Source organism: Paramacrobiotus metropolitanus, unplaced genomic scaffold, assembly GCF_019649055.1.
Source record: "Paramacrobiotus metropolitanus isolate TYO unplaced genomic scaffold, Prichtersi_v1.0 Parri_scaffold0000111, whole genome shotgun sequence".
NCBI lineage: Eukaryota > Metazoa > Tardigrada > Eutardigrada > Parachela > Macrobiotidae > Paramacrobiotus > Paramacrobiotus metropolitanus.
Window position 1 is genome coordinate 1 of NW_026570331.1, and position 102,156 is coordinate 102,156.

The window sequence follows — 102,156 nt, forward strand, 5'->3', positions numbered from 1 at the left end:
CCTGAGCTGCCGTTCAGTTCTCGGGCAGCTTTGTTCTGCATACAGGCCACTTTCTCGTCATCGGTCTGGACTCCGTTTTTGCTAAGAACATGTCCCAGGAACAGCAGTCTGTCCGTTCCGACATCGCATTTGGAGGGTTTGACCGTAAATCCAGCATCACGGAGGCATTCGAGGGTTGCTCGGAAAGCCTCAAGGAAGTCTTCGAATGTTTTGCCGAAGAAGATGATATCGTCAATGTAGGCGAACACACCCTTCTTCCGAGCTGATGCCGTGATTTTGTCCATATGCATTTGGAAGGTTGCTGGTCCGTTGCAGACTCCAAACGGCATGCGGTTGAATCTCCACATACCTTCGGGTGTTACGAAGGTCGTGTAATCCTTGGACTGTTCATCCATGGGAATTTGCCAGAAACCGGACTGACAGTCTACTTTGCCGTAGTATTCCATTCCGGCACATCGGTCCAGTAGCTCGTCCGGGTTCGGTAGTGGGTAGTTGTTCTTCTTCGTAACTGCATTCAACTTGATATAGTTGATGCAGAAGCGTGTTCCTACCGTGCCGTCTCCGTTCCGTTTGTACAAGACGACGACGGGAAGCTCCATGCAGCCGATGACGGTTCGATGACTCCTTGGTCGAGCATCTCTTGCACGTGTTTTTGGATGAATTCCCGTCCCTTCCAGCTTGTCCTGGTGGGGTTCATCTTAATCGGCTGTGCGCCCTGGACGTCAATGGTATGTTACCCTTTGACGTCTCCCGTGAGTTTCTTCGAGGTCGGAAATACAGTCCGGTAATCCCATGCAACTGCCTTCAGTTTGGCTAGCTGCTCGTCGGTTAGGTTTTTACCGAAGTTCATGGAGTCGATGATTCTTCTTCGCTCCTCCTGGGATTCGGCGTCTTCCGTTTCTACCTCAGCCGTGTTGACTCGTGCCTCTTCGACTTTCTGATCGTCCGTCATCATTGTAAATGCTTCAGCTCGGCCCATCGGGGCACCTTTGCGTAAGGTGACTTCCCGATGAGTGTGGTTAGCCACCATGACGGTGAATCGTTTCCCGTCATGCTTAGTAACACCGTCCATGAATTCGACTCCGTCTCGTTTGGGGTCGGATTCACTGAGGTACATTAATTTTGGTCCTTGGATACCGGTACGTCCAGGACGCCTTCTACCATTGTTACGGCTCGAGGAATGAGTTTGACCTTCCGTTGGGCTCGGAACTCCTGTTGCCCTCGAAAACTTCGAATTGGGGTTTTGGCTTTGTTTCCCGAGTCGGGGGCCAAGTCTTCGCCACTCTGTGTGGGAGTTCCCATTCGACGAATGCATTGTTGATTTCCGGTTCATAGACATCAGCGTATTGCATATGTCCGAGTCGAACACCTTTCTTCAGCACCTTTGTTTGGTGAGTCGTGTTCTGAATGTTTATCCAGGCCGTGTCGTTTGTCGGTCGGATGTCGATCTTGGCTTCGATTGGCCGAATAGGTCGGACTACCCGTTGTAGGGTAGAGAAGTAAATTGGTCTTCTCGGATCCATTGGTTTGGCCGTCCGTATCTTAATCGAACATGTTGACCATGCTGGGAGAGAGACTCGCTCGCTGTTGAAGACGACTTGTCGGTCTAGCGCTTTCGTCTCTACGTGGGGATCCAGCTTTAGGTGGTGGACTTCTGGGCATTTGTTGTCCAGGTCCAACTCCTCAATCATCGTTATTTTGGCGACTCGTGCCTTCCATGTGTTGAAATGCTCCGACTTCTGTTGGTCGGTTAAGTTAGCCAAGGTCGGATGTTCCGTTGACAACTGCTGGACGACTATGGTTGGAGGTCGGAAATCGTCTTCCTCCGGTTTACCTCCTCCAAATTCCCGCAAAGCCTTAAGTTGGTCGAGTTCTTCCTGTTGTTCGGAGTCGACTGACTTAGGTTGTTCGGTTTGTTCCGGTTGCTCGACTATGAATTCTGTGTGAACTATAGTCCGCAATGCTGTAGTTAGCCGTACATCGTAGGTCGGTTCTTCGTCCTCCGATGACGAATCGCCCGAGTCGTTTATGCTCGGTTTATCCGTCTTACAATGTCGGACTGACAGGTCGAATTCTTCGTCGTCTTCTTCCTCGGATTCTTCCGAAGGTCGGTTATCGGAGTCGGTGTCCGCCGAATCACTCGTACTCTGTATATCCGAGTCGTCCGACTGGTAATCTTCGTTTTCGACGGTTGTTCCGTCTTCCTGTCCAACTTGCAGTGTGTTACCAACTTCGACCTGTGTGGTCGTTTCGGCTTGGTCGACTTGCTCCGTCAGTTGGGTAGGTCGACTTGCTTCATCCTGCTTCCCAGGGTCGGTTAGCTGTGAGCCTATGTCGCTCAGCCATCGGATGCTCGTCTGTTGGGGCTTCCGAAAGCGGTCTATCTTCCGTTCCTGTTGCGGAGGTGACGGTGACGACGGTCTGTCGTCCGACCAAGTTAAGTCGTGATGAGCCTTTATGGCCCGTACCACTCCGTCGATGTTATCCTTGCAGATGGTACACTGGTAAGGTTTGTCAGTTTCCTCCAGGATTACGTCGTCCTGGGGTTTCGGTGGGCTACTCACGAAGTGCACTGTGGTCGGAGTATGCTCCCCTATTGGCGGTAGTGGGTCGGGTATGTGTCGCATTATAGCGGTGTCCTCGCCGTACCGTTGCCAAAATGCGGTCGTTGACGTTTCTCCGTGCAACTGAACTCGCTGCATGTAGGCAAAAAGTTGAAAGCCTAGTTCTTGGCAGGGCATTTCCAAAGGCCGTGGGACGGGAAGTCCGTATTCCATGTACTGTCGATGGATCGGGATTCGTTCATCTTCCCACTCCCATGCTTCGTCCTCTATGTCGTTCGTAAGGGCGATTACAGGTTCACACATTTGTTGTGCGTCCCGTATTTGCTCATAAGTTACCGCTCCGTTCTGTCGCAGAGTGGTCACCATCTCCAACGTCCGTTGGTCGAGAAAGTGTCGAGCTCCCGAGAACCAAGTTCGGTACTTTTGTCGTACTCGTTCTAGGTCCTGGGCATCCGCTTCAGCGGGTGCCTCTGGTATCGGGATAGACTTCAGTATCGTCCTTGCCGTTCGTAGTGTACCGTTGCGTATCCGTTTCTGATAGTGCTCTATCACGTTGTGGAGTGCTAGTTCCTCCAACAGAGTGCGGTTCGTATCTCGGCAATCGCGGCAGATTTTACGTGTGGAGTTCGCCGGGTGATCAAGCCGACTAATCCGAGCTTCGTTTCCTACCGTGTCCGATGCCTCTGGTATCGGGATAGACTGCACTACCATCTTTCCTTCCGGTTGTTCCGGAATTGGAATTGGTGTAAGAATAAAAGTGAACTTCGAATGCAGGTAGTCGCATCCGAGTAGCACTGGGATATCCGCTTCGGTCGGCTGGACATGGAATGTGTGATGGCTAGTAAAGCCCTGCATTGTTACAGGTGCCGTACAGCAGTGTGACACTACAAAGGCGACTTGTCCGCCCACTCCAAGTATTTTGGTGTAATGTCCGAGGGGTTGCATCGTTAAACCGTTCCTCTCGCAAAACCGTTGTTCGATGAGCGAAGTCTCCGCTCCGGTATCTAACATCGCCATTGTGGGCGTGGATCCGACTTGGATTTCATGTGTCCAAGCTCGAACTGTTTTCGGTTTCTTGTGTGTTCCCTTCTCAAAGGTTACTTCCCGTATCGTTGGTTTGATGGGAATTAGTGACACCGGTCCGTGGTCGGCTGGCTGTTGAGTTGAACTTTGTGTAAGTTCGACTCCGACTTCACCCGCTTCCTGTACCTCAGGTCGGTTAGCTACTCCGTCCTCCGGTAATTTGGCGGTTCGGAACCGTTGTGCCTGAGCCAGTATCCGTTCCTCTATTGAGGTGTCTGTTGGCCTCCCACTTCGACCACATGTAGTCGATGTTGAGGAATGTTCTAGAGCTGGCTATCGTTCTGGCTGGTCGCTCTTTTGGCTGGAAGAGGTCCGCTTCTCCCGGCCGAGAGTAAACGGGTACCTGTGCTTCCAATGGGACTGTTTCCCATTCCTCGACTTCTCCTTCCGATTCTTCGGTGAGGTCGATGGCTGCCATTGTTGCGGCGTATCTATCCGTTGCGCGTCCGGATGATACATTGGGGAAGTTTCTGTTGCCCCGGTGCGTGAATCGGCGTCCCGGTCCTCCGCGTCTTGGGCATCGTCTGACCTGCTCGGTTGAGTTTATTCTCACCGGCAATCCGGTCCAGCTTCCGTGGCCGGGCCGTACTACGTCACTTTGTGTGACGGACGGCGCCGTCGCTTTGTTCGCGCTGCTTAGGTCGGGCAATTTCTGCGTTCCGACCTCCGACGTTCCAGCTTCGAATCGAGGGGCTGGGTCGGTCGCCTCGGGTGCCTGTTGCATCCCTGGCCACGCTTCGACGGTGCCATTGTTGGCGTACGCGCCGAGCTGAGCGGCTAACTTCCGAGCCGTCTCCGCCTCCTTTGTGGAGGCCGATATCGCCTGTGCGAAATCCTCCTCGGAGCTGTTTTCGTTCAGTCCGAGTAGTTGGAGGATGGTGGCTACCTGTTGGTAGCCTTCCTCTATCGTTGTAGGAAAGTTCGGTTCGTTCCGAGCTTCCGATGTTCCAGCGCCAAGTCGACGCGCTGGGTCAGTTCGGCCGGGCATTTCTTGCGTTCCGGTCCGGATCTCGATTTCTCCATTGTTGATGGAAATTCCGAGTTCGGCTGCCTTAATTCGAGCAGCTTCTGCCTCCTTTGTAGAGGCGGACAGTGCCGTAAGAAGTTCGTCTTCCGTGCAACTGATCCAATCCAGTCCTAATGTGTTTAGGACTGTTACGATCCGTTGTTGTGACGGATCTAAGTTCGGCTCGTTCCGGTATGAAGTTAGCGGCTGATTAGTGGGGTTATCCTTGTCCGGTGGTTCGGTCGGATGTTGGAGGTCGAATGAGTCACCGGAGCTCATCGACTTGGGCGTTTCCCGGGGAGTTACTCCGAGCCGGCCCATTGTTGGGTGGCGTCGAGTTCAACGACTGGCGGGGCGGCAACGGTTCTCTGTATGCCGGGGAACCTTGTTGGTTCCCACCGCTATTGTTGCGGTTTCCGCCATTCCCCTGGCCGGGCGACCGGTTTCTGTTACCGGGGCTACCCGAGCCTCCTGCCTGTTGGCGTTGGCGCGGCGGCGGCACAATATCCTTCCAGAAGGGATTCGCCGAGCCTACCGGGCCGTTCGTCGAGTATCGGCGGTACCAGTCGTCGTACCACCGAAGGTTCGGATTGTTATCCGAGCCATAGATGCAGCGCGACTCGTCATGGTTGTTGAACATGCAGTGCCTGCATCGGAAGGTCTTGTCCTTCGTCCACTGGAAGAAGGCTGCCTCCATCTTGTCAACGTACGATGTTCCTTGCCGAGCACTTTGTTGTGCCTGGGGAGGTCGGTTGCCTTGTGGGCCGCCGCCTCCGCCGCGGTTAGGGAAGTTCCCACGGCCGCGATTCCCGCCGCCGCGTCCTTTTCCGCGACCATAGCCTCCGCCGCCGTATCCTTGTGGGGGATACTGTCCGTATGCGGAGTACCCCTGGTTAGGATTCTGTTCGTAACCGAAACCTGTGTTGTTTTGGTTACTGCCCGAGCTATATCCTGGGCCGCCGTAGTTGTTAACGGGGGCTCCAACTCCAGGTGCCGGGGAATTCAGGTTCGCTGCTGCCGCGCCTGCCCACGTCTGTTGCTGGACTGGTGCTTGTTGCACCGGTGGCGTCGGAGCCGGGCTTAGTTGTCCGTACTGTGTCGTCGGAGTTTGGTATCCCGGCATCATGTGGGGCTGATATCCGGTCTGTTGCGGTATCGCCGGAGGTGGAGTCGGGACAGGTGCAGGTGTTGCTGCCCGAACTCTAGCGTAGTCGCTGTCACGCGACTTGCGTACCTCGTACATTTCCTTGCCGTTGACGAAGTCCCGTAAATAGTCGCGGAACTCGATCGGCGTTGACGGCATCCTGATTTCCAGGGCCGCCCGCAGTTGGGGCTCGTGAACGTTCTCCTTAAGGTGGTACAGTATGATTTGGTCTGTGACCGTCGGGACTTGGGACTTCATGAACATCATTGCGTCGTAGTATTGTTCCGGCGTTTCTTCGCCGAAACGGAATATCCGTTTGTTAATCCTGGATATCATGTTCACTTCTTTGTTTTTGTCCGCAAATCTCTGCTCGAATTTGGTCAGCCATAAGTTGACTGGCCATCCGCCGAGTGGTTCTCCGGCGGCTTCGAGAGTATGCCATTCTTTCGCTTGGCCGTCCAGTTCGGCTATCGAGTCGGACATGAAGGTCTGATCGTCTTCATACCATCGTTGGGCTTGACGATACAGGCTTCGGATTTGCTTAAGCCACCCATGAAGTTTGGTGTGGTCCCCGTCGAACGGTGGTAAGGGTTGCCGACGTCCGTGGGCTATTGCTCGTACCAAAGCAACGTGTGCTGGGTTTTTTTCCAAGGGAGTTAGGTGTGCCGCCGGCGCAGCTTGTTGTGCAGCCGGGGCGGGTGGTGGATTGACGTATGGCATGTGACCTTGTTGGTCTTCGTACGCCTCCTGTTGGTAGGCATCGTCGCCATGGCCTTCGTATCCGTCCTGTTGCGGATGTCGAGCCTGAGCCTGGTCTGCGTGACGAGGCTGTTGCGGCTGTCCTCCATACTGTTGTGGAAGGGGCGCTCGATTTTGTCTCGGCGCCGGCGGATAGAATCCGCTCTCGGTTGATCGTAGACTCTTCCGTACCGGTCGGGCTGTGTTCCTGAGCCGGCATCCGACTCTGTGTAAGTCGGTTTGAGGCCTCCGGCCTTGTTGGTCGGAGCTGTCTTCTCCGTTTCGCCCGTCCTGCTGCTGGTCGGCCGTGTTGAATGACCGAGCTCGCCCGCGTTCAAGGTCGAACTGCGGGTTCTGGCGGAGCAAGTTCGGGTTGGAATTCGTCCGTGGTGGCCGGTATGCCTCCATGCCAGGTCTTGGTGGCTGGATTGGGAGACGTTCGGCGTCCGTTGTCCAGTCTCTCCTGGCGTTAGGTACTGGCGCGTACATTGTTGTGCGCGTCGCGTACGAGGTGCTGGTATACGCACCAGCCGACGTCGTTGTCGCCACGTTCGTCGTTGGCACTCGTGGTGCCGTGGTCGACGTGTTGTGTTCCGGTTCCGGAGCACTCGGTACTGCTGGTGGTTGTGGGATTGTTCCCACACTCGGGTCGGTTGTTACGACTCCGACGAAGTAGGAGGTGTTGTTCTCCTTCTTCACCATTTCCTGGGTCGGGTTAATTCCCCACAGGATGTCACTGATTGTTCGTGACGGCTGTTGATCCTGTGCCATGGACGTCCGGTATGAGGGCGGTTCAACCCGACTATGTTCCTGGTATGGGGGAAGTTCGACCTGGCTTTGTTCCAGGTGTTTCTTTTCTTCTCTCAGACATCTTGTTTCGATGTCCATTTCGTCCATTTGCCGCATCATATCTGTGAGATTGCGGGCGGCCTGTTCGCCGAAGTCGTACAGTTCGACTTCGCGGGCCTCTAGGTAAAGGATGCGACTGTGTTGCGCCTCGTTCACCTTTTGAGCCTCATTCAGGTTATACTCAAGTTGAGCTCGGAGTTTTTGTTCCTCCTTAAGGACTTGGTTCAGTCCATGGACCTGGTCGGCTAGCTGGGCGTTTGCTTCCACCAGGTCGACATCGGCTGTCCTTTGGTTAGGAAAGCCCATGTCCCGAGCGTTCGCGTCGATGAACCGTCGTCCCATTCTGGTGAAGACAAGTTCGATTTCCGACTCAAGCTCGTCTACTCTGTGTGTTAGGCGGTCGATCTCGTCATCGGCCTTCTTCAGTTCCACCACATATCTATCGACTTCGTTTCGATAGACCTCGGCTTCTTCGTTGGCCGTGTTGAGTTGCTGGTGGAACGCTCCGGCTGCCTGCTCCGACTCGACCAGTGCGGTCTGTACATCGGCCAGGTCTTTTTGGGTTTCTTCGAGCGCTCTGTTCGCTTCAGCGAGTTCTCGGTTCAGCTCGTGAACCGCATCCATGGATCGATCCAACATGCCCTTGAGTGTAGTGGCTTCGTCGATGTCATGCCGACACGGTTGGTCGGTACGCTTCAGTATGGCATTGAGCCGATCGATCTCGCGTTGCTGAATGGCAATGCCTTTGTTGGCATCAGCCATGTCTCGTTCCCACTTTCTTCGTTCGAGTTTGTGGGTATCTGCTGAGTTGCGAAGCGATCCTTCCGTCGAGTTTACAATTTGGTCTGCCAAAGCGATCTGTGTGATCAGCTTACGGCATCTCGCACGGAGTAGGTCGACATCTTCGATCTTCTCGGGCGGTGTTGCCGCTATCCACTTCTTCGCCGTGTATTCGAGTGCACTGGCCTGGTAGGTGAGGTCGTCCTGGTTGGACTTCACCGGTGTTGTGAAGAATCCATCCGCACTGTTCGGTCTTGACACCTTTGTCGTGTCAAAGACTTCGTCGTTCGGTGTCGGGGTTCTTTCGCTACCAAGTTCGCCAGGTTCGAACATTAACGGTGATGGTCGGATCTTCAGGTCGACAGGTCGACTTTGTGTCGCCTTGGTCGGCTTCGCCGTTTGTTGGGCTTCGGTTACTCGAGTCGACTCGCTTCCGGTTGGCGAAGGTCGGCTCAACGGTGAAATGATCCGTTCGGTGGACGCTGGTATACTGGTCGGTGATCCAGCTGGGCGAGGGCCGCTTCGTGGCGGTACCTCGGAATCCTCTGTTCGAGTTGGTAATTCAGTTGGCTGGGCGGCCACATCCGACTTTGTGTCGGTTGGTTGTCGTTCCAGGGAAGTCGGTTGCTTGTTGCCGACTTCCTTTTTTCCGACCTCTGAGGTCGGCATCTGTTGACCGTCCTTCAAGGTCGGCGAAATCCTTCCGACCTGTGTGGTCGGTTGGACTTTGCCAACTTCTGATATCAGTTTTTCCATTCCGGTCGAGGTCGGTTGTTCGACCTCCGAAGCTGCTGGTAGGTCGACCTTCTGTTGGTCGACTTCCCTACTCGGAGATTTTCGCTCGGCCTGTGTGGTCGGCGATTTCCTTCCGACTTGGTTAGTCGGTATGTCCATGTTGGACGAGGTCGGTTTCGGCACTTCTTCCGTCCTGTTGGGTGATTGCCGTCCGAGCTCGGTGGCTTCTGTAGCCGTTACCGAGGCTCGGGCTCTTTGTGAGCTCTGCTCCAGGTCGGCATGAGACAATGTGGTCTCTGCCTGCAGCTGTTCCACATCCCCCCCGGTCGGGTGGGACGGGGCTGCTACGTCAGCTTGGGTATCCAGGAATGTTTTATCCCTGGCGTCCTCAAACTGTCATCCGAGGTCGGATTCGAGTCGGCAAGGAGGATTCGTTCGTTGCGCCTCTCCCTTGCTTCGGCCGACTTAGTCGAGTCGGTTGAGGACGGCTGACTTTTGTCCTGACCGGCGTACCTGAGTGAGTACTTCCCGGTCGTGTTCGCACGCCGTGAGTAGTCCTTGTTGAACTTCTTGGCGTATTCGTTCTCTCGGGAGTTCGACATTGTTGTCGACTCAGGTCGGCTCTGGTGGAGCCTTAAAGGTTTAATAGATTAGAAAGAGAAAATCGAACAATCTTCTATGTGAAGATGTTCGGTAAAATCAGAAACGTCTTTTTGTTCGGGAACTTCCAAGGGTCAGGAACGTCCGGTGAGATGTTGTTGTTGTTGTTGATGTGTCTGTTGGTGACTCAGTACACAGGGTATTAATATACAGTACGATGGTACAGTACAGTACGTAATAGTAGTACGGTGTAGTACGTCCTATGTTACTGTGCTGACCAGTGTGACGTAACAGGTTAAGTGGTCTTGCACTTCTGCCTACGTCACAGAATGCGAGCCGCGTGCAAAATTTGCAAAAAACGATGAATCACGCCTATGTTAAGCTATGGGAACTTTCCCCTGCACGCTGATTGGCTGCCTCTTAAGTACTGATAAGCGGTCGTTATGACGTCACAAGGAAGTTCGAGAATTTTCGCGTTATTTTCCGCAAGAAAAACAAATTATTTTAGGTCGGCTAGAAAGTTTATCTAGTCGGATTTTAAAGTTTTTAACCGTTAGAAATTAGTTTTATTAATTAAGAAAATTTTCTGGTGGTCGAAACACCGTTAGAAATCAAAATGAAGAAGAGTTCCGACCTGTTGCCGGTTAGCCTTTGTCTGACTGTCTAGACAGGTTCGTTGACCTAGCAGGTCGGTTCTCGACCAAAAGCAAAATTCCGAGTCGGTTTCTCCGTCAGAAATTACTTTTTAACCGTTAGAAAATTTAGATCTACGGCTAGAAATAGTTTTCTACCGCTAGAAAATGAAAAGCCGACCTAGTTTCGGCTGAAATCGACCTACAACCGTGACTTTACCAGTGTCGGTGTCGGTGTCGGTTCCACTCGATTTCCTCCGTCCGAGGTCGGAAATCCGTCGTTTTCGAGCTGAAATCCGCAAGTAAAGTTGCGGGTCGCTGTTCAAAGCGAAGGTCCCCGTATTATTGGATTAATCCTATCGCGCTGCAGACTCTCGTTCGAGTCTGATCCGTCAGTTGGGAGAAGAAAATGTCCGTACGTTCGGGAAACTGAGATTCCGCTCTTCAATGTGGAAGAGACCAAGGAACTGTGCTCACCAGCTGGGTAGGAATCACTTCAGTGATCCCCGTTTTCCTCAGCTGTAAGACGATGCGACCGTTCTGATCAAAGTCAATGGCAGAGATTGCTTCAGCAATCAATCTGACAGTGACTTTCAGGTTCTTCACGAGTTCTCCGTAATTTGAGCCTTCACCGTCTCCTCAAAGGGTCCGTTGAAAGAAAACCAAACGATTCTGCTTACCATGTAACAGGCAAGCGCGAGGAGATCACGAGTGATGCTTTATTGTACAAATAAAGGGACAATGCTGCGTAATAGCAGGGAATGCAAGAACAAAGCACTGATGGCTAAGCAAGTGAATGCTAGAAAAGGCTCTTGAGCGTCCGTCAAGGCGTGAAAGAAGCAACTGGCGGCAAGCACGTGCTGTGTGCCATCAGCTGTGTGATGATGCGCAGACTGGACTCAATCCAACGCGAGCGTATGAACACTGAGTCATACTGCGAAAGAGGGACGAGAGAGCAAGTATGCTCAGTGTGTGCGCCGCGTATATCCGCTTCAGCGGATATGAGGGCAGTGCAGCAGCACACGTACGTACAGCGAGAGAGGCGATATGGCAAGCATGAGTGCTAATACGTCCATGGTGGGCCGTATGCACCAGGTGCAGTCGTGTGCCTCTGACATTCAAAAGCAGCGCAAATGTTATAAAAAGCACAAATGTTATAAAAATTTTATTTTTTTTTTTATTTTAATGTCACAAATGTTATAAAAATTTTTATGTTGCGTTTGCCCTAAAAAAATCCCATCCAAGCAGTAAATGGAACATCTTCAGGTTTGATGTTTTCTGTTGAAACATAAAATTATTTTACATACTGGGTTTATTTGAAAAAAACTTTGAATGAAAAGCTAGAAAGATGTGAATTTTTAAACATAGAACTAATTGTTCTTATCGATAAAACCACTGAGCGTTGGAGTTCGAAAGATTCTATCGCAAAACCAAGAAAACCCAGTATGTAGAATAATTTTCTGTTTCCAATGGTATCAAGAACATCCAATTCCATTGCGGCAATGGAATACAAAACGCGTAGAACTGTCCAAATATTATTCCTAGTAATTTAGGGTTTTCGTGTTTCGAAAATGGTCCGCTGCATCGGTGCATGAGTTTGAGGAGAAAACCACGCTACCTGCAGGCTGCGCATGGCGTTCATGAAATCGCAGCCTGCGCACGGTCATAGCGCTACGCAGACACGCAGCCCGCGTGCGGTTGGGTACACTTTGATTCGAAATGTGGTGGCAGCTAAGTGAATCGAACCGTGCTGCAGCACCCGTGCGTCATTTTAAACCCCCGGTACTTTTTGGTTTTAGACAGATTTCTGTTTCTGTTCAGTTTCTATGGTTTTCAAAAGATCTCTCATTTTAAAGAGCATTTTTTTCTATTCTATAAAATGTAGTTACTGTAACTTCTCTAGGAATGAAGCAAAACAAATAGATCGTTGAATAGTTTCTAGGAATTGAGATATAGTAATTGGTTGTTGAAAATGGGGCAAAAAGTTTAATGCATTGTCGTGTACCAAAAGTCTGCTTATTAGTCGATCTTCTTGAAACTTTGCTGTGAAAAGGCACATGGCCGTAAAGTCGAAAGTCAACCAATATCAGATTCACAGCATTTTTTTCCGATTTTAAAATGAATTTCAAAATTGTAAAATTCATTTTAAAATTTTGGGAAAGTGCTATGAACCTGAAATTGGTTCACTTTTGACCGTAATCTTATGTGTCTTTTATGGTCATGTGTCTTTTACAGCAAAGTTTCAAGACGATCGGGTGATAACCAGACTTTTGGTACACGACAATGCATTTAAACTTTTTGCCCATTTTGTTTCACCATATCTCGGCAACCGGATGTTGCGCGCGCAAACGGTTTTCAGAACAATCTAAACAAATGATTTAGCTTTAAAATGACATAAAGTATTACAAAAAAGTGATTCGGAGTGCGCGCAAGCGAAAGTTAGTGTGTATGTATACCATTTTGGACGATATGTACCGGGCCATTTTCCTTACGGGAATGCTTTCGTTTCTACTAATTTGATACAGTCTTCCGGTCGCGCTGGTCGAACATGAGGTAGTGTCGCACCACTATAGTGCATTTTGTAATTTTGCTACTGCCTGTTAAAAGTTACTTAATGGTTGCTAGTTGTAGTACCGGTGCTTGACTGCGCGTATTCGGATTCCCAATTCTCACAGCTAAACCCGAACCCATTGCTTTAAAATTAGATGTACAGCTCAATAAAATATATAGTGCATTGACTTTAGCATTGTCAACGTTTTAACACGTGGCAAAGTGCCCAAAACACTGCCGCCGCATCATGCACCACGAACAACCGCAAGGTTGAAGAGCTGTTTCAAAAACGAACCGGAACACGCTGCTCCCGTCTTCTCAAAATTTTATCAGGAGTACCAATCTAAGAAGTTTCTTTTTCGACTCACTTAGTACCCAAGAGATTCTCACACCACAAATTAAAAGAATCGGTAGTATAAAACGAAGGCCATAAGAAACGGTAGTGGTTCCATTTCTGGGTTGCGCTCCTTCGCGTGTGCCTCGCTGAACGGTCCACATTCAATAATAATTACTATAATACACGAGCACTTAGCATCACAGACTACGTACGGATACTGGCCAGCACGCTCAGGAACCCGTTGTACACCATGTGGAGGTTTTCCGTTCTCCTGCAACATTCCGGAGGCTTCAGCTCACAGGGAGTAAACGATGCTTTACTAATAACCTGCTGTGGCAAAATAAAGAAGCCTCAGAATCCTTGACTGCGTAAAAGAATTATGTAAAAGGATTCTGCACTTACTGCGTAATAGAAACTTGCCATTTTTCTTCGAAGGAAAATCACTGTTTTGGTACAAATTACATATAATTATTGCGTTTGGGAAGCAATTACGAGTATATGGAATATGGAATTAAAAGACTTTTTTTAGCCGGGCCATTTATCTACCGTCGTGTAGCGGCGGCCTTGCGCATCACAGACAATTTACTGCATACGCTACATATTGGGAATTCTATGATGGTGCGTTTAATAAACTTTCAGTTTTTGTGTACCCATTAAGCCGGCAAACTTATGACCTAAGTGACAAGCGAAAGAAGTAGCACGATTTGTTCTAAAGGAAGTGTGAATCAGAGGTAATTATTTCATGTGCGTCCCTGGCTGGGAAAGGACGGTAGATTCCACGACGTCGAGAGAGAGGAAATTAACACAGATGGCGAGGAAGCATTTGTCCCGTCTATTAAAACAAAGCCGAAAAATCTTTTACAGACTGTATTGTACTCCGAGTGTCGTCAGTCAACGTAGCATTTTTCAGGGAGGACACGGTAAACTCCCATCTCATTAGGCCGTTAGCCGGTACAACTGCATATACACAGGTATAAGCAGGGAATACATACTGCAATATTGCCCATGCTTTCTAATTAGAGTGGCATGCTAAAGATGCTATTCACGATATTACCTGTAAATAGCTCAGAATCAACTGCGCACAGAATTCAGCGGGGAAACACCGGTCGCGTGCTCAATCGATAAGTTTGCAAGATGAACTCCCGCCCCTTCTTGGCTGGCTGCAGATTGCCATTCTGCGGATGATGAACGTCGGTATATTTGGCGAATACTGAGTGGTGAGCACAGCACTACATCATGTGGCCAATAACTGGATTGCGGCGGCTCTCAAATCGCTACAAATCAGGGATAGTTTGCATTGCAGAGGCAATAAAAATGGCAAGCGGTCTGAGTCAGACCCCGTCTGGCCTGCAGACCGTCCTCTGCAACGCTCTGCAGCCCGGTCCAAATCGCCTTTTTGAACATGTAGGTCCTGGTCGTCTGCTGCGCTCCCTGCTCCCTATCAAAAGACACAGGAGAGGGCAAAGTCGCTCGGACTGGTCAAACGCATATGGTCTGAGTGTAGAGCGTAAGTGTATGACTACTGAATGTGAGTGGAAGAGCAGTCCACATGTACCCCGTTTCCCTATTGTTATTGTATGCGATGGCGCACGTTTTGTTTCGCAAGTCTATTTCAAGCAGCAGACCAACGACGTCTTTCTGTGCCAAACGGCAGCGGCATTTGGAATGCAAACGTTGGCTGCTCTGCAGCGATTCAGAGCCGCCGCAATCCAGTTAATGAGTCAGTTTGCAGGTAGCAAGAAATGCAATTATAAAAGGTATCTCTGAGGAGATTTTGGTCAGAACGGGTATTATCCTCGTTGCATCTGTAGACGCAAGAGCTTCCACAGATAACTCTCTCCGCAGTGGAGAGAACGCTGCGCAGTTCATTTTCAGCAAAAACCAAGGCTGAGCAATGCTGGCTTTGATAAAATTAACCATAATGGAAGAATGATATTTATTCCTCCATCTATGGTTAATATTTGCCGAAATTTTAATAAAGGCGGTTTATCCAGTCTCCACTGCATTTTCTTACTGGCTTTGTAAGAAACCGAGTCAAATACACCTTGACTTTTCTTCTTTGATCTCCACGTAGTGGATGTCAAGGATACAGTTAAAATGACGTTGCATTAGTTATCAATACTTTAGCTATCACTGATCACGACATGGTTATAATTTTATTTGGATCCCGGTTCTGTCAGACAAAAATAAAACTTCATCTGAACCATGTACGTACAGTCAGACAGATGCATTTACTTCCACCCAGAACGAAATCGATCCAGAAGAAACTACCACACAATCCTTCCCCAGGTTGTATCAGTAAAACTGATCTGATGAAGAATTAATACGATTAACAATTAGTACGGAATTATTGTGATGTAAGTACGAATATCGCTAACCGCGCAGCCATTGCATACTGTGCGGTATGTATGTATGGTGGCGGGGTCAGTGATGTGTGCAAACATTACCTGGGAAATGTAATAATTGACAACGGCACAATCGCTAATGAGGTGTTTGTCAATTTGATTCTTTTATAGATAAATATTATTGCGTCTGTGTTATATGTCTCTGTTTTAGCGCATGCATTATACGTGCCATACTGCAGGTAATAGAGAGGATTAATAGAACGAGATTATAATATACTCGTACGAGTATTATTGATTTGCTTAAATACAGTAACACCATGGCTGCAGGGTGTTCTCGGTGCCGGTGGATGCTGCAGTCAGCCGGCTGGGTGTCCATACAGACACCGGCAAGCGGCGAAGTAATCCCTACAGGGCGATTCTTTAAAAAATCGGATGTTTACTTGATCTAATTTTTCTTTCAAATGGCAGCGTATTGCTGATAGCTGGGGATCCTGTGGATGCTGTGAAATTCTAGGCGCAAAACTTTAAGAAGTATTTAACGCCGTCGTAGGCTAATGCTACAAATGCTACTGTAAGGGGTGCGCCGTTAAACCACGTTCCCACGTTTACTTTGGTTAGAAACATTAAGATACTAAATAGTTGTTTCTTATACAAGTGGGGATGTCAGTTGCGTATCTAGACAATCCCTGTACTTGCTGCCGTCAGCCGGCTGGAGCATGACGTTGTGGCTGTACATGGTGGTTATGTACCGCGCCAGATTTAGCCATATGTACTGCCGTAACGTCACACTCCAGGCGGGTGACGGCAGCAATACAGGGGATTATCTAGGTGCGCTTCTGACATCCCCTCGTAATGATGATCTGCACTGCAATTATCATGATGAGATGAGATGATGACTTATTTATGAGATATTAGAAGTTTAGAACTGGAGTAGGATTACAGCCGGTACCGGTCTTTGTGTATATAGCTCTGCTGAGTTACTTGACACGTGGGCAGCCGATAAAATTTAAATTCATCGAAAATAACTGATTAGTGCAGCGGTAAATAATGAAGGCCCACTTTGCAGCGGTATAATGGAGGTTTGTACTTGAATAAAAAGCTACAGCCAGCACGCCCTGTGCGGTACATGCCAAGATAAAATGGAGAACAGGAACGGCATGCAGCTTATAGGAGCTGTTTGAAGGTACGCGCCTAAGGCGCCTTTTGCAGTCCTTCTGAGGTTCTCAAGATGCGGGAATGTATTTGTTAATCTGGGCAGTGTTTTACAGGTAACCAGGCCATTTAGCCAGCAATTTGTCGCAGCGGGTTTGAAAGCTTGCCAGTGGACCAATATGCACGCAGCGTGGCATCGTGGGTTTACGTAAAGATTCGTACATTTCACGAAGGTCACAGCCCTAAAGAAAGCCGGTCTGCATCTTTTCGCAAGAGATCTCGGCCAAATGCATACGTTGGTGTGGCTGCACCTATTTCTCTGAATTTTACAAGATCTAAAGAAGAGATTTGAAAAGATTACAGTGTTAACGTTTATTAGCATTTTTCCTAGTCTCACTTTCATTTTCCGGAGTGGTGATTCTAGCGATCCTACTTCTTTGAAGCCTGTACATGTTAGAATGTAGTGTATACTGTACATACACCTTGTTTGTTACGTTTTTTTTTACTGCTTACTAATTAATTAAAAAAGCTGATGTATCGTCCAAAATCTGACTTTAGCGGGTTGTTCAACGATATAGTAGCAGTAGTAACATATCGAAGGTATTTTATTACTTCCGCTTATGGAAGACTGGAATGTGAGTGAGCATGAGAGATCGGTCCACTGTTTCTTCCTGAAGGATTTCAGTTATTTAATTACGTCCCTGGTTGTTCTCTTAATACAAAATAAAAGACGAACATTTTCGATATGTTTTCTCTGCGTTATTATTCTTGTATGCAGAGTCATATCACTTAATTTAATTTGCTTTTTTTAATGTTAGATCCAACTTACGTATTTCTTGACACTGCACTTCCAGTTTGGAGATCGTATTTATTTCCCCGGTAACTTTCATATTTTTTTTATTTTCTTCACTGGAAGCATTGCTACGGCAACGTGACCGGTTCGTAAGTCACCTTTAATAAGTATCACTCGTAAGTACTAACTAAGTACTCAAAAGAACACAAATTCATAAGAAAAACACTTCCTCAATGCTATCCTGATCGGGGATGTTCGTAAGTTGTTTCTAAGCTAGGAAACGAGAAATGTGGTTCGAACATTTGACTCATTCGAAAACTGATTGACAGTTAGAGATTTTGCAAATATTGCCGGAAAGAGGGTGCAGATCCCGTTAGCGAGTAAGGCCGCTAACATTTAGTATTTGCACTTAAAAATTAGGTCATATTACTCATTATTTTCACATTTTTATTGTCGTGGCTGCCGTTGCGGCAACGTTACCGGTTTGACCTTAAAGTCCATGCTGTAGCGGAGATCTGCATGACAGTTTTAAAATTTTTGGATAATCAGAAATACCATAACCGTTTAAAATTACACAAGTTATTTCCGCATTTTTATTGCTGTTGCTTCCGTTGCGGCACCGTAGCCGATCGTCAGCTGATCGCGCGGTGGCACAAAGAAATGTGCAAACATTTAACTGATTCTAACCTAAATGATAAGTAGAAATTCCAGAAATATTGATGGGGAGACTGTGCACATCCCCGCTAGTGAGTAACATCCATGGCTTATCGCGATACCTGGTACAACAGAGTGGAGCCGGAAATGCGGTTAACCTGCGAACTGGACACGTTGCCGCAACGGATAGCAATGATAATAAAAATGTGAAATAAATATACAATTAAATAATTATTGCAATGAATGCAGTTCAGAGCCGTTTAACGGTTCGGAGTAAATGGCAAGAACACCTGCGCCCCGTATACACGCATTGTGCGACACTGCAACGTCGACTGCGATCGACGTACGGGAACTGGCCTTTCCTGGTCTAAAGTAATTTCACTGCGTTGCCGCGATGATTTTGCTTGAGGGCCCCCGGGAGGCGGGACATTGCTACATGCTATATAAGCAACGAAACTGTGGTACATTTCTATCTTTTCTTGTCCTTAAATACTTATCTTTTCCTTAGTTTTACAGGCATTTCTACTGTGTATGGTTTTGCAAGGTCCGCCGGTATGGTTCCTCTTGATCATATCTACCATTGCTTATTATGGATGCTCCTGGTTCATTGCAGCGTAAATTTCGGATCGACAACTGTGATTAATTAAAATTTGTTTCTTGCAGCACCAACATAATGTCGGCTGAATCTATCGTAAGTAACCGGCATTTTCCATTTTATGTAAACCACTGTGCATTCCGTAAAACCTTAAAAAAGGTCACAACTGTTTAGGAGCGCCTGTGACTTGGAGCGCCTCATAGTAGATACTGCATAAATTCACGACGCTTTATTATAGTCATATGTGTCTGGTCGCTCTGCTATGAGAAAAATGGTACCAAATTTGTGTACATCTAGTGAAACTCTCGGTTCACGTGCTCGCAAGCAGTTTTTTACTATTATTTTATTTCTTTCTGGAGCTAAATGATTTGTCCAGTTTATATTGGCTGAAAACTAAGGTCATTGTGTGTTATGATATTAGCGGTGTAATGCAAAGAAAATTAGCAGAAATATTACGATGTAACTCGTGTTTTTACTGGGTTAACAAGCCTCCAAACAGATGGCCCCAGTTACGGAAGTTTAATGAAGAAACACATGCAGTTTCTATAGAGCAGTAAATTCAGTAATTACGGTACCTACCTCTGTACAGCATGAATTATTATGTGCACAAGGGATTCTCAGCTTAATTTGTATAACTCCTGTAGAAAACCGTTAAACAATGTAAAGCCGACTTTAGGAATGTGCGAAAGCCAAATTTTAATGCAGGAAAACAAATGTACCAAGTACTATCACAAAAGAGGCCGTTTTTCCTATGGCAGATTACTGAAAGAAAGAATGGTCAGCTTAGGTGTGCTGGGTTGAAGTGGGACAGGGCCCATTCACCTCGCAATCTTTTAGGACCAAGTAGCGGTCAAAAGGTCAAAAATGCAGTTGTCTGCGAGTGCGATGGCAGTACAATACGTCATAATTAGATATAAAAAGCTTTGTTGGAAAGATAACTTTTTGTCGCCGCAATGCATCATCTTTTGAACGAAAATTTCGCATACAAATATCATCCTGTACATCAACCGTCATCCAGAGATTCTGTCTGGGTGCTCTTCGGAGGAAAAAAAGAACACTCTAATAATAAAAGCGATAGTACCAATCTTGGGTCAACTGATATTATTTAAGCGAATTTAAACGGATTAGTTTTAATCTGATGCACACGGTACGTAACACATAGTTACCAAATGAAATCAATTTTTTTTGTAAAACTAAGAATGGTATAAATGTTAGTAAAGAAACTGCAAAAGGAAAAATAGTAATTTTACTATATGCCGCGTTTTGTTCGTGTCTTTGCGAGTTCGTATCAAACGGAATCACTTGTTTTTTGTTGCGCTTAATGGTGACCTCGACTCCGTCAGTTTTATTTTCACAAGTTTAATTTTATTGTATTTTTCAACTGCTTTGCCAAACCGACTACAGACTCTGTACTTGCCAGTTGTCAAGTACTCTACCGATGAATAAAATCAGGTGTTTAATGCATGATTAAATCCCGTTTCTGAATTCTGTGCGGTGACTGTAGGGTCATTTGTGCACGTAGCCACAATAATGTACAGGAATCCGGAGCCGCGTATCTGGATTGCCTCCAGATTCCAATTACGTTGTGTCTAAACATGCTTGGCTGGCGCTATACAGAAGAACATTTATATTCCGGCAATTTATGGCTCTCAAGTTATGCATGAACAATACGATTAGATACGATAGGTAGACAATGTCAGAGAATTAGCGTTCGTTTTCAGAAAGATTCTCGTTTTACAGGCATTTCTTTGGTTTTGTATATGTATGGATTATGGCTTATTCTCAAATATACAGAGTATAAGGTGTAGGATTAGTTTATTTATCGTTAAATATATTTTGTGAGCGATACTCGTCTCTATATACGTACACTCGTGAAGTTAATAAACAGCATTACTTATAGTCTGCAGTTCAGCTTGAAATATACGAGTACATTTCTTACAATCCTCTGAAACGTACGCTGCAGCGAAGTGGAATGGTCACAAACGAGCAGCCATTTTATAGGTTACATAACTAGGATTTTGGTGACCGCTGACTTTCATTGTGGGTTGGACGATTGAGTAAATAGCAAATGGTTTCTGTAGGGTCTGCTGTATAAGTATGACCTTTAGGCTTTATCTGCTACCACGGGCTGTCTATACTTATATACAGTCATCACTCCAACTGTCCCTGGCAGATATCCACCAAATGAATTACTGTATTAATGGGGGTGCGGTTACGGCCACATCCACTCTCACTACGGGTATCCCCTTTTTCCAAATAAAATCAAACCGTTCATCGCTAATGGCACGCAATTCGCTAATGGTGGCACGCCATCCAGCACCTACCCGCTCTGATTATACTGCCACCATCGGTTAAACTAATACGTTTGCAGTAATTTTAACATTACCGGCTCTTTCTCCTTCTGATTCCAGCCACTACCATGCAGTTTTATGCGGAATAGTCACTACGCGGTATCTGAATTCGAGATTCACAATGACTGGAACGAGACGATTACTCCAGTCGATGGCCGACCAATGTAAGGCCAGTTAAACAGTTAGTTTTTTCCTTAATTGGATCATTTTGCTTTCGTTACGAATAAATCCGGATTTCTCCTCTTATGGTCAAAAATTGTTAATCTTTATTCAAGGTGTACAAGGTAAAATCGGCAGCGAAGCCCGCTTTTAACACCGTAACTTTTATTTAGCAGCCTTTTAGTTCTGGCTGCAGTTTAAGGAGAATTAATGCTGCGGCTGTATTACGTAGATAGCTGTATCTTCGACCCGAAGAAGAGATCCTGACTGCCTTCATCATGCTTTTTCATGTGATCATCAGGTAATCTTAAAAAATGTGCTAATAAAGAACAATCGAAATATACGACGTCTCTTTACTGTACATATACAGCACATGTAAAAGTATTCGTAACTTGTATCTGTACAGTACATAAGTGTCGAAATTCAGAAAGAAAATGTTGTATATTACAGTCAGACGTTGAAACTGTAAAATATTGTGAAACACTTGTACTGTTGCAGATGTCTTGCTTAGGATAAAATTGTGGGAATAGAGATGATATCGATTTAATTTTTGCGCATGAAAGCTTTCCTTAAAAAAAGAATTTAATTCGAAATTCTCGTCGAAAGTGGAGATCAATCATTCGTAAAACACTGCCTGGACTACTCGTACGGTCGTTCGGTTGGCCACCTATAGTAAGTGAATGGGGGATGGTCGTTCAAAGTGGCCACCTTGAATTACAATTCCCATGAACCGTTTTTCTTCCGGTTTTTTTCTTTACTCAGTTAAGAATAACTTACCCTTTACAGAGTACTTGAAATTTCTCAAATATCTTGAACCGTTTTCTTGCATTTGCGTCGTTAAAAAAGCAGTGACGAAACACTTTAGCCACGCCACGTGTGCCACTGCACTAGACCATGAATACTGCAGTCACCGCCAGACTTGTGCGGCTGCGCTGTCGCTGTTTAAATAACACAAAGTGCACATTGAAAGCGGTAAAATCGTGCAAGTAAAGATAAACGCAGCTGGAACTTGTTGAGCTGCGCCAGTGCGTCCGACTGACAAAATCTAATAAATCAGAAGACCCCAAACCAAAACCATTCCAGAAACTTCGAGAAACGAAAATTATTCACAGGTTAGTAGACACACGTTAAAACATAAAAATTAAAAACCACAGGTTCGTGAGCACAAAGAAGCCGATATTCACTGGGACCGCTTTGCTTTGGGTTTCGGTGTCTCGCTTTTTTTACTTACTTATCTCTCGCAGCTAGCAGCTTCTCCGCCTCTGCTGTGGACAACAAGAACCATCTTAGTGGTCTTTATCCATAAACAACTTTTTATTACACTTGAAAATCAATTAACCAAAAGATACAAAATCAATCCTATTAATTATACACGAATCTGAAATATTATTCGCAGCCGCACATGCGTGGCGGTGACTGCAGTATTCATGGTGTAGTGCAGTGGCTCACGTGGCGTGGCTAAAGTGTTTCGTCACTGCTTTTTTAACGACGCAAATGCAAGAAAACGGTTCAAGATATTTGAGAAATTTCAAGTACTCTGTAAAGGGTAAGTTATTCTTAACTGAGTAAAGAAAAAAACCGGAAGAAAAACGGTTCATGGGAATTGTAATTCAAGGTGGCCACTTTGAACGACCATCCCCCATTCACTTACTATAGGTGGCCAACCGAACGACCGTACGGGTAAATTGTAGTATACAGACATAAAAAAAGAGCCAATAATACGACGCTTCTACAAAAACATCAAATAATAACAAAATTACGCAACTGTAGGAATTACACAAGTAATCAGCAGAAAGATCCAAAGCGTATCAAGCATAATTATGTGCTATTTTTGTGCGAAACACAGTAATCCAGCTGTACTTTTATACAGGTTTTCCCACGAATTGTAATCCTGATTCCTGGATGCCATAAGCAAAAGCCAACACGGAACGGACAATTACCACGGAGCATCCCATCCGTTCGTGTACAGAACGTCGTCGATATTGGAGACCGTGGGAGTGTCGAGGAGACTATCCAGAACTAAAATACACCACTGTATGTTTGGTTTGTAATACTTTGACATTTATTGAAGACAATATATCAGAAAGACCAACAGATCGCTGCCGAGAGACAAGATCATTCCAGTACGTACCATAAAACCAAGCACTGTGTACATTAGACGACACATATTTATTCTGTAACAGGGATTTGTATTCCTGTGTATAAAAAAACACATTAAGCGTTATTTTCGCTTTTGATGTCGTCGTGCAGTACTGTGGTAAAAAAGCGTTGTCAATCATTTAATGACTGACAACGCTTTCGGCAACTCGATCGACGCTCAGCACGTCTTGGCAAAAAAGTGGGTCTCCTGACTTATTCAGCTCGACAAGTATTTTGTCCTTCTGTAGCTTCCACTTCTTAAATAACCTGTTACAAACGTATTTATGGCTCGTTTCAGAAGACCGTCCATTTTAAGTTTGCTTGTTATCTTCTTTTAGTAAAACCTTATGGGAATCGCGACCACAGGTATAGGTTACTGACCACCAACCACCGTGCTAACCTCACGTCAACGCCCGTTTTCAACTTCCACAGGTCATTGAATGCAGTTTATTAATCCGCCGTAAAAGGATACAAAATCAGTAACCCGCCCCCATTACCCATACCGCACCTTGCAGCAATCTTAGTAATTCAGTATTCTGCTTTGGCAAGCTTTTCTATACAACATAAAGTAATTCTGTACAATCAGAAAACCTGTGGCGATAAATCCGCCGACAACGCGCATACCGTGCAAGAGATCGAGAATGACCACTCGATATGCTACTTTGCGGTGACAGAATTCCCATAAAAGTATGGTACAGCCAAGCTGTTACTTGTCTCATACCAGAAATTCAGTTAAAATAGCGAGAAAAAAATTTATGCGGGCTACAATTTATGCTGCTACAAGACAAACGCACCAGAGGCGAACGACAAAAAAGTTTTCTAAATATTTCCGAAGTAAACGGAGTTTGTATGCAGTCAGCGAAATTTACAACCTAAATATATTTTTTCATAAGACCGTTCTGAAGAAATGCTTACAAGTGGAAAAGTTTTTCGACAGTATGGTATGTACAGAGTACATAACATATTCTGCTATTTCTAAAAGCTGCAGCTCGTTCACTCTGGACTTTAGTAACTGTCGTACATTTCTGATACAGCAGTCGGTGTAGGGGACATAAAAATTAAAATTGTGCAGAAATGTTGATAATGTTTGTCTTAAGTCTTATGAATTACGACAACAGAAACCGACGTGACCTTTATCTTTTTAAAATAAAGTGCTGTCACGACTGCTTTCAGTATCGTGTCCGTTCAGTATCGTGTCCTAAGGGAAGTGATCCGGTACATAGAATTAAATTCGTGTACATCCACGGGAGCTTTCGCTTTCGCGCACTTTCAAACACGTTTTTGGATTGTTTTTTGACTTTGTGTAGCCAAATGATTTTTATGCTATACATAGGAGTGAACTCTGTTTTCGCGCGCAACATTTGGTTGCCGAGTTATGAGAGTAACAAAAATTTAAAAAAAACCGTTTAAAGGCATTCCGATGTACCAAACGTCTCATTTTGTACCGATCTCCTTCGAATTTAGCACGTAAAAGCCATAATCATGGAGATCGTGCTTACACCGATCCACCGATATATAAGCTTGTTTTTAAAATTTCAAAATGAATTCAAAAAATTTGAAAAAATCGTGGCAGTCTGATTCTGCGTAAGAATGGCCTTCGTGGTTATGTGCATAAGTGCATTTATAGCAAACTTCGAGGGAGATCGGTCCATATTGTAACTTCTGGTACACCGTTCAACTGAATGCATTTAAAATTTTTTTAATTTTTTTACCTCTTAACTCTGCAGGCGGATTTGCGCGCGAAAACGGAGTTCACGGGTCACGGATTTAGTGCTATGTACTGGGTCACTTCCCGTAAGGAATAGGAATAACAGTAAACACCATTTTGTTGCGTATCTCGTTATACCCTTTCTCCAATTTCAGCGCACTTGTCCAATAGTACGATCACGTTAATCCGTGACTGCAGCGAATAAGCAAAGTAAATTGGGTGTTGCCTGTTCAACTTGCACAAAGTGGTGGTTACAAAATTTGTAACCGGCACTCTTATTTATTATTTGGCTATATTTAAAATAGCCTGAAAAATAAGTAACACTTAAGATAACTAAAATTACCCAAGATAATGATTTCTAATACAGTGCCAGCTACTGAATTTATGCCCATTTGTAACCCGTTACGAAGTACGGCAAATTCGACAGATAACAGCCACCCGGATCAATAAAAATGAAACTATTTATGGCAAACACACTGTAAAACTTTATAATGACACCCCTGGTTCTCTTTAGGGACATTTTACTTGGGACTTCTTATACACATTAAACATACACGCGTGGTAATAAAAAAACAAAATCTCAACCGCTGTTTGCTGCTCTCCCGTACATTGAGCGCGTAAACTCACCGCCGTCATGGAGACCATAATGAATTATATTATTCTAGTAACATTTTGGTAATGCTGTCTGAATTTAGCACTGCTGCATTCCAAATTTTTGTACCGCACACGAGCCGGTAGAAGCCTTATATATCTATGATCTGACTTGTGCTCATAATTTTGCTGAACTTAAGGACGTAACCAAACGATCAGAATATGTTGACAATTACAAACTGTTAAAACTTTCTATAGCAGTATAAAATGTTTTGGCTCATATGATACCTAATCGAACTGTGGTTCGTCGCAAAAGCGTGAAGTGCTAAACCAGGCGTGTACGGTAATTCACTATGTTTACAATTCAGTAAACTGATCAAATTAATTTGTTTACTGCCGGCGACTTAAAGCGCACCCAGGTGTTTCGCAGGTACCAACAATTTAGTTGTCAATTAGGTTACTAACGACTGGCTACTCTAAGTGATTCCAACGTCAAGGTATTGGATAACAATTTAATTAAAGGTACGCGGCAATAATTACGCGTATGATTGCTAGTTACGCTTCACGTGTGCGTCTGCTTACATTGACTGTTGGCGGTGAGGATGCGGTCGACATGCGCCATCAGCATATCGTCAATATCCTGCGCATTACCACCACTCTTCCCAGATGGACCGGCTTCTTGATCCCGTGGGCCGGGGGTACCGGGCGTCTGGCAGAAAAAAGGGGCCTCCTGGGTGCATGACGAAAGGGGTTGGGCGTCCGGCATGGACGCCTGAAAGCGCTTAAGGATGAGTTACAGAGAAAGTACCTAATTAAACACCATGAGCGACAATTTAGATTGGTTGTGTTGTGCCAGTCAGTCTGAATTGGCGTTCACGGGGTTGATTACTCATTTACCGTTGACGATGTCGGAGAGGACGGATGGTGTTCCTCCTGGTGTTTTCTCTGATGAACCTAATTAACACCGCGAGCGGCAATTTAGATTGGTTGTTTCTTCCAGTCAGTCTGAATTGGCGTTCACGGGGTTGATTAGTGATTTACCGTCGACGCTGAAAAAGTTGGACTGAGTTCCTCATGGACGGCAGGCTGTCTGCAGTCCGGCAGCCGCATTCCCACGGTGCGACATTTTCCAAAGCGGCAGGCTTTACAGCGTCTTTTTAATCGGAAGCCGACGGGGCATGGGGCTGCCATCGGGCAGCGGTAAGGTTCCTTCTCGTCTTTGCGGGCTGTCCGCGCGAAAAAGGCCTGCAACGTCAATAAGACTAATACTACCACCCAGCTTATCAACCGGAAATAAATTCCAATTAACACCCTGATTTTACGACCCTACCTTAATAATTCATGTTTAACACGAAATGCTTTTAATTTTAAAGCTGACATCCTCATTCCCTCATTCTGCTGACCATAGACAGGGAATGCGATGTACTGTAGGAGAACACCCTTTCCTTGTAATGCTCCAGTCATCCGCCAGTTTCGGGTCAAGACTCATGACTGAACATAGGCGTGCGGTGGTACTCCAAACAGTGGGTCAGTATTGCAAGAGTTTGTTGTGCGACATGGTATTCCCATCATTTACAGGGACTCAAGTCAAACTCAAATCATTTAAACATAGAACCACTTAAATCACCCAAATCATAAGTCAAATCTGAATCTTACGAGCAGAAATTCATTCGTGCAATGCATCGAATAACCGCATAAAACCAGCTCGATTATTACGAAGCCTTACGATAAGAGCAAAAAGAAGTGCAGTTTAATTTCTTTTATTATCATGACTGATTTGTGACATATTATGTCATTAGGTGACATATTGTTTTGGATCTACTAACAAATTTAAAAGGCGTTTGATTCTAATAGTCTAATACACTTTTTAACACGATAAGTACGTTTTTTTAATGAAGAGCGCTTTCTGTGCGAGGATTGATTACTTCCTTCGGACAGAGTATTTTGTATTTCTGTCGAATCTTAAGGGAACTTGGCCGGTACCAAATTCGTGTACATGCACGAAAGCTTTAACTTTCGCACACTCCCAAATACATTTTCGCTTCGGTTTATGACATTCTGTAGCCCGAAGATTTGTATACACTGACGCGAAAACCGTTTGTGCGCGCAACATCCGGTTCGGGAATTATGGCTGTTAGAAAATTCTAAAAAGCTTAAATGCTTTCAGGTGTACCAAAAGTCTGATTATGGACCGATCTCTCGCAAATTTTGCATGTGGATGCATATAACCACGATGAACGTTTTTATACCGATCCAATGTTACCGGGCCACTTCCCTTAAGACGGGATGCGCATGTGTTCAAGGTGCATCATTACACTGTATATGTGCATGCACCTGAACCTTGTGACAACATGATAAGTGATAACAAATTGCCGCTGTCATCAGTCAAGAACTAAAATACTGATTAATTTTATCGTGGTCGATTTTATTGCTATTTATTGTAATATTTTATTTTATTAATTCATTGTTTTGGTTGTGGCGGATTACAACATGATCGAAGCTACTTTTGACATTCATGACCAGCAATCCGTCCTAAACTGCTTCTAGTTCCAAACATTTTTTAAATTAAACGCATGACATCATTCCGGCTACTCATGTTAAAAGCAACATTCACATTTTCGTCCGCAACCGTATCTAAAGCTGATTCGAGATCACAAACCGCATTTTCTCGTTGAATCTAGATCACGATTATAAAAATGCTCCAGAACGAGGATCGCCAAAAACTGCTTGTTTGGTGTGGAAGCATAAATGCAAATATGAAACGAAAACAGCAGATAAAAGACAATGATCGAAAACTAACGTGCCGTATCCTATACATGCATGGTACCTCTTTAGGAACTGAATAGTAACTGTTTTAGTACAATTAATGTTTGCGCAAGGAACACCACAGTATAGCCTTGCTCTGAAAATACACAACGGTGCTGTTTGGCTTTTAGCGGTGCCCATTCCTGTTCAGTATCTGGTATATTAACGCTTCGATAATTTATGGTGCCAAAACGACTATACCTTCCACCTGTGCATCTCCTGGACTGCCTGCATTAGATGAAAAACTCTGTGAAGCAACTGAGCCCTCACGGCATTCTACAAAACAATCACACAAGTTTTCCCGCAATGGTCCACAGGAAAAAACATTCGTGCGATGCGGTAAAATTTTTTATGCAACAGAGAAAACCATACATTAACTGAAAGCGTATCCAGTGCAAATAACATTCAAGCAACTTGATTAATTTTATCTCCAAAATAACTGGACAGCTCCCAGTGATACGGAAGATTAATAGGGATCTGGCAAAGAGTTCGAGTTGTCTTGTGAACTGCGTAATGGAAGATGTACAGTGATGCACACCTTTTGTGGCTCGTCGGAACTGACAGTGCCGTGATCACGGAGCGTAGCTGGACGACTGGCAGTCCAGTGGCTCAGTCAGCCAAAGCTTGGGATCTCTAGTTTTATGATCGTGATCTTTCATCAGAAAAGGTTCTCATCCGAGACCTCTCCAGGGTATGCCACGTTCCTCCGCTAGCGACACAGTGTACGTTACTGCGTATATTGTGCCGTGCATGGTAGAGACTTGCGGTCAAACGGACTGCTCATTGAACGGCGCCCATAAACAAGTCAATACAACGTAATAGTATTGTGTGTCGTGCAGTTCCTGTTGGCTACGGTGGTTGGGAATAAAATGTCCCTCGGATTCGACTTCGACTAGACAGCGACTAGCCAAACATTGGCTAGTAAACACCCCGCTGTTTGCTTAACGAAAGGTTAACACACATAACCGACATAAGAGTTCGTATTGTAAATCCCATCCGTTTTGGCAGCATTTTCGAAAACAGATTTCTTGCTAAAATTCCTGTAGAACTAACTCTAACTGCGTCTTCAGATGCTGTTTGAAAACAAACTGGACCACAGTGATGGTCGAGTGCAAGTTGCAAAAGAGATAGCCCGGTACATGCCCCCAGTTTGCTTACTGCCACTGAAATTTTCCCTTTCACGAACCAGAAATCCCTGTCTGGATATTGCCCGTAGCATTACATAGCTGTAATAAACAGGCATCAAAATTCTATTCGCAAAAGTAAATTTCAATTACGGTATTATTCATTTGGAGAACTGGAAAGTTGCTGATGTCATAACGTCCAGTCTAAAGTCCGAGCCAACATCAAAATCAGATCAAAGTTTCAACATCAGAACTTCTAATATTTTTTGGAGCTCATTTTTCTCGATAAATAAATGGGTTTTGGTTTTATGCAACGACCCCATCGCGATCGCCTCCTCTCCCTTTTTCCACGCAAAAACGACTTATCGCAGCGCTCAAACCTATTTGCTCTTACGCGCCATTTTTCGTGCTATTGCTTGCCGTTTGATTATTTACATTGCGTTAACATACTCTTTGTGCATTGTCATGACCTCTGGATGTTGTCCTGCTACCCTTTCTGCTTTTTGATGTCTGAAGCCTGGAGGTAGCAATTCGCTCCGATACAAGGACAATAAACCTCCAGTATCATTATTAAGGTCGAAACTTTGTCGGTGCATGATAATGCGTTTTGATCTTTTCTCAATTTTAATTCGCATTACAATGACGACAGCATGGATGTTGCTTGTATCTGTGCACACGGTACTCGTATCACACCAATATATGTAAAATTATTAACTGTAGAATTCGGCATCTATCCTTGAGATAGATGGGATTGCAATTAACTTGGCTTTTGGTGCATTATAACAATGGGTTTGGGTTTTTTTGTTGATTTTAATTCGCCATATCTCGATATGTACCTAAAAGTTGCGCGCACAAACGGTTTCCAGGCCAATGTGTACAGATCATATAACTGTACCGTCTGTACGTACAATGGCATCTGTTGAGAGAGATTTTCCTCCGAATCAAATTTTTGTATTGTCATACAAAAATTTGATTCGGAGGAAAATCTTTCTCAACGGGTGTATACGGAACTGGTAACATGTACCGGGCCATTTCTCTTACGTCTGCACCGGAAGTGGAGCTAATGCAACACTGTAACAGAACGGTAACTTAAAATAATACTATCAATAATTATTATTATCTCGTGAGCGTATAGTGCGAGATACAGAAATACTTGCGGATGTATTTGCGGAGTTTAGCAAGTACCTTACAAACGGCCAACGTTCTTCTTTAAAGGATTCAAATGCACACGGTAATAAGCAACCACAATCGCTAGCTCCGTCCGGCATTTCGGGACGCATATTTATTGTACCCAACAGTGACCATTAATCGAACTTCGGTCTACCAAATACCGAAGCACTCGGGAGCATGATCCTAGTGATAAATTGCGGTTAAGAGCAAGGTCCCTCTGCACTGAGCGAAATATATAAGACAACAGGTAATGCGTCGAGGAAAATTGTGTTCAAGTCAGCCTAATCTACACTTATTTCAAAATGCCAGACGGAATTCTTACAGCACAGCCCGGACAGGACACGGCTCCATAGCGATTGGCTCCGTTTGGACCTCCGCATATGGTGCAGACCATTGGCTCGGCCATACTGATTGTGTAGTGGACAAGAATCGGATCACAACGTTCATAGTACTGACCTTTCTTCTCCGGAAAAGACCCCCACACTTTAAGTTACCATTTCCCTTTATCCAATCACAATCGCTGCAACACGCAGACATATAACAACAGAGACAATACTGCATATCATAAAAAATTCGTTAATCCCGTGCTACGTTGGGTTATATCATGCAGCTTGTTTAACCTTGCCCAAAGTTCCACAAAAATTCTGCTTACCTTATACCATATGAAATTTTATAGTTTGCAGACGGCTTTTCGTCCTTGAGCCCGTCAATATGATTACATCGCGGTAGAAATCATAGCAATGCTTCTACAGGACAAAAATAGCGTAAAAGCAGTCGACAGCTGAAATGCCAGAAGTATGGTATCTGAGTTCTGCGACTGGTCTACATTTTAGCAAGAACCGCGAAGCAAAAATCGTCGGCACATACCGATGCGACTGTTTTATGGAATAATCTTGCGAGAATATGGACGCTTCTTAATTGCGAAAACGGTAAATGAGTGAAGAAGGCGGGGTGAAGGTGGTACGTAACACTGTGCAGGCGATAACGTACGCTCAGGCCGGGTCGATATAATGACCCAATTTAAGGATTTTGCTAATGAAGCCAAGGAATTTACCGGCGGGGGTCAGTGGAAATCAGATCAATAAGGAAAAGAAATCAATAAGGACGTAGTCGTCGTTGAAATGAGACGGCTGCTTATAGTCTGTGGCTGCATCCTCAGGTGCGCGATATATCACTGTGTGTGCTTCTGCCGAACTTTGTGCAAAATGAGTTTATTCATCAAAACGCAAAAAAACTGTTTTTAGTAAACGAGTCATCCGGTAGAAAAATATGCCTTAGAGTGGAGTACTTAACAACGGTCATCTCCTTATCGTACGCAATGTACGAAAAACGGCTTATTTAGAGGGCGCAAAAAAGGATGCACCAAGTTTGCTGATCTGCGCATCCATATTGCTCTATGTAGTACGTAGTAATGCAGCCCGTCCAAGAAACGCTTTGTGCGGCCCAATAGCTCCCACGACACGTATTACGTGTTAAAGCAGAGGTAATGCGCGGAATGTTTTCCACACGTACATGTACCTAGTTCTTTTATGCACTAAGTATGCAGGATTGGTACGAAAGCGGGTGTTTTGCGAATCGAAGACGAATACCGAGTAAGGAAGGAGTACGTTAACAGTTGCCGATCGTACGATGTTACGAACCCAACCACCAGTCACCACTGATGTTACGAGTGCCGATAACCCTGGTCGCGACATGTAGTGAGGGAAGTCATGGAAGTGACCACTACAATCAGCCAAAACGCCGCCAAATATGGAGGAGTCTAGATATTACTTTATAGAAAAACTGAAATTAAAAATTTGACTACGGTATTTCGGCAGAAAAGGTTACTGTCAGTGTTATCTTAGTATTTATTATTGCTAACGCGTCCGTTACGCGATGCTTCGAACCAATGCAGTTGATGTTTCCAAGCTTTTTATGGTCCACTGGGGAGGTTATCTGCCTTGAGTAACCTTTACGCGGCGCGCAGGGCGGAAGTACAGGGAAAACATGGCGCGACGTACTCGTACTGTACTTACGCCATCTACCCATAAGGCCACCTGCACAAACCAACAAAAATCTTTCGAATTTGATATAACGAAAACTCATAAAGACAGAGAACAGTTGAAAGTTGAGACCACTTCAATGGTCGGGGTTTCTTGTAGCATGCAAACACTCGTTTTAATCATTTTTCTTCACTCGCTCATCGATAATGCTTTCGATAGTTAGGCTCGCTCGCTCACCCTGTGTCAAACAGCTGTCTGCTTTCGCGCTAACCGCGACGCCAACAAGCAGTTTTACTGAAAAAAAGTCTCTCGAAATTCCACCAAAAATGTGAAATACCTGTACCTCGAGTTTCAGATCAAACCCGTTTCTTACACTCTGCGACGCTTTCTGCATTCCGATATTTCTCACAACATGGGTTTCGCGCACGGTGTGCGTACCGGACCCCGGAGACACGGTATTCTCCGCGCATTGTCCCTCATGACGAAAACACTTCAAAAACTGATTACACGATATTTATTGTTTTCATACAACCCGGCACAAAGAGATGAATAAACATCATAAATTTCTAAAGTGGAGCAATGTATCTTGAATTACAACCCTATGGTATACCTGCCACAGAAGTCAGAAATTAAATGAATCAAAATTTCTCTGTTGAACGTATTTGGCCGAGATACGACGCACGACACTCTTGGGCCTTTATTGAGCTACCACTACTGACGGGACATACACCACTGGACACACCGCACTCTCTACTGAGGAGCGCCTGTGAACTGACTGAGTCACCGAACTAGTCAGTGTCCACTGTCCATGACACTCGCACTGTGAGTTTCAAATTTAAAACAATATAGACAATCAGACTTCAAGTTTGTTTGGGTAGGGAAATACAATATCTTACGGCCAAATGCTTTCGAGGTTGAAGAATCATGAATCAATTTTTATATAAAGATTTTCGTATAAAATGTGTGTCATTGCGCTGCTGTGGAGTACATATCACGTTTCGACGAAATACAGATATATGATGTTAAAGTAATAAATACTCGTTCGAAATCAAATAAAGTGGCCGCGGACTACAAGAAACGCGGAAGCGTAGCCGAGGATGTTTCCTGTACGCTGGTAATGCCAACGCCGTGCACATCAACTGAAACTTCCGCCGGTTATTTGTTGACTCCGTGCACTGAGTAGCAGTGATAGCTCGGTCACTCGTTTACCTAACGAGCTGTGTGCACTGGACTGTAGTGGTGGCTCAGTCACTCGTTCACTTTGCTCAGCGCAGCACTTTACTCGCCCTGAGCGGAGGCCAGTAGTGGTTACTCGGACCCCTACAGTCCTACTCAATAATCACTGCACAATCTCAGAAATATATTACCTGATCTAAGAAATATGAGTTCGTATTCGCCAGGATGTATATAATCCGTAGGTTCATTCGCCCTGGGTTAGTGGCGGTGATTTACATAAAAAGAGCTCCCTTAACAAGTATTTTGCATGACAGTTCATGCTCACACTTTACACCCGCCAACGACGTTAAAAGGATTATTATGAAAGGTCAGCCGCTTGGGCGATGATTATGATCTAATAAGATTTCAATTTTTTTATCCAGGCTAATAGTTTGAAGTTAGAACATGTTAATTACAAATTATTGGTTTCCCGCTCTTTGCAACCACACTCTGAATGTTTTTCAAAGAAGACCTTAAGATCTATTGTTCTATCGTCACCGGTACCGGCATCTGTGGAAAGGGTTAGGATCTGATCTTTTTTAAATCAAAATACATGTGACACGGTTTCTAACTGTGTCAGAAACCGTGTCACACGCATTTTTATTTAAGTTTTTTCTAGTTTTTCGATCCGGAGGTTACGGGGTTGTTGTACTATAAATCTTCTTCCTTGATATGTGTCCTGCATACGTAAATGCATGTGTTCCAGGCTCTATAGTGCCATGTACCGGGCTGTTTCTTTTAAAAAATGTTGCCTTTTCTTCCCGTTGCTTCGTTAGCGCATGCTGCTGCTTATTATCTGCGTATGTAGAACGCGTTGATTCTCTGACCGAGGCACCGTTTACGAGATTATGCAGTATAGCCGGTATTTAATTTCCTGGCCAATCGAGTACCGCATCAGCAATGTCGGTTCTCTCATTATTTTTCGCGTTTTCCCCGCTCGTCCAAAATGCGATGCACCCATGACCAGCTTCGTTTTAATTTTGCCGCTCTCGGCATGAATGGCTAATAGTGGTTATTGTCCATAATCAAAACGATTCAGGGTTTACGTTGTGAGTACGCACGGCAATAACTGGCTTCCATGTTGATCATATGAACCATAAATGTGTGTTAACCATAACCTATAATGCTGTACACCTATCAATTATGACAGGCGCCTGATATTATTGCTGGACATACGTTAATCCCGCTTAATCGCAACCTTTAAGACAACAGTAATTCAGGGCTTTCCAGCAAATACATAATAATGTTGTGTTATTCTTAAGTGTACCTCTCCAAGCTCTGTTTTCTTCGCGACAGTAGAAGCGGCGAGAATGCTGAGCAAGTACAAAGTACTATACCTGCTTTGGGCTAATAAAAAAATAACAGAAACAAAACTTCAAGGGAATCTACCGAAAGCGCTGCATCTCCTGAGCCGCAAAAGGAAACCCCAACGACCGTCACAATGCCGTTATATGCATATACCGATACATATCAAAATACTCTAAAAACAGCATTTGACCGCATTACTTTGGTTTCCTTACAAATTTCGCGTCCTAGAAACTTAAATATTTAGCTTGCTGCTTTTGTTTTGCACATCCACGATAGGGACAATTAAGAACTAATTTGCCTGCAAATATATAAAGCGCAGTCTAGTTCACTGGAACTAATTAGAAGCATTTATCACGGATTAATTTTGTGGTTTTCCACGGAAAGGAGAGGATATACATGTATGCATCCTCTGAAGTATACATCGTATTCGTATGGCATATTTATCTACTGTGCAGACAGTTGGCAAACAAGTGTAATTTTAAGTTACGTTAGGGAATTGTATGAATAATTCGTATTTTTTTGCGTAATATAATTTTTGCAGCGGTGGTAGTGCATTAATCGTGTAGAATCTTCAACCGTGAGAGATCTCGGAAATAATTTCATCCATGGTACTTTTTATTCGCGGTAAATTCTACACTATCCATACCGAATTTCTTTCGGTATCTGTTCCGTCTTTTTATTCAGTACTAGGGTTGTTAACGGTGCGGTTTACCAGTGCACCGGTGCAATTTGAAAAATTGCGGTGCGGTTTTGAAAATAAATTGGTACAGGCGGTGCGGTTTTGGGAAAATCACACCGGCGCACACCGGTGCGTCTGGGTAACTGCGTTACGTACACCGGTTAACCACCGGTTAACCGAAGGATATAATTATAATAATTTTGTAATTAAAATAAATAATTTTGTGAAATGACGCTGCAAACTGGGTTGAAGTGGGTTCCCGCCCACAGGGTGCACAGGCTGACGCGATCGTAAATTTGTATTCTGTAACGTGTAGACCATTTCACTCGCAATTCACATGTCTAATTACTGAAGCTCGCTTGATACTATGGTTGCTGCAACAACCGGGCTGCCACAAGAAAGAGATTGTGCAGCACCGTGCGCAAGAGTTTGTCTTGATTTTCCACGCTCTGTAGTGTTGTTTCAGTCAATAAAACTCATAAAATAATCAGTTCTCGATATTTTACGTTTTGGAGCAGATAATGTCTACATCTTCATATTTAAACAGTTAAGGTTAGTAATGTCTGGCACGGTGCAGGCGTTGATGTGTCTTAAGCCTGGTATCCCACTGGCTACTGCAAAGCAGTGCCAAGAAGTTGTTGAAACTGATAAAAAATAAAATCGGTAATTAGTTGCTCTTTCGGCTATTTACTTGCGCTACACCGGTGTACACCGGTGCGGTGCGGTGTGAAAAATTGCGGTGCGATTTCTGTTTTTCACCGCACCGTCCGGTGCGATTTTTTCCCTTTACACCGTATTAGGTGCGGTTTCTTGTAAAAACCGCACCGAAGGCACACCGGTGTACACCGCACCGCACCGTTAACAACCCTATTCAGTACACTTCATAGTTTACTTGCAGATACATACCTCGAACATCTGCTGGAAGATTCTATTCCTTGTTCAGGCGGATCTTGCTGATATATGCGATATGACATGTTATAAGGTCACAGTACAATATATTTGTTAACGCACGCAAAACCTGGCACTTCATTATCCAGTATATCCACTGCGAAAAAACATTTCGAACCAGTTGTATTTGTTAGATTTAATCCACGAACAGCGAATGTTTTTGCGGTTAAATGAAGAATTTCCGCCGATTTCAGCTCGGTCTGCTTTAAAGACAGCAGTAACGAAAAATCAAAGGAGCACTGAAACAGACTAAGCGGTTATTGTGCTTTTCCATTGTCAGATATTTTTGAGTATTATTCTGCCTGATGCACGTTGGAAAAGTCGTTATTTCAATAAATTTACCATTATCCAAAAATCTGATAAGCGTTTGTAGAGCATACTGTATTTCAGTGCACGCGGTACATCGACACCTGAAAGAAAAATCAAGTAAATAAAAGGTAAGACTGTTCGCGAAATATCGCTTTGCACGAGCAGAATAATCCAGAGTCTCCGTGTACAAAGCGGAAAAACCAACCGGTTGACGGGAGCGTGCCACTAACGTAGCGACAGAGGAAGCTGCCGCTGGTGCGCCTGTAACCATTCATTTAGTTTAGCAGATCAATAATCGACCGGAGTACGGCGAAGAGCTTCTGATTCAGCGGAAGGCAAATATGAAGATCAAGTTCGCCCGGGAACAGAAACCAGTTCTACAAAAGTGTGACTGACTTTGGTTAAGTTGCTTTAGCTATTTTGCGAGTAGCTAACTATTAAAATTTTTACAAAATTAAAATACATCTTGAAAATAGGAAACCCTGTCGTTCCCCGGTTTGCCATTGCCCACCAGAAAACATTTTTATAGGAAAAATATGTATTTATAGGATCGAAAATGCAGATTTTACGTGTACCTGAAACTGGAAAGTTTCGTTCATAGCAGCTTTCACAACTCCCGGGCCGTGGAGAATGCCGACAACTACGCTGGTGAACAAAAATCAGCAAACCACTTTAGGAGAATCCAGATGGGTGGCTCTATCTCAAGAATGCTTCCGTCAACGTGGCTGGAACGATAAAAAGGGTTACGGCGCTGAACGAGGCGTTACATTTCCAACACTACTCTGTAATTTCTTTATCTTAGCGCGATCTAAACTCAGGTTTCGCTTATAACAAGAAGAAATAACGACTGACCTCATCCCAACTTCCATTTCAATATGGCAAATAATTAGTCAATCTGGAGATGCAGCATTCTGCAGTCTGTCAATTTCTAAGGTATAGTAATACTGCCTAATAAATTAAGATTGTTCTGTACGCAGTGTGTATGTAAACTTATCGTTGACCATGCCACCGCGCACACATACGGTATAAATAACATACCGCACAGTATGCTACGGCTGCGCGGTTAGCGACACAGGTACTTTCATAATTATTATCCGTTACTCGATAACAATAAATTTATTTATACAACCTGGGGCATGATAAAGGTGGCAGTTTTGTCTAAATAAATTTCTGTCTTGTTCGAAATAAAGGTGTCATTGTGCATGACTGTACACACAAGCCGATTAAAGTACTTTGCCTGAAAAATCTCGAGAGGTCAGCGCAACACTCAAATGACGCTCCAAACAGATAATCTATCGTAGAAACGAGATCAGTGATAACTAACGACTTCTAGCGTGGCCTCAGATTGTGTTTTCCCTGATGTCCATTGTTGTGCATATGAGGCAATCAGATTACTATGGAATGTGGATATGTCTAAATTTCGTACATAGTTAGTAAGTCCAGTTCCGACTGGATGCAGACTAACGCTGTTCAAAATTTCGGCATATGTGTTTGGGCGTATGTATTAACCGTACACGGAGGAACAAAATTTATCTTCCACCGTGATTTTTAAGGCCGGCAATGCTTCGAGACTCGCTGGTGCTCGCTGGACTGTAAATAATTTTCTGCCCCACAGAGAGGGCCACCTGTTAGAGCTCTGGCTTCAACAGCAAGGGAAAATCCTTATTTACAAGAAACTCATGTAAGCTTACTCAATTTAGCATATTCGTGTTACCTGGAAATTATTAACTGGCACAGGATCCAGTGAGCTGATGTGTATCTACAGAATATTCCATTCATCATCAGCCAGTTTTCTCATGATGTACTCGTACAACACCAGCACTCCAGAATCCAGAAAGGGAGGGATTAATTTTCATTTCCCAAACTTATCGATTATGTCAAGCCGGTGCTCTTCCATTCTACGGACTACAGTACGGTAGCGGCCCGTAGCCCGACCGTCGTTTTCTTCCTGCTGGGCATTGCAGGCTTTGTACTGAAAGTCAAGCAAGAGGGATTATTTCTCCATAGCTCCTAGCCTGGTAGAAGCATTACTGGTCCTATTCTGGTTGATTGCTTTGCCAGGCTCTAGTTAATTAAAGAAAATGGCCACTCTGTTCACTACCTTTCAGTCTGTGCATTACCCTGCGACCTGCGTACCGTTCGCTCAGTTCACTACCATTTCGGTTTTCGCTTTTCATGTTTTTCAATAATCAGACGGGAGAAGAAACTTTGCAGAATATTTTCCACCACCATACAGGAAATGTTGTACACAGCGTGGCAGGTGTTCGTGAACGTAGTGGTCACCTTAAAACAATGTTTATATAAACGTCATAACACGTGCAGCAGGGCAAAAATTATTGTGAGGAAAAAAGGCACATGGGTACGAAAATATCCGTAGACCTCTGCGGTGCAACCGATGCGGTGCTACACTGTGTGCTTTGTTTGCACCTGGACCTGTAGTGCCTTACCAGGTAGTAAGTAGCCATCAAAATTACCAAAAACAGTTAGCGTGAGCACACTTATTCCTAATTAGGATTTAGAAGTGACAAAAAAATTCCTCGCGCGGGCTTACCGGTAAAATACTTACCACAAAACACAGGTCCACAGCCGTAACAAACAGAATAACTGAATTACGAATGTTGACGCGGCTGTCGAACTGGACTAACATCCTTCAGTGGAGAAGAACCAAAAGTAGGACTCGAATGCTGATCCTAGTTTTTTTTTCATTTCCCTGTGGAATATTTAATGCGCCGTGCAACTCGTCTGTAAACTATTGCAGAAGAGCGGCAAAAATTGTGGGCATGCAGAATGGCAGAAAACCGCCTCCCTTGCTAGCTTCTTTCAATAGTTAAGTATGGAAGTTTATCGCGACAACGCTAAGAGAGTGCTGAGAATTATTCCTTCCCATACTAAATGGAATGGAGTTTTCATTATTTTATATAAGTCCAGTACAAGGCGCAGTCCTTTAATTAAGTGTGCTGAGTCACGGTGGTGAAGTCACAGAAGGCAGAACACAGAACACTTGCAAATTATTTAATTGTCGTTGATTTGTTTGGCATGACGTTGTCAGCTGTATCATGATGGGTAAATTGTAGTCTTGGAAATTAAAAACAACCGAGATCTTTAGTTGCTTTGGCGTAAATCGATTGTCGATATTGACGATATAAGGTGTGGGCAGCAACAGCTGCTTTTTCTCGGGTAAAATAAAGGAGCTGCTAGTGGCATAGTCGCTGTTTCGGAAGCGATTACGAACACCATCGTTGTAATTAGTGGTTATTCTCACACCAAGACTGACATGACTCATTCACCCGCTCAAAAAATATTAAGGTACGGTACAATAATGATATAGGTGCAATACAATGTTGCGCCACCAGTCTTTAAGCACCGTAAATTAAAGGGTACATTACGCGCATTGGACAGTCAGTAAGGCAGTTTCTCCAGAACAGATTTAAAGGTTACCCTTTCTTTAAATATTAATTCGTGCGCATGAAAACTGGCCGTAACGTAACGTCTGCACAATGACTAGAGAAAGTTAAGGGAAGTGGCCCGGTACATGGTACCAAATTCGTGTACATGCGCGAAAACTTTACTTTCGCGCACTCCCAAACACTTGTTTGTTTCGGTTTATGACATTTTGTAGCCACAAGATTTGGATACACTGGCGTGAAAACCGTTTGTGCGCGCAACATCCGGTTCGGGAGTTATGGCTGTTAGAAATTCCAAAAAGTTTAAATGCGTTCAGGTGTACCAAAAGTCTCATTATGGACCGATTTCCCTCAAATTTTGCACGTAAATGCAATACCTAACCATGAAAATTATTTTTACATCGATGCAGACTTCCATGATTTGTTTCAAATTTTTAAATGGATTTTAAAACTTTTGAAATTCATTTTAAAATTTGAAAAACATGCTAGAACAGTGGATCGGTGTAAAAACGTTCTTCGTGGTTATCTGCATTTACGTGCAAAATTTGAGGGAGATACCCCGCACGAGCAAGTAGACTAACATTCAAGAAGAGACTTTCACAGAATGAGGGCCCTACGCAAAGGAAACTGGTAATATTACTAACGATGGTAGGTAATTTACAATAAACAAAAATGTTCAGCATGGATAATGGATAAAATTCAAGTACAGAGCACTCACACTGTGGCCATTAAAGGCCCTTGCTAGTTAAGTTTTCCCTACGACTGATCGATCAAAACTTATTCAGTCTTTGCCAGGTTAGTTGGCATAAAGTTAAATTGGTGGCCACATAATTCAGTGGTGATTTGGTACTGCAGTGGCAACTTGTAAGCTGCCGATTACGCACCCGTATGCAAAAACTTTTGATGGCCCGTTGGTGACGCTGGCAAATTTAGCGTATTATCCCAAAATCAGTTAAGCAGCTACAGGCACAGTAATTAATGCCAGCACAATCTGCAAAGTGCACTGTGCACATCACGTTTTTAGTCAGCTGAAACGTCACCAGGGAACACTTTACTGACAGATGTCATTTAAAGCGTAGAACAATGGTAAAATGCAACGCCATATCCTTTCTAGAATCCAAGCTGTATCGCCTGCCCTGCTCCTGGAAACGGCCAAGTGGCGGTTGTGCCTGATATCCAATAATACTATACAAAAATACGCACAGTAATCGCTCGTTTGTTCTCCAAAACAGAACAGTTCCTACGGTCCTTATTTAACAGACAAACGTTCTTTCCGAAAAGCGGAAGCAAAGCTAATAAAGGTCACATCTTTATTCAATTTGTCACGGGGAAATTTAAGATGAAAAAGACCTTGTCTGGTTGATCAATTCTTTTAAGAGGGGCAACCGGTGACTCTGGCGCATCATTACTCTATCTAAACGTATTTCTTGCCCAGTTGTCTAGCGCTCAGTAGTGACAGTAGTGACATTTCATCCGGCAACCGGTTACACGTGTCAGTCAGGCATTTTCGCCATCTTTTTACTTCTCAGTTCCTTTTGCCGATCCCATAAAGCGGTATGGCAAAAACGAATATAAACTCTGCACCTTTCATTCCAGCAAATAAAATATCCAGAGTGTTTCACGCTTGCGATTAATTATTTGTCGCCTGCTAACCATACCCATGGCCGCCCCTGGAAGTTTAAATTACTGGGAAGTTCACTTTGACATCTTCAACAACACCCTCCTCATCAACAGCAGCGCCCACCATCTGCCCAGTATGCAGCAAGGCTGGACTGTCCTCCTGGCTTTCAAGACCGTCGCCTCCATCCTCTCCATCATCCTCAACGCCGGCGCTCTCATGTTCCACATCATCTACCCAGGCCAAATCACCCATTTCACCGTGTACCTTGTGGCGCTTTTTATCGCTAACACCGTATTCTTAATTACCGTGCGCCCAATGGGGACAATAATCGAATTGTCCGGTGTCTTTTTGTGGGGATACCCGATGTGTGTCTTCTACAACTACTGTCAACGCGTGTTGACCGTGGTCCCCGGGATGTGCCACCTGCTGATCTCCGTCAACCGGTTATGGGCGGTGCGTTTTTCGATTTCCTACCGCGACAAGCATACCAAGAAAACAGCGGCACTGATTTGCGTGGCGATGGTCGGTTACGTGCATATATATCCTCGACTTGCCGCCGTTCCTGGTGGACATGCTGTACTATTACCACCCCACCACGGATAAAAAGTGTCAACATGTTTCGGGGAAGCTGCTTAACTGGAATCGGACCGAAGTCATCCTGGACCGTGTCGCTCCGACCGTTTTCATTTTGGTATCCTACGTGTATATTATGGTACGGCGCTGGCGGAAGAAGTCCCCTGCAAAGGTTGTAACGGAGATCGCGTTGAAAGAATCCAAGAAGGAGAAGGTCGAGGCATAAGACAAGACGCAGTCCTTGAAGCCGGTACAGCGAACAGTGAAACCGTTTGTGGTGTTGACGCTGACCTCGGTCAGTGTGCTGGTGTGCTGGGTGCCGGGGTACACGTACCACTTTTGTGGTGCCTTCTTAAACAAACAGTTGGGCGGGAAAGTGCTGGACGAAGTGTCTATTTTGTACGCGCTGCAGATGGTCTTTGATCCGTTGATGTGGTTTTTCAGTTTACACAAACCCAAGTAGAGCATTCAAGTTATTCGTAGTTGAGTCAATTATTCTTTGTTTTTGTGAACGTTTTTGCAAGTTTCAGCGCTTAACTGAGCGGAAACTGTTGAAAAGCAAGGTGTATGCCTGAGAAACTTGTGAACAATTTCAAAATTCTTGTATTCGTACTATACGCATCATTAAATTGAGGATAACTTATTACTTCTTTTGTTACATAAGCGTTGTTCTCGTTCCGCTTTATTGGAGCATACAGTGGCACATGCTCCTGGGATTGATCTTGGGGACGGAAATTTCTTTATAATCTCCTTTGCTAATAATAAATAGTGCAGTATGCAAAGTCAGTTCCAAATTCCGCAGTTCCGGAACATGTTTCAGTTCTGTTGAACATTGAATTCCTGTGATCTGATGCTCTATACGATCGACCAAGTGACATCACTTAAACTAATGAGATTGGAAAGTACTGGACGCAGTTTTCTTGAATTGCAGCAATCGAAGACATTTATCATAGCACATTTAATAAACTGACGGGTTATAGACTGTACTCGTATAACATTTTTCCGCACGCGGTAGTTATACGACGTTACTATCTTCTCTACGAGGTTGATGTACTATATTTTATTACTTGTCAGCTTGCTAACCAGGGGTAAGTACTGTGTTCGCACTAAACCATATTATGAGCTCCATTCGTACAAATTTATAGTAACAATAATTATAACATTCCCAGCCGATCGCTTTGTTGAATGCGTAAATCTTCGAATCATTAGGGGTTGTCTCTTGATACTGTAGAAGGAACGCAAGATGAAATTATTTGCAAGAGCACCTCGTTCCGCAGGGGCATGCGATATGATGTGCCGTCAACTGTTAAAGTCGCATGCATTTCTTTAGCCGAATAATGGGCTCATGGCGCTGTCAGGATTGAAAGGCTATCTAAAACTAATACATACGCATGTCATCAGGCAGACGGTATTCCAACTTCTGGTAGATGTACATCTGCATAAACAGTTTAAAGTGTAAAATATATACTACGTGTAAAGGATAAGTGTAAAAGGTAAAATTAAAAATACAGGATAAGAAAAAAAAGTTTTACCGAATACGAAACTTGGAAGCCGTTAATTAGAGTATCTCAGCGCACGGTCTTTCGCAGTTTCGCTGTTCTTTTTTCTGTTCTCGTACCACTGCAGTCAGTAAAAAATTTCACTATTAAATGCGCCTGGCGCTGCAGCAATAATGGCACTGCCCAATCATAAGGAGTGCAAGTGACCTTTTACAACACTGTAGCGTAGAGCCGGCAATATATATTCTAATCTTGTAATTAAAAAAATAATCTAAAACTAATCTTTTAAAGGGCACTCCAACCAAGTGCTGGTCAACTTTCACCATACAAAATGTCCTGAAGTGAAGGAATTCACTGGACTAGCTCCAAAAATTGTTAGCAAATATTATTAATGTTACCGCTTCCGGTGTCGACTGTGGGCGCTAGAACCCCGGCTGTTGGGCGATTGGTACTCTCGTGATCGGCTGTGGCGGTGACCATGGGTCAGCGAGAAGCCGGCCGACCGGTGGTCGGCGGAAGAGAGTGACCAGTGCCCTGCGCAACCGAAGGCCCCTTTATTGAGCAACGCAAAAGAACAGCAGCGTGTGGCGGGTGGTAAAGAGCAAATCACTCGCGCGCACTCGAACAAGAAATGCAAGAACATCGGTCAGAAACGCAGAACCCAACGCGGGCACAGAAACAATGCCGAGCGCAAACAGCAGGCGCGTGAGTGCCGGCGGCCGCTTTGATCTAAGCGGCCAGAGCGAATCGCAGCGCCACCAACAGAGGTAACTGGCTACACACGGCGAAAAGGGGAAAAGCGGAAGCACACAACCTCCCTCTAACATTAACATCAATTAACGTTATTAATTGTAACTTAACTGCAAATATTAACTGCATACACTCCATTCCATTAATTACTGTACCTATAGTGTCAAAAGACCAAATTTCGTAAATTTCGCATTTGAGGGGAAGACGAAGATGAATCTTGAATCTTGTATAATAATAATGCACGAAAGTTTCTACCCTAGACCCAGAATGCAAATTATGACTATGTACAAGTACAGTTAGTTTTGTAAAACAATAATGGTGATTTATAAGCTACCCTTGACCGGAAATGTTATTATAATAATTATACACTGACCGAATGTAAACCTACACTGGCTGTTTTCAGTCAGAATCTTATCGACATGCTCCATTAATCGTTCGTCGATATCCCATTCCATCCATTCCATATCCGACACCACCGACAAAACGTCGTCACCATCGTCTTGCGGCACGTCTCTGCCGTCACACATCGTCCCAATCGTAGTGTCCGGAGGTGAAATGGGCACAACGTCCAAACGCGACGTGGACAACCAAGAGCAGTTGTCAGCCGGCGACTAATCAAAACAACCAGCGACAACTGATTAGATGGGCTGTGAGTCTGTAACCCTATGTATTCCCCGAATCAGACATGCAGCACGTAAAAGTGCGGCTTATGCATAGTGCATACTGAGCGCGACGTAACTATGTTAGCGCTTACGACGGTAGCCAGTTCGCTATGTTTGCCAACTGTGACGAACTAATACCTCCAGTGTTAAATTATAAAGACTTAAATTTATTTAATTTATGGCATAACTACGAGTACGCTTTGATAATTTGTTATGGTAACGATAATTTGCGTGCACAAGCCATACATGTAGCGCGTCGTAAGGTGATGTTTGGCGTAACCTTCGAATTCATATTATTATTATTCTTTCCTGTATTCCTAATCCTACGTGCTGTTCTCATCCGAACGGGCTTGAAGGTAGAATGTCAAACTCTTAATGCAGTTCACAGCCGGCTAATTTTCAAAGGTGCAGTTTACTATTGGTTGTAAATTCTTGGTGCTTTAATTCGCAACTACGAGTATTATGTGGCTTTGACTAAACTTAGTGACTGTTTATCGTTGTACGAGTATGAATTTATCAGTACTTCTAGCTAGTAAACACAAAGTTTCAAACGCAAACGCAGCCGCAGGCTCAGTTACAGCACTCACAAGTCAAAAATTTAAACATTCCGAGGTAAGTTACGATTTATGTAATTGCATTGATTTCATCTGTTCGCGCGAAGGCGTTACCGGATGTGTCTGTACGTAAGTGTGTAGGGCCTTTCTCTGGAGTGGAACCGACTTGCGTTGCGGAAGGCGCATACCCTGCTCCCTGCATTTCCGGTAACGACATGCTCGACAGTGTCGTTTGCAACGAAAATCCACTGGACAGGACGTCATCATTGGGCAGCGGTAGGGTTCATCTTCATTTTTGCCAGCCGTCCGCGCGAAGAAAGCCTATTATAAGAATGGCATACCAGCATTGAAGTTAGTAGGTTAATCAACACTAAACCGTACTCTTGCGTTAATCACGGTACCCGCATAAACTATTGCTGATGTAACTGCCAACGATTCCGGTTAACTGTAACTGCGAAGCGCACAGTTACGCACTGCGATAACCGTAGTGCAGTGGCGTTATCTTCGTGCCTGGTATCGCTCTACCTGTACCTTTACATGCTCAATTTGTCGACTTTTGGGTACACTTAACGGACGTCCTAAGATCATGCGAGACCAAAACGATTTTGGATGGTTTTTTAATGTTTAAAAATTTGATGGTTTTAATTAGTGTGAACCTGCACAGGCGATTTGTTATGTATGCTGGCCAAAGCCGAATAAATTCAATATTTGTCGACAGGCTTGTACCTTTTACTAAATGTTATAATATAGGGGGAATTCAACTGCCGAGGCCAGCACTCACTGTACTTGATGGCGTCACCCGCCTGGAGTGTGACGTTACGGCCATACATACGTACAGTTACATCAAGCGCGGTACATAAGCACCATGTTTAGCCACAAGGCCCACAACGTAACACTCCAGCCGGGTGACGGCAGTAAGCACAGGAGGGAGTGCTGGCCTCAGCAGTTGAATTCCCCCTATATATACTCTTAGCTGAACCTAAACGTTATTACGACAAATTACTTATTACTGAGTTGAGCGCGGCGTCGAAATTATTCGTTTTGTATCAGGAAGCATCCAGCCAAATATGCAAATTTTAAATCACGTCTTCCTAATCGGAAATGTAGGCTAGAAATTTATTTTAGTCCTAGTGTTCGTTATCGCATTTGATTTATTTGTTCTTTTCGAGCATGGGCCGGGCTAAAGACCCCAAATGAAAGGAGTGCGGCAGGGTAATTTGTTCAACGGATGTTGATAACCAACGTCGCCGTTTAATTGCAACCGTTTGAATATCGTTAGCTTTTAGCACTTGTCCCGATATCCTACCAGCGGCAAATGTCAACCGAGGACTAAAAGCCTGAACACCTATGTACATTTTAACAACGTGAAAATTCCCCCCTGCGCACAGCCATCGCCGTTTCCAAATTCCATGCGCGCAGCCCAACCCCGTGCTAACTGCGAAAGGTCGCCCGTGCACTCAGCCAACATTCGTGTTCCCGTGCATGCAGCCATAATGATATCTTTTTCCCATTGTTTTGTGGCATTTTATGTACAAATGATTTTTACTGTGTGAATCCGATTGTGCGCGCAATATGCGGTTGGGGAGTTATATATATAAGAAGTTTAATCAGAGAGTCATGGCATTATGGATAAATTGCGCCATATATTCTTGAAATCTTGTTCCACCCGGTGGAACAAGATTTCAATAAATTTAAAACGAAACAGGTACAGAAAAAAACCTGGCGTCGCTTCCATCATAAAAAATATTCGGATCGCCGTTTTTTTGCAGTTTTAAGCATATTTCTTAAAGAAACACATGCTGAGAAGCACACGTGATTTGAGAAATCTGTATAAGAAAAGTGAAAAGTCCATTAAAGACTGATCTCATTCGAATTTTGCGCGGAAACGTACATAAGTATGAAGATAATTTTTTCCAAGTTATGCGGATAAACTTTTTTCGCGTCAGTGCGTACAAACCCTTTGGCTACACAATGTCATAAAACAATTAAAAAGTATTTGGGAGTGGGTGAAATTAAAAGTTCTCCAGGGTGTGAACGAATTTGGTACCATGTACGGGTCACTTCCCTTTAGACTTTTCCTTTAAACAAATTTTTTAAAAGGTTATTTGCGAGCAAAGTGTGCTGCTGGCATTTTTAAAGTGTGTCAACGAATTGCCAAAGATTGTCGTTGTGCTAAAAATTTGAAACACCTAAATACTGCCAAATTTTTAGGTTGGGTAAAAGGTCATTAGCAATATATATGTATGGGCCAATTATATATATGTAGGGTCAATTAACCGTTTCACAATTAGACAGTGACCTTATGGAATGCTTCAGTCTATCAAGGGTTAAGCGAACAAACTGCGGATTTCGAATAATTTTAACTCTTCGAAATGGTTTAAAAATTTAAGGCATATTTACCGCGCAGCCGGGATACGAAAAAACGCCATACCGGTTGGCTCCACCGGCTGCACCGCACACGCAGCACATTCGATGGTTGGTATTGGTTCCTGGATGTGATACGAGTATGTTGTCCATTCTCACGGCACGGACAGGAAGAGCTCGTTTGAACAATGGGAAAACAAAAGGTAATTATAAACGACGTGCTTATTAACACGGTACATGCATCTGTATAGAATGCACCGACCGAGCGGCCTAATAAGCCAGGACGATGAAGATATAGACTGTCTCTGTTATACCGTCCTTCCAACGAAACCCGCCGTCGATCGAGAAATTCTGCGCATCGAGCATTTTGTCGTGCGCTAACGAGAAATGCTTGTCGGTAAGCATAGATTAATCTTTTCCCAACGAGAAAATTATGACAGAAAATTGCAATGTCTCGGTTAACATGAGGCACCAAGATTCAATAAGAACATGTTTCAGTTATCGGGTACGGTGGGCGCACGACTCACTGCGTGGGGACTGCGGCGGTAACTCCAGAGATACGAAGGACGGTGTAATCTGGAGCCTTTATTCCTGTCCCTCAGATTGCTTGTTTATCCCCGCTTAACAATTGTTTACCCTTGCTTAACAATATAGCGAAAGCACAACGACAGCACCACGTACGCTAATTAGACGGGACTAATCGGTGCTTAATCAGGACGAGATACCACAGTGGTTACGAGACACAACCTTCCTAGATACATCATATGTGGTGTAGTATGACCCGCGAGAAACATTATTATAGGCATGTATGATGAACGTTGAAACAACCGTTGTGTAATAGTTGTCTCTGCCACGGAATCCCTCGGCTAGCTTAGCCGTATACGGAAAGGGAATTGATCGAATCGCCAACGCGGTCATTTCATCGAATCCAACTGGCTTCCCTGCCCGTGGCGAAAGTTGTGCTATCTTCCACGGTTGACTGGTAACAGGAAGGCTAAGGCTATTTTCCCGAAGTTTTTTACAGTGCGGAAAAAGCTTCTCCTATTTTGACGCAAAAACTGCGGCGGCCTTCGATAAATCAACGGCGTCAAGGTTAAATCAGAAGGAATACGAGAATGTGGAGTGTTACTGTTACCGACTAACAAACAAGGAGAAAAACAAAGATAGTTGTCTCCATGGCATGCACCCAGTGGATCCGACTCGACACACCGACACACACGTACTTAACGATCAACAAAGATCTCAAAAAGCCAATAAATCAAAGGGGATTTCAGCTGATTTGCGTCTGTCCACACTATTCAAACCGCCCGTAAGAACAGTTCGTTCGCTTGCTCTTGCTCATAGAACAGGTTTGCTCTTGCTCATTAGCATGACAAGATGTTTGCTCCAGAAAACAGCAAAAGCCACGTCAGCCTCTACGCACTCGCTACCGCTCACGAAGTGGTGTTAACACATGGTCCGCTTTACTCACTGGAAGAGCAATTAATTTAAATGAATGCTCAATTTAGGTGGACAAGAGAAGCAGCCGATGCCGGACACTGTGTCGTGAACGTACCGCCTCGATGTTAGTTATTACACTGACCTTAAGTCGCAGCTGAATGAAGGCACGATACCACCGGCACCGGCATGGTGACTTTTAAACTTGCAGTATCTACAGATGACGTTGCTTTGGCGAGCACCTGACAAGTGAGTGGGATATCAAAACCGTAGTTTTTGCATTAAACCAGATAAACTGCAAAGAAGCCAATAGACTGCAAGCAACTACAGATCATCAAAGCGAAAAGCTGAAAAAGGCCCGTCTTTTCCAAAACTACTGGTCCTTGCAACAGTCACCGTGCCGGTATACTGCAGTAATTACGGGCTTGTGTTAACACGTAATCCTATTAATATAGGACCTTGAAAATGCGGCAGTGACAAAACTTCCGTTGGATGGCTGAATAAATACATCAATATGGTAATAGGAGACGACGTGTTATCCTTTGTTCAGAGTAGAGAGTACATCTGGTTCAGCGCTACAAAGAAAGCTTTCAGACGAAAGTATCATTCCAAATGCCAACAGACAACTTGACAAAAGTTTTGGATAAGCTGCGAAATGATGCGGCGTACAGAGTACATACTGCTTGCGGATTTACATAACGATCTGCCTAAAATGTCTCAGTGAACTTTTTTTTACGTGCCGATTTAGACAAGTAATCTGTCATCGTTGTCAAAGCTTGTCGAATATAATTTAATTTGCTGTTTCAGTATGCTCACTTATTTTTGTTATTTGATTTGTTTAATTACTTACTATCTTTGATTTTCGAATGCTTCGTACAAGATTGTTATTCCGTATTTTCCTTACTGTTCTTGCATTCGATAAGGTATTCGCAAAACGTTTTTATCTTGATGTACGTACTATTGAGCACAAAGAGTGGATAAAGAAACGGTATTGCACCGTTTTCTTTTATGAACACACAATAGCCGATAGGCATTAGGTGTGAAAACGGCGTCCGACAATTTCTTGAAATTGTGGAAGAGGCCTAGAAGTATTTCTTGATTCCCTTCTTTCCTCCAGCATTCTTCGGGGCGGCACGAGCAACAGCGGGTTGAGCAGCCAGGATCTGCGGGGCTCCGACGCCGGGTGGGACGTAGTCAGCAGGGGGCGTGTCGAAGAGGGGCTGGTCAGTGTACAGGCGGGAGTTGGCAAAGTTCTCGTACGAGGCGAACCTGCACCGGAAGAGGAAAGAAGTTTAAGCGAAGTTGTTGCATGAGTAGCACTCAAATTTATTACTATTATTATTTATTAATTTATTAGACAAAGTTATTTAAAATAAATATGTAACCAAATATGTTTCAAAAACAGTTTACGATTCCGAGAAAAAAAATTATTTTCAAAATATTAATAAATTACAAGCTTACTTTTGGCAGTCGACGTTGAAGAAGTAGTCGCAGATGAGGGTGACCTGGTTGAAGACGGTGCTGTTGACGCAGAGATAGCTTGTCTGGTTGCCGTTGATGTCTCAGCGGTGGAAGACTTGGCACTGCGCCTCCGTGTCGGCGTAGAAACCCGGCTGTTTCTTGCTTGCACAGCTGAATCCCGTCTGCGGAATGCTGTTGTAGCTGGGGTACTGGTTGGACTCCCGGTTGGCCAGGATCGCCTGCACTTCCGCCGCGTTCAGCGCCGGCTTCAGAAGGTCCCACACGAACTGCTGCTGGGCGGCCGCCATAGCGACAAGACCGAAGAAGGCGATGGCTTTCATCATCTTTATTATGGCGGAGAAGTTGATGGAAACCGGGAAGCAAGCAGTAAAGGAAAGTAGAGCAGGTGGTGTGGTAAAGTGTTTCGGCAACTGGCATTAAATAGTCGCAGTCGAGGAAATATTATGGTTTTCTCCTGGAGGCATATTAGGCTCAGACAGAGAAGTAATTTTTCTGAACGTGAAAATCTGGCAGGACGCTAGTAGGTGCGCTAACTTAATGACTTTCTAGCTGCATATTTAGTTTGATGGATGCGTTACCGGCATAAATCGTTGCAAATTAGACAACATAATGAATATTTTTACTCCAGTTAAATATTGCCCCAGTGAGACAGTTTTTCCAGACTGGTTTTCGGTAAACTGATGAGTTAGCACAGAGTAACTGGCAGACAATTATGCAACTTGCCATTATGTGTGATCGTATCGCTCGACTCATTTAATGTGAATATTAATTATTCTGATATGCGTCGAGTTTGTTTGTTCTGATATGCGTCGAGTTTGCCGGAAACATGGTCACTGTATCAGCATTTTATGCAGTCATAAAATTGATACGCAGGAGTTATACTGACATATTGTTGTATCTAAAGATATATTGTAATTATACTCTGTACTGTGAGTAACTTATTAAAAGATTTTATTAATTTCGACTTGTACAAGCAGTGTCACTTAACACTTAGACAAAGGTTTCCAACAACTAGAATGACGGTTATTGCTCAGCAATAACAGTCGTTAACGTGCGATCGGAGGCTTTCTTGTTGCTACGCAAAAGGGGGGCAACCGAACTTCCTATGGCATTTCAACTTTCATGTGACATTAGAAGTTCGAGGGAATAGTTCGCCTTTATGGTGTCTCATCGCGGACGGTTACATAAGCGGTAGACTGACGAACTTGGCCTTTCAGTTGCCAAGTTCGGACATCAGTCTGCACTTCACCACCTCCGTTGATTAACCCCATTTCCGGCAACTATTCTGGTCCGAAGATCGCGAAACGTTAACAAGTAAAATAACTCTTTTAGCTCTGTAGAACAGCCGACAGTTCCTAAAACAGAAGCCGCGTTTCCACGCTGAATTTCTACACTAATACGTTGCCACGAGAAATCGGTAGCTTGCGGTTACTCTGTTTGTTCTGTGATACGTCGGCCAACTTCACTGATGAACTGACGGGTGCTAACGCCGCAACTCCCTGTAGTTTCGAAAGCCACAGGCTGGAAAAAATAACGATCAGTCAGCTCCGCGTAGTTGCTACTCTTTCGGTTTTCTGCATCTTCTGCCGCCGATCCTGCTGCTACAGATGACCCGGCAACGTATGACATGGCGATTGTGTCGCAAACCGTCACATCCCATATCAAGGGTTGGCCATTTTTCCAAGGGAACAGTGATAGTCCATCTGGCCGCTTTCCATTCGATATACTTAAGCCAGGAGGCTCCAAAATTGTCGGCAAATTTGCTAATCCCAGGCTGCGTTGAATCACGCTATTCAAACTCGTATGTCGCCTGAAACTCCCCTGACTTTTTAAGCAAGACAAGCCATGCAAGCCGCAAAGCATCAACTGTTTCCAAACAGCGACATTTATGCTCCTTGCAAATCTTTGCCCCCATACGCAAAGCAACGGCGATCCGTAGACCAGCGTCGTCTAGCAGTGTACCAAGGCTAGCAACCGGCAATGCAAACAACAACGCACTGGCGTCCTTATAGAAGCAGCCAGCAGACGAGCAGAGGTAATAACGTCGGCGTATTCTTTTGAGGCTTCCAGTTTAGCGGCAGTCAGCATATCCGACCACAAACGTTGTCTGCACCGATCTTCCATCGCAGGAGTAGCTTTTCCCGTGCTTTCTTCCCAGCGTAATTCAACGTCTGACCGGGGCAGCAAATAGATCGGTCGTCGGGGCAGCAGCGTCTGACCGGTCGTCGGGGCAGCAGATAGATCTGTCTGCAAAAAATGGCAGTGTATCATTTAGCCAGCACGATCAGTTCATGTAGCTGCGTATCACTGTGTATTGCCGTTTAAAAAAATAATCTGATACTGTATTTACACAAGTTTAAGAGCCACCAAAATGGCGGAAGCCGTAAACAATAGCGCGCGGCTTCTTTGAAGTTCAAAAAAGCCGTCGGGTATTCTGCGCGCACCCGGACTTTTTTCTGGCTCTTAAACTTGTGTAAATACAGTAATAAGAAAATCAAAAGGTATTAACTATTCGCTAGTCACAAAGGTATTTTGGTGATTCCGTACTGTATAACGAAGAACTGCGTCCTCGCACTCTGGCCGGGTCCACTATATCTCTCACAACCTGGTCACCCAGGCAAATTTCCACCAAGGCACTCTTTAAAGACCAGCGCATCACTGCCGAATCATACCAACACCACGGTTGATCCAGGCTAGGTGGAAACAGCGTCCGCGTCGGCTTGTCGTAAGAAAAACATGCATGCGCAGCGCAGGTATTACTAGCCGGATCATTGCGAAGCAGTTTAAAGTCCCGTACGGATGATAGGCGCTCGGCGTAGTGACTAATGTAGCCAAAGTCAACGGTGAAGTGGTACTCCTTGACGGCGTCGATGATCAGTCCATGGCGAATCAACCCAGCGCTGTCCAACACATCAACGGTGCCGTATCTCCAAACACCTTCATAGAACATCGTAATGCGACGCTGGTGTGGGCTTGATCAAGGCGAAAGTGTTAATGATTTAACAAAATAACAAACTGAACGATTAAGTAACTGACAGGATTGTTTATTATTAATCCAACAGGCGCTTACAAGTTGGCGATCCTTATAAAAATAACCAGCTAGCTGACCTTTGAAACACGATCGCTGTCGGATCTGTCGTTTGACATCTAACAGATGCTGATCGCTACATATCACGTAAAGTTAGATACAAGCTGTGATGTACATTCATAGTAACTGCAGCCGCTAGATTTATCGCAACATCTTTGGGAAATCTTGCTTGTATGATTTCATTGCTGTGACGTGGTCTGAATGAATTTGCCGCCATGCATAAACTGCATTCAGATGACTGTGATGCAATAATGCGGTGTATCTCTGTCACGTTTACGTTACTTGAGCCTTGTGAACCGGAAGTAAGGAAGGTACAATTTATATGTACTTGTTTGCCGGCGCCCAGTTAAAACGATCAGCGCCATGCCGCGTTGATTTTAAACGTTATATTATGTGTTTGTGTCATACCACATATCAAGTCTCAGCTATTACTTTATATTGATTATGCTTTATGCATAAATAATAATTATTTGCATGCCTTTCAGTAACTCGAAACTATTTAAAGCGTGCAGCTCATTACGAGGCGGATATAGATGTCTAAGCAGCCATACCAAAAACACCAATACAGGTGTATTCGCCTATTCGGCTTCGTAGGCCGGATAACAGCAAACCACGTTGAGCTCCGGAAGTGCAGGAGTATTAATGTTGTACTATTCTTTAAATACATTAACAAAACGTAGGACTACTGAACGCGACCCACGTGACACGCAGCCTCCGGCACTCGCGAAAAGCATAATAATAAAGTTATCGATAATAGTACCAGTTAGTTAAGACAAGATAAACAGTTATCCTATTTGGTCGATTGTCTTGTTTCCGGCTGCGGATTCAGGGCGCAGTTAAATTTGATTGACAACAGACAAAAAATTCATGGTCGACTGGCCGTCCGGCGCTGTAGTCCCCCTCACTTTCTGCGCCAACTGCTGCATCGTATCGCGGAACTGATTAATCCCATCACTGCCCTTCCATCCGCCCACCGTCTCCACGACATCCACGATTTCCTCCTTGGGCACAACGCGTCCAATCACCGCGGTGCCCTTCAGCATCACCGCCGCCCCCGCCTGCTCCAGCATAATGGCGTTTAGATGTTGGTCGGCAAACATCGGCCATCCCACCACGGGCACCCCGTAGGACACCGCCTCCAGCGTGCTATTCCAGCCGCAGTGGCTGACGAAGACCCCCGCGGAAGGGTGCTGCAGGACGCGCTTCTGCGGCGCCCACGGCACAATCAGGTACGGAGCGCTTGGGTCGAAGTTGTCGGCGGTGGAGACCTTGTACTGTGCCGGAAGGTGTTCCTGGAGAAAGGGGCGAAGTGCCCAGATGAAGGGGCGCTTGAGAGCGACCAGGGCTTCCGCGACCTGGACGATCTGCTCGGGCTGGGGCACCGCGACGGTCCCGAAGGAAAAGTACACCATATTATCAGTGCGATGACAAACTGGTAAGGGGAAACGCGGCTTATGTAAGTACAATGGGAATTACGTAACTCGTAGTACTGAATATGTCCTGGATAAACGTACTACTACGGTTGTATGTAAAAATTCGAGAAGGTACGATCTGTACAAACTACGACAAAATCCCATTTCTGGAGCCATGTTTTTCCAGCCTGCGAAGACTGCACTGTTAGCAAAGCTATAGGCGCATTCAGAGATTTTCTTTTACCGGTATGTTCTATTCTCTGTTTTGCTAAAGGAGTAGAAAAAATAAATCAAGTAGCGTCAAAACTTAAAGTACATAAAACCAGGAAGTTACAGAAAAATATACCAACGAGCAACTGAGCGCAGTCATGTAATAAACTTCGATTTTTTCAGGATATCGATCTCTAAAGTGGCTACCGATCACTTCGGCCGTTTTCATTTCGGCCGCGCTCATTTCGGCCAAAGTTTTTCGGCCGCCATTCACTTCGGCAGTGATTCACTTCGGCCGTCATTCATTTCGGCCGCCGATCACTTCGGCCACAGTACCTTTCGGCCGACGCTCAGTTTGGTTTGATTTACAAGAAAACGATACTTTCGATATAAGTTTGTCGGAAACTTAAAACCGTTTAATCAAAAAAGTGATAGCAAATGGCCGCGTTCATACCATTTTGCACGCACAATTTGAGTGAGCAATTCTTCCAGTGTTACGGTCACTATCATGTCTCCCTTTGATGACCCGAAGTCACGACGCCTACAGGAAAAGTACTGAAAGCTAACCGTAAGACACCAAGAAACATAAAAAATAAAAAGAAGTCTCCATATTATCATGAATCATCTAAGGATAACCTAAGAATACCAATGACAACAAAAATAATCGAAGAAAACCTAAGAAACCTAAGAAACCTAATAAACCTAAAAAGGTGTCTTCCGTATAACCTAACCGGCAACGCACACTGGGTTTTTCGTTTCGCCCGTGTCTTTAACTAGCTGATTCTCAAAGCAGTGCTAGTGGACTGGTATCCTGAGATCACCGCATCTTTTGAAGAGCCTTTGTATTTCTGCGCGGCAAACGTATCCGTACACGACGAGCGGGCCGAAAGCCTGCGAGACGAAGGATAGGCTGGAGACAGCCTGCAAGGACATTTCTATGAACATATAATGTCTTGGTGTTGTTATTGCTGCTCTACAACTTTTTCGTGCGTTTTCCAGAACTGCAAAACAGCTGCAGAAGCTGTGCAGATTTGCGATAGTTTGATTGAACTTTGGTGCTGTCTGCAGGACCTTCAGTAAACTTATGCCGGCACCGTTAGGTTGTGATGTCATACTGTAAGAGCGTGGCTGTGGTCTTACGGCAGTACGAAAACCAGAGTGACAAAATAAATCCAGAAAGCACGATAGAGTATGAAAATCAGAAAGGGAAGGAAAACGTTTATGCTGGACAACACAAGCTTTCCTACTTGGTACGCTGGTAATTCTTTCTGGCTTGTCATGATCACTTATGTTTCGTTCATGTCCTTTTTGTCTACTGTGTGCCTTGGTCTCCTTTTTTTGACTAAATTATCACTTCATTTACGCAAGCCCCGTTAAATTATATTCGGAATATAGGTGGTAGAAAACAGCTTACGCTGCCCTTCAGTAGCATTTCTAAATTTGCCACTACTTTACGAAACATTAAACATAAATAGTGACGGACACGTCCGATTTGAAGGCAAAGTTGTACGGTTATTGTTTTTAAGCAATTTATCCGAGGCGCAATTCAGAAGACGACTTGGTAAGCAGCAAGTGATGAACCAATATGCAAAGGTCACATGTACGGATTTCAAAGGACGAGAAAGTAGTAAAAAACTGTTTAAAGGCATGTGCGGCAAATAAGTTCAAAACAGCGTAAAAATAACGATTAATCGTCAGATCAATGCTGTGAACAATGAACTGCAGCAATCATTTTTTCAAAATAAAGCGACGTTAAAAGTTCCGTGGCCAGGAAGGAGGGAAAGACAGCGAAAGATCGCAGCCTCTTAACACGAGTCGAAGCCGGTATTTGGTAGGTAGAATCCGTCGGCACCGCACAACGTGTTACCCCAGTGTTGATACCACACTGATGACTTGTCCTTGATACGCTTACACTATCCGTAAGGCGTAATGAATATCGGGTTTTAGCCACTTTAATAATACTCAGCTAAGAACTAACAAATAACAAGTAAACATGAGCTTATATAACGGCCTAAGCCGGAAATAACAGGACATCCAGGGAAACGACCTAATATCAGACAATCACTCATTGTCAGTACATCTGGCTCACAAGGGCATGAGAAAGGCAAAAACATGGACTATGACCATAGAATAAACGCACACATGACCATAGGTACATGACCATAGGGAAAAACATATATGACCATAGGTTACATTACTACATGAGTAATCCGGTTATGTAACATTGCCCCCTTCCCAGACGTCGCAGGTCCCTCAAGACGTTAAGTCCGGTTATTCGTACGGTGCAGCGGAATGAAAATCCGTCCCTCCTCCTTGTCCGGTGGGTTAATCGCTTCATAGCCGGGATCCTCAGGAGCGCTGACGTAGGTCACCGGTTCCGCTACCACAGTCGGGCGACGATGTCTCCGTTCGGCCAAGCGATTCGAAATCCGCTTCCCGCATCCAGCTATCGGTCCACGACACTGAAAGATGACCAGCACAATCAGCACTAGCACTACGACCGTAGTGATCGACCCGAACATCGTTTTGAACCAACGTATCTTAGACATTAGGTCAGGTACACTTGCTGACTGCTGTACGTTCTGAACGAACGATTCCACGTTCTCCACTCCGTTATGCTCCATCGCACCGGCCAACTGGCCAAGCAATTGGAACGTCATTGCATGCTCCTTCTCGGCGGCTGCTTCCAGCAAAGCCCCAGAAAGGTCAACAGTCTCCTGGAAAGGCGCGAGTAACAGCTGTCGGTCAGCATACTGCACCGGCTGCACTGGTCGCCAATCTCCGTCTCTCCAGACGTGAGGAATCCCACGGAAGTTCACCGTATGCGATTGCCAGTAGCATTCTTGCCACTTAATCGCCGTGAATCCGTCGCGAGAAATCGTAAAGTTTCCCGAACGAGGTTGTACGCCGCAGTAGACAGTGTTCTGCGCTTCGAACGTCAGGTTGAACGGTCGGCACTGTCGTAAAATGCCCATGCTCCCGAATCTCTCCAGGCTTTGACACTCTGTAAAGTGCATAGCACGCGCAGCCAAAATCCCGCTCACTTTCGATAGTGAATGCAGATTTTCGATTTTAAGTCTACTTAACCGACAATCGACGGCGTTAACCGCCTCCGCGATGTGGTTTTCTTGTTCCACAACCGAGTCCATAATCCATTGCAGATGCTCCGGTAGATACTGTTGTAGCGTCATCGGGGGTTCAGTGGTTGCGCCTTCCGCCTCCGGCGTCTTTCTTCCGACAGTTGTTGTAGCCACTGTCACGGGCAACGGCATTACGGTGCGCGATGATCCCGACGGAAATCCGGGATGTGTCCCACCCGCGAACCCCAGCAAGTTCCTTTTGCCTCTAAATGCCGAATCTTTTCCTCCCCTCCCGCGACACTGCCTCCGGCGGTGTAGTTGAAATCCTGGAACAGGATCTTCTCCGCACGCGTCAGCACCACCAGCAGCATACTCGTTTCTCCGACCACACGGAATGCCTTTGTTCCGGTCTGTCCGCACAAGCGCGCCATTGCGCCTAGAACAAAATCCATTTGCCGCGCAGTATCGCGGATTCGCATCACACCGTTGGTATCGTTATACAATTGACCGACTCGCCTGGTCAGCCGAGCCGTCTCGCACGGTCTCTGCGTTTGCGAAATGTCGTTCCATACCACGGTCCGGTGTGCCAGAATCGCGTAGCCTACGGTGCGATCCGTCGCTACCTCACCGACGATACTCATAATTGGGCACGTTTTGCACTCCTGCTCCAAGGTCAACTCCTCGAGCTCACAGTTGTATGTAGTGTACGTTTTCGTAGAGTACCAGGCTCCTTCGCCCTTCGGCTCTGCTGTAAAAGACCAGACACTACCACGCTTCACCATTGAATTCACACCGCATTTGAACGTGTTAGCCATAACCCAACAATCCCCCGCTGCTAACGGCTTCTCCTTGGAGGACTTCGTCGTGTCCCTCCAGCCAAGAAATCCTTCCTCGATGTGCAAGGTCTCGTCCCAGGCCCGACAGCTGAAGCCTTGGAACACGGTCCGGGCTTTATCTTCTGTATAGATGTCATACTTGACCGGGGTGAACTTGACGGACGACATGTTGGTCCGGCATTGCTCGTAGCGCTCAAAACTGACGACACCGACATGTCGTGGTGAAGAGCAGTCGCAGACAGCCACCTCCAGTGCTGCGACTAAGGGCATAAACAACAACACCAACAGCAGCAAGCCGTAAAAGTGCTTGTATGAGCATGGGTCATACCGGTCCGGTGCCCTGCGCTCACGGCCCGAACGCCGCTGTTCCGTTTCCGAGTTTTCCCGAGTCACCGGCGCGAGCATCTCCGCCTCCGCCGTTGTCACTACCTCAGTCACCACAGGGACCTGTACCGCTGGCACCACAGGGACCGTAATTTCAGGGGCGCCCGCCAGGGTGGTAGACGGCTCCTCTTCCGCCACCGTGTCCGTGACTTCCTCGTGGTCCACCAGTTGCTTGGGACGCGCGACAGGAATCCATCCTTCGCCGTCCTCATCCTCGGAGTCAACGAACATCTCGTTGCGATCCTTGAACAACTTCATCTTTGACACGTGGGTAACGAAAACGTTCCTTCGCTTCCGGATCCCGCAAGTTTCCACTTCGTAATTCACGGGCGACGTTTGCCTAAGCACTCGGTAGGGCCCATAAAAACGACTCAGTAACTTGGTCGCCTTACCGCGCTTTCCGGCAGGGTTGAACACCAAAACGTAATCCCCGTCTTTGTACGTCACTTCCGGGTGATCGTCGTGGGCGTGGAGGTAGTTCTGCTTCCCCTCAATGCGCGCATTCGCCTTTGCATGAAGCGCCTCCATCCGCTCTCCGACATCATACACGAACGCATCCGCCACCGTTGGAAAGGCGATGTCGACCGGCAGCGTCGGCTCCCTTCCGTACAGCAGCTTGAACGGCGATTCTTTCGTCGTGTCGTGCTTACTGGTGTTAGTCGCGAACACCACGAACGGCAGCACCTCGTCCCAGGTGCGCTGCTCAGCGTCTATGAACTTCGACATCATATGCGCCAGCGTCTGATTGTACCTTTCGCACGAGCCGTTGGTTTGTGGCATATATCCGCTCGTCGTAACGCGCTTCACTTCCAGTACCTTGTAAAGGTCGCTTGTCAGCTGATTGACAAACGGTGTCCCCTGATCGCTCAAGATCCTCAAGGGAAACGAATGCTGCAGAAACACTTCAAAAACCAAGAATTTCGCCACTGTCATCGCACTCTGCACCGGAAATGCGCCTGCCAATACATATTTAGTGAAAAGGTCAGTCACGACCAATATATATTGGTTTCCACGCTTGGATCTGGGCAACGGCCCCAGAAAATCCATGGCTAACATCTCGAACGGCCGCTCTGGACAGAACGACTGGATCGGTCCGGCCGCCTTCGTCGTTAACCGGTTCCGCGCCTGGCACGGTGCACAAGACGCCACATACTGCTCCGTAAAGTTGATCGCTTGAGGCCAGAAGAACCGCTTCCGCACTCGGTCCCAGGTCCGGGCAAAACCGAGATGTCCTCCCATCGGGTCATCGTGGCAGAACGCCAGTACCTCAAAACGTAACGTTTTCGGAACGGCTAGCAGTAATGTTTTTCACCTTGACTCTTCCACTCGCGATAGAGCAACCCGTCCTTCACGGCGTAAACTTTCTGAACGCTCTTGACCGAGTCCATCTGCTCCATCACCTCCTGAATCCAAGGGTCATTGGACTGTGCCTCCAACATTGCTTGCGTGGTGGGGCCCGTCTCCTCACGTACCGCCATCACTGCCAGCACACCGGTTTCCGTAGCTGGTGGGTACCGAGACAGACAGTCTCCATCGGCATGCTTCGCTCCGCTCTTGTGTCGAATCACCAGGTCGAACTCTTGGAGTCGAAGTGCCCAACGGACCAAGCGACCACTGGGAGACTGAATGTTCACCAACCAACACAAACTATGGTGGTCAGTGATGACCGTCACAACCCGACCTAACAGATAGTAACGAAACTTATCTGCGGTCCAGACGATTCCCAAACACTCCCGCTCCGTGGTGCTGTAGTTCCGCTCCGCGGCGTTCAAGCGGCGGCTCCCATAAGCCAGCACACGCAAGACACCGTCCGCATCCTGCTGCAGAATGACCACTCCGATGGCGTATCCACTGGCGTCCGGGTGGATCTCCACCGGTCGCGATACGTCAAAGTGTCCAAGCACCGGCGACGAGACGAGACGGTTCTTCAACGCCTCGAATGCCCCTTCCTGCAGCTGCTCCCAGACGAACGGCACGTCCTTCTTCGTCAGCTCGTACAGCGGACAGGCCAGCGCCGCATAGTCTTTGATGAAACGCCGGTAATAACCGGTTAAACCGAGAAACGCACGCACGGCTTTAAGATTTGCGGGAACCGGGAAATCGGTAATGGCACGTACCTTTTCAGGGTCGGCCACCACGCCTTCCCGCGTCACCGTAAATCCCAGTACGTTGACTGTCGCTTTTAGAAAGTGACACTTCTCCGGTTTGAACATTAACTCGATCTCCCGACATCGAGAAAACAGCGCCTCCAATACTTCTTCATGCTCCTCCAACGTAAACGTCGCGATGATCACATCATCCAGGTAGACCGCCACGACGCCCCGCACGATGAGGTCCCCCACGATTGTTGTCATGGTACGCTGGAAGTACGATGGAGCGTTCTTGAGCCCAAAGCACAGTACCTCGTACTCGTAGAACCCCATTGGCGACTGGAAGGCTGTCAACGGCTTCGACTCCTCCGCTAATGGCATCTGCCAGTAACCGGATACCAAGTCCAACGTGGAGATATACCGTTTGCCAGACAACGCCTGCAAACAATCGTCCACACGCGGCAGAGGGGTACTTATCAGAAATCGTTATACTGTTAACACCCCTGACGTCATTGCACAGGCGCCAGCTACGCCCATGATCCTTCCGCGCCAAGACAATCGGACTAGAACAGTCACTGCGGGACGGTCTAATCACCCCCCTTGTCAATCATAGCGCTAATTTGCCGGTTAATCTCCTCGACTTCCGGCGGTGCATACCGGTACTGATTCCGAAACTTCGGCTTCGTACCCGGCATCAGGTCAATACGGAACGGCTCTACCTTAGCCTGACCCATCTTACGGCCCTCAGTATGAAAAAGGTCACCGTACTTCTCAATCAACTTAGTTATCCGACTCACCCCGTCGGTCGTATCAGCGTCTCCAATGTCAAAATCCGAAACGGGACGGCGTGGCCAATCGTACTCCCACATCGCCAGCTCATCCTCCGGTACATCCGGATCGCCATACTTCATAAGCTGATTCACTCGTGGCGTCGTCAGCATGGATCCCTGATCCGCGGTCATCCGGGCGCACAGGGCCGCCGCCGGCATCATGACCGCATCCCGGGTGTGGCCGCAGGTATCCGTCACCACCGTGTCACCACATCCCCCATGCGTGACCGTGGTACCATCCTGTCCCACGTACAAGAGCGCCGCATTGCACACATCCACCAGCCATCCGGGTTGGCGCAGGAAGTTGCATCCCAGTACGCACTCGTATCCCTCGTTGCTGACATTGTCAAAAACACAAAAAGCCACCGGCAGCTTCTGGTTTGCTACCGCAACATCGAGTACGATCTTACCCGTTGTACGGATCGTACTCCCGTCACCCAGTTCCACAGGCATCATCAGTGGATCCGGCATGACATCCAGCTTCCTCTCCAGGAAACCCCGGTTTACAACGGAGAGGTTGGCACCAGTGTCCACCAAGGCACGTGCAGCCTGTCCGTTCAAGGTCACATCAACACACATGTGCGTTCCGAGCACAGCGTGACGGCCTTCGCCCCCATCTCCAGGCGTACGCATCATTGTGTAGAGAGGACGCTTTCGTGGAATCTTTTCCCACAAGCCGAAGGAGTCCTTGCCGATCTCATACTTATACGGTAAAAAGTCACCGTCGCGAAGCGGTCGCAACTCTTTATCGCAATGAAACTTGACACCCACACCGATCAATTCGTCTTCATCTTCCACTTTGACTTGCAATAAATTATTAGCTTGCACACCGACGCTAACTGTACTGACCGTGTGTAAGCCGGCGTCCGTTTGCGTGCTTGCATGCCGTGCATCTCCATTCACTGAAGCGGTGCTGTCAGCTGATCCACGCCGATTACGCGTTTCACACACCGAGTCGGCATAAATGCTGATCGTATCGGACTCGTCGGTTGACTGCACTTCGTCCTCCACCTCGGCCTGATACACGCGCAGCTCATGCGCCGCAGTAGTGTCCAAAGGTCGGCTTCGGAATGGCGTGCATTCAATACAACCAGGACACGTACCTGCTGACAACGCAACCGGGTATCCGTCTAGCATACGGTACACATACCCACACGACGTTGCCCCATACGCCGCACAGCCGGCATCCGCCCCGGACATAGCGGCCAGCGTGGCTGCCGCCTCCCATGTCGGGTCGTCCCTGCCTGTACGGTCCAATGCGCTTCCGCGCATCATCCGGAGTCCCGCCCTCGGCGCAGCTCCCTTGGCATCTTTAGCCCGCTTCGGACAATCCCGAAGCAAATGTTCCGTTGATCCGCAGTTCCAGCAGGACTTATTTTTACGTGGTGCGGTCAATGCGTTTCCGGTTCGTGCCGGTCTCGATGCGTCGCTGTGGTTGGAATCAGCAGCGGTTAACTTAGAATGAAATTCTGGCTTACCGCCACTTCGACGGAAATGGTTGTTGGCACGCTGATCCGCCGCCTGCTGTCGTTGGTTGGCTTGCTCCTCCCTCCGTAAGGACTGCGCCGCCTTCTGCAGGTCCGCGAAGAATCCTTGAGGCGTCTTGGCTGCGGAGGTGACTAACATCTTGTCGATCTCCGGGTAAAGTCCGTTCCGCAGCTTCAGGAGGACGTCCAGGTCATCCATTTTGAAATCGTATTCATAACATAGGTCAACCATGTCATTGTAATAATCTTCAACGGATTCGTTCTTCTGTAACTTACGCTGAGAAATCTTCAGCTTCAGTTGCAACTTCCAATCTTCAGTCTGGAAGCGTGCCAGGAGGGCGTCCCTGAAGGCCTTCCACGTCGTGTAGGGCTTTGTCCCGTCCTCCGACACAGTGTTGTACCACTGACCCGCATGGCCAGTCAAGTACACGGGGACTTGCGTCAGCTGCTTCGCATCGTCCCACTCCAACGCCTGCGCCACCGTCCGGAACCTACGAACCCACTGCGCAACATTCTCACCGGCTTTCCCGGTGAACACCGGCGGTCGCACGTCCGTCGCTACCGCAAGCGATCCCATCACGTCCGCCAACTCCCGGGCATTCACAGAGAATGCCGGAGCCTGCCGTCCACCTGATACGTCCAGCTTCGCCATCGTAGTCTCCACAGGCGGCAATTCGTCCACAATCGGTTTATCCTCGTCGTCCGAAAATAGGTTGCCCAGGGGGTCAGTCTCCCCCTTTACTGACATAAGACTACGCCCACGAAACCACCGTACTAAAGGTCACGGTATTCAAACTGCTTTCGGCACCATCTAAAGGTCCCGTGTTCTCCACGGTTTCGGCACCAAATGATACGCTTACACTATCCGTAAGGCGTAATGAATATCGGGTTTTAGCCACTTTAATAATACTCAGCTAAGAACTAACAAATAACAAGTAAACATGAGCTTATATAACGGCCTAAGCCGGAAATAACAGGACATCCAGGGAAACGACCTAATATCAGACAATCACTCATTGTCAGTACATCTGGCTCACAAGGGCATGAGAAAGGCAAAAACATGGACTATGACCATAGAATAAACGCACACATGACCATAGGTACATGACCATAGGGAAAAACATATATGACCATAGGTTACATTACTACATGAGTAATCCGGTTATGTAACATCCTTATGGTAGTTTTTACAAGGGCACTTCATGCCTGTCTTGGCATGTGCTCCTCCGCCGCCACGCGGTTCCATGGGTTGATTCCTCCGCGGTTGGCACTGACCGGATACGCCTATAAAACACCATGTGCTTGCAGTTGCATAAACAAGAATAAGTACTGTACGGGACTGCCTTTACATCGGTATTGGCACCATGCCGCAAATTTTTTAAAGTTAACGCAAACGATTTCCCAGTATGGTCTGCGGCAAATAACCTATATTCTTGCAGTTCAATAACAATTGAAAGCTGAACAGTAATTAAAATTATGTTACATGAAAATGACAGCAGTATGTACGTTCTATGCAGTATAACTCGTCAAATAGCATTTTACTGTGAAATGCGACTTTTTAATTATAGGTGCTAACATTTAAAAAATGGATGAGCTTTCTTGCATAAAACCTTTCTAGATTCTGAACTTACCACAAACAGCAGAAACACTGCGGCCAAAGCGAAAAGGCAAAAATAAGAGCGCTGCATGATTAACACTGTTATCAACGCAAACTTAGCAAGTAAAATGGAACAATTTGGAGTTCGATTTTTTAGTGTGAGTTTGTGTAGGTTTCTGAAAGGCATTTTATACACCAGAGTTTATGTGGTTTTAAGTATAAAAATTTGCCGGTTGAGGCAATTCTCGAGTTTTTCCGAAAACTTTACAGTGATTCTGGAGTTGTTCGTTGAATATGGTGCTGCCAACAGCTGGCAATCGTATAACTTCTCCTGATTTTTTACATAATGTGCAGCGTTGGCTCGATGATTTCCGGAATTATCTTGCATAAAATGCATGCGTTTGCTCGAATTTGGAGTATATGCCGAATAGGGAGTATATGGTCAGAATTACCACTTGGAAAACTTGAATTTGTGGTTAGTAAGCAAGTTGAATTTTGATGCGGTTCGAGAAGTTCATGTCAGAAGTAAGAAGGCTTTCGGAAGGATTTTTGTATGGTCAAAACTCAAAAGTGAGGAAAACTTTCTAGAGAAAAAGACACATTTTCTTACATAAAAGGTAAGAAATGTTTTTGTTGTGAAAATTTGTCATGCACAATAAAAGTTAGATGTTTGTTTCCTGTCGGTTAAACGCTTGTCGCTGACAGGCGTACTGCAACCGGCAATGGTAAAAATACCCCGTATTATAAAATTAGTGTGAGCGTGCACGTCAGCAGATCAATAAAGATATCATCGACTGCTCAATAACTGTCGAGTATTTGTCCACATTTTATTCGGCAATAGCTATCCAAGAGACGCAGAACAACAACATCGATCACACTACTTAGTATACAGTAATGTAATGTTTACACCAAACAGTGGCCGGCTACATGATCTTTCGGGTGGCATGCACAAAGTGCAAGATTATCGGTGGATTTTTGGTCGTCCGGTAATGGCACCAGTAACGCCTGGATGCATAGGTATGTTTTTTGAACTTTTTTCCCCCTAAAGGGCCATTAAAAGCAAAAGATTTCGAATTAAGTTTTCATTTAGAACTGTTTCTTTGCGTATGAGTGAATGAGTGCATGTGAGCCTATCTACGTACAGTAGACCGTAACTATGATCTTTCCATTTTTCAATTCGCTGAGAAAACTGCGCAGTGCACATCACTATAACGGTCAATTATATCGACGACTTTATTCAGCCAACGTCCTGTTGACAGCGTCACCAAAATGCTTGCTAGAAACAACATCAAATGAAAAAGTGGCCCCATTTCGCAATACTTGTACTCGTACTGTTATATACTCGTACTATAATTCCTTTTCTGTTCTCAACTTCTCGTACAAAAATTAAAACTGGCAACAGCGATTTAAACCCATATCAGTAACATTCGCAGTTTTTTACATAAGAACAGGTTTCTCACAGATTTTGTGCTACACTAATTAAGCGAACGGCTTTACGGTGCCGTAAATGTCCATTTCACAGCTTTGCAGCGGTCTCGATCAAGCCGGTGTACTAAAATGCGTGCCAACTACCAATACAAAATTCAAAAGCTCAACATTTGACGAAATGCCAGCTACCGTTCACGTCGATGATCACATCAATGACACATGTCCACGTCGAGCTATCTACGTACGTAAGCATGACGAGGATCAAAGCCAAACCCATCTGCATCTGATAAGATATTTTGTGACTCCATGATACACCGAAACTTTGTCACAGCAATGAAATCATGGACTGAGTTTCCGAAGAAAAAATCGCGGTAGAGATGCGTATCTGTAGATCAGCAAAACTGAAGCGGCTAACAAGTATTCATGTCAAATCAATGTCATTTATCTGACTAAGACTGACGCGCGCAATGAAGAACGATAAGAATCTTTTTATGGCAAACAGAAGATGCAACACGAATAATGCAGTAACGAGATTGCAGTCAGCCATGAATGTACATATAAAGACCAGCTGTCAGTAGGGACTGCTGCTAACGGCTGAAGGCTTTTTCTCGCGGGAGTAAAAACTACGGGTAGTTTCTCCCGGAGTACTTTATGATAGAAACTTCGTAAGATCAACGTAATCACCGCGATGTTGACATTGCCATTTTCCAGAAACTTTTATTACAAAATAGTTTTGCGCTCGGATTAAGCCCGATTAGGGAGTGTGAATACAGAAAATGTTTACTAGGGATTTGTGGGGATATGGAGCTGTGGATGTCGTGGATAGGCAATCGAATATTGTTCGACGTGGAATGATTATCGATACCGACAACAAACTTCAGTACACCATTGATTTCGACTACAGAGGACATCACGCGGAAAACATTTCCACAAGCCAATATAGTATTGTTCCCGGGCATGCGGATTCCCGGGCATGGGGATCCGGGCCACCAACATACTACATCCCCTACTGCAGCAACGATGCGAGATGCCTGTTATATCAAATCAGCGCGGATCACCCGTGGCGATGGTATCCTTATAAAATTCTTCTGAAGTCAGATAGTTTTGCTGTCGTGCAGATTGACCTTGGTCAGCGAACCGTACGAGAGATACTGCCTTCAGAGTGTGTTTTGTACTACTGCTTCGGGTCGCCTAGTACCTATGCACTGAAACACCAGTACGTCAAGCACAGTGTCAGACTACCGGACAGTAAAGAACTACATGATGTCACGAAACAGAATACCTTCAAAACCAGATGGTGTCGACAGACCGGCACGATTTTCTTAAAAGTCGACAGGATGAGACTTCTCTATCTTTCCCCTGTGGATCACTGGATAAGCCCCTCTGAATGTGTACGTTACTATTCTCATCCCATTACATTATCACTATGTACATAATAATTATGTTAACTCCACTCTAGTACATAATTACCGTAAAACCCGATATTAACGCCCCCCCCCCGAAATTAACGCCCCGTGCGGTTTTAAACGCCCCCTCCCATAGGCCACGAAGTAATAAAAGCCCCCCCCCCCGAAATTATCGCCCCGGGGCGCTTATTAAGTTGCGGCGCCGCGCTTTTGTAGTCTGTTGTCGGTACAGTCTGAATGGTACATTTTGCTAATTTAGTTAAATTCCACTTATTGCACACCATGACCCGTAAAACCATGATTTTCTAACAGATGTCTTTTTTACTGAATTATTTCTGTAATGTTCATACATATTAATCTCGTTAAAGCTGAAGTAACATGAGCGCGTTATTCATTTGAAATATTAGACGCCCGCCGTAATAAACGCCCCCAGCGGTTTTAAGCGCCCCCTCCCGAAGCTCTCGAAAAAATAAAAGCCCAGGGGGTTAATATCGGGTTTTACGGTATAATGTACTGCTGTAATGCATGAAGGAATCATTAATATGTGACGTATGTATGTATCTAGTATAATGTCCTGTTTGAAATACATGTAAAATAAATGAATAACAATAATAAAGGTAATAACAAAATAGCTCGATTGAAATGCATTGTAAAATCAAAGGCCTTAGTGTACAAGGTACATCATTGTACATATTGCGAGTATGTTCAGTGGATGTCGTAAATTAACAGTGGTACTTAACACCCACCGCCTATAGCGCTTTCCATATGGGTGGGCACACATTAACACCCCTCTAAAAAGTGTATACGTCCCGGTCCATTACTATGAGCATGCGAAAACAGCGCTTGAATTACGTACAGTAACTGTCGAGTTGGCACCACATCCATGAAGTAGGAACAGAATATTTCAGAAATTTGACAGAAATCAATCACATTATCAATCATGAATAATTATCATCGTCAATGAATTCTGAGATCATAATTGAAAGTTTGTTTCGTTTTCTTTACAGAAACGCCAGCTTTCGATTCTACGGGAATACTTGTGCTTGTCCAGCCTACCGGTATGTGTCTGCACTGCATGGTAGCTTTTATTCAGGCAACAGCCAACTCACATAACTTACAACAAGCCTGCGCTGATACACTTATTACAACTTTTCAGTTTGCATACTGAAGAATTAACCAAAATACTTAAATACGTATTTCAGTAATATTACGTACTATGTGTAAATATAGATATATACCCATTCAGTAGCAGTGAAATGGTACTAATTAGCTTACAAATGGAAATGGTACTAATTAGAAATGGTATTAATTAGGTTACCTGTACACACATACCTGTACACTCTACCTGTACATACATAACATTATCTAAAATACGGACTTCTTCTGTCTCTAAAAAAGTTCTTAAATTTTTTTTATTTTTATTTTCCTGTTTTTATGTATTTTCTAAAGATTTCCTTTATGATTAAGACAATAATTTTCTAGCCGAAAAACCGTAAACTGAGGCATCCCTACGGTTAGGCACTGACGGTACACGGTAACGTTCAATAATGCACAGTGCCACCGTCATCTAACGCCGTTGCAGTACTGGTACTGTTTATGTACATTGTACATGTACATCGTGACTTACGACACAGATGTTTTAAACTGTACGAACCAAAGGCGGTAATTACGCGCTTTCGCTTATAGTGGGACGCCGAAATATCTGTGAGCAGTCTATCTCTGGACACCTTAACTGACATCCTTTTGTCGCTGGATGTGTACGCACAGGTCAACTGTCGTCGTGTCTGTTATAACTGGAATGCAATCGTTCAGTCCCGGGGGGCGGAACACGTGGAAATCGACTTGGTGAACAGCCGGACAAGCACATTGGCCTGGCTACTACATAAAAAAGTCACTCCTCAGACCAAACTACTGAAATTAACCACAAAACGGTTACGCGACTGCCACCAAGAATCGGACAAGAATTTTGGCTTGAGACCGTTTACTGCAGCTGCCATAGTCAAAGCCAACAACATCGTGGTGCCGGTTCTCGTCGTTTCCCATGTCGAAGCCTATATGCATGATCTGGTAGATTATTCTCACGAAGGACTGAAGCTCGCGTCGTGTTTCGCGGATACCTGTGCTAAACTGATTCTGCAGAAAGTAGAAGTACTCTGTTGCTTCCTTCCATATTACCTGTATCGATCGATGCCGACTCTTGGCTTGATCAGTGGCTCCTTGAATACAAAAGAGGCGTCTGCTGTTCGCGTGATGCTAAACTTGCTCGAGGCGGCGTGTACAGAAGTGCCCATAGACTTTCTGGATTTCTTGCAGGAGCGGCTAATCCATTTGCATCTCCAAAGCAAACTCCTCAGGGTACGGTATTTCCATATTATACTAAAATCCTAAAAGTAACCCATATCGAGAGTGCTCTTTTTGCTCAGGTAATGCGGAACTGGCAGTTGGGTGATGGACGATTTGCCTCCGCAGATGCACTCCTTCAGTTGCAGAATGACAGCCTTTTCGTGAAGACTCCTCTCAGGTCGCTGCGACGAATGACTGTGTTTGCGCTGTGTTATGGTCTTGACGGTAGCTGCAACGAACATCACGAAGATTACTACCGTGACCGCCATTACGACGATTTTTTTTTTGTTGCAACGATTGTGTCGGCAATTATTCCTCTGACTCTGACCCTGATGACCAACATGCGGATTTTAGTGATAAAACGAGAGGGCGTCGAAGGAGAACAATAAAGACGAGAAAAACTACGCAACCGGAACGACGCAGAAAGAGACAGAACCATAAAAATTACTCTAAATGCACGAACGCTTTCTATACTGATGGTGATTGTACCGCTGATCTTTTCGATTTCAATATGCTTTTATGGGCGCCGAACCGGAAGCAAGCTGGCGCTGGTATGCGGATGTCGTGATTTCGGACAACTGGTTGTATGATGTACCGTTTATTTGACCATGAGTAGGGAAAGAAAGTCCACGTATCAGATTGCATGCCGCTATGCAAGTGCTGCTGTGTAATTGGAGCGGCTATTAATAAGCTGGTCGGCGACGTTGTGTGCTCCTTGATAAAGAATGGGAGAGAATATTTCCGAAAAAGGTTAGAAATTCGCTATGGCCGGGGTTCATCATGAAAAATTTATTAAAAATACAAACTTAAAATTGGGTGCCTATAAAAGCCAACTGCAGGGTGCGTTTGTTAAATTAATAGTAAAAAGGTGTCTTTAAAAAAAGGGGTGTAAAATGGCGGCTATAGCGAATTTCTAATATTTTTCGGACACATCCAGGTTGTTGCCGTTGGCGTTACCTGTTACATCATTCTACACTCTGTGCCTGCTGAGGGCATAGAATGATGCAACACCTGACTGCATTAAATCGTACACTATCCTGCATGCTGACAATAAACCGGCCCTGTATTGCATCAACCTTGAAGTTCATGGCATTGTGAACAATCGACTAGCTGCAAAATAAGAAACGATACGCTGTCCAAACATCTACAGAGTACAGACTGTACGGATCTGCCAAAACGCTGGGCGTGCATTCGACCATGTACAGTAGAGAAGTACACTGCCACATTAATCGTTGGCGGCGCGGGTGAGTGTCGACGGAAAAAAAGAATTTTATTGGTTTAGTTATTAGACAGTAATTTACACATCACTTACAAAAAACATTATAACACAAAGTAAACAGCATTAAAACCATCAGAACATGGAACAGTGGACGTCACAGACAGCAGTAGTAATATGCCTGTCTCGACCGGCATTTAGATGTGGGACGCTGATAAGAGCGTCCCGGGATGACGTCCCGTTTTTCAAAATTAATTTAGAAAATTCGTAAAAATTTCAAATGAATAGTAAAAAATTGCCAGAAAATACAGGAAAATCTACAGATCGTCCCTGCTGGCAGCACCGCTGCTGGCAGGGACGGCGTCCCGATTGCCCAAAAATAAATAAAAAAATTCGGAAAAAATTCCTAATAACTGGAAATAAATCGCGAAAAAATATCTAAAAATACGGAGACGTTACCTGTAAGAATTGCCACTGCTGACAGTCAAGCGATTTAGAACGGCTACAAATTCCAATAAAGCATCGCAAGTAGAATGTAAGACGGATGACTTCGTATATTAATTACAGCGGAAATCAAGGTGCTCCGATGGCATGTTCCGCTGCTAATACTGTATATGTATTAGCAGTGAGCTTAACTTAGATGTGTGAGCACTCATTCTGTGCCATACTGCACTATAATGAAGAGAATAACGGGTTGTAGTACCTGATGAAACAATAATGCCCCCCATGTCCGTCATGGCTAATACATGAGATCACACTCTGACAATATTAGTACATATTGTTGGTATTGTTGGTTTGTGCTTGCTGTGTTAATAAAAATCAAAGAAACTCCACGCTGCATTTCAGCAAGCGACAGCTCCGTAGCATGCGGAAAGGGACTTCGGTCCCGTACCATAGCCATATAAAGATCCGCATGGTAGATTACACACACAGACACACACATTGGTACTGGGCCATGTGGTACCGCTGCATACAGCAGCATAGCGCACTTGGCGACCCGTACATGCTCCCTTACAAAGCGTATTAGCATAACCACCGCTACACAACGACCTGGATTTATTTGCGTTATCTGGAAGAACCCGTAATTCTGCCCGCCCCTGTTCCGTGTGTACCCATCTCATCCCACCTGTTGTACGTGTTGTAAGTAGTTGGTACGCATGTTTGGCTGCTGTAACGAGTAACGAGATATTTGTGTGATCGTTCTGTAGGTGTGCAAGGCGTACTACTCGCAAGCTGACCATGTCTCTGAACAAGGTAAAGCAACCCGAAATGATTTTGTAGTGATTTACCTACTTTTTGTCCTGAAGAATTTTGTTATCGTATTTTAAATACGACAACAGTTTTGCTGACTTATTTTATTCTGAAAAAACTATTTTCATCCAATTTTAAGCCTAGAAACTTTTTACACATAATGTAATGCAGAAAACTTTTTACGCTTATTTTAATGCGAAAAATTTTTTTAGCCTTATTTTAAACCGAAAAACTTTTTCCGCCATATTGTACACCGAAAAACTTTTTTGCCTAATTTAAAGTCGAAAAACTTTTTTACACTTAATTTAATGCGAAAAAACTTTTTACGCTTATTTTAATGCGGAAAATTTTATGATTTTTATTTTTAACCGAAAAACTTTTCCGCCCTATTTTACGCCGAAAAACTTTTTCGCCTAATTTAAAGTCGAAAAACTTTTTACACTTAATTTAGTGCGAAAAACTTTTGATGCCTATTTTAATGCGAAAAACTTTTTAGCCTTATTTTGAGACGTTAAACTTTTTCCGCCCTATTTTAAAGCACCATCTAATTTTAAATCTAAAAACTTTTTTCACTTAATTTAATGCGATTAACTTTTTCCGCCTTATATAAACTGAAAAACTTTTCTTTACAGATTTTAAGCTCAAAAACTTATTTTTAACCGAAAAACTTTTCCGCCCTATTTTACACCGAAAAACTTTTTCGCCTAATTTAAAGTCGAAAAACTTTTTACACTTAATTTAGTGCGAAAAACTTTTGACGCCTATTTTAATGCGAAAAACTTTTTAGCATTATTTTGAAACGATAACCTTTTTGCCGCCCTATTTTACACTGAAAAACTTTTTTCATCTAATTTTAAGTCTAAAAACTTTTTTCACTTAATTTAGTGCGAAAAACTTTGCAGCCTTATTTCAATGCAAACAATTTTCAGCCTTATTTTAAAACGAAAAAACTTTTTAATCGTATTCTAAACCTAAAAATTTTATATTCTTATATCAGTGAAAAATTATTTGTATTCTGGAACCGTTTACAGTTTTTTTCTTGAAGGTTATTTTAATTTATTCTTGTTTTTTTTTCTTACGTTTGTAGCAATTGAACAATGAGTGGCGCAAGCTAATGACGGCTGCCCCGTATACGAGCGCCCCTGAGGCGGCGCGTAAGCTTCTGGTGATTGCAGCATCCGGAAGTGCCGATGAACGTAATCAGTTCTACGAAAATGCGGTAAGGATTTTAATGGGGTAGTTTTTAAAAAGGAAAAAAAAAGGGAAAAAAAGAATAGGGGTTGACCGTTGACCAGGTGTTGTTTCTGTTTGCAGCGTGCAGTTTTGGATAGCACCCGTGATGTTGAGGACTGTGCGGCCAGCATCCAGCGAAACGCGATTCTTTGTGTGGACGCGTTAAGCGATTCAGTGACTAAAATTCAGCACGAGCTCAGCAGTATGCGTAAGGCGTTAGCGAAAGCACTGGTGGAAACTGAGAGAGCTCAGAGCAAGAGAGACATTGTTATGGCCGTTCTCCGTAAGCGTACTGCCCATCCGGAGTGGTTCTGCCGGGAAGAATACCGTGAGCCAGAGCCGTTGACCAAGAAACGAAAGGTCAACGAAGGTAAAGCTGGAGCCATAACCAGCGAGGATGGCTCAACAATGTATCCTGAACGTTTTGACAAAACTGATAACCAATTCGAAGACGTAAGTTCTATATGGTTTGGAATGGACTTATGGTTATGTTGTATGGTTGATTTTTTTTCTTCTGTAGTTGGTGATGAAGCATGAAAAAGGCTTTCGAGATATGATGATTAAGAGCCTGTGCCAGGTTCCAGTTCAGAATGGGTTCAGGGAGTTGGCTTCCATGGCGGCTGACCTGAAATCAGAATTCGACACTTGTGTGCGCGAAAACCTGCTAGCCGATGACGAAGTTCCAAAACGTACCTGCATCCAGGCAATGGTGGATTGCTACGTAAACGGGTTTAAAGCCGAGGACGTGAAGAAGTTCCAGGAGGCAAAGTATGAGGCGGTGGTGTTCATAGAAGACTTGAACGCTGAATATGTGTCAGCACTAGAGGACTTGGATTCTGAGTAATAGCGATTAGTTTAAGGATAAATAATGTTTTCGTACAAAATGTTTGAAAAAAAATAACAAACTTTGAACTAATGTACCAACGTTTATGCCAAGTAATTCTAGTCCGTTTAATCAAGATATCTGCATAATTATATTGAAAAAAAATTAACAATCAATACCATATCAAGCCAATCAAGTACAAGCTAGCAATGCTATACAGCTAGGTATATAAAAGCACTCGACGCAACGCACGAACGGCTCATTTCCAGTTTTTGTAAGTCATTTGCTTAATAAGTCACTACAATGAAGCGTAGCATTCAGCTAGAAGGTTCTCCTTGTAAATATTGCAAGTGTTTTCATGACAGCGATGAAGAAGAGCAGATTGTTACGGAGGCGTGTCCCGAATGTCAACCGGTGCCGAAGGAGGTGTTCAAGGATTTCCAACTCCCAAGAGTTTCCAACCGCTTTCTCCACTGCTTCGATCACCAGTTGGAGGGTGTACTGAAGTGGTACGCCACGTCCCCCAGGAAGCGACCCAATTCAGCCGGAGAACCAGGCGACCTTGGTTGTGCGATGTGCACATGGAGGGACGGCGTGGAGACGGTGTATGCCGGTAATGCAGCGGACAGTCTTGAAGCTCAAGGCGCCAGGGATATCTGGACGTCGACACCACTCACCAGGAATTGGTTGCGACAGTACACCGAACCGGATGGATGCGGGCTTCCATTTTACCAGCAGGACACGATGAAGTACATCGTTTCCTTGATGACCCCCATTGACTTATATCATCTGAAGCGGGTTTCATCGGCGTTCAACTTCTACGCAGAAGAAGAAATAGCTGCTCGAGCTTCCAAACCCGAGGTCATCTTCAAAGCTTCGGATGTGGATAACTACACCAATGAAGGCATCCATCCTCCGTGCGACAGGTTGTACTGTGAAGTTCGAAATTTTAGCAAGAAGCTGTTTTGCGTAGTGTCCAACCGCACGAAATGCATCACCTTTGACATGAGGGAAAGCAACGGGGCCTACATCAATCATATGCACGACCATTTCTGCACGGTACTGCTGGTTCTGCAGGACGTTGCACCGGAGCTGCGCCATATCACCGTTAGGGGAGGTTTCATGAGTGTTAGGGCGATTCTGGAGACCGTGGAATGGATAAACACGCTGGAGTTGGAGGACGTCTATGTCTACGGATTCCGCCATCTTATTCCTGGATATGTGCACTCGGACATGTCGTACCTTGAGTGCGGGTGGATGAGAACGGAGAAATCGTATGTATCATTCTTTTAAGCTTTAGTCATAGAGTCGTGCTGCGTTGTACTAATCGCTCTGTACGTTGTAGATATCTTAAGCTTAATGCTTTGTTCGCTCGTGGAGCAAACCAGCCTCACCATGTCATCCATGTCGCCGAGGAATTGCTGGACACTTTCCATCTGACCTCCAAGGATCCACTCCCCATCTGAGGACTACGCCTCATCTACGTACGGTTTGGCGGACAATCTGCGAGTACTGGTTAACACGCCTGGACTGCCGCGGGATCGATGCAGTGGAGAGCATCATGCGCAAAGTGACATCCAACGACGCGTTCTCAATCTACAGTGCAGTGCGTATTTGTGGAGACGATATGAACATTGGCTACCTCAACGAATTTCGGTACTATATGTTACGTTTACTACTAGCTGCACGCGGTATGGCTTTTCCACGTATGATTAACTGTTTCTGTAAATTGTGTCACCAGGCACATCAAAGGTTGTTGATAGACGCAAAATCTTGTTTTGGCAAAGGAACTAGTTTACGTATGCTTGATTATGCTTTGTAATCTTTGGTCACAAACTTTGACTTCTGTTAGCTTTCTTCTTTTTTTTTTTCGCGGGTGGTGGGTAGCCCTTGTTTACGATTTGCTGTTAGTCGATAAGGCGTGTTAGAACTTGACCGATTTTAATAAGAATAACAAGTATATAAAGCCGTGAACGTCATTCAGCAGGGTAATCATAATTCGAAGGAGTCTCTTGAGTTCATTAGCTGTGTACACATTACAAGTTGTGTTTATTGAGCGAAAAATGGATGAGCATTCTGACAACCACGAAGAAGAAGAAGAAGAAGATGGCTTAGGTAGCATCCCTAGCATTTCAGAAGATAATCTGCTACTTGAGCAGGTAGCAGATACTTATTCTCAGAAATGGAAAACTGCACTTGCGGTTTTTCAGTGCCGCATCGCGCCCGAGTTGTTTGATGTTCCGTTTTCACGCCTCTGTGGAGTAATAGAAAGCATTTTTGAAGAACTGCTTAACAGAATTTTGGTAGACAAAATTCAGCCTTGGTATATGGTACGCGTGCAATTATACAGCGATCATTTGCGAAAGAAGATTCCTATTTGGACACCGTTAATGCGGCGGGACGAACTAACTGTGGATCGTATCATGGCGCGCGTGGAACGGGTGATGCAAAGTTCAACAAGCTTTCGCTTGGATGAAAGCTTCAGGATTGAAGTCCAGTACACAGAAACGCCGGATGGTGGAGGTAATGACAATCTAGTGATTCCTGAAAGCGTTAAAAGGCTACTGAAAAACAAGATGTCTATCGTGCGCATAAAGAACGACGATAATTTATGTTTACCACGGTCCCTAGTAACGGCTAAAGCCTTAGCAGATGACGATCTGCAGCTGTATTCAACGCTACGTGACACCAGGGCACATAAGCACCCAGAAAAGCAGCATAAGGATCAGCAGACATTATTGGCGAAACAGCTGGTAATAGCTGCAGGCCTGACGGAGCGGCGCTACAGCCTGGACGACGTAGAGACTTTTCAAAAGTTACTAAGCGATTATCAAATCATAATTGTTGGACTGGAACAGCTTAACAGCATTATCTTTGCTGGCGAATTCAGGGAAAAACGCTTAATGCTATTGTATTATGCCAACCATTTTGACGTTTTAACATCTCTTCAAGGGTGGTACGAAAAAAGCAAATGGTGTTTTCATTGTAATCAGGGGTACTCTCACGAAGGTGATCATCGCTGTAAATATACCTGCAAGCTTTGCTTGCGCGAAAGGTGTGAGCTCGAAGCAAACTTTGCGCGATACTGTGCGGGATGCAATCGAACGGGCTTTAGAAACAACGAGTGTTTTAACCACCACCTTGCAAAGACAGCGAAAAGCACAAACCATAACAAAAAGAAAAGCATTTGCGAAAAATTCAAGGTCTGCATAGATTGCTCAGCATTCATAAAGACGAACGTGAAACGAGGATACGGGACAGACCATGTATGCGGCGAAATTTATTGTTCGGTTTGCCTGTGTTATGTATTACCGGAGCACCATGACTGCTATATTAAACCCGAGAAACTTGACGACAAAGTATTAGCCAAGCACAAATCTGCTAGTTTCATGTACTTTGATTTCGAGACGTACCCCGACGGTAGTGGAAAGCACATCCCAAATTTTTGTGTAATACAAGTGCAAGAAGATGGAAAGCCCATTGAAACCCGCCAATTTCCCGAGGACATCAGCAACATTGGCAAAGACATTGCAGGCGATGTCTGTGAATTTATTTTCCAAGAAAAGCATGCTGGATTCTTTTGTTTGGCACATAACTTTAGAGGGTAAGAAATTTTAGTTCTTCTTCTGTTTCACACAACATGAAATACGTTGAAAGTATACAGCTTACGGATAAAGTGGTGGGCTTTCTAGGTTCGATGGCTATTTTATTTTAAAATGGCTGCTTCAGAAAGGTCAAGCGCCTGACGTTATCATGAAAGGTTCCCAAATCACGCACCTGCGCGATCGGGAGTTTGGCATTAACTTTCGGGATACGCTCAATTATGTTCCTTTGTCATTGGACAACTGGGCGAAATCATTCGCCGTTGAGGAAACTAAAGGTAAATTTCCACATGTCCTGAACCGACCACAATTTTGGAACACAGTTATTGACTATCCGGACATTGAAAAGTTCAACTACCGATTTATGAGCGATAAAGAAAAACATGCATTTATGGAATTCTATAATGAAGACAAAGCTTTAAAAGAGGATTGTATGACGTCAACAAGGAACTGGCTGCCTATTGCCACCAAGACGTGACCACGCTACGTTGTTGTGCAATGCAGCTGCGCGAACTTTTTTCAAAATTACGGATGGACTATGTATTTTTCAATCCGGTTTAACCCTTCCAAGTGTTTGTCATTATTTTTGGAGGTCCAGGCTGCTAAAGCCTTTGGAAGTTGAGGTTATTCGTATGCCCAGCAACAGAATATCCTCCAATAAAGCTCAATTCATGGTTACAGTGTATAAGTCAGAGCCAAGGTATTGAACTGGAGCGAGAATTCAAAATTGGTGCATTATTCATTGATGGGTACCATCTGGAAAGTCGAACTGCATATGAATTTTATGGGTGCGTGCACCATGGCCATCCAATATGCACGAATCCAAGTACACGCCACCCGCATCAGGACGCCACAATGGGTGAGTTGTACGAGCGAACCGTACGGCGCGAAGGAATGTTGAAAAAGCTTAAAATCAATATTGTGAGCGTTTGGGAATGTGAATATGACAGTCGCATTAAAAACGACGCTAATTTTGCTACTGCTATAAAGAACATACGGATTGTTGAACCGCTTGACCCGAGAAAAGCATTGTTCGGAGGACGAGTAAATGCCCTAGTGTTAGACTATAAGGTCAAGCCTGGAGAGAAGATAATGTACTTGGATGTTGTATCCGAATATCCATATGTCAATAAAAACAAGCGCTATCCGGTTGGCAAGCATAAAAGAATTACTAATAATTTTAAAACCTTGGATAACTATTTCGGAATTATGCATTGCAAAATATTACCGCCTCGCAACCTGATGATACCGATATTACCGGCGCATTTCGATAAACTGATTTTCACGTTATGCCGCACCTGCGCTGAAGAAAAGAATCAGCAAGTTTGCACGCACGAGGATCCGGAGCAAAGAGCTCTGACGGGGACTTGGTGCACACTAGAACTACAAGAAGCCGTGAAAAATGGTTATGAACTAATGGAAATTCACGAAGTATGGCACTATCCCGACAGCAGAGAGCGCTTTTTTGCTGATTATATTGATTTGTTCCTGGCGCTTAAAGTGCAAGCTTCTGGCTGGCCGGCTGATATTAAAACTCCAGAGCAGCAAGATGCGTTTCTGGACCACTTTTTCCAAACGGAAGGCATCCGGTTGGACGGTTCCAAAATAAGCTGGAATCCGGGACTGCGGCAGCTCGCTAAGTTGTGCCTGAACAGGTTAGTGCTTGATTTTTTTTGTTTGTTTGGTGTCGGTCATACACTAAGAGTAGTTGTAGTATTAGTAATTTATGCTATGGTGTTTACAGCTTTTGGGGCCGGCTGGGAATGAGAAATAACCTTCTCAGCACAGTTTTCGTGAACACTGTGAAGGATTTTCTGCACTATTTAACGTCTTCAGAATTCGAAATCCATGATTATGACGTATTTTCGGATGACGTTGTACAAATAATGTACACGAGGAAGGATGCTATGGTTCCGACTAACCCGAAAACGAACGTGGTTCTAGCAGCGTAAGTGATAATAGTTTCAGTTTTAGTGCTTCATTTAAATCAGGTAAATTAGACTTGTACTTATTTTTTGCTGTCAGGTTTACAACGGCACACGCAAGATTACATTTATTGAAATTCATGCAAAGAGCTGGCGAGCGATTACTATACTTTGATACGGTAAGAGCTAAAGCATTAGCGTAAAGCATATGAAACTAGAAGAAACGAGAAAAAACATAGTTTTTAAATTGTAGGACAGCATTATCTTTGTTCAGCGTCCAGGTGATGAGCCGTTTGAAACCGGGTCCACTCTGGGGATGTTAAGTAATGAGCTGGCCGAGGACGACTTCATTACGCGCTTCTGTAGTACTGGTCCAAAATCTTACAGCTACGTTACGGCATCTGGGCAGGAGGTCTGTAAAATCAAAGGATTTGAAATTAATAAACTTACAGGAACGGTGTTGAATTTTGATTCGATGTTGAAAATCGCAACCCAACCTCTCCAAGATGAGACCGCCTCCGATAGCGCTCATGGTAACGTTCAGCCCGAGTCCCTTTCCGTCACATATGGTAGTACTATTCGCCGGAAGAAACGGACATATGAAATCCAAGATGTGCCTATGACAAAGCGGTTCAAAAAGACGTACGACAAACGACGCATCTTAGATGACTTTACTACTGTGCCATACGGTTACGTACCATAGCCCTTTGATCATGAACTTGAATGTTGGCATTGTGTCGTTATTGAAAGTAAAGTCCAGGGTGGTGTTGGCTTCGTCGATACTGGCGGCGGCTGATGGCCGATAGGGTAGAAAAGTGGTGACGGTTCCAAAAGTAATGCCCGATAAAATCAGAACAAGTGCTAGCAGACTACCAAAAAAAGCAATCGTAATGACAACGCATATCGCTCGACGCCTTTCCTCAGCAGGGTCCATGGTAATGCAGGATATATAAACGGACGCAATTTAGACAGCTAAGAAACAGTTAGGGAAAACGAAACGTGCAACTGAAGTTTTGTCAGTTTTGCTGCAGTTTATATAGTAGTCGATAGAACATGTCTGGATGTGAACCCGAAAATGTTCGTTTATCATCAACATCGACATCGCCACCACCATCGCCCGGAACAATGGATGCCATTCAGCACATTATCTGGCAAGGTGACTGGCAAGGTGGATTGCACGATAGGTTAAAAGGTTGCCTCGTGGGGAGTGTTGTTGCCAGCAGCTTTGGTCGTCTGTTCAATACACCCTTCTACAGAAGCCATTTACCAACCTTGAGAGAAGTTCATGAGCGGTGTGCTGATGTGGCCAAGGATCCTTGTTATGTGCGTTGTGGGTTTAGTGGAACAGTTGCTCTGGTGGTTCTCGAAGTAACTGTAGGTTGCTATACAGTCGAGCGTGACTATATAGCCGATGGACTGGGTAAAGCGTTAGGATCATCCAACTACTTTGGGGGTAGTAAGCACATGGAGCGTTTATTGAAAGAGTTTCATCGGCGATGGAATGCTACAAGCAGCGAGAGCAACTTTGCTCTTCGACGAGATGACGAAGCTTACGTTTGTGGGCCTGCAAGAAGTGCGCACGGTGGGCAGGGCTCTCACGGGTATCACGGAGCAGTGATGGCTGCAGCGGTGGCTTTGTACTACTGCCGCGAACCTAGTTGCTTCCTCCGGAGAGAAGTCGAGAAGTGTGTAGCCATCACACATGCGCATCGTTTGGGGATTGATGGAGCTGTGCTGTTTGCCTTTGGTTTACAGGAAGCGTGTGATAGCGCCCGCACAGCTTCAGTGACGACCTTTTTGAAACGGCTAGAGGATTATGCTTCAACTCTCGAACCACCATTTGGAGAGAACATGATAGCTGCCAATGCGTTATACGTAAACCATAGCGTACTGCGTTCGCCGGCAGACATTATCCGACTGTATCCGAATGTTAACTCGCGCGCCGCACAGGACTTTGTTCCGCTGGCTATGGTCATGGCATTCGTGGGTGGAAACCTGCAGTGGTGGTCTGGATATAACATCATGTCACCTTGGAAGCGAATGGTCCAGAGCTGCATTGCCCTTGGAGGTGACACGGATGGTCGTACGTTCATGGCAGGCGCATTATATGGAGCTTTCTATGGACTTTCGTCTGACCAACGTGAGTTTGAGGCGATGCCCGAGATAACGGAAGCAAACAATGCTAGTACTTTAGCTGATGCATTGTATAAAGGGTGTCCACCCGATGACTAAAAACAAAAGCAAGAATAAACATGCTGCTGTTTTAACCTATTTAGTTGGCTATAAAATGAGTAGGTCGGCTCGTGTTTCTGATGTTAGTGCATAGAGTTTGCGTATTCCTGCCTCCACTTTGATTTAGTTGTCCATTATTCTGTTTGTCTGCTTTGAGTTTAAAGCGTTATCGTAGCGTGTTACCGTTATTTGTGAGTATTTTTAAATTTTCACCGCAATGGCTGCAATGCGAAGCGTAGATAGTGTATCAGGTGATAACAGTGACCTTTTGGCTGCCTTGTCGTCATCACCATCGTTGTCGACTATTCCGGCATCACTTCAGCCTGTTAGGGCATTAACTATTACTGGTACTAAGAAACGTAAGGTCACCGCGGACTCGTATAAGCCCAAAACCGATGCAGTTAGCTTAGCTCGGCGTGGGTTTACCCAGGGGCAGGTTGCATTTCAGTACGAAGGTGGGCCGGTAATTAAATTTGGAGGAGAAAAATTCATTGCAGTTTACTTGATGAACAACCGTTTGCGATACATTATTGGGGAGTTTGATAAAAATCAGGAGGGTCAGTGGGTTCCGAGTTTAGCGTCCAAGCATGTCGAGTTAGATGCGAAGCAGTTTGCCAAACTAATGGGTTTACAACTGTGTGGACAACTGGAAAGACTGATCAATTATGACGAAGGCTCTACACCCATTACGGCAATGCATGACCTGGGCGGAGGTTACTTCTTTAACTGGGGATGGTAAGAAAGTCATTCATATAACAACCTTGTGCTTTTGTTTCTATGGCACATTATTATTATATTTCTGCGGTTGCTTCTCCTCAGGCTTGACGAAGTACCCATTGCCAACATTCGGGTTTACCTTGAAGCAAACAGCCTGAAAGAACCGGGAACAAAGGTGGTCATCGGCTCACCCAGTGAGAAACGACTTGCGATGAAGTGAGTGTTGTGTTCTAGTGATAGCAGCATAATTAATACCCAAATTTACTTATTTTTTTGGTTATTTCATAACCGTTTAGCTTATTGATATTATTATTATGGTTGTTGTGGTTGTTGCAATTGTAGTGAAAAGAACTGGACGGCGTTCTGTGAACTTTTGGACAACGGAACCATCCTTAAGCATACGTATGAGGTGCTGAAGGGACGATCCGGGTACCCTACCATGCAAGTCTGCCAAGCCGACTACCAGGATATTTTTGAGAAGCTACCGTGGCCTATGATGGAGCGCTTTTGCAAACGCCTGACGCAAGAATGCAAGCTTTGCCACCTTATGGAGGATACCTTTGCTGATCCGCTGCAACCTGGAGCTCATGATGGCCATACTGCATGCCGCTACTCGGATCGTATACAACTAACGGACCGTATGCGAAGCTATGTCTGTAAGGATGTGGAAAAGACTCTGCTGGGGCTGTTTCTCAAGCAACTGCCGTACCGCTATGCTGACGAAGCAGCGCACTCGCATCATAATGCGGAACGCAACTTGCTGGAGGCGTACCACTTCAAGCCGGACGAATTTCTGGTAATGCACGGAGATCGACTGTGTGCTGAAATGCTGCAGCGTTTCAAGGAGCAGTTCAAACTGAACTAGTATGAATGTTTCTGTGTATGTGTGTGGTGTGTGCCTGTTTGGTTTTTCAAGCAATCATCTTAGCTCGTTTAGGTAATTTTAATCGCTATATCATCAGTTTCAGTATATTCGTAATCATTTATTACTGATGTTATTTGTAAATATTTTTGATTCGCGTTGGCGGCCCCAAGTCGATTTGTCATTTTAATTGCCACGCGGGCCTCTGCAAAACCAAAGGTGTGTGCGCGCAGCCTACCCTCCTGATTTTGCGAGGGCAATATTACAATTTAATTGTTAGTAGAATGCTTCAAAATTATAAACACGTGTTTTTGCATTGAAAAAGTCATTAATAAAGTTACGAACCATCAAGTCGTTTTGAAATTGATTATCAATTCGATATAGGTTATGAATGATGTAGGAATAGGAAAAGCGACATACTGATCGCATTACTATAAAAAACATGCAGTGTTGAGCGCAGGTAGTGGACAATGGCTGTTGTAAAACAGCTCGCTGTTCGTATAGGGGCAACGGTGGTGATGACGCAGGCTGGCCGATGAGTTGCGTTTTCAGAAAATTTTCAAGTGACTGACTATAATAGGCCACGGGTTTGCCGTAGGAATCGAAAACTTCAATAAATGAGGGGCACTCAACGTAGACGGCAATCCAATGTGTTCCGGGTTCGCTGGCTGGATCAGTGTTTACAATAAACGCAGCAGGTAGGTCGACCTCTGTAAGATGCTGCTGCTGTAGCTCATCTAGGGCGTAAACGCCGCGAAACACCGATCTCAGCATGTGCGAAGCGGGGTTGTACTGTGACCACATGATATTCCGAATTTCCTGTTCGTTCATTGTGACGATTTGTTGTTTAATTACGACGCAAAGTCGCAAATAACCTGGCGTAAATTGGTGAATTCTATTAAATGGTCGCACGTTATCCAAGCCAGCATTTGATAGGCATTAGTTAGTGGTGTGTCAAAGTTACTTCCAGGCCCACTGTCCCTGATCGAATTAGCGTCATGGGCCCTAAGCCTGTAGCCGTTGGCGTCAGGTCAAAAGCGAACACTGTGTATCCTTTTGCGTATGTATGACGATCCAGAATATGGGCTCCAGCTGGATGGTTTTTTGATTCAAAACATCCAAGAAGCCGTCATAACACTTTAAATAGCGGTTGTTTGGAAAGTCACACATGTAGGGTATCGTTGGGTATTGCTTCCCATCCACATTAATACAGATTTGACGAACGCGACAATGATCAAATACAAACGGATTGAGGCTTGTTGTGCCATGGAAGCGGTCCGATTGCACAAAAGCAATAAATACCACCTTAGGTAGTTGGCCGTACTTGAGGTCAGAAAAGGCTATGGTTTGGGTGCCAGCAGGAATAGCACGCGCCTTTAATTCTGCGCGTTCAATGTGGTATTTGGCTGTTGTTGTTTGTAACTTTTGTGTAATAGCGTTCATGAAATCCGGTGATGGGATATAGCGTCGTACGGTTATGCGTGGATGTTTCATAAATGCCTTGTATTCTGTTGCAGCCGCCGCACCAGTATTCCATGATCGTAAATAAAATTCTGAATTGTTAAAGTATAGGCTAACGTGCACGGGCACGCCTGTGAGCAAAGGTTTTGATTGTACGCATAAGTCCGTGAAAATCTTTCCCGATAACTGAACGCTAGCACTTAAAGCAAATAGCTCCTTGCGCTTTGCTTCACCAGTGTTCTCTGTGGCATGTTCCATCTTGCCTGGTGTGTCGAAATAAAATCCGCCGCTCGTTAGCTGGCTTTTCATGGCATCTTCAGTATAACTTGTTAGAACCTCCATTATAGCGCGATAGGGATAATAAGGTGAACAGTCAGAGATCACCTTGTTCGCCACAGTAAAATGAATTTGTTTGAACAAACTATGCACAATATAATTAACAGGCGCTACGTTATCATTGTTCTCTAGGTTCACCCATGCATTTGTGGCGTTCTTTTCTTTATACTTAATTCACACTCAAAACACGTATCCGTGAGCGAGAGCAGACCGTTGGATGACGGCGGGATAAAGAAAGACAGGTTACCGCTTAATGGTGAGTCTTCCGGAGGCGCCGACTCTGGTCCATACTCTTGTGTCTCATAGCTGAAACGTTCCGTTAACGATGCCGGTACGGAGAACAGGTTCATGTCACTAGACATGGCCGGCTCTGAGTGTGGTAGGAGATATTCAGGCATTTTTGTAGTTTTTTTTAGAAAATATCGGGATACTTATCAAAAGAACCGTTACTAGTACGGTGCTTTCGTCGTTTCGTGTTTTTTCTCTTTTTGAATGTTTAGTAGGGCGTTTGCGTTTACTTCCGCTACCAGTTTGCTGTTTAACAGTCACGAGTTGAGGGGCTTCAGTAGAGGTTACTGCTGCGTCTGAAGGCTGAGCTGGCTCCAATATTTTCCCTAGCTTTTCAGTCACCTTTTCCGCAGCACTGGTGGCTACACTTTGAGCGGCTTGCTTCAAGTGAGGTTTTGCTGACTCTAATGCTGCTCTAGCATGGGGTAGAGCGCTTCGAACGAGCGGTGCGGTGAATTTGGAGACGCGCGAAAACACTGTTCGGAAAAAGTCTGCTAAGCCTGAACCGCTTTGTAGACCTGAACTCCGATATCTGCCTAATGGACCATAACCAATCTGATTCTGTTCAAACAGCTCCTCAAATAGACTTGAATCAGGTTCAAAGAGCACAAGGTTATGGGGCGCAGCCATGATAACAGCTAGAGCTATAACGTTTCAACGAACAGGCCTAAAATGCAGTTTCACTAATGATTTTCCCGCCTGAAATTTAAAATCTTCGTCTTCGGAGCTCAAGTTGATTTCGATGGTTTCGATGAAATTACGTACTAGTGGTACATAATGTGGTTGGTCGAATCGTTCCGTTATGAGATCAAACGGTTCTCCTTTAATAGGCATAGAACGTAAAACTTGTGCGGTTTGATCGCCTAACGCTGAAAACTCCACAATGTCCGAATAAACATACATTGTTGTGTTGTTATGTTGCATGTTGGCAGATTTACTGGACGCTACCACCATTGGTACGTCCAACGTATCAGCATTCAGCGGTTGTTTTCTTTTAAGTAGGTACCATAGATAAGGTCGAGGAGTAAAAAAAGTACTACTAGGAGCTCTTCCGAACGGTTCAGCTGGCGTCCCATCTTCTTCTATCATTTCTTCAATATAGTAACGAAATTTTGAAGGAACACCGTCAAGATCTTTAAAGTCTAAAGGGTCTATATCGTGTTGAGTCTGCACAAAACCAAGTAACCCTTTCAATCGGTCATCGTTTTCGGAAAAACGCAGCTTGCCACGCAAGCTATTAAACGTTACTTCCGTCTTGAGCGTTACAGGATTATAACGTATATTGAACACCTTTGTGGTACTGTTATTTGTGCGAAGGCGTGAGGGAGTAACATTGCGACCTTTTAAGTCTACCGAGTTTGGCGACTGTCGCTCAATTACGTCAATTAGCGCCTTCAATGTATATAGACCCGGTGGAATGATGATCGTATTCTGAACCGATGACAAGGAAGTGTCACTGATGACATCGTACTCGTTAACAGTTAGTTCTTGCTCTTTTGGTATGTTGTAGATTGAGTTTGTATATTGCAATTCCACCAAACCCACTTCCCACCGGCCCGATAAGGAAATTGGAATTTTTAGTTTAGTCTTCCACATTTGCGCACTGTTCTTGGGATACATGTCCATTGACGCATCGCTTGGTAATGTTACGTAAAACGGTGTACTGTTTCCAACAACACTAGCCATTTCCGTCAGCTACTTTTGATAGCTCTTGCTCATAAAACTTTCCAATTACACTGGGTCCACCGTCGGCAGGTTCCACTTCATACACAGGTACGCGATGCTTGATTACCTTATTCACTCGATATAGCTTTTTTGTGTACTTCACATCAGCGCCTTTCTTAAAAAGCTGCTTTTGCAAACGAAGACGCACTGTGTCTCCGTCCTTAAATAGCGGTACCTTAGCTTTGCTTTTGTTATTACTGTTGGACTGTAATCGCTGAAACACTAAAAGCGAATTTTCTCGATTGACGTCATTCGGCGCCAATCCATGCGCCGTGTGAGGTGTGCTGTTGTAGCTGTGAATAATGTCCTGTAACTTGTCATAATATTTTACACTCCCATCACGAGCGGTCATCAGTCGCATGAGACGCTCTCGTAACGTTCGGATGAATCGTTCTGCCATGTTAGCTTTAATTTCACAGTTCTCTTCAGAAAACATAACGACGCCGTTCTGTTTCATGTAGTCTTGAACTGGTTTGTTGTAAAATTCACGCCCTGTGAACGAATAATACAGTTAGTTTGCGACGCTTACGACGGTTCCATCCTATGTGTGTGTGTGTGTAGTACCTCTATCCACTTGTAAATACATAGGTGGTCCATACAAACGAGAAAAGGCTTTCTCCAGGGCAGGAAGAACGTATTCACTGCTTTTTTTTGTCAGCATTTCGCATGCTACTTTTTTGGAAAAACTGTCCACAACAACCAGCAGAAATTTTTTATGTTTATTCTGCTTTGCGTAACGGGACACATCCATCAGGTCAGCCATGTATTGTTCACCGAACTGTATTGAAACTACCGGATTTCTGCGGAATTTCCGCCGAGACGGCTTATGTAAATTGTAGGCGTCAATTCCTTGCAGAAGCTTTAGGGCTTTGTCATGCTGATTAAGTTCGCTTGACACGGTTTGATGCTTCCGGAATCGTTCCACTCCCCCCAGGCTTGCCACTTGCGCCGCACTCACGTACTCCGCTTCTCCCATCTTTAGTTAGGTCAACTTGGACACTGACGTCAACTTTGTTTTTGTTTTGACCAAAGCTATTGTCTTTACTGACGTTTGAGTCTTCCGAATCTTTATCCCCAGCACAGCATGATGAAATAAAGGTCAGCTTCATACCCTCTCCAAAGTTCAGGCTGACTGGTATGCACCCCGCCATGCCTGCTATTCTTAAATAACTAACCACTTTAAGCGCTTGTGTTGCTGAAGTTTTCTTTTTCCAAAGCCCAGCTGTGGATCATCATATTTATTTTCAACGGCGTAATAGTCTACCCGATCTCGATTTCTTAAATTATGTATTTTGTTTAACGTTGTTTGAAGTCGTTTTTTTGATTTTGGATGGCCGATTTTGCTTGGCGTGATCATGTCCTCATACACTTTCCGTTTTCCTTGTGACCTTGAAAGGGAACTTGCAGGCGTTGCGTACTGGCTGTTTTCACCGCTTAACGGTTGTTGGCGCACCGGTGTACCGGTACCTGCTTTGCCAAATATACTGGCGGCATGCTTTTTTAAAAGTGACTGTTTTCGTCGAGCTGAAGTTCTTTTACCATCTGCTTAAATATAGGTTTTGGTTTACGAATTTTTTCAAAGGCTGGGATCCTTCCTGGGAAATATTTGGATTGGTTTGGCTACCGCTCGTATCATCTAAAGCGTACGGCCGCAGCGCTAAAAACCGCTGCAGACTAGATGAAAGTAATTGTGCTTTCTGATATTCCGATAGGCTTTTGTTAGCCAAAGTTTCCGTTGTCAGCTGTTCTAGAGAAAGGATTTTGGAAGCTTCTGGGGGTACTTGGTTTAGTGCTAGCTCAACCTCCGTGCGCCGTTTCTCCGCTTGCCGTTTTGGTATTAGCATATAGGTTTCCATGTTTTTTTTATATGCTTATTGGTGGTTTGCTGTCACTGCGCTTATAACGGCTGATGCTAGTAATGGTAATAGAGCGGGTAAGAATCCTCCTCGTTGTAATAGTATACGTTTTTTCTTTTGAAGTGATACACTTGGAGATGCTAGAAGCTTTATGGGAGTCTTGCACTTTTACACGCTGTCAGCTGATGAGGCTTTAAGGGGACTCGTCCTTTAATAAGGTTCAAGGCAAGCTCTTGAATACCCCTTATATGGTGTTTATCGCAACACTGCTTCAACAGTGCTCTTCGTTGCTTAGGCTTTGCCCGGTTAAGGGTAAGCAAAAACGGGGCAATCTCCTTCGCTTTACTTGCCATTTTTTAGGCTCAGTGATGGCAGATGATCAGTATAAATTCTCATTGTCTCTTTAGGAAACAAATGCGATCGCAGCCTTAAATAAGATGGACAAGCTGGGGTAAGGTCAATTAAGAGCGGTTGATAGTTTTCTGACGTGCAAGCCGCGTACGCTTGCGCAAGGCACTTTAGTTTTGTTTGACGTTGTAAGATATCGATCTGGCCGAGGTCCCGAGCATTCTTAAACAGCACCATATACTGACAATTTAGTGTTATATCACGCATCGCTTTTCCTTGTTTGTACAGGTTTTGGGTAATATAAATAACGCTCAGGTTTTTATGGTGAATTCCTTGCGTGAACAGATTACTGGCCTGCTCATTTTTTGCCATCTCGTGTGCCAAATCATCCACAATCAGTAAATTTGTCACCTCTTTATCGAAAAAATCCTCGTCCGAAAAAAGGTCACTCAGTCCTTTCACAAACTCTGTTTCTGGACACTGAACTTTCAAAGCATCGTATCCATTCTGCCACTGATTGTATGCATATACCACTCTTCTCGGAGTCGAAGTCATCATTTCTTTTCGTTGCTCGATTAGGCGGAAGACAAAAGACGATTTTCCAACCATTGTAGGACCGCAAATCATCATTCCAAAAGGAGTTACGAGTTTTGGCTGACTTTCCAGCTCCACGAAATTGTTTTGAATTACTGCTGTCATGGCGGCATCAATAAAAAATATAGTCGCAGTTGGTAAACTGAATTGTGGCTTTGATCTTCAAGATATCGCAGACCTTCTCCAGATCCCGTACGATCCCAACATTTTTCAGGACTTACTATTCGCCGAACGCGTCCATACAAAAGTCACTGTCAACTATACAGCAATGGTCGGATTACAGTAAACGGAGCTGTTACCGAGCGTAATGCTGAAGAGCTTCTCGAACTCTATTGTAACGATATGCACATTTTAGGCTATACCGATGCGTACGTTACGGACTTCGAAATAGTTAATGTAGTAGCGTCTTGGGACATGTATCGACCATTGAAACTAGATAACGTGTTTAAAAAGCTGCACTGCTACCGCCCGTGTTATGAACCTGAACTGTTTCCTGGTCTAAGCGTCCATCTACCGGAAGCAACTTGTGTAATTTTTACCTCTGGTAAAGTTAATATTTTGGGTGCAAAGTCGGAATTGGCTGTGCGTAGTACGGCAGCCGAACTTCGCTTGCTACTGTTTTAATGTTCACATGAATCTTATCAAAGTTCAATTTGTTTGTTTTTTTTGACTAAGTCTTCTCCGCTTTAATAGACCACTGCTCTGCCATAAACTAATAAACATACGAAAAAACGATATTCTTTTTTTTTTTAAAAAAAAACAAAACCGTCAGTTTTAACATCAGTTTTCTTGCGGCGGGCGATCTGGTCTGCAGGACGTTCCGCTATGCCAGTCATGCTCAGCTTGTGGGTCGTCATGCGGCTCCCAGTTTTCTAACTCTAGTCCACAATGAATACACTTCACTAGGTCACGCAATCCCGTGTAAAAGAAGCCGGCTCTCGCAAAACGCGCCGCTGACGGTGTACGCAGTGTCCAGTTCCGGTGTTGAAACGAGTGCAGACGGTATACGAACCGTCTGAATTCATGTTGCAGCCGATAGCCTGCTGCAGCACGCCCAGGAGTCGCTGTGTCCGTTCTTCTGGTAGGCGCTCCCGGGGGATCCAACCAAACCAAAGTGTATCCACTCAAAGCGCCCAATGGTAGACGATACGGCCTATCCGCCGCAGGCGCTAAAGTCGACGCAGTTGCTGGTTCTGGCCGTAGCGGTGGTTGTGGCGGAGTTGGCGTGGCTGGTGACGCTCCGGTTTCAGCGCTTGGTACTGAAGCTGAGTCCGGTACTTGCGGTGGAACAGACCTTGTTGAGCTTACTGGAGAATCTTGCAATTCGCCATCTTCAACCAGAAGAGAGTCTCCACCACTATCGTAGTCTTCGTTGACTTCAGACATTTTTACACTGCCGTACTAACCGCTTGCATGTTTCTCGGTTTATATACCGGCCATCGGTATGGTAGCGTTAGGGTCACCTTTATAGGATCGATACCGTTCAAGGATCATTTCCCACCATGACTGATAACCAGCCCGACGCGATACTATTTTACAGCAGTACTGTGCGACCTGCATGACTTTCCCAACATACAGGCCTAGGTCAGAGTCACCGTTCACAGGTCGGGGTAGCGGAAGCCGATAGCGACCTCTCAAAACTGTGGCTCCCACCAGCTTGAACAATTCGGGTTAACTGGTAGACTAGAAAAAAATCTTCTGGCTTCTTAGGCTTGGGGACTTCATACCCCACGTGGAGAATTTTGCATAACCAGCCATCGACCATGATGTTCATACCCGGTGCCAAATCTAAACAATTGTTTTTTTTTATTTGACTTTCAGACGACCCTCTGTTTTTATATTTGTTTTACCGTGAATTTCCTTCACAACGTCCCTGACAAACATCTCAGTGTCACTATTAAAGGTTGAATTATCACTTGCCAAACCGCCGAACACCGATGGAGCACACAGGAGGAAAACAATCGTCTTGAACTCCATGGTTGTTTTTAATAAAAAAAAACGACGTTCTAGAAACTTGCAGGTCGTTGCCTTATACTCTGAAACTTGAACTCCTAAGGCCTTAAATAGACTTTACACCCGCAGCCGTATCGGTCTCTAGTGCTATCTTAATTTCTTCCAAGAAACCGTGCAGTATATGATACAGCATATACTGGTCGTAACTCTTAAAGTGGATGGAGAACCCATGAGCGTTGACTAATGCCATTCTTGAACAATCCAGTTCGTACTCTATTTCCAATGTCCAAGGTGATTCCGGTTGTGTATCTTTAAATTTTTAACCATTTTGGACTTTTTTAATAATTCATGGATGTCGTATGCTTCTGCAGCACCAAACGTCCAGGAAACTCTCGCCCCTGCCTGTTCGTCCACAAGTTGCAATCGCTTAAAACGGCCTCCCTTGCCCGTTATGATATTAACTTTTGTACCTCGTTTCAAATCCCAGCTCGCTTCGCATTCTCCCTGGTCTAACGGTTTAATCACCGCTCCGTACATTATATCTGATGTAGCGTCCATTGTGTTCGATATGGCGTTCGTTTTGTTTTGCAGTGTAAAGATATTCTCTGATTAACGATATGGTTTTTCTGTACTATATACAACAACCACCTTAAATAGACTTTATTCAATATTGCCATCAATAACAGCTAGCCAGCACACGCTTCATTTATTTCGCGCTCATACGCCTGTAGAATGTTACACAACTTCTTTTGGGCCAATAAAGGCAGCTCCAGCACCATCTCTGGATGATTTAACAATAACTTTGAGCAGTATGTTGTAGCTTCCACTTCCATGTCCCAGCTTAATCCTTCGACGGACTTCAGCCGGATGGATGTCTTTCGCGGAGTCAACGCTTCGTGTAGTTTCTTTGCCTCCATCGGTAAGAGATGGATGAATACTAATCGCTCTCCCTGTTGACCTTCAATCTCCATCCAATCAAACTTCCCTTGAACGTTATCACGTTGGCCTTTACATTTCCAGCCAAACTCCACTGCAGTTGGCTATAGGAACCTGCAAAGGCAAAATCTCGGCCTCGTACATTACCGCTAATGTGTTGTCGTACATCTGCGCCATGGTACTGACATGCTTCATGGTAGCCACAGTTGCAAACATTTCAGCTCTTATATACCAGTTACAACAAAGATAGTATCTGCCATTTCCGGTCAGCAGTTCTCAAACATGGTATATAAAGCCCAATATTTCCAACAGCAAAATTCAGTCGTCTTCCGTTCTTGAACCAACTTTGGTGTATAAAGTGGTTCAGAGTTGTTCGGTGCCAGTTGGATATTATGGCCCTAGCGACCTTGTCTCGCCCGCCATTCCCCGTCACGGTATTGCTTGGATATTTTAGATCAGTTCAAAATGGATTGACCAAATCCTTTGGACTGACTACGATTACTAAGCAGGACCGTCAGCGTCGTGACCTTTTGGGCTCCATATTTCTTTTTTACTGACCTGAGCAGGGTTCATACTATGACCCTGCAGAGTTTTCACTTGTTTATTTGTTCATATATACGGTATTGCTCTGTAATCGTGGTTGAGTTAAACTGGATTGATCGAATCCATGTAGCTTACTACGACTACTGAGCAGGACCGAAACCAGTTCAGTTACCAGGAACTGCTTTGAAAGGAATGTGATCAAATATCTAATCTGTTACTATCCGTAATTCCCGTTACACTTTTGTGTGAGTTGTACATTGCGCTGGTAGTAATGGACATCACCGTAGTTTCTATTGGTCATTTCCATTGCGACTAGCTCCATGTTCACCTCAATGCGATTCAGAACTCAAGGTATAGGCTTCATAAATAAGTCGACGGTCTGTAGCAAGGAGCCATAATGATGGACATTACCGCACGTTGGTCATATCCATCATTATTATTGGTTCTTTGTACGTCCTGCAGTATTTTTGAATGTTTGACAGACTTTTATGAGAGTTGATACGTAGCGCTGGTAGTAATGGAAATTACCTCAATTGTAATTGGTCATTTCCATAGCCACCAGTTCCATGTACACCTCAATGTGAATTGGAACTTAAAAAGTATTGGCTTTGCAAATATAGGGAGGACGTGTACCACGGAACTTCAGCAATAGACGTTACCATATCTTGGTCATGTCCAATGCTGCTTGTTCCTTGTATGTCCTGTAACAAACTTGAATGTTTGACTAGCTTCCGTGAAAGCTGATACATAACGCTGGTAGTAATGCAACTGCTCTTAATAACTATTGGTCGAATCCGTCGTTGCCGGTTCCTTTTGCGCAGAGTGCGTTGTGGATTTCCAGTAAGTAATCAAATAGATGCAAAACTTTAATCAACTTTCACCAGAACATGTTGTGGCTTACTCGTAAACTAAACAATTTTATAGGATAAGGTCTGGGGTTCAATCCCCTGGTAGCTTAACATAAAACAAAAAAAATTTCAGTAGCAAGCCACAGCTTGTTCTTTTTTTTAACAAAAATACACTGGCAAGATTTTTTTATGACGGAACGACACATTGGGCAACCATCACAGTCCTTCACACAACAGTTGCAAACAACAAAATGACCACATGGATATAGAACCTGCGTGATGACATTTGTGTAACAAATTTTACACAGCTTTTCGTCTTTCACTTCGGCCAGATGATCTGCTGGAGAACGTAGGAATATTCGTCGCCAATGCTCTCTTACTGCCCGCAGATGTTCCTCGCTATTACCCTTCATTCTCGCATTTCTGTTAATACCACAAAACTGATTTACCGTTCAGCAATGCAGGGCCACTATATAAAGCCAATAACCTTTCACGCCTTTCGCTGTCCCGGCAACCCTGTTCAAGCCAGGGAACAGACCAGGAAACCCCAGCTCCGACTGGGCCATGATTCTCGCACTCGGACGCCGGCGTAAGGCTTCCATCACGTGCTCCCAACTATAGAACTGTAAAGCTTGTAGAATTTTTCTTCTTCGGCCACGTTGTCTGGCCACAGCAGCGCGTCTTCATCTACAATATCGAAAGCTTAGTTGTAATACGGTATTTACTCTTTTACTGCCAATCTAACCTTCTTTAGATGCATTTCTATATTTGTTCTGTTTCTTCTGCTGAATCGTATTTATAAAACTTTCCCCTTCTGCTCCATCAAATACGGACACTGCGGTCTTAAGGCAGCATGAATCTCCCAAGGGTCTTCATTTTCTCTCCAGCAATCTCTTCCCATGCCACAGTAAAAACAGCGTGTCAGTATACAATAGTTTATAAAGTAAAAACCCGCTGCAGCCATTTCTTGTGGATGTTGATGTGGACTGCTTGGCCAACGAGCAAAAGTAGCGAAGCGGCTTTCATAGGATTGCATTTTTGGGCAGTAAACCTTGGTAATGATGTCCTTGCTGTACACCTCGAATCCAGCAAATTCCTCCTCACTAGCCTCTCCATCATAAACGTCTGCGTCCGCTTCGGTGTCACTACAGCTGGTAACTTCACTTTCTGATCTCGACATTTTACAATCCGGAAAATAAATTTTATGTGTTGCAACCGGTGTACCCTTTATGTTCCGTGCACTAATAGTTCCAAGACAATAACTACACGTAATTAAGTCCTCATAACCAGTACATTCAAAGCCAGCCTTAGCCAGTTCCAAAGGGGTCCAAGATGAATACCCCCATTCAAGGAACGATAATATACGATTGTACAAGTCCATCAGCTAGTAATTAACTTTCCGTCAGTTCCTATTTTGGCTATAAATACCACCGTTGCATTCAAGCTTTCATGTTCAAACACGTTTCTCTATTTAACACATATTTACCCTATTTTTACGAATTTTTCTAGGTCATTAGGAATTTTTTCAGAATTTTCTAAATTATTTTTGAAAAACGGGACGTCATCCCGGGACGCTCTTATCAGCGTCCCACATCTAAAAGCCGGTCGAGACAGGCATATTACTACTGACAGCGCATTCCAGCGCTGTATTTCAATACTAAGACGTTGCAACAAAAACTCGTATGATCGTTTTTCTCCAGAAGCATCCTTCAAGCGTTTTCCTAGCTCACGTAAAAATTTCATACAAGCTGGGCCGCCGACGCCAAAAGTCTCGAAAGCTAAAGGGACGAAGTCGTATTCCGGCGCCAGATATTCGTACTTTCGGCACTTTTCTTCTTCCGCTTTCCTGGCAGCTTCTCCGGCTTTGATGCTGCTGCTGATGACGTTAGACAAAGCCACGGTGTCAACACATGTCACGTCCCAGGCGAGTCGTAGTCCGTTTCTCCAAGGCAACTGCGACACACCATCCGTTTGCGCTGACTGCCGTCTGCCTGTCGACCAATACGGCCACCACGGACTTTCGTGTAAGAAGAGCGCTGGACGTTTTCTTCGTCACTCCTCCTTGAACGAAATAATTCGGAGAAGCCTAGTTACCGCGAATATACCAGCCGTACTGGAACCGAGACGGAAAAAACCAATCCACGGCAGCTAATATTCACACTTCACAGTATAAAACATTTCGGTATTTTACTGGTCCACACATCGTCCAAAGGATGTTACCGTGGCTTATATTGGGAATATGCGGCCTTGTGGTGTATTTGATCTAGTAAGTAGTTTTGCTTTCCACAAAATAAAAATACGGATTAAAGTTCGTGTTTTTGTCTAAGGTTTGGTTTGTTTATTAGTGATGGCTACCGGAAAAACGCTTACTGGAGAGAAAAAGGCGTGCCTGCGCCTTTTCTCTTCCCTTTAGTTGGCCGATTTCTGGAGCAGATATACGTAACGATCTTTTCTCTTCTCAAGTGACATATGACATTTTATGATAATAAATCTGAAAATTCAATTTTGTAGGTGGGTCAAGGAAAGTTTGATTACAAATGGATACAACAATTAGGTCGCAAGTTTGGGTACAGTCTTTCATAGTAATAACTTTCTTGTATCTTAGGCACTGCTGATAATGCTTTTTCAATTAAATGTACGCTGTTCGACGGACCGGTGCCAGTAATTGTCATTTCCGATACCGGTACGTAATACTTGTTCACAGGGATGATACTCATAGCGATGGTTAGCCGCTGATGCGATACGACGTTGTGTATTTCACCGTACTGCATATCTGCATAGTGAATAACGCCCACGTCTTTGCAGAAATGATAAAAAATGTGATGGTCAAGGATTTCTCACATTTTGTCAATCGCCGGGTAAATACTGTATTTCATAGTGGATTTTAGAATGATGAAATTTCAAAATATTTTTACTGCTGTTCTTAGGAATTTAAAGGAATTAACAATCCCATTATCGCTCAGGCCGTCACTGTCCTGAAAGACCAACGCTGGAAAGTAAGCCCTTTTCGATTAGGACCGTAGTACCGAGCATGGTCACGACCCACGAGCAAATAGATACTACGAGGACATTTGGGTGCTGTGAACATACCCTGCACGATTAGGCTGCGATGAACAGCTGGTTAGCCGTAGCTCGCAACGCTACTGATATCACAGTCTGAACGCAAACGGCTATAAATTTTGCCGGCTGTTCATCGCAGCCTAATCGTGCAGGTATGTTCACACTTCACAGCACCCAAATGTCCTCGTAATTGACGTGACAACTTGTTGTCTTCAGCAGGTTGTCACGTCAAATTGCGATTTGGTAAACTGTGGCACGGTTGTCTTCTCTTGGCGATTGGGTAAATTATCTTCTTTTGGTACACATTGGAGAATTCCCAGTCAGCAATCAAAAATTATAATTCAGTAAAATTCACCGCAACTGTACCTAGCAGAACTTACTTGTAATTTTTCAGGACGTACGCAGTGTGCTGGTGCCAACGTTCACATCTGGTAAAATGCGAATGGTAAGTAAGGCAGGGTCATACTGACATTCAGGGCCAGTACGAAACACTTCCCAAGAACTGTGTTGATCTTAGATGAATCCGCTAATCCTTGAGTGCTGTCAGACTCTCATCCAGAACATGGACAAAATGGCCGAGGACGGAAAGGAATTTGAAGCTAAAGAGTAAGCTTTAATAATAAAATGATGCTCTTAAGCACCTCAACACGAGCGGTTTATCCAGCGCGGGAGCAATTGACTAATCAGGTTGGAAAGGATGCAAGGTCACGAATCAGCTATGGTTACGATTACAAAAACGCAAAGCATGAGATCGTTGTGCGGCCCAATCGCATGCGTAATTTATCACAACGTCCCGTACGAGCGAAAGCAGAACAAAAACTAAAGCCAGCTGTAGAAGCAGAATGAGCCCCTTCCGATAAATGCGCGTTCTTATTAAAATGGTCAAAACACTGAAGAAAGACAGCCACAACATGGTGAAATGCTTATGCAGCACTAACCCGCTTAATTATCATCCGCTTTAATAATATTGACTTAACCCTCAAATGGATTGCATTGATCGTTTTCCACTTTCGAAATTTCTTGTTATAGAATGTTTGGTGGCGTCACAATGGACGTAATTGCATCTGCCTTCTTCGCCACCAAGATCGACTCGCAAAACGATCCAAAAAAGGATTTCGTGCGGTATGCCAAGAAAGCGTTTGATTTCAACTTACCAATCTGGTTCTCATCCTTGCCTGTATGTTCACCAAAATTATCATACTAAAAGTCTGGCATCTTGTATAACTAGCACCGTGTTTTGACAGTTTTATTCCCAAAAATTGCCCCACTCCTCGCCAAACTAGGCTTCCAGGGCATTAACCACGAAATCACCGACTTCTTTATGCGCAACACGGCAGAGATCGTTCGAATGCGCAACGAGTCGCAGGTATGTAGTGTGTCTGGGATATTAGTGTGGACAGGTCCATTGGGGCGTGTTTGACTTTGCAGGATCATTCTCGCAAAGATTTTCTTCAGCTGATGCTCAACTCACTCAAGGGTCAAAGTCCAGTCGCCATCAAAGCGGCCAAAGAGGTAACGGAAACCACCGTCCGCGAAGACACCGATGTCGATCATGCTGACATCCTGTCGGACGTTCTTTCCAAAGGACCGGTCACACCGGAGCACAACTACACGTCCAATTACAAATTAACCACCGAAGTACACAACATTCATTTGCGATAAATTTAGCGATAACATAAGTCAATTGTCAGCTGTGTTTCGGGAAGTGGCCGCGCAGTCCGTCATTTTCTTCTTGGCCGGATACGAAACCACCGCGACCACGCTGAGTTTTCTAACCTATTGCTTGACCGCGCACCCCGAGATTCAAGAGCGACTCCGCGAGGAGATAGAGAACGTGATGGGTAATAGGGAAGTGCCCACTTATGACCTCATCGCGAAGATGGAATATTTAGACTGCTGCATCAACGAAACGCTGCGCATCTATCCGCCGGTGGCCCGCAATGAGCGGATGTGCAACGCGACGTGGAAATGCAAAGGGCTAACGGTTGAGGAGGGGAATATTGTGGCGATTCCCATCTATGCTATCCATCACGATCCCGAGGACTGGCCGGATCCGGAAACGTACAATCCCGACCGGTACATCACACTTAAACTAAAGATGGTGTATTTTAATAAGTATGCTTCCCGATCAGATTGATTGCTTCGTAGGTTTTCCCAAGAAAACAAGCATACTGTCAAGCCCTACACTTTCCAGGCCTTTGGTCAGGGTCCCCGAAATTGTATCGGCATGCGTGAGTACTGGCGTGTTTCAAAGATAAGGTATCTGAGGTTTGTGATGGACATCTGCACGTTCAGGTTTCGCCTACTATGAAATGAAGCTGGTCATGGTTGGCATTCTCCGCAAATTCCGCTTTGTGGGCAGGGGGTAAAACGTGGCAGTGGCACCTGCCAGTGGCACTGCCAATGGCGTGGCAAGTGATAAAACCTGGAGGCTCTGGCAACTGGCAAACGATAAAAGGTGGCAGATGCCGCATAAAATGTGGCACACCATACAAACGGGTGACGCTGCGGGTCGGAGCGTTTGTCCACTCTATATTTTTGAAACTCTTGCCAGTAAATCTTAATATTTTCTTTACACTGTTTGCAAGTATTGGCATGCACAAAGTTCGTAAGTAAGCTCCGGCATGTGAAATTTTAAAATGACATATGGCATTTTGCCGTTTGCGCAAAGTACCACCAATACAGCAAAAAAAATCAGAAAGCGCAGTCAAGTTGCCATCGCGGCACTTCCAGATCTAGGAGGCGCCCCGCTGGAGTATCCCTTA

At 44.8% G+C, this 102,156-nt stretch overlaps 7 protein-coding genes and 2 pseudogenes across 9 annotated transcripts; 5 read left to right on the top strand and 4 right to left on the bottom strand.

Annotated features, from left to right (window-relative positions):
- Positions 1-50,778: 50,778 nt before the first annotated feature.
- On the bottom strand, positions 50,779-51,938 carry LOC129597896 (U-scoloptoxin(01)-Er1a-like; annotated as a pseudogene).
- A 3,098-nt stretch (positions 51,939-55,036) lies between these two features.
- Positions 55,037-55,891, bottom strand: LOC129597913 (uncharacterized). The gene has a single exon (XM_055495619.1). It carries the CDS (start codon positions 55,889-55,891, stop codon positions 55,316-55,318), a length of 576 nt encoding a protein of 191 aa, XP_055351594.1. The 3' UTR covers positions 55,037-55,315.
- A 2,146-nt stretch (positions 55,892-58,037) lies between these two features.
- On the bottom strand, positions 58,038-61,640 carry LOC129597891 (uncharacterized). 2 transcript variants are annotated; one of them, XM_055495593.1, is made up of 3 exons: positions 59,698-61,640; positions 58,673-59,617; positions 58,414-58,563 (listed from the first exon to the last, which is right to left on the bottom strand). In XM_055495593.1, exons 1-3 carry the CDS (start codon positions 61,638-61,640, stop codon positions 58,548-58,550), a joined length of 2,904 nt encoding a protein of 967 aa, XP_055351568.1. In that variant the 3' UTR covers positions 58,414-58,547. The 2 variants fall into 2 exon arrangements, with proteins under 2 accessions (XP_055351567.1, XP_055351568.1); XM_055495592.1 differs by having other exon boundaries at positions 58,038-59,617.
- A 53-nt stretch (positions 61,641-61,693) lies between these two features.
- On the bottom strand, positions 61,694-66,556 carry LOC129597890 (uncharacterized). Its single transcript, XM_055495591.1, has 3 exons — positions 66,440-66,556; positions 63,289-66,092; positions 61,694-62,929 (listed from the first exon to the last, which is right to left on the bottom strand). The coding sequence occupies exons 2-3, from the start codon at positions 65,554-65,556 to the stop codon at positions 61,694-61,696; spliced, it is 3,504 nt and encodes a 1,167-aa protein (XP_055351566.1). The 5' UTR covers positions 65,557-66,092; positions 66,440-66,556.
- A 743-nt stretch (positions 66,557-67,299) lies between these two features.
- Positions 67,300-72,583, top strand: LOC129597893 (uncharacterized). Of its 2 annotated transcripts, XM_055495595.1 has the most exons (5): positions 67,300-67,422; positions 68,621-69,224; positions 70,247-70,297; positions 70,926-71,594; positions 71,663-72,583. In XM_055495595.1, exons 1-5 carry the CDS (start codon positions 67,415-67,417, stop codon positions 71,969-71,971), a joined length of 1,641 nt encoding a protein of 546 aa, XP_055351570.1. In that variant the 5' UTR covers positions 67,300-67,414; the 3' UTR covers positions 71,972-72,583. The 2 variants fall into 2 exon arrangements, with proteins under 2 accessions (XP_055351570.1, XP_055351569.1); XM_055495594.1 differs by lacking the exon at positions 67,300-67,422 and having other exon boundaries at positions 68,349-69,224; positions 71,663-72,582.
- A 1,264-nt stretch (positions 72,584-73,847) lies between these two features.
- Positions 73,848-77,571, top strand: LOC129597914 (uncharacterized). Its single transcript, XM_055495620.1, has 7 exons — positions 73,848-73,938; positions 74,007-74,052; positions 75,137-75,268; positions 75,364-75,735; positions 75,803-76,050; positions 76,471-77,379; positions 77,451-77,571. The coding sequence occupies exons 2-7, from the start codon at positions 74,038-74,040 to the stop codon at positions 77,569-77,571; spliced, it is 1,797 nt and encodes a 598-aa protein (XP_055351595.1). The 5' UTR covers positions 73,848-73,938; positions 74,007-74,037.
- A 3,023-nt stretch (positions 77,572-80,594) lies between these two features.
- LOC129597894 (uncharacterized) lies at positions 80,595-83,018 on the top strand. Its single transcript, XM_055495596.1, has 4 exons — positions 80,595-81,362; positions 81,452-81,655; positions 81,733-81,811; positions 81,886-83,018. Exons 1-4 carry the CDS (start codon positions 80,602-80,604, stop codon positions 82,333-82,335), a joined length of 1,494 nt encoding a protein of 497 aa, XP_055351571.1. The 5' UTR covers positions 80,595-80,601; the 3' UTR covers positions 82,336-83,018.
- A 910-nt stretch (positions 83,019-83,928) lies between these two features.
- On the top strand, positions 83,929-85,606 carry LOC129597895 (uncharacterized). Its single transcript, XM_055495598.1, has 3 exons — positions 83,929-84,599; positions 84,684-84,797; positions 84,924-85,606. Exons 1-3 carry the CDS (start codon positions 84,082-84,084, stop codon positions 85,444-85,446), a joined length of 1,155 nt encoding a protein of 384 aa, XP_055351573.1. The 5' UTR covers positions 83,929-84,081; the 3' UTR covers positions 85,447-85,606.
- A 13,242-nt stretch (positions 85,607-98,848) lies between these two features.
- LOC129597915 (cytochrome P450 3A2-like) lies at positions 98,849-101,760 on the top strand (annotated as a pseudogene).
- The last annotated feature ends 396 nt before the right edge of the window (positions 101,761-102,156 follow it).

Bases quoted from the DNA above. Each gene is read 5' to 3' on its own strand.
- LOC129597913 (XM_055495619.1), bottom strand. From the start codon at position 55,891: ATGGTGTACTTTTCCTTCGGGACCGTCGCGGTGCCCCAGCCCGAGCAG.
- LOC129597891 (XM_055495592.1), bottom strand. From the start codon at position 61,640: ATGGGAGGACATCTCGGTTTTGCCCGGACCTGGGACCGAGTGCGGAAG. The intron at 59,618-59,697 runs GCGAGTCGGTCA...ATTTTGTTCTAG, and splicing joins GAGACGGCTCGGCTGACCAG to GCGCAATGGCGCGCTTGTGC.
- LOC129597890 (XM_055495591.1), bottom strand. From the start codon at position 65,556: ATGTCAGTAAAGGGGGAGACTGACCCCCTGGGCAACCTATTTTCGGAC. The intron at 62,930-63,288 runs GTGAGTCGGATA...GATTGTTTGCAG, and splicing joins ACGCTGATACGACCGACGGG to GCGTTGTCTGGCAAACGGTA.
- LOC129597893 (XM_055495594.1), top strand. From the start codon at position 68,610: ATGTTTACTAGGGATTTGTGGGGATATGGAGCTGTGGATGTCGTGGAT. The intron at 69,225-70,246 runs GTACGTTACTAT...TTTTCTTTACAG, and splicing joins GGATAAGCCCCTCTGAATGT to AAACGCCAGCTTTCGATTCT. The intron at 70,298-70,925 runs GTATGTGTCTGC...TTTCGCTTATAG, and splicing joins TGTGCTTGTCCAGCCTACCG to TGGGACGCCGAAATATCTGT.
- LOC129597914 (XM_055495620.1), top strand. The intron at 75,736-75,802 runs GTAAGTTCTATA...TTTCTTCTGTAG, and splicing joins CTGATAACCAATTCGAAGAC to TTGGTGATGAAGCATGAAAA. The intron at 77,380-77,450 runs GTATGTATCATT...TGTACGTTGTAG, and splicing joins TGGATGAGAACGGAGAAATC to ATATCTTAAGCTTAATGCTT.
- LOC129597894 (XM_055495596.1), top strand. From the start codon at position 80,602: ATGTTGAAAAAGCTTAAAATCAATATTGTGAGCGTTTGGGAATGTGAA. The intron at 81,656-81,732 runs GTAAGTGATAAT...TTTTGCTGTCAG, and splicing joins ACGAACGTGGTTCTAGCAGC to GTTTACAACGGCACACGCAA. The intron at 81,812-81,885 runs GTAAGAGCTAAA...TTTAAATTGTAG, and splicing joins GATTACTATACTTTGATACG to GACAGCATTATCTTTGTTCA.
- LOC129597895 (XM_055495598.1), top strand. From the start codon at position 84,082: ATGGCTGCAATGCGAAGCGTAGATAGTGTATCAGGTGATAACAGTGAC. The intron at 84,600-84,683 runs GTAAGAAAGTCA...GCTTCTCCTCAG, and splicing joins TACTTCTTTAACTGGGGATG to GCTTGACGAAGTACCCATTG. The intron at 84,798-84,923 runs GTGAGTGTTGTG...TTGCAATTGTAG, and splicing joins GAGAAACGACTTGCGATGAA to TGAAAAGAACTGGACGGCGT.